The 131,539-nt window shown below is 42.3% G+C and overlaps 1 protein-coding gene across 1 annotated transcript; it reads left to right on the forward strand.

Annotated features, from left to right (window-relative positions):
- Positions 1-11,944: 11,944 nt before the first annotated feature.
- PTPN14 (protein tyrosine phosphatase non-receptor type 14) lies at positions 11,945-121,225 on the forward strand. The gene is made up of 18 exons (XM_068541436.1): positions 11,945-12,202; positions 26,820-26,989; positions 65,055-65,152; positions 67,457-67,524; positions 74,195-74,265; positions 75,199-75,286; positions 79,194-79,282; positions 82,252-82,339; positions 83,178-83,260; positions 85,526-85,583; positions 89,261-89,339; positions 91,313-92,790; positions 97,135-97,278; positions 98,438-98,656; positions 101,818-101,946; positions 104,362-104,596; positions 108,277-108,440; positions 113,117-121,225. Exons 1-18 carry the CDS (start codon positions 12,029-12,031, stop codon positions 113,243-113,245), a joined length of 3,564 nt encoding a protein of 1,187 aa, XP_068397537.1. The 5' UTR covers positions 11,945-12,028; the 3' UTR covers positions 113,246-121,225.
- The last annotated feature ends 10,314 nt before the right edge of the window (positions 121,226-131,539 follow it).

Raw genomic sequence — 131,539 nt, forward strand, 5'->3', positions numbered from 1 at the left:
AGTGTATCTGCTGCTCTTGGTTTTATCCTTACCTGGCATTTCCTATGACTCAGTAGGCAGAGAGGGTGTCTTTACTTGTTCTTTGGGATTTCCCACAATCAGTAGTCTGTGCTGAGTGAATAATAGTTTTTGAGGAAATGATATATAAATATAAGGACGTACAGTCATTTGATGTTCAGGCCAAGTAATTTCCATAGTTACCACTTGATGGAGGGCAACATGTTCTATTTCTCAAAAGCTATCCTTAGAACTGCTGCTTCTGAAGTCGTGGTATGTGACACAGCACTGTAGCTCCGGAGAGAAGGGATCCCATTTATTGCAGGTTGGATACTGGGAGGCGTTCTGTTGCCCAGACCTCCTGTCACATGGGGGCATTGGGGCTTTGATGTATCCCTTGTGGGTTAATATTTTCCTTTACTGAAGCTTTTCTGCCTTTTGGGGAGTCGTGCTGAAGACAACGCTGTAAGAGAAAAAAGCTTTAACCTGATCTTGGTTCTTTTGACTCCACGTTTGATTCCTTTCTGTTTACCTTATGCAGCTTTTAATGAAAGTATTTAAGAAAACACAGTATTTCAGTCATTTTACAGGTAAAGAATTGGAAGGCTTAGCAATTTGTCATGGCTTGTGCATTTTACAGTCCTTTGGGATTTGATTTAGGAGTACGCAATGAGACTTCTAAAAACATATAGCTTTTGACTCGATAACACTCCTTCTTAAGAATCTAACCTAAAGAAAGGATCAGAGGTCTAGGTAAATCTTTTTGAACAATGGCAAAAAATCAGAACCAGCCTAACATTTCAGCAATGGAGAATGATTACATAAATGTTGATCTATCCCATAGAATATTATGTAACAGTTTAAACTTGTTTTTGAAAAATTTTTAGTAATATGGGAAAATAATAAGTAGGAATCAGAAAAAAGAAAAATCTCAGTGTTGTACAATCCCAACTATGTAAACAAATTTAAAATACACTTAATTAAAAGAATGGGATAAAATACACAAAAGTTTTAAATTGATTTCTGGATGGTGACATTATAGGTGACTTTTATTTTTTCCTTTTAGTTTTATATGATTTCCAATTTTCTTATAGTGAATTTATAATCAGAAAGTATTAAAGATTATTAAAAGTTTTAAAGTAGGAAAAGAATGACATTTTGAACTCTAATAATTCAAAAGAATGAAAACTCATGCACGTTCCAAGATTGAAGTGGTTTTAATCAGTTCTAATTTTGAGAAGGAATGCTTGATCCCAAGCAATTTTTTTTTTTTCCTTTTGCTTTTAGTCAAGGGATGGTTATATATGGTGCTGAAAGCCATGTGGTTAATGAGACAGTGTTGTAAATATCGATATTTATGCAGAGGACATATATAGCAAATGTGCATCTTATAGTATAATCTAATGATGAAAGACTGGGCTTTGGAGGGGGTCTCTGCCACCTGATAGCTTTGGGACTGGTTATGTAGTCTACAGGTTATGTAGTCTCAGTTTTCTTATCTGTAAATAGGGATTTTGAGGATTAAATGATATGAGGCCTGCAAAAGTCTTTAGCCCAATTTTGGCACATAGTAATCACTCAGATAATACTATAGCTGAAATGATACATGATAGCTGATATAATACTGCTCCTGAAGGAGGACTTCTTCCAAATTGCCTTCATATAGAATTTGGAGAGGCAGAGGCTAAGTGGTTTAAAATACCTTTTTTTGGTCTTATAAGATATTAATACTCCAAAGACTGTAAAGACAAAGTAGATGTTCTGCTGCCCCTTTCATCCTTCTGAGGATGGATGGAAATGTTCTGTGCCTTTCTCCAAGCTTATATAAGCATAAACATGTGCAAGATGACTGGCTTTGCTTTGTTTTTCCCTTACGTATTACTCTGCAACTTTTCCAACAAGCCAATAGTTACAGAATTTTTCATGGCTGTTGCTCTGAGTTCATAGGTTCAGATGTTACTAATTTTTTAATAACTGTATAATACCCCAAATAACGTGGCAATTGCAGAATTTATTTGGATATAACTCTACTATGGGTTGTTCGTCCCCACCCTCTACTAGATGATGTTTACTGCAGCATCCTTATATGTAATCCTTAAGATTCATTGCTTTTATTTCCAATTAGTTTCCCCAAAGTGGCATTACTGAGTCAGAGTATGTGTTAATTATAGTGCAGAAGGATTTGGGGTTACAAAAGTTGTGTAAAACATTGTTGGTTCCTGCCCTCTTGCAATCTAGTTGAAGAACAGATATGCATTTATTTTCCCAGGAATTTCTTTTTTTTTTTTTTTTGGCTTATGTACAAAGATTTCAGTAAATGGTGTTTATTTCTAGGGAAATTTAAAATCCTTAACATTTTGAAACATAAGTATAAATCAAGAGAGCAAAGGGGGGCCTTGTGAATGAGGTTTACTCCGTGTAGTCTTTGCTGCATTTATTAGACATGAATTTGTTAGAAAGTGTACATGTGTAAGCTTTTCAGTTTTTAAGAGCTAAACGTCCCACTTGAGAACTGAAGCCCTTGACATTTGCCCTCCTGGTCCTTACCAGGCTCACATCCCACAGGGCACAGACGTCCCCCATGCAAGGGGAGAGACAAGACGGACAGCGTCTTGTCTCCTGAGGCCCAGACTTGCTCCGCGAGATGCAGGCAGCTGAGCGGATCTTCAGGTTTGAGATCACTGATGGTAACAGGAATTGTAGGATGAGAACAAATTGTTTTTACAACAGTGAAGTTACTCTGCTAGAGGTAGACAGATGCCTTTTCTTTGTACTGTTACTGAGAGCTACTTAGTACAACATAAGTTTTACCAAGTACCCACTTAAGGTGTGTGTATGTGTCTACCTACCAGGTAGGGGACAAAGAGAAGAGAGGACAGTTAGGATGGGTTTGCCATGCATGTGTGTACGTAGTCCTCTTACGTGAAGGGACGTACGTGTCGCATGACCATCTATTTAGAAGCTTTGTTTTCTCCCATTAGTAATTAACATTTGGTTACATCAGTTGGGATTATGCAACTCTTGAACAGCTGACACTAGTTCATACCTGTTTTCATTCTTTCTCCCCCCCCGATTCAGCATCTTGGCTCTGGAGAAGTGATTGCATTATAACACTTTAGAACCCACTTGGTTGTATTCTTGACTCACTGGAGTGGTCACGTATCTGAAACCCACTAGGCACCCTGTCACGGTTCCCAGTCGGTGGGACCTGTAGTTGCTTTTCATTCATGGTCTGTCTCCTTATGATGAATAGCCTTAACTTTAAACATTCTATAACTATTGGCTTGTTGGAAAGCAGTTTTTTTTCTCTTCTGGGACTTAGCAGGTACTTTGGGTTTCCTCGGGCTTCTGCAATATTTAGTGAAATAGCAACAATAATAAGGGCAGTGAGAGTAAACATACATAGTGCCGACCACATGCCAGGCTCTGGACCAGCACCCTATATAGTAATAACTCCTATAAGTCCTCCAACAGCTCTGTGTGTTGCAGGGGGACTCTTATCACCCCCATGTTATGAATGCAGAAAGTGAGGCAGCTGAGCCATGGTGATAGAGCTTATGAATGGCTTGTGCGTGGAAATTACTCCACATCAGGGAGAGGCTCACTGGTGGGGCTGGGGAAACCCAGGAACAAGGCAATGCACCCAGGGAAGCCGGGCACTGGATGCGCAGACCCAGGGGGAGAGAATTGGCAGAGATGCTTTGGCCGCTGCTTATGTTTGGAGAGGAAGTGACACAGATGAGTCCTCCCATCCGAAAGCCCTGGACTTGTGAGGGAAGTCGAGGGAACTCAGGGCAGGAAGGAAGCGGAGGAAAGGGAGGTGTGGAAACTTGGCCGAGGGACGTCACTTGCAGCAGCCTCTCATGAAGAGCCCCTCTCTTCATGGGCTTTGTGCCTTCAGGGCGCAAATCCCAGAGGAGGGTGAAGCAAGTTGAAGGTGTGTTTACCTTCAGCCAGTTTCTTTTGTTTTGACAAGTGAGTCCTTTGACCCGGCTGGAAAACCTCTCCGGGCTGCTCTTGCGATTGTTTCTGAAATTGGTTTTTGAAGAGGTTGTGTGTGACCTGCTAGGATTACCCACAGTGGGCGGCACAGACCACAGACCAGGACTGTAGCAGGAAAGCCGTCTAGGTAAGAGGCATTGGGGGTGGCGGTGGTGTGACCTGAACGGGACCCTGATTCTTCTGCCGTGCCCTCTGGATATGGCATCCTAGGGCGGAAAATGGGTCACCCGCCTCAGGATCCATCGACACCGTAGCTGAGTCAAGTCCACTGTGGGTGAGCAGAGGCAGACTGCAGATGGCATGTCGCAGTCTTCCTTATAGAATGTGGTGGCTTGCTTTTGTCATTGTTATTTTTATATCACCAGGTCATGGTTTCCAACCCACTTTCCGGATATTATTAGAATGGTTCACTGAATAAGAACGTGGTGGCTCAGATAGTGTCATTAGTACCTAGCAAGTTCGTGGGCAAGTTCTTAACCTCTCCAGCCTCGATGCCCTAGTCTGTGAAATGGGGTATTACGAACAGCCATCTCATAGGGCTTTTGGAGATAAAGCTCAGCAGGGTACCCCGGCATAGTATATCTCCTTTAAACATGGAGGTGCCCCTCGTTGCCTTCATGGGGTTCTGACACATGCAGGAGTCTCCTATTCTGGTTCCTGGCTGTGATTAGCTCTGACATTCCAGGACACACATCACCTTGGGTGTAGACACTGACAGAAGAAAGAACTGGAATTGAGAGTTGCAGATTCAAAGGTCTCCCAAAGAAGGGTGGAGTCTCTTAGGACAAAGCATTCCTGGCATGAATAAACAGAGAAAGCTCATTTGAGGAGTAAGCCCGAGTCAGGTATTTTGATACAGGTGATTATGCAAGTTGGACAGAGAAGAATCCCTTCTCTTAGGTCTGATTGATTGTTCTCTGTATTTTATCCAACTTGTCACTTTACCTACAAAAAGAACTTTTCCTGTCATCTTCTAAAAATGAAATGAAAAACTCCTACTGTCAATTTGATCTAGTTAAATACAAGTTTTATTTTGGAAGGGCAAGAGGGGCTTAGGGTAGAGGGAAAAATCTGACACCTTTTTTCTGTAAAACACCTCTGCAAAGTGCGCACTGTTTTCTGTTATACCAGGTTACTTTACAAAGTACCATTTAAGAAATACTTCTTTATTAAAAAAACAAACAAAAAACCCCCAACCAAACAACAAAAAAAACCTGCCAGCTTTTTAATATGGAAAATTTCAAGCACACACAAAACTGCAGAGAGTGGTATGAGCCCTGACATACCTGGCTCCCACCCTCAACAGCTGTCAACTCATGGCCCGTACTGCTTCATCTGTAACCAAACCCCCTCCACCACTGCGTGCACAGTTCCCCCACCCCGTTCCTTTTAAGCAAATCCTGACGATGTATTATTTTATTTTATATTCAAGATGTACTTTCAATGCCTTAAAGGTTTCAGTAACGTGAAAAATGGAAAATTTCACATTTTAAGGTCCTTCTTGTGGGAAGATCATGTCTCTCTAGAAACCTCAGAAAGCAGGGGGTGGGGAAATGATTTTTTGAAACATTTACCTGGGGGGCTTTTTCAACTCCTTGTTTTCCCAGAGTTGCCTTCTGCAGGCCTCTTCCCCTCCCTCCATTCCCCTCCTCTCTCCCTTTTCTCCTCCCTCCCCTCCTCTCTCCCCCTCCCTTCCCTCTCCCCCAGTTAAAAATGGCAGTTCTTGGAACCAGTTCTTGAAACTGGTTTGCTTCTGAGTGTTAGAGCAGGAATAAAAGATAGGGAACCACTTACTTAGGGAAAAAAGTGATTCCAGGTAATGGAAGCTTTACCTCTCAAGAACCATTTTTTTTCTTGTTATTCTTAACCACCATGAATGGGACTGTTTAAAAATATATTCATTTTCTGCCTTCTTAACCAGAGTCCGCTGGATGTTATTTAATCGTTCCCATTTACTACAGGGTGTTTTCCATACAGCTTTCCATTCTGTGGAGGGCTTATTTTTACAGTTTACCTGTCACCTCTCTCATTGCCACTTTTGTGCCCTGTCAAGGTGCTTTTCCTTTTCTAAAATCTGCTAAGGGCTAAGAAGCAAGGTATGTAAAGTTACAGTGAATGAACTATGAGGGTGTTTTTTGTTTCCCCAAGCAAAAGTGTATGTTGTTGGACTTAAGGGCTTTGTGATATATGAATGCTCAAAGGCTGTTTTGGCTCCATTTCCTGATTTTCAGTGATATTCTACATAGATGTTGCTGTGTAGCTACCTTTCGTGTAGGTGAGGTATCCCTGTGATGGGGTCCTATAGCAGGAATCTTTCTTCTCACCTTAAATACAGCTTAAGAAAGGCTTGAAAGGTCAACCACGTGGTTAGTGCGTGGGAATGTTGGAAAATGTGTTTTGGGACACATTTTTCTCCATCTCACCGTTGAACATTTGAGAGTGAGTTAGTAGGAGAGAAATGAAGGGATTTTAAAAGGTGACTATTCTCTTTTTGTTGTTGTAGTTATTCAGCAGCTAAAAGTTAGAGATTTGTGTTTTAGACCTTGCACAAAACTTTTACTTGGCTAAAAATAATTTGATATATGGGTATATATCAAATTTATAGTAGAAACTAATAGTCTGATTTTTCACCGGACAAAATGAACTTCCTGTCTGTTATTCTTTAAAGGGGGAATCAGAGAAGACATTTTCATCCCCTCTCACCCTATCCTTTCTTAAAACTCTCCTTAGGAAAATGACATAGTGTTTTTCAAAACCAAGCTGTGCCTTATGCAGGTTTATACACAGGATAGGCTAGTTACATCAATTTTTCCTTTCTCACGCTCAGACCAGGGTTACATAGTTCTGTGAGGTGAGCTTGGGAGTTGTAATAATATGGAATACTGGAAAAATTCCAGAGGCTGTTGGTAAATAAAGAATGCAGCTGAACAGCAGTTAGCTTCTGCTATAGTGATTTCAGAACGTACATTTAGGAGAAAAAAAAAAAAAAGGCAAGTATATGTAATATAGCATGGGAAATCAAGAGAAAGTGTGATGACCATCTTGAAGATTTGGGTTTTAATTTCTGTCTTTCATTTTTCTAAAGACTGTACAGGTAAATCAGTAAAGAAGGTTAAGCTGTATTTGGTTGACGTTATGAAAGATCTCTCTACTTTTAACCCAGCTTATTTAAAGATTTATTAAATCAGCCAAACAATTTTTTCTGTATTATGAGAAAGCTGTCTTTGCTTTGTGTTTTCAACTTACAGGGTTTTCGTTGATATGTTTAGGAAAAAGAAGAGTACAAGGTACTGGAAGTTCACAGCTGATAGTCAAAGATGGATATATACATATTAGAGGTTTGGGGAATCTGATGGGCTAGTCAGGAGAGGGTTTTAGAAGTGACTTTGAAGCTTTCTGTATGTTCTCTCTCACTGTTGCCTATTCCATAAAAGGCCTTTAAGTGTGGTGTTTACCCAGCAAATATCCCAACAAATTGCTTTCGGCAGTCATGGGCACACTAGAATACTATCCAATCGGTAGTTCCATTGTAGTTTTCGCACAGAACTTCCAGGGGATATGGCATTTCTCTAGTCTTAGAGACCACCCCCCGGACAAGGCACATTAAGGGCTGGAGAAGGGAAACTTGGGTGGTGGGAATGTTCTTTTCAAAATCTGGGTAAAATTTTTTCCCCAAAAAGCACCAGTGAGCTGAATAACTTCTCATCCCATTTCTCCACAGTTTTAAGCCTCTCTTAAGCGCCCCCAAGGCAGTCCTATCGGAGGCTTCAGATTCCTCAAGTTTCACTGGGGTCACCTGGAGGTCCCTGTCCTACCTTGGTTTCAAAATCTCAGCTATTTTTAGGATTCATTCTTTCTTTCATTGTAACAACAAATATTCATTTAGCTTTCTGCCATGTACAAAGCACCACTTTAGGGTCACAGGAGACCACAGAGCTGAATCTGACAGAGAATCTGACACAGATCTTTCCCTTCAGGATTCTAATTGGGAACCAAGACATCTATGGGCGATTCTTCAGTGTGAGAGGGACTGGGATACGCTAGCAGCTGTAGAGACACAGCCTAGTGGATTATAGGACCAAAGGCAGTTTATTTATTTATTTATTTTTAATTAATGTATTTATTTGGCTGCACTGGGTCTTAGTTGCGGCATGTGGGATCTTTAGTTGCGGCATGCGGGCTCTTAGTTCCCTGACCAGGGACTGAACCCAGGCCCCCTGCATTGGGAGCGTGGAATCTTAGCCACTGGACCGCCAGGGAAGTTCCCCAAAGGCAGTTTAGAATCAATCTTCTACCAAAAAAAAAACCAAAAAACCAAAAAAGCCAGTTGCTGACACCAGACACTATACACATGTCATTGACTGAAATAAGGGATTAAGGAGAAGGCCACAGTCTTCTAACCTACTGAGAATGGGCTCGTAATGGGACATTTCGTCGAATGACCAGTTCCTTTCTGCTCCAGATGTCAGTTGGGGGAATGACAAGGTAGCAGTTCTAGAAGAGTCCATGGTTCATTTTACACTTGGTCAAGTTTCCCCGTGGAATTGTCATTGCTTCATGTTAAACTTTATATTCTTTGTTTTGCCTTTTTTCTTTTTAAAAGACTTTGTCCACAGTAGGTGGCAAGGTACTCAAGTCCTTTTCACACCTGCTCTGCTATCCTTTGAGCAAACCCAGCTCGCTGTGAGGGGCATAGGAAGGGAACATGCCCATACTTACTGAGCGCACCCCGGAAACATTTTCTCATTGACTCCTCACAAACTTGGGGTAGGGGTTCTCTTTACAGATGAGTAGACTGAGGATTAGTAGCTGGGCACTCGCTCCAGGCCCCTCTGGGTGAATCCAGTTCTCACACCAAGGTTTGTGAATGTTCTGTTCCCTGAGATTAAACTTTGGCTCTTAGAGAGAACCGCTCAGCTCAATTGCAGTTCTCCCTCCTCTCGTCACGTGAGTGTCTTTTTACCCCTAAATATATCCACTGGCATCTCCTAAAGCCGTTCTCCTACGTAACCACAATTCCACTATTAAAAACAGAAGAAAATTAACCATCATATGTTCGTATCCTCTCATTTCTACTCTCTATTTCAGATTTCCCTAATGGTCTCATGTGTTTGATAACTATTTTTTTTCCAACCTGGGTTTGCTTAAGGCTCACACATTGCATTTTGCTTTTATAACTCCGGAATTTCTCTTACTCTAGACCAACCTGCCTCCAATCCCTTCTGTTCAGCTCTTGTTTCGGGACACTGAGTTTTAGAGGGACCAGACCAGTTTTCTTTATAACCTTTTTGTTGACACTTTACCTGGCAAGTGTCCTGCAAATTGAAGATTTTAAAAGTTCTTTAAACCAAAAATAGGTATTTTCTAGGAGATGTGTTGCCAGATTGTCAGATGTTGCACCTGATATATATCATTTTCTGTAGCTAATATATTTTAAAAGAATCTTTATTTACAAAAATAAGGCAGCTGTAAAATGTTAGAACAATTCAGAAATACAGTTGGCCCTTCGTATCCACAGGTTCTGCATCTGCGGATTCAACCAACCTTGGACTGAAAATATTTTTTAAAACAAAATTCCAGAAAGTTCCAAAAAGCAAAACTTGAATTTGCCAAGCTGGCCAACTATTTACATAGCATTTACATTGTATTAGGTATTATAAGTAACCTAGAGATGAATTAAAGTATACGAGATAGGTTCTTTGCAAACACTATGCCATTTTATATAAGAGACTTGAGCATCCTTGAATTTTGGTATCTGCTGGGATCCTGGAACCAATCCCCTGCGGATACAGAGGGATGACTATATATGAAATATAAAATAAGAGTTCCGTTTGATACCATCACCATGTCGCCCTGAGATAACAGTCATTTTGGTGAACTTATATTTTTTTCCCATTTGTTTATTTATTATAAAAACTGATCATCTGTACACATTGTTGGGCGGTTTACTTTTTATCTCACTAACTGCGTTGTGGATTGTGTCCTGTCAAATATGTAGCTGAGATTGTGTTTAGTAGTGCCTGGGATAAAAGTGCACCAAGCCAGCCACATTCCTTCCTAGGTGTTCAAGGCGAGACACACCCAAATGTAAAGTGCCCGGCCCAGGATGAGAAATGTGACTTGTGCCCACAGAGCAAATATTTTTCTCTCTTTGAGGCTCTCTAGCTAATATAGGAGTTGAATCTTGGTGTCTTCTGCCCTGTGTTTTAGCAAGTTGATGGAATGTGGGAGGAGTAAAATCTTAAGGACTCTGTATTTCAATTCTGATACTCTTTTTTTAAATTTTTCTTTTCTGGGTGGGTCCCTCCATATTTTTTTCTGCAGATACCAGGAGATCATCAGGTTGGCCTACCTTGCAGGCAAACATGATACTCTGCCAACATAAAGTGATTTAGAAATGTTAATCTATTTTACCAAGCCCAAGTCTCTAGCATATGTATTTTAAGCCATCATAAAACACGAACCTGTCACGCTAAGGAATGTGCCGAGGGCAGGCATCAAAGACTGGCTGAGAGAGTCTCAGGAGTGTGCTTTACTGTGTTGTAGGGTTGTGTCCTGACAACCTCTGTGAGGCCTGGGGTACTGACAAGGAGTGATTTCTAAATATTGAAGCCATTTTACTTATTAATGCAAGAATTCCTACAAGTAATTATTCCTGTTTGTCTATCCAAGTGTCAGGGGGTTCAGAGGTAATTCTGTGGATAAAGGGCATAAAGGCTGCCTGACTTAGGGAATCAAATGAACAGAACAATCATATGAGCAAGAGATAGTCCTTTGCGCTTCATGGAGAACAGAAAGTTGAACAGAGAGGCCGTGTGGACATTTCTGGCTTCTTTGGAAGATAAGTTTAACGAGCCTCCCAGTGAGAGAACTGCTGGCACAGGGCGGAATGGTAAAGCCGCTTCTACTGTTGTTGTTTTGTTCTCGTGTTGTCCATGGCAATAATGTCATCGCTACCATTTGGTGGGACGTCTGGGTGTCAGTAAATCTCGTTATTAGTAAGTTAAATTATCTGTAATTTGGTGATGGGCTTTTGCATCAAGAATTCTGTAAAGGAACAGAAAGATTGTAGGGTGGCTCCCCACATCTGTCTAAATATCTGGTGAAAAAAGGATAGAGTTGTGATTTTAAGTGCATTAAAAAAATTCATGTATTAATTTTTTTTGAAAAAGGAAAGTTGCTGAGTAGTTAGTCATTAATTACTAATTTATAATTATAAATGCATATTCACTCCATTTTCTATCATCCAGTAATAAAGTAAATAAGAAGATAAAGTAAATAAGAAAATAAGTATAAATATTAAAATAAACGGAAATAATGTTAATGGAAGTAAAGAGGCAGTGTTGCAAAGAGTGAGGAATAAGATAAGATTTTTAAGTTCAGGATCAGGAAGTTGATTAAATCATTGAACCCCACTTTTTTTCATCTCTAGAATAGGGATCGTACAATCGACACCCAGAGGGTTGTTAATGAGGCTGAAATGAGATAATATATTTAGAAGTTAAAAAAAAAAAAGTTCAAATTCTACTCCTGCTTTCTTGAGCAGACAGGCTTGTGCGATGAAAAAAAGCATGTGAATCGAAGTCGCATAGACGCTGGTGTGAATTCTGGCTTTGCCGTGTGCATTCTTAGATGAGTTCTTTTAATCTCTCTGAACGTCAGTTACTCTAGCCATAAAGTGGATCTTATCATATCACCCTTGTAAGGTAAGGTCAAGTGCACGGGTTAGACCAAGGCGCTTGGGAGCAACAGAGTCTGCTGGCTCTTGAATCTGGACATTCATCTATCAGGGGCATGTGCTTGTGTGTGTGGAATATGTGCCGCCTGGAGCTTCCCTTCCAGCTGATGACCTTGCTGCTGCTTTTCTGTTTGCAGCGACCCTCCAGAGCGCCACGCCGGGCATGGACGCCTTTTTCTGCACCTGGAGGAGCACGGGTGCTAGTGTCATCGCCCAGTCACAAAGCTGCTAAGGCCATCTCAGGGGCGTGGGCGTCAGGACAGGAGGGCAGCATCCGAGGGCCACAGAGCCATGCCTTTCGGCCTGAAGCTCCGCCGGACCCGGCGCTACAACGTCCTGAGCAAGAACTGCTTTGTCACCCGCATCCGCCTGTTGGACAGCAACGTTATCGAGTGCACGCTGTCTGTGGAGAGCACGGGGCAGGAGTGCCTGGAGGCGGTGGCCCAGAGGCTGGAGCTGCGGGAGGTAAGCGTGCAAGCGTGGCGGGTGGATGCGCCAGAGCTCAACCCCAGGGACCAGCTGCCTTCTCTTGGCACCTGCCAGGCTTTTCAGCCTCAGCCTGGTTTCGAAGCATCCTGTTATTCTTAGCACGGCCTAGATCTTAACACCTTTCAGTGGATGCAGAGACCTGCTCTGATGTTGTGAGAAGCAGGGACACCCCCTAGAGTTTGCACGGGGCACGGGCTGGGGGTGGCAGCTCCCCTTTGCTTTCAGCCCATGAGGAGGTTGTAATGAGACTCTCCTCCCCAAAGCCATTTACTCTCTTTAAAACAGTCAAGTGGGTAGCTGGGGTTTTGGCATTCCGGCTGCATATCAAGGAGAAAACCACATAAGGGGTGGATGCAGCTGCTTTTTTGTTTGTTTGTTTGTTTCCATATTTTCCTCTTCAAAGAGGGAAAAGAGGAAAAAAAAGAGCATTTAAAGTGAGCATGACCAGCGAGGCTTTTTTTGAGGGAGCTTGTAAAATGGGGGTTTTGTTCCTTTTAAGATTCCTCATGACCTTGTTTTCTTTGGGCTTTAAGCAAACCCAGGGTTCACCATTAAGACAGTCATGTTATCTCTCTTTAGAAGAGATTCTTAGAGCAATGTGCCCTTTGTAACCAGCAAGCCCTGCTTTTTTTTTTTTTCAGTCTTACAGACATTTAGGACAAGGGACTTTTGAGAGAAACCCCCTCAAGCATTTGTGTCTTGGGAGCATATCGCATGTGGCATATGGGCTGGTAGGTAAGGGGGTGTGGTTGAAAGGTTGCCAGTGCTGAAATGACGGCAGACCCCTGAGAGTCAAGCCTTCCCGAGGGCAAGGAGGAGCTCTGTGATTGTCCTGGGCCCTGTGACACCATTGCCCAGTTCTCAGGGTGAGGCAGAAGAGGGGAGCGGTCCCTGTTGAAAGCGATCATGTTTGATCTCTTTGCTCACCTCTCAGGATCCACCCTTTTTGCATTTGCACAAAGGAGTCGGGGTCAAGGAAGGTCTTCCTCTCCGCTTGGCATCTCCCACAGGCTGTCTCTTATCCTCTGGGGGACTGTTTCACCTGAGCACTTCTGTTTCCTACTGGTCTTCGTGTTTATACTTTGGTTTCAGTGTTCAGGCCTTCCTTTGACATTTATCTTCCTGTGGAGGAGATTGTCCTGCCCAACAGGTATATGTAGCTCGGTAGCTGACACAATAAACATGTGAAATGTTCTGACCTTGCTGGTTGATAGTTGGCTCTTTTTTGCTTCTTGATAGCACATTAGGGTGCACGTATTTAAACATATGCGTGTGTATCGGCATAAAGGAAAAACCTTAATGCTGTCGTCAGTTGGCCAAGAGGCTGGTCTAAATTCTCATAAAAATTTTCATTATAGATCATTAGAAAATAGATGCAGTGGTTTTACTTTTGAATATTCCCAGTAACTTAAATGAGAATAACTAAGTATTCTTTGCATGCATTAGAAGCAGTATAGTATGTGGTTAAGTAGTTGTAAGTGCAGGCTTTGGAGTCTTGAACTTGAGTTCAAGTTATGGTTCTATCACTTACGAGGTAACCTTGGAAAAGTGATTGAACTTCTCTGGAAATCAGTTTTCTCAGCAATAACACGGGAATAGTGATACTCACCTCACTTACCTTACAGGGCTGTTGTAAATATTAGAAGAGATATAGTATGGCAAATGCACAGGGCTGTGTCTAATAATGTATAATTGTTCCAACATGAGAGTTTTGAAAACCATTTTTTCATTAAAGAAAGTACTGAACAACTGCAATGTTCCAGACACTGTTTTGGGACTTGGTGAAACTAAGATAAATAAGTTGTAATTTTTCCTTCGAGATATGCACAGACTAGTAGAGGAATCCAGCATGTGAAAACCAGCTAAGACTGAATGTGATCCACACTAAATGCAATGCAGGGGCTGGCCTGAAAGGCAGTGTGGCTCTCCTTAGAGCTCTGCAGTGCACAGCCTTGCTGCACTGAACACCGCAGCCCTAGCTAGGGGAGAGGAAGCCTCGGTGAAGTATGAACAGAGCCCTCGCATTTTGAACAGGGACTTGAAGGATGCCCGGGACTTCAGTAGGTGGAAAAGAAGGCAGGTCATTCTGGGCATGGGGAACTGGATTTTTGAAGATCTGTGGATGTCCATGGATCAGGCACCATTCTGGGCGGCTGATGAGGCATCTCTGTGACTCACCAGGTAAAGCCAGAGGGTAAGGTGCAAAGCGAGGGGTGTCTGGAGATGTGTATGATAATGATAATTAACGTTCAGCAGAGTATTGTTTCTCTCAGTGAGAGGGCAGAGGTCAACCCTGGATTATCCCACAACTGGGTCGTCACAGAGGACAAAGCAGTGAAGTCCAGATTCTCCTGCCAAGTGTGTGTTGCAGGGTGATTGATCTTCTCACGCTAAGATGGGCTTTGCGTTTAACGTTGGCTTTATTTTGACAGGCTCTAAACAGGTGCATCCACGTTAGAACAAATCACTTTCTTTTTTGGTTTTATGCTTTCATTCTGTGACAGATCCCATGGAAGGTATTGGCCTTTTGTGAAACAGTCCTATAGAAAGTCCTCTTGAACTGAAGGATGAGATAGAGCAGTGTAATACTTTGTTCTTCATTTGCCCAGACACACCTCAAGGAGGCATGCATGCTCCACCCAAGAGCAGAGGGGAGGGTGTGCACACAGGGTCTGCCACACTCACTTGACTTTGTATGTGGGTCATTTTTCAAATAGGGCTGATGGTGCTTTAGAGAAGAAAGAAAAAAATTCATCTAAAACACAATGAATTGTTTAGTCTTTATGAAGTTTTGGAAAGTAGAGTGTGGTGAATATTTGGCTTTGCCATTAGACGTTTTCTGTAGTTTAGATGTACCCTAAACTTGACCGTAGATTTATATTAGGAAAGGAAAATTAATTTTGATTTAATTTTTGATCTACGTTAATTACAATTTGTGTTTTATTAGATAACTTAAAAATAGATGGTAGGGAATTCCCTGGCAGTCCAGTGCTTAGGACTCCGTGCTTCCATTGCAGGACACAGGCTCCATCCCTGGTGGGGAACTAAGATCCCATAAGCTGCATGGTGTGGCCAAAAAAAAAAAAGATTGTATTTTTTAAGGCCGTTTTAGGTTTATAGCAAAATTGAGTGGAAAGCACAGAGAGTCCCTTATACCTCCTGTCCCCTCCCCCGCAGGCTCCTCCACTGTCGACACCCCGCACCAGAGTGGTCCATTTGTACAGTCAATGAACCCACATTAACACATCACATGCTCAAAGTCCATAGTGTAGGTTAGGGTTCACTCTTGGTGGTGTACATCTTGTGGATTTTGACAAACGTATAATGACGTGTGTCCATATGGTAAACTCTTTTTTTAATGTAATAAACTGATTTCTTAAACAAATATTATACTCAGACATTAATTGAAAAATATACATGTTTCAGTGTTAAACACATATTCCTCTTCCAACAAAATGAAATGTCATCCTGAGTCACCCTGGGTCACCAGAGGTCTCAGTTGACTCTCTGCTAGTATTTGACCGTGTCCTGTATGACTTCATCCTCCTGTTACAGAATGCAGGTTCATGTGCTCGATGCGCAGTGAGGCCAAACAAACCGAAACGTCCGAGTTTGGAGCAGAGAAAGGTTTGTTGCCGGGCCAAGCAAAGGGAACCGGGGGCTCGTGCTCAGAAATCCCTGAACTGATACGCTAAACGTTTTCAGGGTCAAATTTGGTTTTGAATGCACAACTGTGCTGCCATTTCATATGGCATCCAGAGTGCCCAGGCCGGGCTTAGTCAGCAAACACAATCATCCCCTGGGGAAGCAGAATATGACAGGGTCCCTGCTCCCAGAAACCCTGGAGTTGGGAGAATAGGAAAAACAAGAAACAAAACAAAGAGAACAGCCTGTGCCGAGGTACAGAAACAGGAAAGAACATGGAATTTTCAGGGAAGGGCAGAGTGCAGTTTGCACAGATCTCTGTGTGTGTGTGTGTGTGTGTGTGTGTGTGTGTGTGTGTGTGTAGGGGTCATGGAGGGGAGGATAGGAGTGTGGGTAGGTAGGTGGAGTTTGCTTTTGAAGGGTTTGATGTACTTGGCTAAGAAGTTTTAACTAGATCCAGTAGAACATTGTTTCTAAAATGTGTCACAAAAATAATTAAAATAATCACCACCTTTTAATGTACCACATGTTGTGCTGAGCGCCTTTCATAGATCAACTCATTTAATTCTCCTAACAAGTCTGTCAGGTGGCTACTCTTGCTGTCCCCATTTTATGGATGGGGAGACCACAGTGTAGTCACTGGGCTGGCTCAAATTCAGGTAGACTGACTCCACCGTTCTAATTCCCAGGGATGTGTAGTGGCAGAAAAAGGGGCCGTGGTAAGATGCTTTGGGAAACAGTCTCATAAGTTCTGCAGTTAAAAAAATAAATGTGTTAAGCTCAGTGTTTCACAATTAATTTAGCCTTCTAGTAAATACTCTTTGAATCGTTTGGGGAATAAAACACTGCCTGGAGATGGAAAGCCATAAAAAGATTTCAAGGTGAAGCATGACATGATCACCTTGTGTTTTAAGAAAAGAACCAAATAGCTGAAAAACGATGGGGATTGGGTGACAGGAGGAACAGAGGTGCTAATTAGGTGGACATAACAATAACCTGGCAAGAGGAAATAACGTGAACCACTTAAGAAGAAAAATTTTTTAATTGTTTTAAATAAGTTCGGAAAAAAAATTAGGTATGAGTTTCTGGCTGGGAACTCTATTTAAAGGAAGAGACGCGGGAGATACAGGAGGCTCAGAAAATTAGAATTCTGATAATATAGTTACAGTATGTTTGGATCAATGGATTTCCTCTTCCCCAAATGAAATCTTAGGTAGAACTTCAATATGTAAAATGGAGCTGCTCTGTTTGCTGAGGGGATGGATAGGGTATCTGGAGCCCCATCTCCTTGTGCCCTTCCCACACATGCCCCAACATGGCTTGAAAAATCATTGTCCTAGATTAAGAGAGAAATAGCTAAAACAATGTTGCCTTATGACTAATTCTTATCTTTGAAAAATAAATACATGGAGAAACAGCAGAGTTTAGTGGCTAGGAATGAGAGTTTGGACCAAACTGTCTGAGTTTGAATCCTGGCTCTGCCACTGATTTGCTGTGTGATCTTGAATAGTTACTTAACCACCTCGTGCCTCTGTTTTCTCATCTGTGGATGAAGATGGTAATAGTAGCAGCCTCCATAAGTTGTTGGGAGGAGTAAATGAGTTAGTTTTTGCAAAGTTGCCACCGTATCTCAGTGCTGGGCACATAGGAAGCACTTAATATGGTGGTCTCCTCTGCAAAACACTACTCAGGTCAGACAGAGAAAGAGAAATATAGTATGTTATATGCGGACTCTAAAAAGAAATGATACAGGGACTTCCCTGGTGGTGCAGCGGTTAAGAATCTGCCTGCCAATGCAGGGGACACAGGTATGAGCCCTTCTCCGGGAAGATCCCACATGCCATGGAGCAACTAAGCCCGTGCGCCACAACTACTGAGGCTGCTCTCTAAAGCCCATGAGCCACAACTACTGAACTTGCTCACCTAGAGCCCGTGCTCCGCAACAAGAGAAGCCACCACAATGAGAAGCCTGCGCACTGCAACGAAGAGTGGCCTCTGCTTGCTGCAACTAGAGAAAGCCCGCGCACAGCAACGAAGACCCCAACGCAGCCAAAAAAAAAGAAATGATACAAATGAACTTGTTTACAAAACAGAAACAAACTCACAGACTTAGAGAACAGAACTTATGGTTATGGGGTGGGGGGAAGGGTCGGGGGGAAGGGATAGTTAGGGAGTTTGGGATTGACATATACACACTGCTATATTTAAAATGGGTAACCAACAAGGACCTACTGCATAGCACAGCTCAATAATATGTAACAACCTAAATGGGAAAAGAATTTGAAAAAGAATAGATAACATGTATATGTATACCTGAATCACTTTGCTGTACACCGGAAACCAACACAATATTGTTAATGAACTATACTCCAATATAAAATAAAAAGTTTAAAAAAAAAAAAAAAAAGACACCACTCAGGCTGTCTAGACCCCCTACAGTCCCTCCAGAGTCTGGGCTCTCACCCTTTTGTAAGTCTGCTCATTCCATTTTTAGATGGCTTTGATCATTAGAAACTATGATCTTCCACTGAGCCAAAATCTTTCAGTTCCTTGAACAGTTATTAATTTCAGATTGCACTGCCCAGTAGGATAGCCATTGGCTACATGTGGCTATTGAGCGCTTGAAGTGTGGCTAGCTTGAACTGAGATGTGCAGTAAGTATAACATACACAGCGGATTTTGAAGACCTAGTATGAAAAAAAGTTAAAATATCTCAGTCATTTTTATAATAGTTACATGTTGGAAGCATAATATTTTGAATATACAATTTTATTTTATTTTTTAATTTATTTATTTTTGGTGCATTGGGCCTTCGTTGCTGCACGTGGGCTTTCTCTAGTTGTGGAGAGCGGGGGCTATTCTTCGTTGCAGTGCACAGGCTTCTCATTGCGGTGGCTTCTCTTGTTGCGGAGCACGGGCTCTAGGCATGCGGGCTTCAGTAGTTGTGGCACGTGGGCTCAGTAGTTGTGGCTCGGGAGCTCTAGGGTGCAGGCTCAGTAGTTGTGGCACATGGGCTGATTTGCTCCGCGGCATGTGGGATCTTCCCAGACCAGGGCTTGAACCCCTATCCCCTGCATTGGCAGGTGGATTCTTAACCACTGTGCCACCAGGGAAGTCCCTATACCATTTTAAGTAAAATTTTTTAAAGTTAATTTTACTTCTTTAAATAAAATTTATTAAAATTAATTTTACTTCTTTGTACTTTTTAAATGTAGCTACTAGAAAATTTTAAATTAAATATGTGGCTCAGGGACTTCCCTGGTGGTCCAGTGGGTAAGACTCCGTGTTCCCAATGCAGTGGGTAAGACTCCGTGTTCCCAGGTTCAGTCCCTGGTCAGGGAACTAGATCCTGTGTCTATGCCACAACTAAGAGTCTGCAGGCCGCAACTAAGAGTCTGCAGGCCGCAACTAAGAAGCCTACATGCCGCAACTGAGTCCACAGCCTGCAACTAAGAAGTCTGCATGCATGCCGCAGTGAAGATCCCACGTGCCACAACAAAGACCCGGCACAGTCAAAATAATAAATAAGTAAGTAAGTAAGTAAGTAAATAAATAAATAGAACAAAGTAGTGTCAGCATAATAATTTTTAAAAATTTAGGTACACATTTAAAAAAATATCTGTCTCACTTTATATTTCTACTAAACGCTGCTCTTCTAAGAAAAGCAAGGAGGCCATGTTCATAGTAATGAGGAATATAAAGAATTCCAACAAAATGTAAAAATATGCTAGAATTATTTCCTTTAGGGATAATCGTGACTCTACTTTTAATTAAAAAATAATAAATGGAGGCGGGATAAATAATTTAACACAGGTATGTGAGAATACTCTTCATGGCTATATTCTATTCCAGGTAGAGAACTGTTGTTTTATTAGGAAATCCAGCACTTTGGGGAAGAATAAATTTGATAACTCTTGGGCCTCTTCTAAGGCTAAACTAAGAGCCCTGGTTTTTAAAGGAGCCTAAAAAAAAATCCATAACCATTTCATAGCGTTGGTGATTATCCTCTAAGTTATTCCCCTTTTCTTTTGCAAATTTATATTTTCATCTGTACTGAGAGCTGATTTATCCAGAGCTATCAGTTATGGTAGAAATGTCTCACATTTTGCTCTTTTCATAATGGCTAGAGCTTACAAAGATACAGAATCTTAACATGCATTTCCTTTCATCAAAGTAAAGCTAACCTACATTAAGGACATTTCTATGGCTTGATTTTATGTTAATCTTTTGGGAATTGGAAATTTATCTGTGATAATGGGTATACTGGAACACCTCATTCCCTGGCCCTGTCAGATAATAGTGGAATTTGCTGTATTTTATAGCCAGCTTAAGCATATCTATATATGTTTGTGTTTGCAGAGGACTAAAATAATCAACCATGATTAAGAACTGATTGAAGAGTACTCTGCTGGGGAAACTTCTGAATTTTGCATTGCTTTTTGTCTTTGTAAAGATTATGATGTGAAATCTTACTAGCTTAATGTCAGTTGTGTAAGGTAAATTGGTACCAGTGTCTATTTTCTAGATACAGCGATTGTAGGTGAAGTAATCCCCTGGTCTTCATCTTTTTGTATAATCCGAGTGAGTCGTGCAGCCTCAGAAGACTGATTTTTCTTGGCTATGAGATTTGCCTCTTGGGTCTGTGTTACTCTGCAATTTCTTTTCCTGTACTTTTATGAAAAGATTGACTAGGAAAATGAAGATGGTGCAGTTGTTAATTATAGACATGCCAGTTATAGAAATCCCAGACTATCCAGAGTAGAGGTTGATTGCACGCAAGTCGTTTTTTGCAGTTATCCAACTGATGTATGGTGGTTTATTTTCCAAAGCATTTGGAATGTAATTGCGTGAAGTGCTGTTTTCAGAGCCTGTGTCTAGTCATCTTTTGAAGTATTTTCCATGCCTCAGTGAAAGTTTGAATGCTTGTATGTAATTCCTATATATTTTATGTGGAGGTGTCTCAACCTCTTTGTTTCTTAATTTACAACTGAAATATACTGCCTACTACAGGGACCCTATTACAACCTAATGGAAAGTATTTTAAACTTTTGCTTCTGGATGATTAACTCTTCAAAATGCTTGAGATAAGATCGTGGATTTAATCCCTAGTAATTGCCAAGACTGTGTCTGTAACCCTTATAAATAGTTGGCATTAAAGCTGTGCCATTGTCATAAAACTAGAAAAACAAAACCCTCAAAAAAAATCTTTCCCTATTAATAGCTACCATGGGGGATAACACCATATTTACAAATAAATGAAGAAATAAATCAAAAACATCCCCAACTGTTTTTAAAGGCCTTATTTACTACAATCTTTTCATGATACCGAAAGAGGGCTCTTATTATGACACTGAAGGATTCACATGCCAGTCTGCCACTGAAGAAACTAGCCTATTTTTGAGGGCTCACATACATTTATCCTCCCCTGTTAAAATGCAAAACTCCAAACCAAATAAACCAGGAAACTACTCATATGAAAATGACAATTTATGTGGCTCTTCTTACATTATTTTTTAGTAATGCATTTTTACATTTTTAGCAGTTGATTCAGAGATGTGGTTCCTCTCCCTGGGAACCGGTTCTTCTGTCTTTTCTTTTTTTTGTAAATTTATTTATTTATTTATTTTTGGCTGAGTTGGGTCTTTGTTGCTGTGCGCGGGCTTTCTCTGGTTGCAGTGAGAGGTGGCTTCTCCTGTTGTGGAGCCCGGGCTCTAAGCACGCGGGCTTTTAGTAGCTGTGGCTCGCGGGCTCTAGAGCGCAGGCTCAGTAGTTGTGGCGCACGGGCTTAGTTGCTCTGCAGCATGTGGGATCTTCCCGGACCAGGGCTCGAACCCGAGTCCCCTGCCTTGGCAGGCAGATTCCTAACCACTGTACCGCCAGGGAAGCCCTGTTTTTTCTTATTGCAATGAACTCATTGCAGAATTCCTGGCACCAGAGCTGTTTTCTAAAGAAAACTAGAGAAATAAAATGGGATTTAGAGCTCACACAGAGGTATCCTGAGGATTAGATGGACCTGGCTTATGTTTGGTGCTTTGGAGATAAACCAAACAAGTGTCTCAGTCATTTTCTTGGGCAATACGGTGGAATCCTTTTGGTCATGGAGGAGGTGGTTTCTATTTGGAATCCACCACATTTCCTTCAACCATCTGGCAGTGTTTAGCAGTGAAGCTCAGCTTTCAGAATTCAGCTGGAGTTGAAATTGGCAAGTCGCTTATGAACAGGCCTGGTGTGGTCTCAGCTGGGCTTGATGGGAGTAGTGGCCCCTTGGCTGATACACAGGAAGTTGATTGGTGCACATGTTAGTTTAAGTGAGTGGTTAGGTTCTGATTCCATTTCCTGTGATACATTGTGTAGACATGGCTGAATAAATGTGTTGCCTTGTGAACTTGAACAGAACAGGGTAAGAACTTTGAGACAGGGTCTTTCTCCTCCATCGAATACTCCAGAACAGGGAGTGGCTAGAGGAAGAACGGGGTGGGGGATGGGGTGGGAATGGAGAAGGTTACTTGGGGCAGAGCTTCACAAAACAGTGTGCGGATGGGGATCTCATAAATGAACTTTCCTTCCTCCTAAATAACTCAATACAGCACTTCTAAAACTAGGTCGTTCTGGCCATAGTAGGTAGAAACTGTGTCCTCCAGATTACCTGCCTCTGCATTGGAACCCCATTCCTTGAATAGTTAAATAATTGTTTCATTGGATAAATGCATGGTGAGTCACCCAGAAATACCCTGTGTCCTCTGGAAAAGACTGTATTGCAGCAACAAAAATATCTTACGCCATGGATTAGGTTTTGGCATTGGAAGTGGTTTACCTTGTTATTTGGAATTCTGTACTGTTAATTATGGCTCAAGACTATTATCATACAATGATTTCTTTTGTACCTCATCATCTTCCTTTTCTGTGTGTGCACGTGTGCATGAATGTATCTTTGTGCATGCATGTATGTGTATGTGTACTCCATGGAATATTCTTTCTCAGGGTGGGTTTTTTTTTTAAATTAATTTATTTTTGTCTGTGTTGGGTCTTCGTTGCTGTGCGCGGGCTTTCTCTAGTTGCGGGGAGCGGGGGCTGCTCTTCATTGCGGTGCGTGGGTGTCTCATTGCGGTGGCTTCTCTTGTTGCGGAGCACGGGCTCTAAGCGTGCGGGCTTCAGTAGTTGTGGCACACAGGCTCAGTAGTTGTGGCACGCAGGTTCAGTAGCTGTGGCTCGCGGGTTCTAGAGCACAGGCTCAGTAGTTGTGGCTCACAGGCTTAGTTGCTCCGTGGCACGTGGGATCTTCCCGGACCAGGGCTCAAACATGTGTCCCCTGCATTGGCAGGCGGATTCTTAACCACTGCGCCACGAGGGAAGTCCCTTTTTTTTTTTTTTTTTGAAGTGGGGAGATCAGGTCTGGTTTAATGATTGGTTGGGAATGAGAAAAGGAAATTTAAAATACGGGCCTCCAAAGCATAGGAGAAGTAAAAGTTAAATCTTTTTTTTTTTTTTTTTTTCCAAAATCAATTGTAGAATGTTTATGCAGTTATTGTGGACCCTTTATAGTTTGAATGTTACTAATTTTAGTGAATGTTACAATTTGAATGAAGTATGGACCATAAAATCATACCTCCAAATGTGAAGACTCCTTTTAGTGAAAGATAGTAAGTCATGGTTGGCTTGTTAAGCAATTGCAAAGTTTGCCCTCCCTTTCTCCACCTATGCGTATAAAAGGGCTCTTTTTCAACTAAAATAATTATCACATAGCCTGTCACTGTTTACATATGTTACCTCATTTATCATATGCAAACTCACTCCTAGCCATCCACAGTATGGTGGAATATCCTCATATGGTGCTGTGCTGCATGAAGGGATTCAGTATAATGCAGAACTGCCTTGGACCCTTTTCAGACGGTTTATTAAGTACCCAGATTGCCTCATTTTAAGGTTAGCCTAAGCCCACATGATAGATCTCCTAGGAAAGCATCAGAGTGATGTTCCCGTGTCCCATAAACACCTATAATGAGACTCTAAAGAAAATCTTCGGGGAGGCACTGCTTTGTGATTTTTTTTTTTTTCTTATACCTTTTAGATTTTCATGTCATTTATAGGCCTTCCAGCTTCTGCTTTTGCTTGCTTTTTCTCCTTTATTTTTAGATAACTTCTGTTTTCTTTTTTTATTTATTTATTTATTTATTTATTTATTTATTTATTTATTTATTTGGCTGTGTTGGGTCTTCGGTTCGTGCGAGGGCTTTCTCCAGTTACGGCAAGTGGGGGCCACCCTTCATCGCGGTGCGGGGACCGCTCTTCATCGCGGTGCGCGGGCCTTTCACTATCGCGGCCCCTCCCGTTGCGGGGCACAGGCTCCAGACGCGCAGGCTCAGTAGTTGTGGCTCACGGGCCCAGCCGCTCCGTGGCATGTGGGATCTTCCCAGACCAGGGCTCGAACCGTGTCCCCTGCATTAGCAGGCAGATTCTCAACCACTGCGCCACCAGGGAAGCCCCTGTTTTCTTTTTTTAACATCTTTATTGGAGTATAATTGCTTTACAGTGTATTGTTAGTTTCTGCTGGATAACAAAGTGAATCAGCTATATGTATACATATATCCCCATATCCCCTCCCTCTTTTTTTTTTTTTTATTTATTTTTATTTATTTATGGCTGTGTTGGGTCTTCGTTTCTGTGCGAGGGCTTTCTGTAGTTGTGGCAAGTGGGGGCCACTCTTCATCACGGTGCGCGGGCCTCTCACTATCGCGGCCTCTCTTGTTGCGGAGCACAGGCTCCAGACGCGCAGGCTCAGCAATTGTGGCTCACGGGCCTAGTTGCTCCGTGGCATGTGGGATCTTCCCAGACCAGGGCTCGAACCCTTGTCCCCTGCATTGGCAGGCAGATTCTCAACCACTGCGCCACCAAGGAAGCCCTCTTTTTTTTTTTTTAAACATCTTTATTGAAGTATAATTGCTTTACAGTGGTGTGTTAGTTTCTGCTTTATAACAAAGTGAATCAGCTATATGTATACATATGTCCCCATATCTCCTCCCTCTTGCGTCTCCCTCCCACCCTCCCTATCCCACCCCTCTAGGTGGTCACAAAGCACCGAGCTGATCTCCCTGTGCTATGTGGTTGCTTCCCACTAGCTATCTGTTTTACATTTGGTAGTGTATATATGTCCATGCCACTCTCTTACTTCGTCCCAGCTTACCTTTCCCCCTCCCCGTGTCCTCAAGTCCATTCTCTACGTCTGCGTCTTTTAACTTCTGTTTTCTGATTCTGTGCTTGATAGAGATGCCAATAGCATTGATGACAAAGATTCTTGAGGCTTGCCTGCTTTCACTTACCGAGTATGATTATCATGGTGATAATAGTAGCAGCAAAAGAAGTCACCATTTATGAAGTAGTTACTTAATGTGGGCCACGTGCACGTGGACAGGCATTGTCTCATTTACACCCCTAACAGCCTGTGGGTGACGGTTGTAATCACCATCCCCATTTTACAGATGAGAAAGCTCTGAGACCCTCGGAGGCTCCATCACTTGTATAAAGTTATCAAGACAGAGAGTGTAAAGGCTTGGAGATGAACTGACTTCAAAGCCTATTTTCTTTCTCTTCAGCCACATTTCATTTCCTCTCCGTCATCAGTCCCATTGGAACAACTAATGGGCTCACTGGAGCTGGGAAATGAACAAGAGGGTCAGAATTCACTCAAGCAAGTTGGTCTAAGTTGATAGAAATACAACCTCGGCTCTGTTCATTGGCATTTTGTTGCTCAGGAAATGCATAGATTTCTGGTATGGACTTGCCCTTTGGAAAATCATGGAGGAAATGGTCCCATCTGAAAGTACACCCATTTAAAAATATCCTTTAGAGTATTTTGGATCTGCAGCTTTATGTAGGGAAGGATGTGTCTGGTTTTCTGGTAAAGTCAGAGTCAAAACTTGATTACAGATTTTGGTGGGGTGGTGATGGGGATTGATCTAGAGTATTGTTGAGGTGGCAGCCAGCTGGGGTGGGAAGGTCGGCACAAAAATGCCTTTGGAAATTAAACATTGTAATGAAATCATTCCTTTGAAGGCAGCTTTCCAGGTGTGCTGTAAACCATTCTAGGCTATAATTGAAATATAAAAGAATGCTTCAAAAGCAGTGATCTATTTTTTAGCGACTGTTGTGCTAATCCTGAAATCCTAGCATGAATTAATGTAAAGACAGGATTGGATGCATAAAAGTACCGGTTTTAATCATTTAGCACGTTGTTGAAAACTAACCTGGCTGAGGCTTCAAGTCTAAGGGTGAAAATCTCACTCTCATCTCTCAAATCCCCCCATCATCTGCCAAGGACAGGCACCAGGGGCTCCTGTGGCAGCTGTGAAGAGGGGCTCCTTCCGCTCTCCCTGCTTAATGCGGGGGAGAGATTCGCTGCAGTTCATGTATAATGAAGTAGTCGAGGCCGATGTTTTTTTAAAAGTACTCCATTAAAGCTTAAACAGTGAATCAATTTTCTGTTCCAATCCGGTACTGTATGAAAATATCTACACTGCTGAAGCTTAAAGTTGGCAGAAGGTTTCATCTTTGCAGTTGAACAGTAAGTTACTTTGTAGCAGGTGAGAGAGCTGTGTTTGCCTCTGCTCCTGTGCTTCACTAGCACAGGGAAGTCAGCCTTGAGATCTTAGAATAAGTCCCCACTGTCCCCACTCTGCATCACCCCCGCTTACCTAGCATAGGTGCATCAGTACCCACATGTACAAACAGCAGCAATGGGTAGGAATACTGCATCTGGAGACTCAGGGTAGATTACAGTGCTGGGTACCTGTGAATTCTTTTCATGTGTCCCAAAGTTCAAAAGTAAAAGCTGAATCTTTGTGTACGGGCTGAGGCACCAAAGGGGAGGTAAGGTGCTGGAGTCTTATTTCCTGTGTGGTCTCAGGATGCCCCTTGTAAGCGTGAACTGATGCTGTTTTATCCTTTTATCTAGACGCACTACTTTGGCCTTTGGTTTCTCAGCAAGAGCCAGCAAGCACGATGGGTGGAGCTGGAGAAACCTCTGAAGAAACATCTGGACAAATTTGCCAACGAGCCTCTGCTTTTCTTTGGAGTCATGTTTTATGTGCCAAATGTGTCGTGGCTTCAGCAAGAGGCCACAAGGTAGGTACCTTTCTTCCTCCGCGTTCCATATAGGATGTGGATTAACTGTGAGGCTTCAGATGAAGTAGATGAGCTGGTTGATTTAGGGGTGTGTGTGTGTGTGTGTGTCTGTGTGTCTGTGTGTGTCTGTGTGTATGTGTGTGTGTGTGTGTGCGGTGGGGAAGAGGGTGGCGTAGTAGTTGGGAATTGTTTACCAGTTGCTTTGCAGCTTTAGAATTTTTGTTTGAATCCATGTAGCTAACCCCAGCGGTTCCCTATACTGCTAGTGAGGTAGCAGTGATCCTGAAGCAGGTAGAATTTTGTGTCTAGCAGCATAGACTGTGGGTAAAATCAATATGCTAGGATTTCATAAAAAATCAACCACCTAAAACCGTTTGGTCCACTCCTTCCCTCAAAATGTCCCCAAACAAAATGCATCATCAGACTCTGGATTTGAGGATTGAGAAGGTAACTGAAGATGGGAGTAGAGTTGAGGAAAGCACTGAGACGGTAAGGGTTTTGGTTTCGTAGGTTGAATGCGGGGAGGCAGGAAGCCAACAGCAGAGCGATCTGGGGATTAGCCCCGCCCTCCTGCTCATTGGCCGCTTTACCTGGGAGAGAAACCACGTGCCATCTTTGAAGAGATATTTTCCCCTCATCTGCAAAGTGAGGGATTTGAATGAGTCCCAAACGTTCTGATAGTCTGCGATTCTGTGAATGAAACAAGTGCGTTTTTGTTGGTGTTTGTTAAAATATGCAGGTAGGGGTGGTGTCTCCTTATCATTCTGTTATTTCCGGTAATGAAGGGAATCGCATAAACCCTCTACTTTAAGCCTTTTACTTGGATCATGGCATTCAGAGTGCTTGGGAAGCAATGCCAGTGGCATCCCAGGTAGAAGGAACAGTATTCTACTTGATTATTGCATGTGTCATTTCTTAGATTTTAAATTTCTGAAATAAGGATGCAGTTGAAATTTTTATTTACATTTTAAGGCAATAGTGTCCATCTTCTTCTTTTTTTAACCCAAATCATTGTTAAATAGGTGGTATTTCTATAAACACAGGCCATGAGAGAGCCGACAGTCTGACCCAGGAAACCTATGTCAGTCTTTCAGGTGTCATTCATTTGAAGCACTTGACTGTGTACCATCGTGCACTGTTTTCAAGTGATTTCATTTATTTAAGTCCTTTCTGTCCAAGAAATTATCTCCTCAAATCTCCTCAAGTCAAATCAAAGCAAGATGATTTCCTCCAGCTTTTGAATCCTTGAGTACTTTACACAGTGTTAGGAACACAGCATTAGGGTAATAATAAATACTTGCTGATTCATGGCTCTTGGACCATTAACTGCAAGACAATGAGTGCCAAGGATGAAACATGGACTATAAATTAATGCATATTGGGAAAAGTACAGCCCGTAAGAAAAAGAAAATGAAGTGGTGTTCCTCTAGACAGATTTATTCTGTAAGGTCTGTTTAGGAAGAGCAGTTGAAATGGTGAGGGACTCAGAAATTGTGCTTTATGAAGTTAAAGAAAAAAAGATTGTTTAAGCTTAGAAAAATGAAGACTTGCAAGGGTACAGTAGCTGCCTTTGGACTCTCATGGGGAGGGAATTCTGTGTCAGCTCCAGAGCACAAAATTAGGGCCGGTAATAATGAAGTTCAAGGAGTTGAAAGACTTTGGTTATCTGGCTCGACATAAGAACAGAGTTTCTAATAATAAAGCCATGTAAAAGTGGAGTAAGCAGACTTATAAAAGGGCAAGAGCCCCAGACTCTGAAAATGCTGTAGCACAGAGTGGATAGCCCATGTAGTGTCTTGTAGAGGAGACCGCCATATTGGGAAGAATGTTGGTCCATCAGTGGTTTTCAAACAGACCAGGGCCTGCTAGATCATAATTACCCGAAGCATTTATTATAAATATGGATTCTAGGGCTGCACCAGAAGTCTGAACTGGAATGTCTCAGACTGGGGTTCACGAGGATGTGTTGTTTAAAATAAACAATATTCCTCAGGTAGTTCTGATGTTCATTCAGACTTGGGAATCAATAAGTTAGTTAACCTCTAAAGCTCTTGACAGTTTTAGATTTTCCAGATAAGTAAACTTAATGCTGCATTATTTGATTGTCAATATTTGCATTTATAAGCTGAAACAAAAAGTGTTTAAATCTCAAAAACTGAGGTATAGAGTAGGAACTTTTGAATTTCTTTTTGCTCAGTTAGGTTGGTTCATTTAAGAACTTTGATAAGGAAGGAAAGAAGTGTTTTTCAACACAGGATTTTGAAGCAAACTCTGTTACTGTTGTTTGATCAGAAAAACTAACAGAAAATAATTCAAAACTTTGAAGGACGTTTTTTAGACTTAAACATTGGAACTAACCTATGTAGCTTTCAGGTATAACCTTCTCTTTATGGGAAAGGATGTTTAAAATTAGGAGCTGGTTTGCATGAGGAGTTTTTTTTGGTCCTCCCCCTCCCCCGCCCAGCATTGCAGGAATTTTTGTTGTCCCAAGGGGCCCTAAAACTGGAATGTGCCGGGGGGGGGGGGGGGGGGGGTGGGTGGGGTGGGGGTCAGAGCAAGGGAGGTGGAGAAATAATAGAGAAAAGTGTTGTAAATAAAGAAAGGAACATTGATAGAGGGAGAATGAAAAGAAAAAAGGAGGGGATTCCCTGGTGGTCCAGGGGTTAGGACTCAGCCCTCTCACTGCGGGGGACCCGGGTTCAATCCCTGGTTGGGGAACTAAAATTCTGTAAGCCACATGGCGTGGCCAGGAAAAAAAAGAAAGAAAAAAGGAATACATATACTTGGGAAGGTTGAGGGACACCAACAATGACCCAGGTGTGATTCACTGAGACTTACCCTGGGTTTTAGGCATATAGACTAGAGGGTAAAGGAGACTGGTTTGAAGAGAATAACAGTTTTAAGTGCTCAAGATTTCTGGGTTTGATATTAGAGAGGAATAGAAGAGCTGAATTCAAGGTGAAGAGTGCTACCAGTAGTCATTAGGAGCCCTTGGGAATCTGAACCTTCCTGGGAGGTTTTAGAAACATCTGGGGTCTCAACTGAATATTGAAACTGTCCTCCAGGCAGAGCAGCCAAGGAGAAGCAGTGGTGGGTGCGGGATTCCAGAGGAATGTTTGACGGAAGGCCCCAGCAGCATTCATGAGGAGCTGGTTAGTGGCTCACTCCCCAGTCAGCCCCGGTTACCTGAGTTACCAGGCATCTCAGTTGGAGGTGGGCTTTGGCTTCTCTGAGAGCACCTGGGATCCGCAGCATCTGACACAGAACAGTTAGTCTTTGTGATGCCCCGCTGAGTAAGATGTTTGCCTAGATTAGAAATAGAAATCTGTCTTTCATTGTGGGCAACCCTTTGGAGGAGGCAACCATTCAACCATCTGTGCTTAAAAAATAAGCCTTTGTCTGGAGCCAACCACACTTGTTTTCACCCAACACATGTTTGCAATGGTTTGGATACTTCTATTTGAGAGTAAAACAGGTTCTATAGCATTAGTCGGGACCAGCCATTTCTTTTCTGATTAAGGACAAAGAGCTTGGAATTAATACTCTGTGTGTGTGTGCGTGTGCGCGCACGCGTGTGTGTGTGTGAACCCATATAAAGACACACGGGGTGAAAGAAAGATATATTTAAAAGATGTATATTTCATTTCTCATCTTCAGACAGTCCTACCCTTGAAAACTTGCAGGTTAATACAGTATTTGGAAAAATACAACAAAAATTGGAGAAGGATGTTGATTGCAAACTGTTTAAGAAGGTGATTGACTTAAGATTATCAAGTCCAGGTTTTTTAAGTTAGAAAATCGAGAATCTTTGTTTTTTGACATTAATTTTGATATGCTTTGTCTCATCTCGTTTCCAGGATATGACTTTTGCAGAACAAGTCTCTTCGTAAGTGAGGGAAAAAGGCCAAGATACTATGGGGGGGTAGGGGATGACATGGACAGTTCAGGACCTACGTTTAGGTGGTAACTGAATAGAAGACCAAAGATATCAAAAGGAGAATACACACAGAAGTACACATAAAAGGGGAAAAAAACCAAAACAAAACTCCTGATAGTCTTACAGAAGTGTGAAAAAGCTGGTGAAAAGGACACACTGATAGACAGATGAGGATGAGTCATGAAACCATAGGAATTAAAGAGATTAGGAAGAGAGTTTGTTAGCCCTGTTCCAAACTGTAAGATGCATTACCTTGGGGCTTTAAAAATGTTAGTTTTCCTCCTTTGGTTAAAATGACTCAAGGGATGGGACCACCATATTTTTTTCCATTTTGCTTTGTTTCTCATCTCCCTTTTCGCCAGCTTGTCTGCTCAGCAAAGGGACTCTGGCTAGGAGTTCATCTTCCCCCATGCTGTCCTCCTCCTGACTCAAAGGAAAGATTTTTGTAATGTGTTTTAACGATGTGCATAGCAACAGGCTCATTATAAACACATGGTTTTCAGATTTTTTTCTGGACACAGAAAGAAAAAAGATGGTTTGTGAGAGGTGGAGAAATTCTTAGTCAAACAGAAGGATCCTTAATAATAGCCAGGGGAAACCAGAAAGCTGTTGGCCAAGATCACTGCTTTTCGTTTAGGTCTGGGGTTTTTCCAAGTCTTCCTCCAGTGAGGAAGTCCCTCTTTAGTTTTTTCAACACTAAAGAGAACACTTTGAAGAGAAAAAGTAATTTTTGAAGAGTGAATTGGCTTCAAGGTTGAAGTTGCTGAGTGCATACATGGTTTCTAAAATTTTCAATTCTGGGACATTTTTCTGTTATCAGAACATGTTTGTCTTTGCATTATCCCTGTTGAATGGTCTGTTTGCATAGTGCTAAGGGGCTTCTAATTGTCCTAATGAGGGTAGATAACCTTTCCTACTTTTCCAGAACACATTTGTAGCCTGCTGTTGAGGTGTGGCCGTCTGCCTTCCTAGAGGTAAGCATCGTTTTGATGCAAAGCAGTGGAACCACTGCTGTGGCCAGCACAGTTGCTCTACCGGCCAAGGACAGTCCTGACACCTTGTGGCATTCTGGTGGAAACTTCAGGTCTGTGGGACCTGTTCCAAGCTCCCTCCCTCTAGTGGGTGCTGCCTCTGTGTTTTCTGCACTTCTCAGCCTCTGTGGGTCACTCTACTCTTGGGATCACCGTTCTCCTTACACGTCTCAACTTCTCTAAAGTACTAGACTATGAGGCTATGTTCTAATCTGCTAGGTAAAACTGCCTAGCAGTTATTTCCAGAAGGATTTTGAAAAATACTTAATCTCTGTATGGGCTTCTAGGGGGCATTCTACAATGTTAAATGTAGCTCCTGTCTGGGAAGAACTTACTGGACAACGTGTCATTCCACTAACTGCAAATAAATGCCCACATTGAAAGCTGCACTGTTTAGGTACCATAAAGAGGGTGAGTGCATTTTTGTTGTGACGGTGAGTGACAAGAGAGTTATGTTATTACATTGTTAGACTATGGTGGGGGGGGGGCAGTGGTAACTCCCCTTTTCTTCCAATTACATAGTTTGGGCCTCTGGCATATTATATTGATGGCAAAGCCAGATTAGGTGAAGCCTTACATCCCCATAAAGGTCAAACTGGTGTTTTTTTGTTTTTTTAAACTAGGTTTCAAGAAGTGGTTCCAATGACCTTACAAAAGCTTTCTTCACCTTACCTTTCTAGTAAATACCTATGGTTTCCCTTTTAGTCTCTTGCCATCTGCCTTGAGTGCTATTGTAAACAAGTCAGTGTTCAACCAGTGTTTAAATTGTCTCTTTTAAAAGCTCTAATTATGGTAACGTTTCCATTTCCTTTTACAACACCATGTATTTTGTTCCTCCGGTTCTGTGAATTCTTTTATTATTTTGAAATGTCATTTTAATGGCTATTTAAAGTTTACCCGTGGGCTGGGAAATAGGGACTCTCTTCAAATCAGACTTAAAATTCAGCATGAATTCCCTGTGGATAATATAATTTGCTGAGAATGGCAAATCCTCCTCCTGGCCAGCTCCAGCGAGTGAATGAGAACTTGTTCTCTCTCTGTTGATGATTGAGAACGGAGTTGTTTCTGCCAGATATTTTAGATATTTTAAGATGCTGTTTATACTGGGATTTAATCTCAAACATCATTCTGTGTGGCTAATGTCATGTATGATGAGATGAGAGAGGAAATGGCTGTCTGCAACAAGCAGAGCAATCTTGAAGGCGAGAATTGCTTTCCCAAAGGAGATGAGTTGATGAAAATGTTAGTTGCCATTTGCATTATTTTTCATTTCAACCTTTATTTTAAGTACCTGTTCCGTGTTAGACACTTTGCTAGTCAGTGGGAGTACAAAATGAACAGATCTCAACTGTATCTCCAAGCAGCTTTTATTTCATCTCCACATATTTGACTTATTGGAGATTGGAGTTTGTTTGTAAAGCTTACCCAGGGAGCCTGGTAAGTGTCTTCCAGGACCAGGACCAGCTTCATGGACCTGTGACCTGTGCAGTTCCTCGCACGGAGCCCCACCCTCAGAAAAGCCCTGCACTTGGCTTAGTGCACTGGTGTTGTTCTTCTGAAATTCTTAATAATTTTTTTTTTTTGGCCGCGCCTCGGGGCACGCGGTATCTTAGTTCCCCGACCAGAGATCGAACCCATGCCCCCTGCAGTGGAAGCACGGAGTCTTAACCACTGGACCGCCAGGGAAGTCCCTGAAATTCTTAATAATTTTTGAATAATGAATGCTGCATTTTCCTTTTTCACTAGACTCTGCAGATTTTGTAGCAAGTCCTGCCCAGGACAGCCTCCTACCTCCATCCCTGTTCATTCATCTCTGCTTGTTTTATTGTTGCCTTGTGACTTGCTCTTAGCTCTGGGTAGATCTGAGTCTTCTGTTATGGGTGTGGTCAAAGAGAAAAGGTAAAAAAACAAACAAAAAAAAACCCACGGGGGAACACAAATAAAATTTTCATTATCTCTGCAAATATGAAAATAAAATTGAGGTCCTGGTAACCATTTCTGCTCCTGGACTTGACTTACCGGAAAAACCTGCAGAGTTTGGGGAACTGTTGTAAAATCAGTGGAATTTCCTTTAGGGAAGCTGATCAGTTAGCTTATCTCAGTCCTCAACTAGGATTTCCTCATGTTTTGCTGTGAAGAAGATGACTCCACAAAGTTTATACTTTTCTTAATTAAATCAAAAGCACACCTTAGTGCCTGCCTCATCATACCAAGTCTTCCAAATGCATGGAATTACTTTTTATCCTTCTCTTTCCCCTCACGGGAAAAAGACCTAGTTTGCAAGAATATGTAGGGAGATAGCTATTTAGGCAACACACTGCCAGTAGAACAATGAGGTATACACAAATAAAATGAAGTTAACACTTAAACACAGTCTGGGTGTTTCTTTGATATTCTTTCCCTTTAGGGGAGAGAAAACAAATGGTAAAATAAATCAGTATTCTTTAATAATAGCACTTGACATTATTATTATTTATTGTAGGTGTTCTATAATAAATGGAAAAATCGGAATTTCAAATGGAAATAGGTCCGTGGCATCATTCGTATTTCAAAAGGAGCCTTCGTGTAATGTTAGGTTTCTTTAATGCATCTGACATTTGATTTTCACCCTTTATAAGGCAAGATATGCTTCTCTATGCTTTAACCATTAGTAAAGCAAAGTTTCCGCCAAATAGGTGAAGTATCAATAGTATACCTCAAAAAAAAAAAAAAAAACCCTTTGCTTTTAAAGTGTTAAGATTCTCATTTTCAATCGTACGGTTAATGTGTATTTACTAGTATTTGATGATCTATTCTGAAATTCTCAAAAGCAAACAAAAATCATGTGCTTCTCTTGAGCTGTTTGGAAAATAACTTGATATCTTAAGCAAGGGTAATACTTTTGTTCTTTGTGTATTCCTTGATTTTCAAAGGTACATTTATTCGTTTGTTTACTCACTCATTCATTGATTTCAAATAGTTCTTTATCAGAGTTACATTGCAGAAGACTGAGAAAGATCCAACATTTGACTCATGAAACAATAAAGATTTATAAGAGAGCAGGGTTTAAAATTTTAGAATATTCTTTTTTTTTTTCAAAAGCTAGTAGAACATGATGATCCCACACAGCAGTGTTTACCTTCAGCTGAGGGGTGGAGAGAGGGGAAAAATACACAGAAGCGATGGGAAGAGGTGTTTTGTCATGTCAAAGCATGCCAGCTATGTTCTATGGATTTTTAAAAGACATCCACTTCCTTAGAAAGTATTCCTAGGATTTGTTAGGGGTATCATTATAATGGGTGGGATTGGGAATGGTGTGTTAATTTCAATACTGGAGTTTTAAAAAAAACTTGCGGGGAGAGGCACAGGAAGTAGTAGATGTTTTAGAATCCTTTGCTCTACTTTTTCTGGGATCTCAGTGGAGGGACCTGAAGTCAGGGCAGAGTGGGTGGGGAAGGAGGAGGGAAGTGGCAGATGTGCTGTATTTCCACGTTAAAGAGGCCTACAGTGTCAGCAGCAGCAGCCTCTAGCAAGCACAGAATCCTTTTTTTGTGCTTTATGGTATAGCTGTTTTCTGGCCCAGTACAAGACTTCCAAACCTACCCAGCCTGAGAATATGATAATTCTATGAGGTTCTGTGGAAGAACATAGTTTGTATTCCATCACCTGATAGAATTTAATAATAATAATCGTGAGAGTGGCTAGCATTTATGTACGAGGTGCTGCACTAAGTATCTTAAGTGATTGCCTTTTTCGGTCCTCACTACAACCCTATGAAGGGGTCTCTATTATTATTCTCTGAAAAAGGATTGTGGGGTTTTTTCCCTAATAGAAATTTTATTACTAATAAGCGGAGATTTCATCCATCAAAGTAGTTGAATCTTTTACTTTACTTTGCCAGAGAAATACTCTTGTCCACATGTCCCTCTACTCCCCAGCATTACCAGAGAAACGGGAGGTGGGGCGATTAGTTTCTACTGAGGTGTCAGCAAAGAAATCCAGAGGGCTGAAGTACCCGTAAAGTCAGAGATCATACTCTGGCAGCACAAGAGCTGATTCTGGTCTACTGGTGGGTTTTGTTTTACCTGGACTTTTTAAAATTAATTAATTAATTAATTAATTAATTAATTAATTAATTAATTTATGGCTTTGTTGGGTCTTCGTTTCTGTGCGAGGGCTTTCTCCAGTTGTGGCAAGCGGGGGCCACACTTCATCGCGGTGCGCGGGCCTCTCACTATCACGGCCTCTCTTGTTGCGGAGCACAGGCTCCAGATGCGCAGGCTCAGTAGTTGTGGCTCACGGGCCCAGTTGCTCCGCGGCATGTGGGATCTTCCCAGACCAGGGCTCAAACCCGTGTCCCCTGCATTGGCAGGCGGATGCTCAACCACTGCACCACCAGGGAAGCCCTGGACCATTTTTTTAAGAATTGAATTTGGATGCCTTACAGATAGGTATAGGCTGTCTAGTTTGCCCAGTTCCCCGACTCCCTGTGGTGTTATAGTCAGCGACATGGACTCCTTCATGTGACCTGCTGGCCCTGTAGGCATTTAGGTTGTGACTGCTGATACTTGTGCTTTCTATATAACTTGAAGTGCTTCTCGGTACTGGGATCAACCCATACCTCCACGTTGGCCCAGTTGGGTTTATGCCACTCAGAGTCCAGCTGTCGTAACACTTTAGCCACCTACCAGAAACTGAAGATGGTCCAGCTGGATGTGGGAGTATCATTTTCCTTACATCCTCGTTTGAAAAGTTTGTTTCTATGTCAGGTCGCTCCAGGGTGCTAGATGACATGTTCTGTACTTTATGTAGTGGAGATGTGGCTTAAGTCTTTCAGATTTTTCCCCATTATTGTTTCAATATCTGCCTTATCTCTGATTACTCATAAAAGATTCCATCCGTCACAAAGGTACCAAATATCCTGTAGGCCAAAAAAGAATCACCCAAATCTTAAGCAAACATAGCCTATTTGAGAAAGTAGTTTTCCATCTATCAAGACAGATTTACCAGAATCATAGTTTTACATCCAAACGTGAAACGCCGCAGATTCTAGAGGCCAGTTATTTTATTGTACAGGTGAAAGAAGTGAGAACTAGAGAGGCAAAGGGGCTTTGCCCATAGTTACACCGCTGCTTAGAGACAGAGAAATCGGGCTCTTCAGCCAATACTGGTATGGTTTTAGGTGAACCAAGAATGCAGACATGGGAGAGCCCGGGGAGAGGATTTATTTAAACTTCCAAAAGCCTTGGCCCGTCCTCCCCTCCCTTGCCCTGCAATCGCTAAGACACCCTGTGGTACTGGAAGAGATGTGTTTTGTCCAAGGGAAGGAAGTAGTTTAGACAGCAGAAACAAAAGGTAAGGGAAAACAGGCACTTCTTTGAATGGGGTGAGCATTATGTCGAGATTGGAACTGAGATGGGTTTTATTTAACATTTTTTTTTGAATTTCTATTTATTATAAAATTTTCATACAATTTAATTAATTAATTTTTTATTGGAGTATAGTTGCTTTACAATATTGTGTTTATACTGTACAGCAAAGTGAATTAATACAATTTTAAAAGGTTACTTTAGATTTACAGTTATTACAAAATATTGACTATATTCCCTGTGTTGTACAGTACATCCTTGAGCCTATCTTACACCCAATAGTTTGTGCGTCCCACCCCCCCATCCCTATGTTGCCCCTCCTCCCCGCCACTGGTAACTACTAGTTTGTTCTCTATATCTGTGAGTCTGCTTCTTTTTTGTTATATTCACTAGTTTGTTGTAGATTTTAGATTCCACATATAAGTGACATCATACAGTATTTGTCTTTCTCTGTCTGACATTTATTTCACATTTTTATCAGTGATCTGCTGCCCTGGGCACAGAGTGAAAGTGCCAAGCTTTCAGATGACACTAAGCCCTTTAGAAGAGTGGGAAATTGAGACATTGGAAATAAACAGTAGAAAGGTGTCAGCTGGTGTCAAGTTCCCAGGTGTGACTGTGAAAGGATGATACTATTCTTTCTGGTGTAATTTGTGAGAGGAGGGGAGGAGTCGTCATAGCAGGGGCACGCTGCAACATGTTTCAGTTTACAGCAGCCCAGCTCTCAAGGTTAGCCCGTCAATCTTGTGCTGCAGCTGGCCAGAGTGAGTAGATGTGTCGCCAGCGTAAAAATGTTTCCTGCCAGCATATAAAGGTGTTACCGTTATTCAGGGCAAAGCCCAGCAAATTTTACGTAAGTTTCACTGAAATGCAAGCCAGACGCATGATACTTTAACAGACAATCAGAGAGATGAAGCAATGTTAGAAACAAATGTTTTTGACCAGGACAACAAATGTTTTGAAGAAGGTCTTCAGAAGACCTGAACTGTGATTACTAAAGAGAGAAACCCATAGATCGAAGGAAAACTCGAAAAGGTCAGTAATTTGGATCCTTGAAATAAATGACCAATTGTGAAAAGATGGATACTGGTGGAAAAATATGAATGCAAGTTATCTATCTGCCAGACTGCATTGTGTGTATATTTTGAATGATTGATGGAATCAGCAAAGAACTCATATTCGGTTTAATCTTCAAGGAAAATAATAGCTGGGAATAAAATACAGTTCAAAAACAAAACTGCTGTAGTAGGAGCACAGATTTGTAGTCAGAAGACCTAGTTTGCAGGTATTTGTTTCTTGGTCAGGCTCTGTAAACCTCCCCAAATTCAGCCTTTGTGTTTATTGTCAGTCAGCGATGATACCAGCATAGTTACTGTGACGATTAATTCAGAAAGCACATAGTGGGTTTCAGCACATAGTGGGTATTCAAATAATGTTTGTTTTTTAAATAACAAAGATATAGTGTAAGGTAAGGAGAAATTGCTGTGCGGATAGTTGTCAATCACCTGGTAGAAGAATCAATCCAGGCCCATGGTAACAGGAAACATACAGGGAAGAGCATTCTGGGAAATGTAGTTCAGCCCAGCCAAGTTGTGACATTACAGTGCTACCAAGGGGCTAGGTATCTAACTGATGATTAGCAGAGCCCAAATCGCTATAAACCCTGCTTTAGTAGAAACTCTTATTGAGTACAAATTTGGTACTGACACATGAGTGCTAGAAATCAGAATTACCCTCCAAAGACAAAGGATTTGATGTCATTGAAGTTAAGTTCAAATTTGTCCCTTATTTCCTCTGGCACTTCCTAAAGTTAGAGTTGCAAAAACTAATTTAAGCAAAAACTGTATTGTTATCATCCTAAGTAGATTCCCCACCCTTGCCCCAGTCCCATGCAAGGGAGCAGATCTTGCCCAGAGGGCCCAGGCTGGTCCCGCTTTCTGGGCTGAGGTTACAGGCGAGTGTGAGGAAACAGGATAAGGCAGGCCTGGCCTGCAGCTTCACAGATGGTCAGAGCAGCTGTTCAGGGTCATGAAGCCAGGTTGGCTACAGCAGGACGGGCCAGGATGACCTGATGCTAATCTTGCAGTACTTGTAACTTGAAGAGGGTGTAGTTTGAAGAAGATAAACAGATTCCAAATAAAGATTATTTAAGGGGATGATAGACTCTTGGTAAGTGATTATTATTTTTAAAACAAAACAAAACAAAAGTAAGAAATTGGGCTGGTTGAATCTTTAAGTGTGGTCCTTAGCCTGCATGGCTCACAATCACCTGTGGCATTCTTTAAAAATGCATATTCATATATATATAACTGAGTCACTTTGCTGTACAGGAGAAATTAACACAACATTGTACATCAACTATACTTCAAAAAAATTAAAAAAAAATCAGTACCTTTAAAAAATGCATATTCTTGAACCCCACTCCTGACTGCCTGAATCAAAATCTTTTAATTAGTGCCACAGGTGAGTCTTACACTTTTTTTGGTTAAATGGAAGGAAACTCTATCCTGATGTTCTTTCTGCTGTAGCTGGTGTTTTATGTTAGTAAATAGATGTTAGAGACTCTCAGGATGGATTGGAGGAATTGGGAAGGAATTAAAGAGTCTCAGTGTTTGTTTTAGGCTGAGGAACTTGGACGACAAATGGTGTGGTCTTACCTGTAGAATAACTGTGGGCATCTTCATGGGTTCCTGGCCTGAATACAATGGAGAACTCAAGGTTCTTCAGCAATTTTGGTCAGTTTTTATTTCGCATACTTCAGAGTCTAACATTTTAGTCATTTAGTTAAACTTTGATAATGCGTAATAGATCATACATACTGTAATGTATGATAGATCCCTAAATAAGTCATTAAATGTTATTTATTGTACAAGAATTTAGCATTATGTGCATCCTTAATAAAAGTGGTAATAACAACTGGCCTAAATCGTGTATACTACTCTAGGACCCTAAAACTCTGTATGAGACCTTTTCCAATGTTTACTCACGCTTTGGAATTGTAAACTTAATTAAAAAAAAGAATATTTCAAAACTGAGAATACTGTATATGGATTTCAGTAATTCTCTTGCCATTCTTTTTTTAAAAATATTTATTTATTTATTTTTGGCTGTGTTGGGTATTAGTTGTGGCATGTGGGATCTTTCACTGCAGTGCACGGGCTCCTCTCTAGTTGTGGCACATGGGCTTCTCTGTAGTTGTGGCACGTGGGCTCTCTAGTTGTGGCGCGTGGGCTTAGTTGCCCCACGGCATGTGAGATCTTAGTTCCCCGACCAGGGATCGAACCCACGTCCCCTTCACTGGAAGGCAGATTCTTAACCACTGGACCGCCAGGGAATTCCCCTCTCTTACCATTCTAATTTGTCAATTTCTACTGAATTTAGGTAAATGTAAGATGAAACAATAGGTGAATTGAGAAACGATAATAAAAACATCCAGCCAAATAAAATCCCAAAGTTGTAAAAACATCAAAGTTTTCATGATTAGTTTTTTTAAAAAGGATATTATTTTCTAGACTGGTTCATGGAGTCCTTGATTCCAGCTACCAACCAGAAGCACAGTATATTTAAATAATAAAAAATTTAAAGGTAGAAATGCTCAGTTCTAGATAGGAGTTGTCTTAATTTTCTAAATCTTCTGTGACCTCCTCCTTACTATACATTGAGAGGCTTTGTGTTGCATACACACACACACACACACACACACACACACACACATGATTTTTGAAGTGCTCCCCTTTGTTATGAGTACTGAAAGTATTATTCTGAGAGCTAATCTGACAATCTTTCCCAAGAAAATTCCACTCTTATTTAAAAAGAAAATACGGCTTGGAAATGTTTTTATCCACAGGAAGTTGGAAAATACAGATAAAGGAAAGCTGTATTCTTTACATCTGGTTCATTTTCAAAAGGGTATCATGAATTATATACCCATTCTACACTAAAGGAGGCATTTTTCCTTTCTGATTTAATGTGATTATTTGCTAATTTGTAACTTTGTATAATTATAACTACAGTATGACTGATAATCCATTTAGAGCTTTGAACATCTGCAGGAGGGGTATGTTGAATTACAGAGATTCTTATTCATTGCTCTGTGATACTTGCATTATAACTGAAAACATACATACATGCACACACACACCAGGACTAAAACATTTTACCTCTCTTTACCCTTGACCCAATATATAAATAATTGGATTAGAAAGCATTAAAATAAATGAGAGAGAATCAATCTAACTTTTGATCATCAGGAATGAAATACTCTGTGTGTGTGTGTGTGTGTGTGTGTGTGTGTGTGTGTGTGTGTATATATACACATCTGTATATGTATATTTAATTGTCTAGAGTAATGTTTGCTAATATTTTGAAGGAGACTTATTTGACCACTGTACAGATTCTCCTTTTATGGTTTTCATTTAAGAAACACAGAATTTTGTCATGATAAAGGACAGTACAAATCATCAAATGTGACTCTTCTTTAAAGAAACCAGCCTGATCAGATCCAGAGCAAAGAAGCCCAGGCAGGTGTCTGCTTCCGGAGTGCTGTCCTGTGCCCACATCCTTGTTTAATATGTTCCAGCTGCTGCTTCTCTACTCCGACCCTTCACCCGGGTCCACGGACTGGGTGTTTGCTGTCTGCAAGAAGGTTGACCCTTCAACCTTTTTTCTTGATTCTCAACGCTTTCTCCAGTCTGGGTCCAGTTTCTGGTAATTTTCAAATATCTTTAATATCTGCTTCTCATGGATTCCTTGCCTTCTGTTTTCAACCAGGCTATTTTTTTTTTCTATTTCAAAAATTAATCCCAAAATATTCATTTCACAGCTTTTTACTTCCTAATTACCATTTAAAATCTCTCTTGCTTTCAGATGCCTGGTGTTCCTGCGTGTATTCTGTTTATTTACTTACTGCTTCCATTATTTTTTGTTCATCCATTCCTTCTTGAGCCCTTGAGAAATTATGTACGTCATTGATTTGGCTCACATGGGCCCCTTGAAGGTTACCAAGGGACACCCCACCTTAGAACCAGGGTCCTTTTCCACTCCTATTCTCTTTACTCCCGGTCAACACTAGACATGGCGAGTCCACTCCTGAAATTCCCTCCCTCCTGGGCTCCTGGTGCCATTCCCTTATCTGGTCCTCGCTTTGCCAGAGCTCTGCCCTTCTAAATTTTTCTTTATCCATGATCTGCCATAGAGCTTAATCATCTTCAGACTTTAGAGGTAATTTCTGACAGATGTCTTAGTTTTGTACCACTTACCCACATCTTATTCTTGATTTCCTGCTGACAGAGGACAGTCTAGAACACAATCATGAATATGCTGAGTATCTACTGTGTGCACGGCACTGGAGTATATGCAAAATACAGCCTTTTTCTTAAGGAACCTACGTTCATGGGAGCCCCTCTGCTTGCGTGTTATAGTCTTACTTCAGGCTCCCTGGGGTCATGATGACAGTACCATTTGTTGATCACCTCTGCCTGGGGCACTTTGCACACTCTTGCACAACCAAATCTTGTAGGATCCAGAAAGGCAGACAGTGATGAACTGTTACCCTCCTGCTACCTCTCCTGACCTTAAATCCTTCCCTACATACCTCATTTTTCTGTAAGTAGCTCCATGATTCTTTTCCTGTCATAAGTTGGCAATTAGAGTCACCCAGGGCTCTCTTTCCTTATGCCATTTGTTATACCAGGCCCTGACCATTCCTCCACGCTCTGGTAGTTACTTCCACTTGGAGTCTCATTGTCATCTTCTTTCTCTACCAATAATCATTTTTAAGGTAAATTTTGTTAAAGGGTGACACATACAGGCAAATGCAGAAATCAAAGGGTACAGTTCAGTGAATCTTTGCAAAGTGAACACGCCCATGTAACCAGTCCTTAGATCAAAAATCGGAACATCGGGACTTCCCTGGTGGCGCAGTGGTTAAGAATCCGCCTGCCAGTGCAGGGGACACGGGTTCGAGCCCTGGTCTGGGAAGATCTCACATGCCGCAGAGCAGCTAAGCCCGTGAGCCACAACTACTGAGCCCGCGAATCACAACTACTGAAGCCCACGTGCCTAGAGCCCGTACTCTGCAACAAGAGAAGCCACTGCAACGAGAAGCCCGTGCACCGCAACGAAGAGTAGCCCCTGCTTGCCACAACTAGAGAAAGCTCGCGTGCAGCAACGAAGACCCAACGCAGCCAAAAAAAAAAAAAAATCGGAACATCACCAGCCCCTCACATCCTTCCTCATGTTCCCTCTCAGTCTCTATCCCCCCAGAGTAACCATTATCCTGACTTCTAAAAATATAGATTAGTTTTACTTTTTTTTTTAAAAACTTTTTAAGTGGAATAATACAGTATGTTCTCTTTGGTGTCTTCTTTAATCACCATTTTGTGAGAGTCATCCATATAACAATATATGTATAGTTAGATCTCGGTCCTTTTCATTGCTGCCTAATATTCCAATATATGCATATGCTATAATTTACACATTCTACTGAGAGGACATTTGGATTGTTTCCAATTTGGAGCTACTATGAACTGTGCTGCTGTTTACATTTCTAGTATGTGTATTATAGACATTCTAGTACATATCCTATGGACATTCTTGCATATGGCTTTGACAAGTGGACTCATTTCTGCTGAACATGCATATATTAGTTTTATCTAGCAGTTCTGTAAAATTTTTATTACTACCAGGAAAATAAAAAGCAAATTTTAAGGCTGAAAAAATCTTAGCTACTTGATCTTGCTTTCTCTTTGCTCCCTATATTTAGTTCATTATTTATAAAATAAATATATATTGTGTGCCTACTGTGCTTGAGGCCGCTAGGGCACATCAGTAAACATAAAAGCAAGTACTCTGGCACTTGCTCAGTTGCAGATCATTACAATTACTGATCTTTCTTAATATTAACAATAATGACTATTAACATTTGTTAAATGTTTACTGTGTGCCAGGGCACAGTTCTAAGATCTTTATATGTATTAAGTCACTTAGTCCTTACAATAACTCTTAGAGTTAGTACTACTATTTTTCTAATTTTACAGAATAGGCAACTAAGGCACAGAGAGGTTGAGTAACTTGCCCCCAGATATGAATAAGTGACAGAGCTCTGATTCAAACCTACACAGTGGGGCTTCAGAAGCTATGTTTACCCCTATGCTATGCCACTTTCCATTTAAATCCATTCCAGCTTACTTTGTCCCTGCTTTATGTTTTCTTACCTCTGGCCTGAAAGAGGTACAGTGAAGTGGTGAGGAGCACTGGCTTTTGAGTTGGACAGACTTGGAGTTGAATTCTAGCTCTGCTACTTGCCTTCTGTATGCCCTCGGGTGAGTTATTTGTCCTTTCTATGATTTAGTTTCTTCACGAACAGATCTCGTGAGGATTAATCTGGTTAGTAAATGGAAAAGTATGCTTTATAGTACCTGACACTATTATCATAATTATTATTTGGCCTCCTAACTTGTGTCTTTCCCACCCATCTTGTGGTACATACCACTTACACTCCAACTCTAAGCATTTTTCTTTTTTTTTTTTTTTAAACTTTTGGGTTTATTTATTTATTTATTTATTTATTTATGACTGTGTTGGGTCTTCGTTTCTGTGCGAGGGCTTTCTCCAGTTGCGGCAAGCGGGGGCCACTCTTCATCGCGGTGCGCGGGCCTCTCACTGTCGCGGCCTCTCTTGTTGCGGAGCACAGGCTCCAGACGCACAGGCTCAGTAATTGTGGCTCATGGGCCTAGCCGCTCCGCAGCATGTGGAATCCTCCCAGACCAGGGCTCGAACCCGTGTCCTCTGCATTGGCAGGCAAGACTCTCAACCACTGCGCCACCAGGGAAGCCCCCTAAGCATTTTTCTTAAGGGTGGTTGTTTTCATCATTTTCCTTTTATCAAAATAACCCTTTTTGATTTGAGGGCTTACCATTGCCTCAAAGATAAAGACAAACATACACCGGCATTTGAAGCATTGCAAGGCTGTATCTACCTTATTGCCTTCTACTTCCTTCCGTTCACCTTTTATACTTGTTTGGCCAGTCTGTTCGATGTTTCTTGACACCTGAGCTGCTCAGTTCTTTCTGTTCTTTGCCAGTACTGGAAGTATCTCCCTCTTCCTTTTTCCTTCCTGCTTTGGAAGCCTCCTCTGCCTTCCAGACTCATCTCTGGACATTCATTCAGCACATTTATTAGTCCCTGAGTGTAAGACGCTCTAAAATGTAGAGTGGCACGAGATAGCGCTCCTGTTCTCTATGGGTTTTTCAGTCTATTAGGGAAGATTAGATGGTCACATAAAAATATCTGAAGGTATCACTAATATACGGTGATGCCAACTGGCGGTACCTTTCATGGGTGGAATGGGAAGAGGAAACTTTGGGAATGTGTATTAGGGCTCTCTAGAGAGACAGAACTAACAGGATCTGTAGCAACGGAGGGAGATTTCTTTTAAGGAATTGGCTCACAGGACTATGGGGGCTGGCAAATCCAAAATCATCAGAGTAGGCCTGCAGAATGGACACCTAGGGAGGAGTTGCAGTTTGTGTCCAAAGGTGGGCGGCTGGCAGAATCCCCCCTTCCCTGGGCAAAGTCAGTCTCTTTCTTACAGTTTTCAAGAGATTGGATGAGCCCCACCCCCACCCCCATATTATGGAGGATAATCTGCTTTACTCAAAGTCTGCTGACTTAAATGTTAATCTTATCAAAAAATCAGCTTCACAGAAACCTGTAGAATAGTGTTTGACCACACATCTGGATATGGTGGCCTAGTCAAGTTGACAATAAAGGTAACTGTCGCAGGAAGTGTCAGTTGAATTGGACTTTGAAGATGTTGGATTTTGATAGGTGAATCGGGACCACTGGAAGGGAAGACAAGGTGGTAGGCTGTCTTCTCCTGCACATACCTAAAGGGTAAGGTAACTCCCATAAGTAGCAGGGGCTCACTGATGGGTGAAGGTGGAGAGTCTGAAGGGAGAACATTCCTAGGAAATTACATGAGAGGAGAAGAAAATTGCAGTGTAAATTCCTCAAGGGTGTTCTAAAATGTGGTAGGAAGCAGCTACATTGTAGCAGAAAGAGCCCTGAATTTGTATTTTGGCTTCACCCCTTTACTCCTTGTAAATCGTGAAGGTGACTACCCTCTCAGAGCCAGTTTCCACATCCCTAAGATAGAGATGATGAAGTTCATTTCTCCCTTCTGCCAACAAAGACATATCCACTTGTTGAATCCTATTAAATCAATGTGGTTTCAGCCAGAAATAGAGAAGACCAGGAGTCAGCAGTTCTGCATTGCTTTTGGTGGCCCTGTTAACTTGCTGTGTGACCTTGGGGAAACCAGTTAGTCTCTCCTGTTATTTTCTTAATCTGTTAAATACTATCTCCTATACCACAGGAGAGGTTAAAAATTTCTATCTTATAGAAATAATTGACCCAAGCTGCTGCTTTTTGAATCAGCTTTTTGATTTCTTGGAAAAAAGAATTTTTTGAAGTTCAAGATTTTCCTGTTACTATTGGGTCACAGGTTCCTGGTATGAAATCTCTCTCTATATACTGGAACTAAGTTATGCTGTTTCTTCTTTAGAGTTTTAATTTGGTAGTCATTGAGGAAAAATATTATCTAAGTCTAGAGTACTCAGTATTTTCATTATAAAGAGACCACTTTTACTTTTTCTTCTCATCATAAAACCCTATGTTTTGAAAAAAATTATCCACCTTTAGTACTTCCCCAAAATATTTTATTATTAAATACCACAAATTTATCCTTAGCATGGAATAACTAGTATAACAACACAATTTTTTATAGTTTATATTTGAGTTAGCTTAGACAACCATTTTGGGCAATATACCAGTCACTTAGGTTTTTCATTCACTCATTCATGTGTGTGTGTTTACATTCAGTAAGTATATCCTGAGCATCTGTTGTGTGCTGGGAATCTTCTAGTAACTGGAGATCCAGCAGTGAACAAAATAGCCAAAGTCCCTGCCTTCCCTCACGAAGGTCATATTTTTGAAATATTTATAGCTGTTTATGAATGTCTCCTTCCCTTTTATAAAATTCAGGGAGTTATAAGAGCATATGGTACCTAGTTAGCTGCATGATTAAAATCAGATACCAAATTCTCTAAAAAAATTGTGAAACAATGTTGTGCAGTTCCCCCAAAATGGTTTCTTCTCACATAATAATTACTACAGGTCCCTCCATAGAGATAATAAGCATATAGAAGGTATTTATATAAATATATATGTAATAAACTATAGAAGGGTCCACTATGTTTTTTCTTCTTTAAATAAGTTTTTAATCAAATTCTTCTTTAGATTTGACTTAAATCTATGGTTATGACTTTGATGAGGAAATGTCTGTCTATAACCCAGTCATTCCTTTATGTAAGAACTGATGGAAATTATACAGAACGTACTAACTTGAGAAAGTGGAGAAATGCTTGGGACTTAGGTCTGTTTGGAACGTGTACAGGACTTAGTGGCCAGTGTAAAGAGGATAGTGGCTCTAGATGAGTTTTCATAAAGGTAAAATTTAAGTAACAGAAAATGCATGGGCTAGTAACTAGTAATTACACAGTAATTACACTTGATTTTTCTTTCTCCCTAATCTTTTCAGTGCATGTTTTTTCATCGAGTTATACTGAAGATTTTTTTTGCTGTTGTTATTCTTTAATTTGATGATGAGGATGTTGTTTTTAAAGTATGGCGGTTTTACAGTGGAGATCAAGTGGGAAGTGCCCATGAGTTGGGCTTCGCAGGGGTTTTGCAGATGCTGGATGAGAGTAGTATTTCATTTCCCATTTCCCACCACGTGTCCTTTTGCTCACGCCACGTTTGCTACATGGGCCTCCTTGCTGTTGTTGATCAGGACTCAAAATTCAGATCATAGAAAACAGGTAGAAATATCTAAGAACTTCATTCTGCTTTTACAGAAATACAAAGCAGAAGATTTGGGGGCGGGGGGGACAAGGGAGAGGAAGAAGAAGAAAAAGAATGATGAAAAAAAGAGTGAATCCATTACTATATCAAAGACACCCCCCTCCAAACTTAAAAAAGATTAAATCATATGTTTGAAGTATTTTGATGAACTTGTAATAGTAAAACATAATCTGGTTATAATTTTTTTTTTTAAACCAACAGTTAAATCCATTTCCCCCAAATCTATTTGTTAAAAAGTAGTCTGCCAGTTGTCCAAAAAGGAGAGGCCTTTATCTAAAGATTTTGGTTTAGTTCCTTAGGTCAAAAATGTTGCAGTCATCCTTGAATTCTCTCTTTCTCATACACCCCGTCGCCAACCTTCAGAATATGTCCAGCATCTGGCTACTTCCTGCCATGTCCATGGCTCTTGCCCTACCTCAGTCCACGGTCATTTCTACTGATGGGTGTCCCTACTCCCACCCTTGCCCCTTATAGTCCGAGGTCTATACAGCAGCCAGTGCCATCCTATTAAACGTATGTCAGTTTACGTAGCTGCTTTGCACAACTCCTTCCACTGATTTGCCATCTTAGAATAGTCAAAATCCTGACCTTTTTTGCTAGAAGCCCTTTACGATCTGTACCACTCCCTGTCTTTCATCTGCCTTTCCCTGCCGTTTGACCTCTTGCTCACTCTTTGCTACACTGGCCGCCTTGCCGTTCTTGAACACATTACCGCACATTTTCTTGCAAGCCTTTGTATTTGCTGTTTATCTGCTTGGAAGGAGAGCATCCTTCACACTACCCCCCCCCCCCGCCCCCGCCTCCCCAATGGCTAGCTCCTCATTTCTTTCAGATCTCGGCTCAAAGTTCATCTTATCAGAGAGACCTTTCTTGACCACCTGCACTTTGTTACTCTCTATGCCTCTTACCTGATTTTATCTCAGCGAACTTATTTATTAATTAATTATTGCTTGTCGTTCCCCACCAGAATGTAACCTACATGAACGAGAGCAGGGATGGGGACTTTTTAGCCACTGCTCTATCCCAAGTGCCGAGAACCACTCTTGGCATGTAGTAGGTGCTCGTTAAGTTTTATTGAATGGATGAATACATAATTGAATATATTTATGTGTACATTTCTAATATTTTACCAGTAAATTGGGTCTACGTTGGCTTTACTTTTGAATAAAAGTGTCATAAGAGGTTCAGAAATCATTGTAGTAATGGAATTTGACCGTTTTTACTATGATTACTAACCAGTGGATTTTGTAGTGATTTCATGAACATATTAACAAAATATAGCAGGCCATATATTTTCTGCAGTCGTAATTTTTTAGGAGAAGCCCGCTGAGCTTTTTGTTTAAGGGGGAGTTTGTACTTTTCTATAGGAATCCTGTCTTTTGAACATGGCCTCAGGCCCCGTGCAGCTACTGACTCTCCAGAACTGGCACCTTCTTGGTTTTGGGTACCTAGGTTTTTGGTTCCTAAAGAAACATTTGATAAGTTTTTACTCTGGTTTCTAAGGAGAAAATTTTCAATTCTTAAACAGAGTGAAAAAGAGAAATGTGTTTCTAGCAGCCTTCTGCATGAAATGGAAGAAATGAGGAATGAGGAATTTTCTTTGATGTGGGAATTACAGTCCTCTGCTTGACAGCCCCCCTTCCCTGCCCCCATACCTAAACAAAGGGCTTCTTTCCACCTGTGTATAGTTCATTGTCACTTTGGGTCATCATCTTCTTTGCTAGGAACTTAAAAGTTCCTACCTTAAAGTTTACTAAGTATTGGGGGTTGCGTAGAGACTGGGGCAGTTAGTAAACTGAAACTCTAACGGAAGGAAGGACATCTAAAATTATCGTAAAATTGCATTCAACACATGGAGTATCTAGTCCTTTGATCCTAGAGCCCCAGAAGGGGTTTGAAAGGAAGAATTGTAGAGAGACATTTTCATGCCTGAAAATATCAAGGACAATTTTGGCAGAAAGCACAGCATAGGAAGATGCTAGATTCTTGGGCAGTGAGATGTTTGCTGGTTTGGTATTTTATCTTTGGCAGTTGTTGCCACATTTGATCTTCTTAGCTGCTTTTGAAGATTCTGCAAAAGAAAAGTAGTATTCATTTCCAGCAGTAAAAATCCAGTAAGTGGTCAGTGGATTCATGTTGTAATGTGTTTACAGTCTTTTGTACTTTTTTTTCTTCCTTCCAATTTTTCCTTTGAGGTTTATGCTCCACACTTACAGAAACTACAGACGGTGCCAGTTTACTACGCAGGCGCAATGTTGTCATGAAAGAGCACTTGACTGTAAGATCAGAAGTCTTGGCAAGTCACCTTGCCTCTGTGAGCCTCCCCTTCCTCACGGGTAAAAGGGAAATTGTAGTGACTGTCTTCAAAGGTGGCTGTGAATATGGAGTGACGTGTCGTATTACACGTGGAAACACTTGGAAGACAACTCTACAAATGGAAAGCACTGTTATTGTTAAGGATTATTTGAATCTTCTGATTTCTTAACATCTAGAGAAATTGATGAAAATTTCAATCGTGGAGAATTCAAGTCTTCCGTAGGTTTTGATGCACATGTGGTATGTTTTTATTATTTCTTTCAGACAACCCTAGGAACAATGTAAAGTTTCTTTCAACTAGTCTGTAATTAACTGGCTTTTAAGTAAGGCCACATCATGTGTGACTGGCATGATGTCTTGTTCTAATGTAGAGGTACAGTGAAGACCTACTTTATGCTAGATGTTGAGGTGAAAGACAAAGATGTACAAAATAAGCTCATACAGTAGCCCAGGTGGCAGAAAGAAATCCCCATAATTAAACACATTGCCTTGATTAGGCATGTTAGAGTTACCAAATGCTGTGGGAACACGGAGGATGGAATGAATGACTCCAGTTTGGTGGCTGGGAAAGGCTTTATTATGCATTACCTGGAGAATAGGTGATTTGGGGGTTTCGCTTTGCTGCTGAGTCTAGTATTCTGTCCCAACTATTTGGGTGGCTGACTTCTAAAAAAGCGTTCTATTTTACCCACTGGGCTTCTCTGAGTCAGTAAATGATCACAGTGTTTTATTGTGCAGTTATCATGTCCGGGATCATCTATTGGGTCTGTGAATCACTGAGCGAAGACTGGTATGTTCCTGCCCTCAGAGTGCTTATGGCTTGATAGAGATGATGAACCTGTCATCATTCAAAATAGATGAAGTCTGTGATTTTGAAGTGCTGTGATTGGGGAGAAGTTGAACATGAATCTCATTGGCCAAATAGAAAGTGAGGTGAGGTTGGTCACAATAGGCCCACACAATGGAAATTTCGATCATCCATCAGGATTTTAAGGTATCTCCTATATTTCTGACCTCTGAGCAGAAATAGCAGCTGTTTTGCTATTTCTGATGAACAACCCATCTAGCCTATGTGGGTTTTTTTTTCTATCAGTGTTTTAAAATGTACTTTTAATATGGGTCACTCTGTTAGGTCTCAGGCATTTTTAAGCTGTGAATACGAGGAAATGTGCATTAAGCGACTAAGAGAGCATGGGGTAAGTGGGCACCTGCAGAGTTGAAGCACTAAAGCCTGAAGCCTAGTGATGAAAAATATTTAAAACGTAATTGGTCAATAAGTAAAAACAGCAGCCAGAGTGTAAAATTAGATTTGGCTAGTCTTAGTTAGGGACAAAACTGGGTCCCTAACTAAGAGCTAGCACAATGGATTTCATCATGATTTCGATGACAGAGACGCTGGGAGGAAGGACGTACTTGGTGCTGATCACACAGAGTACTGAGGTGTCAGAGCCCAGGGACAGGGCTGGCGGAAGACAGCTAAAGGCAGGAAGGATTCTCAGCCCATCACTGTGAACAGAAAAAACCCCCACAGTCAATGACAGATTATTCCCTTCCAACACTTATTTTAGACTAGAGGTTCCCACAGCTGGAGGGTGTTCCCTTGGCTTGGCTTGTCATTTGCCTTGTGGCCAATATAGAATCTTCAGTTGTTTCCTGAGTCCAGTGGGTGTGTGAGAGTTGGGTAGGCCAGCACATTTCATTTATAAGAACTGAAGAAGGCCTCCATTTCGTGCTGTCCTGCTCTGATAGCAGGAAACTGGCTTGAAGAAGATAGCATCCTAGTACCCAGTGGTCTCCCATTCACCTCTATCCATACTGAGTTTCCTGGTCACCAGTAATAATCAGATACCCTGTGGGTCTAGCCATGTGACTTAATATAGGCTGGGAACTTCTATTTTTATCATAGTCTCTCTGGATTTATAATTAATTAATTACTTTCATTCCATCATTCATTCATCAAACATTTATTAAGCCCTTAGTATTTTCTCCTCATTTCTGGGACATTACCTCATCGACAGAAGAACTGGCTTGGTTTGGCAGTTGCTGAGTTGTGGGAATGTAGGAGATACCTTTAATTAGGGATTATATCTCTATCTTATCTATCCTCCCCCCCTGCAACCACTGATCTTTTTACCATCTCCATAGTTTTGCCTTTTTAAGAATGTCATATAGTTGGGATCATACAGTGTGTACCCTTTTCAGACTGGCTTCTGTCATTGGGTGATAGGCATTTAAGGTTCCTCCATGTCTTTTCATGGCTTGACAGCCACAGAGAAGATCCTCTTGCCTCCTCTTCATTGATTTTTATTTATTTTCTTCTTCAGATCAGGCATATCGCTAACAACAGTACTTCTCTTCCATCTGCTAGCTCACCAAAATTTTAAGAATATTATGCAAACTTTTTAGCCACGAACCTGGCTCTTTACCAGGAAGGCAGACCTTGGGCAGTTGACTCACCCAGTTTCCAAGTGTAATTAAGTGTACTCTTCCCACACTGGAGTTGTAGGTAACGTTATGAACACCTGATTTTGGGGGCAGGCAGGTGAGTAGTTGGAGCTGATGAGACACGACGTTTATCCCTGGTGTAAGGGGGCTGCAACTCCTATTTTACAGCGGCAGTGTAGAGGAGTCGTTTGAACGTGTAGAGTGCTAATTCGAATGAGCTTTGTTCCTCCTTGATTTGTGCTGCTTTTGCCATCACGAGGGTTTGCTTCATGCTGTTGTTGGTCATAGACTGCAGTTTATCCCCAGGCGCCTTCTTTGCCGTGTGGTAGCTCAGAAAGCAATGTAAGTAATTTACAAGTAAGCAAATGGTTCACATGCTCAAGGAGTATTTTTGTTGTTGTTGTTAAGAGTCTTTTTTTTTTCTTTTTCTTTAATAGTTTTAGGTTTATAACAAAACTGAGGGAGAGGTACTGAGACTTCCCATATACCCTCAGCCCCCAGCACACACACAGGCTCCCAGATTATAAGTATCACTCACCAGAATTTTTCCACAGGAGACCTACACTGACACATCGTATTCACCCCAAATCCATAGTTTACCTTAGGGTTCACTTCTGATGTTGTGCTTTCTGTGGGTTTGGGCAAATGTATAATGACATGTATGTATCATTATATGATCAGATAGAGTATTTTCACGGCCCTAAGAATCTGTGTGCTTTGCCTCTTCATCCTCCCCCGGCAACCACTGACATTTTACTGTCTCCATCGTTTTGCCTTTTCCAGAATGTCATATAATTGGGATTGTTACAGTATGTAGCCTTTTCAGATTGCCTTCTTTCACTTAGTGATATGCATTTAAGTTTCCTCCATGTGTTTTTATGGCTTGATAGCGCATTTCTTTTTAGGGCTGAACAATATTCTGGTATCTGGATGGATCACAGTTTATTTATTCATTCACCTACTGAAGGACATCTTGGTTTCTTCCAAATGTTGGAAATTATGAATAAAGCTGCTATAAACATCTGTGTGCAGGCTTTTGTGTGGACATAAGTTTTCAGCTCCTTTGGGTCGATACCAAGGAGCACTATTGCTGGATTGTATGGTAAGGGTATGTTTAGTTTTGTAAGAAACCACCAAACTGTCTTCCAAGGTGGCTGTACCATTTTGCATTCCCACCAGCAATGAATGAAGAGTGCCTGTTGCTCCACATCCGTGCCAGCATTTGGTGTTGTCAGTGTTGTGGATTTTGGCCATTCTGATAGGTAATACAGTAGTATCTCCTTGTTGTTTTAATTTACGTTTCTCTGATGACTTATGATGTGGAGCATCTTTCCATGTGTTTATTTGCCGTCTGTATATCTTCTTTGATGAGGTGTCTGTCAAGGTCTTAGGCCTGTGTTTTTTTTTTTTTTTTAATGAATTATTTATTTATTTATTTTTGGCTGCTTTGGGTCTTGGTTGCGGTGCGCGGGCTTCTCCTTGCGGTGGCCTCTCTTGTTGCACAGCACGGGCTCTAAGCGCGTGGGCTTCAGTACTTGTGGCATGTGGGCTTCAGTAGTTGTGGCTCGCGGGCTTTAGAGTGCAGGCTCAGTAGTTGTGGCGCACGGGCTTAGTTGCTCCACGGCATGTGGGATCTTCCTGGACCAGGGCTCGAACCCGCGTCCCCTGCATTGGCAGGTGGATTCTTAACCACTGCGCCACCAGGGAAATCCTGGCTTGTTTTTTAATTGGGTTATTTGTTTTCTTATTATTGAGTTTTTAGAGTTCTTTATATGTTTTGGATCAGACCTCTATCAGAAGTGTCTTTTGTAAATATTTTCTCCCAGTCTGTGGTTTGTCTTGTAATTCTCTTGATATTGTCTTTTACAGAGCAGAGGTTTTTAAATTTAATGAAGTCCAGTTTATTAATTATTTCTTTCATGAATTTGTGTCTTTGTTGTTGTATCTAAAAAGCCATTGCCATGCCTGAGGTCATCTAGATTTTCTCCTATGTTATCTTCTAGGATTTTTATAGTTTTGCATTTTGCATTTAGGTCCGTCATTCATTTTGAGTTAATTTTTGTGAAAGGTGTAAGGTTTGTGTCTAGATTCATTTTTTTGCATGTAGATTCACAGTTGTTCCAGCACCATTTGATGAAGAAGCTATGTTTGTTCCATAGTATTGCCTTTGTTCCTTTGTCAAAGATTAGTTGACTGTATTTATGTGGGTCTGTATCTGGGCCCTTTATCCTGTCCCATTGATCTATTTGTCTGTTCTTTTGCCAATACCGCACTGTCTTGATTACTGTAACTTTATAGTAAGTCTTGAAGTCGGGTAGTGTCATTCCTCCAACATGATTCTTCTCCTTTAACGTTGTGTTGACTATTCTAGGTCTTTGAAGGAATATTGTTTCCCTTTGCCTAAAAACAGATACATGATGGGTTACATTTCTGAAACTTTCAGGTGCCTCTTTCATACCATAGAAATAACATCTAATAATCTTCCTATGAGGTGACTAGTCTCGCTTCCTCCCTCTGTCTTTGTTTCTCTGTCAGTATTTCATCTACTCAGAAACATTTATCGAGTGTCTAGTTGGCACCAGGTACTGACATTAAATGGTAAGACGCAGTCCCCAGTCTGTGTGGAGCGGGAGAGGTGCTGACAACAGTGCAGGGTACCACCTGGGTGACGTGCTTTCAGAGCTGGGAGGAGGGTTCACTAACTGGTTGAGAGGATTTGGGAAGCTTTTACAAAAGGACATACATTTCAACAGGGCTCTGAAGGATGAGTAGATGATTGTCCAAATGGAGAAGGATGGGCAAGGGCATTCAGACAGAGGAAACAGGAAGGGGGTGGTATTGGGAAGCACAGTAAACTTATTACAACTCAAGTATATGCTGTGTGGTGAGACATGAAATTAAAAAGAAAGTAGTTCTGAGTGGATCATGAAGAGTCTGGTGTACTGTATCAGGAGTTTGAAGTTTTTCCTGATTAGGGTTATTGGATATTTTGTTTTGTTGAGATAAAATTCACATAACATGGTATTCACTATTTTAACCATGTTAAAGTATACAATTCAGTTGTTTTTACTATGTACGCAAAGTTGTGCAACCGTTACCGCTATCTAATTTCATAACATTAGCAGTCTTTCCCCCTCCCCTTGTCTCCCAGCCTCTGGCAACCACTAATCTACTTTCTGTCTCTATGGATTTGCCTGTTCTTGGACATTTCATATGAATAGAATCATACAATATGTGGCCTTTTGTGTCTTGAGTTACTTCACTTAGCATAATATTTTCAGAGTTCATCCGTGTTGTCGCAATGTATCAATACCTTGTTCCTTTTTATGGCTAAATAATATTCCATTGTATGGATAGACCACATTTTGTTTATCCATTCATAAGTTGATGGACGTTTGGACTGTTTCCTCTTTTTTGGTTATTATGAATGATGTGGCTCTTCGTGTACAAGTTTCCTTGTGAACACATAGTCTCAGTTCTCTTGGGTATATACCTAGGAGTGGAATTGCTGGGTCAGATGATAACTCCATATTTAACTTTTGAGGAACTGCTGAACTCTGCCAAGTCATTGGAGATTTTTAAGCCGGAGCAAAACAGACCCACGTTCTGTTTTAACATCACACACTTGAGGACAGTGTTTTCTTTTGAGCCTGCGTATTTCTAGTGCTGTTGCCTTGTCTTCCTAGTTCAAGGCAACACAGTCCACAGCAGTGAAACCTATTTGGCTCTTTAAGATTCCATTAGTGTGGTTGCTATAGAGGAATCTGTACCCAATAGCGTAGAATGGGACAGAAAGAAGTGCTGTCAGGGTATTCATGCTCTCTCTCTAGGATGTATTGTAGAGAATGAGATTTTCTATTTTCTATTTCTATTTAACCCCTGATTAAATTATAGGCTATTATTAGGGAGTTTATCGTACATATAAACTGTACTTCGATGCCCTGTAATTTGTTGTAATTGATGCAGGAGTTCAGGAGCAGAAAGCAAGGATCAGGCTGTGGCATGCTTTTCTCTTTTGCAACACCTGGCTATTATTGGCCTTTTTTCACTCGCATTAAGGCCTGTGTGTGTTTGTGTGCATTTAAACAAACATTATCCTTTTTAGGAAAGAATTGCAATCCTTTGACTCACTGAAACTTAAGGAGTCTCAGTAAGAAGTTAGGTGTCTCTGGCAAAATGGGATATTGATCAGTGAATGTTGAAAACCTCTGGAACTGAAGTTCTGCCAGGACAATCTTGTCTGTATGTGTTTGAGTGTGTGCGCGTGTTTGTATTTTCACGTACGCACGTGTGTTGGCTTGTGGTGTAAAAAAGGCAAAAAGAAAAACTTCTCCTTTTAAGGTTCTCTTTGTCCAGTTATGGTTTTAGCCTTTTCCTTTCTTTTCTTCCTCCCTGTTGGTTTATTTCAATTTTGCATAGCTGCGGGAACGCTGACTTTGTCAGCTGCTTGATGATGCAGAGTTTTAATTGACTGTCAACTTGAACATTCATTAAATAGAAAAGATTTTAGATAGTGCATGGCTCAGGAACCAAACACATGATTATACCTGAATAATCACAAACTGAAGTCTTCTCGGGGGCTTTGAGGACAGAGGGGCCGAGGGAGGCAAGCCTTCCCGTTTGTCTGGTTCCATGCCCGCGTATGTACTGTTTATCTGGTCCTGGCAGGTGGAGAGCAGGGTGGGCCACCCTGTACCTTATCTGGATTTACAGCTGTGAACACTCTTGGAAATGGCTGGGATGTGCTGTTTCTCTCGCGTTGGTGCCTCTGTCCATCTAAGAGTTAAAATTATCCTCTTTGCCATCCTGTGTCCCAGAATTCTAGGACAGCTTGTCCCCAGAATCCCCCCACCTCCCACGTTTTGCCTTTTATGGTAGAAAGCTTGTACATTTATTTCTCATTTGCCCAATATAATGCCGACCAGAAAGCAATGCGAACGTTTTGGTACCTACTGCACTGTCCTGGGAGAACTGGATTTCCAGTACGTTCTAGCAAGACTCTTCTGATATTGCTGATTGTAAAGGGAGTTTTCTAGTGAGGAAAAGACATTTTAAGTCTTACCCTTTTCTTAATAATAACAATGACAAAACAATCTGGTTTCTCTCTCTGGTCCTCCCACCCCAGTAGTTTTATGGAAAAGCTTCACAGACTGAGGAGTTTAAGGATGGTCCTCATGTGCTCCCCCTCTCTAAACTGTCACATCCCTGCTGACCATGCACATGGGAAGAGATAAGAGGGTTTGACCGACCGTGAACTGCAGAGGAGGGAAAGGCAGATGTAGCTGTCTGACAGCAGCAGTGACACTGCAGGTGCATAGTTAGAGCGCACAGAGTGCTTCCACTGACCTGTTTTTTTTTTGTTTTTTTTTTTAAACTTTGGGTTTATTTATTTATTTTATTTTATTTTATTTTATGGCTGTGTTGGGTCTTCGTTTCTGTGCAAGGGCCTTCTCCAGTTGCGGCAAGCGGGGGCCACTCTTCATCGCGGTGCGCGGGCCTCTCATTATCGTGGCCTCTCTCGTTGCGGAGCACAGGCTCCAGACGCGCAGGCTCAGTAGTTGTGGCTCACGGGTCTGGTTGCTCCGCGGCATGTGGGATCCTCCCAGACCAGGGCTCGAACCCGTGTCCCCTGCACTGGCAGGCGGATTCTCAACCACTGCGCCACCAGGGAAGCCCCACTGACCTGTTTTTAACTACGAAACAGCGTTTTCTTTCTGTCTCAGATATCCTTGGGCAGTGGGGGTAAAAGAGATCGATGCATGGGTGGTATGCGCCCATCAGACAGCTTCAAGTGTTATTAATACTTTAGCAGAGTGAAGTTTGGGTAACTTCACTAACAGAGTGAAGTCTGGGGAACTTTTAATGATCCATAATATAGAAGTATCTTTACTCAAAGCAAGGCAGTAAAGACTGTGTGATACTGATGATGAACTGCTGTTTACTTTTTAAAAAATGTTGCATTTGGAAACATTTACATTTAAGGGCCCAGTTTGCACCTGCTTCTGCGTACAGCCTCTCCTTCCAGGTAGGAGCCTATTAATTGGAGACCCCGATCTCTAGATTTTACTTTTATCCCTCTATGCATCTTATGAAGTTGTCAGTGAGTCGTTAGAATGCATAACTCAGTCTCCTTTCCCTTCCTTCCACCTCAGGGAGGAAAGTGAAATATCCCAGAGGCTGCTGCTGGGAGAAAAAACAGATCTGAATAATCCAAGGGCCAAAGTATGAAACATGTCATGTAATATGTTTTTACAGAAAAGCTTCTATGTCAATGCTTGTCTCATATGCTGTGGCACAGACGAGGGAGGGGAGGGCAGCTTGGTTGTTGAAGCCCTTCCTTAGAAGCATTGGGATCATGAAAATCACCCAGAAGTGGTGTTTGTATTTTCATTTCTATTTTTAGACTTCAGTGAAATTGACGACTTGCCTACAGTGGCTGGGAATCCCATCCCACTCTCCTTACCTCTGAGGTTGCCATGCAGAAAAGGAGCTCCAGGCTCTGGTCAGTGTGGTCCTGCCTTCAAGGAGCAGTGTTACCTTGGGCAAGTCATTCTCCTTCCTCAACAGAGTTTTCTTCTCTAGAAACAAAAGAGCTGGGCGTGAGTTTTTGAAATCCTTCCCTTATTAAGTAGCTTAGGCTAAGTCATGCTGCAGTAGTAGATGACCTCCACCTCTCTGTGGCTTTCAGAGCCAAAGGCTCATCTCTTGCTACCTTACATGTGTGCTGTGTCCACTGCCTTCTTTCCCTGGGGCTCAGGCTAACCAGGCAGCAGTGCTACCTGGACACTGCAGGTCTCAGGGCAGAGGGAAGCGGAGCTGGGAACCAGGCATGGACTTGGAAGGCTTCTGCTTGGGATTGGCGTGTGTGTCACTCCCTCCTCCATTTCACTGATCCCAAAGCTAGTCGCAGAGTTAATTCGGCTATGACCCTCTGGGAGGGGAGGCCCCATGGAGAGTGACAGCATTCAGAACAGTGATAGTGGCCTACGATCCTCCTGTCTCCACCATCCTGCGATTTAGGCTGAGTTATGTTGAGCCCTTGGGTAGAAGCATAACCAAAATCACATCTTAACGTTTTCAGATTTTCATGGCTATTCCCTATTTGAGGCATTTCTGCTGAACTGGACTTGGAATGAATACTTCACGTGTGAGAGGGGTGGGAGGAATATTTTAAAAGCTGCACGTACTCGGCCTCTGGGTTCTCTTGCCTTATTTGTGGTTCTGTGGCAGTACAGTCCATGCTTTCCAGAATACCGTGTGGAATTTCTCAATCTGAGAAGTATTAACAGACCTGCATGTGAAATATACTTGCATAAGTGCTTAGATAAAGTCCTCATATATAAATTAAAATAAGAGAGGAAAGATCTTAGCGGTACATCTGTAAACATTGAGGATAATGTTATGGGGAGTAATTTTGAAAGAGTCCTTTGATACCACTGGCAGAAGTACTGAATGCATGCTTTACTGATTTAACTCAGTGTGGCATTTTTTTAAACTTTCTTTTCAGAATCTTAAGGGGAGGAAAGGACATGGAGAAGTCACATATTTTCTTGAGTTTGGATAGAAGTATTCCAGATAGATGAGATGTCTAGGGGTGGGTTTATAGTGTCTGTCAGTTTCCAGGTGTGATGTTTAATAGCACCGATTATCAGGAAGCCTTTACTGCTTCACCCAGAGAAACTTGCATTCAACCCACAAATTAATCTGTGGAGACTCAAAACAAAACGAAAACCTGAAAATAGAAATGTTACCCTTATTTAATAAGCATAATTATGTTCACCAATTCTTAGAGGGAGAGCAAAATCTTCACCTAAAACCATTCATTGGACCTCAGCAGTCAGATGGACTATTTCCAGGTCTTTGAATATAAAAAATATTTAAAAGCTTTCCTTGTGGGTTTGGGTTTTCAAAGAGGATCCCTTTGGAAAGTTGGCAAATACTTACTTTCCTGGCACAAGGATTGGTTTTTTTTTCTTTTCCCCTCCACCCAAAGCTATGACAGGGTGGAGTGGAGTATACTTCCATGAAATTGCATGTTTCCAAAATAGGATTCAGTGTTATATTTTACTGCTGTTAGAATTGAATCTCTAAACAAAAATAAGCAAAAACCAAACATTCTAGAAATAGAATTTCAGCTCATATTCTCTAATTTGGTCTTCATATAGGATAGAATTATTATATCTTATAAAAGTACCTTTTGAGCAGAAATGTAGCAAACAGTCAATTAGCAAAGTGGTTCAATTCCATTCTTGTTTCTGTGATCTCATGTAGTAATATCCACAATCTCAAATGGCAATCACACCGTATCATTAACGCTGTTCAGATTCTCTCGTAGTCTGGATGGCTTGCAGGAAGGGGCATTGCATTCTTCAGCTCCTTGGTTTTGCTTCCCAGCACAAGCCTACATTTAACCTAAATGACCAGGAACAATCCTGGTGTTCCTTGCTAGTGGATTGGGATTCGCTGTTGCCTAGCGTGGGATGGATCTATAATAGATGGAACCTGCTTATACATTTTATAGAAGTGATAATTGTGGATGAAAGTTGGGATCAGCGGGGTAAGAAAACTATAACTATTGTTTTGCTGGGTGCTGTGGATTATATTTCCCAAGGTCTCAGCTGATCATTTTTGCCTCCAAGGTGACGTGTAAAAGGCCCTAGCTATGGCAGATAATGCTAGGATAACACCTTTTAAGATGCTTTTCTCGTTGGTTCTTAAACATTAAACCCTTAAATAGTGCACTGGAGAGAGAAACGTGACAGCGGTGGCCCAAGAGATGGTGAGCATCCCTGCAGGGCAGACTGTCTTAGACTTCTCCAGGATGTCCTCGGCATCCAGCCGACTTAGACGTACAGGAAGTGCTTAATGAATATTCGTTAATATCCATGTGTCTCCTGGGCTTGGAGAGCAGAAAATGAGTCGAAACAACTCCAGATACGAAGGAGTGAATGCATGTAGAAGAGTTTCAAACACTGTTTTAATAGGATGGACGTGTAGGCAAATGTTACCATCCTTTCCCACCTTGAAATTGTGTCTTCTGGTTTGTTTGGGTTTTTGGGTTTTGTGCATGTTGTTCTTGCTGTTGTTTTTAGAATCCCATTGTACCTTTCTTTAATAAACATTAACATTCCTTCCTATCGTGAGATTTTGTTTTTTAGTTCTTTGGTTGTTTTTTTTGTTTTTATTAACCAAAAAATTAAATATCCTTTAATTTTTCTGAAGAAAGACCCAGTGGGCTCCTCTGGCCATAGGATGATGTTAACACTTTTCGTCATCCCTCTTTTCTTCTTATTCCCCCAGTTTTGAAAGTATGGTCTTCAGATTCTAAGTGGCTCTTCTTCAAAGACCTATCTGCTTTCACAGTGAACTCTTGGCACTTAAACGATCTTTGATGACTAAGGACCCCCTTGCTTGCCTGGGTTTCTACAGGAGGGTGTTCTCCTTTTTGAGAACTGGCTAGGTTATAAACATAAAAGATCTTCCATGAACGGCTCCCAGGCAATTCCTAAAGTCTCTTGAAGGAAAAGTTTCCTCACGTGAATGAGTGGACCTTTTACTGTTTCCTGGAGAACTGGCCCAGAGGCACAAGACAGGCGCCAGAGGAAAACCGAGAACCAGGCTGGGGACAGGAAAAGAGCATGGCAGCGGGTGCTGAGGAAAAACCATGAAGGAAGATGGAGGACGCAACAGAAAACATGTGCTGTAGCTTCGCGTGAGAAGAAAGCTTCTGAAGCCTGTGTTTCCCTCTTAGTTCAGGTTTTACTGAGCTTTCTCCTAGGAGATGAACTAATAGTGTGCATCGTTAGATTATGTTTTTTAGGCATAAATCTGTTATTTAAGTAAGGTTATAAAAGCCCTGCGCTTTGCTTGGACTCGATAGGGTGCACACTCCTTGAAGCAAAGGTGCTAGTGTAAAGCATTTTTGTTGGAGCTCTTGGTTTGCTGAATGAAACCATGGAACCTGCGATCCTTGGCACTTGCCATGTGCAGGCTGGCTGTCTCTTTCCCCTTGAAATGGGAGACATGCAGGCACACAGCAGGCACGTGGATCATGGGAAGGTATGGGACCACCCTTCTGTGATGGTAACTCACCTTGTGTGAAACATTTGAAAAATATGCCAGAGCTTGGGGACTTGACCTTAGTGAACAGGGGAAAAAAGGAAGCCAGAAGGTAACATGGCATATTTTAACTGCGGCAATTTCAGGGTTCTTTAGTCTTCAGTACTTTGATTCACTCTCATGCTGTTTCTTTTAATTCGTTTACAATTATTGCTTCGAAATGTTTTCATTTACTCTGATTCTCTCCTAGGAAGAATGAAGAGGCAGGTCATGACTTCCCCTTTTCCCTCTATCATATATTATTGCCAGAAACTCCCTCAACAAAGAAAAAAAATACACACACACACACACACACACACAATCACACACAGAAAGGTGGTGCCTTCAACTTCACAGGATTTTTCAAAGTATCCTATCTAGTGTTAGCTCCAAATTGTGCACATTCAGAAACAGCAGAGCTGCCACTTCATTACCAACAAAAGATTTTTAATCACAAGTTCTTATATGAAACCTCTGTTCCTATTTGTTGGGATTTAGAATCCATGATACCTCTAACCAACTAAGGATATAATGACTAGGTGAGGGCAGGGCAGTGTCCACTGAGCTCAGAGCGGTGAGTGGACACAAAGGTTTTCTACAGGTACCAGGGACTTGTCTCTGAAAAGCAGTCAAGGTACTTGTTATGTACATTAATCAATTTAGTCAACTGATATTGACAAGAAGTCAAATTATTGATTCGATACTGGGCCCAATAAAATGATTTTGAGTATTTTAGGTGAAAGATAGAATGGTAGTAGGAAAAATAGGTTGTTTTTCTATTAGACATTAAGTTTGACGGAAAAAAAACTTTAGATAACTCCGAGTGTTGGTCCTTCTAATCTGAGTGTAGGTTTTCCCACCAGAGACAGACATGGTTGTCTTTACCCTGTCCCGTAAACCCAAGAGGAGCGAAGTAGAGACTATTTTGTCGAGCCTGATTCTTCTGCTGAAATAGGTGTTGGATTGATATGTTATGATGTCCATGATATCAAGGTAGAGGCAGCAATAATTAGCTCTCAGGGCTGATTACCTCTCTCCAAGAGAGCTGGGCTTTGGGTCACTCCTGAGTTCCCTTGATTGACATGCCAAAATTTTGAAGAAGTACAGAGTTATGGTTACCAGGGGCAAAAAGGTTGTTAGCATTTGCCAAGAATGAATGCCTAAAAAGTGTGACTGTTCTAGAGGTAGCTGTGTTCTAAGAGTATGGTCAAAGGAAGTGGAGTCCTGGGATGTAAAGGTTTGGGGTGAGGAGATTTCTAAGTGCTTAGGTAACTCTAAGTGCGATTTTATTGGCGAGGAAACAATAACACTGTATTAGTTCCTAGAACAGTGGTCTAGTCTGAGGTTGATGTTGTGTATGGGCAGAGTCTGTCCGTCTGAACTTTGCTGCTTGGAGGACGTACTTTGGGTTGGAAGGCTCCGTATCACATATGATTAGATTTTTTGTGAGTCACAGACGTGGAGAGTGAACCTGGCTCTGAAAAGCTTTATCCTGTGCATTAGCAGAATTCTCAATGATTTGGCCTATTTGTCTTCTACGCCCCCAAGCCTTGGGGTTTAAGAAATGGTGTGTTTCCAGAAGTTTTTCAGGAGTGCACACACTGTTGAATATGGCTTTGGCAGCTGTGCTGTTGTGGTCGTCGAGGTGTGGAAGAGCGTCTTCGTTCTCGGTCTCTTGTTGTGAAGAGCTGGTCCTTATCAGTAGTTCATCCTGCCGGCCCACAGTGAAATGATGTGATGAGAACACTCTCGAACTCAGAGTGAACGGGACATGGCACCTGCCACATCAAACAAAGATAAACACAGGCAGAGGTCACTTTCCATCTTTTATAGACCTGATCTTTATCGACATCACCTGTGTATCCTGCTGTGTACACAAGGTTTCACATCCAGAGGCATCGATGTCGTGGGAATGTATTCCAAGTATGTGTTTTTAAGGTTATTTGTTCTTCTGTTTCCATGAACAGATATCAGTATTACCTGCAAGTCAAAAAAGACGTGCTTGAAGGGCGGTTGCGATGTACACTGGAACAGGTGATCCGGCTGGCGGGCCTAGCTGTGCAAGGTAAGAGAGTGGGGACCGGTGTGTGACAGTCCGTCTTCTGTTGGATGCTGGTGTTGCTGGCCTCTCAGAGGGAAAGTTAAATTTACTTAAACGATCCCTTAGTAACTCTCACTTTTCATCTCAAGGTATCTTACATTAAAAATGCAGAGATAGTGATTTTTGGAGGCAGGATGTTGGATTTCTCAAAGCTGTTTGCAAGTTGCTCATGCTTGTATAATTTTAGTTTTATTTGAAGAAGCAGCAGCTTTCATCCCTTCTCTAAGTAAAGGTACATTGCAGGGTTGGTGGAACATTTTCTTAGAATTTTTTCACTGCCCAACATGGTCATATTTTGTGGCTTGACGCTATGACTGTGTGACTTTCACATCAGTTTCAAGTGTGAGAGCTTAAAACATTATAGTGTAATTTATTCCGACACAGTTAAAGAGAGAAATTTAGAATGCAAGATTGTAATGTGGAACAACAAATGTGTGTTAGAGTACATTTATCTTTCAACTTGTCCTACTTAGATTGATCAGACACCTATGTTTTTATCTTCTCTAAATTGTTACACATATTTACGTAACACACCATGTAATTTTTTACATATATTTATACATTACTCTTTATTGAGTGGTAGCTTCATTGTCTTTAGTCATGTTGAAAACAAGATAAAAGTATAATTTTTAAAGAGAGACAAGTTTCCCTTGTAGTCATGATGTTCTTTAAAATCAGGTACCGTCCAAATGCAAGCCTGCCAGCCTCCAAGTCCTGGCTATGTGGATTGTTGTTGTAGAAGCTGAGAACTGAACTTCCCACCTGTAACTGCACTGAAGTTAAACCTTTTGGGTTTGAAATGTCTAAAGAGGCAGCCTTTCCTTGATAACTTTCATTTTTGGGATATTAGCGGGTTAGCGATTTTTGTCGGACGTATGATTCCTAGTAGTTAGCTCCTCCTGTTACCCTGTGGATTGGAAGTACGCAAAATATGTTGTATCTCATCTGTTCACCTAAAGGCTGGAAGGGGAAGGAGCAATGCCCAGAACGATATAACAAAACCATCTGTGGTTATAACTGAAAAATCATTAAAACAGTGGAGAAGACACCCTTAATGGGGAGAAGAGAGAGAAGATCCAATGGGTCCCTCATCTTCAAATTGGGTCTTTCTCCTTTAAAATGCTTCCTTTTCACTTACTCTCTTTTTTTCCCTCTCACTCTTTAATCATTGGGCTCATTACAGGCATCCTGGATATTGGAGGACCCTAGTGGTAGCTTTCAGGCTGAAGGAAGTTGGTGAACTTACTCTGGGTTCCCTTTTCCTTGGGTCCTTGAAGCTCACTGTTCAGTCTGATGAAACCTCCTCTAGCTATAATATTTGTAAAATAATTTTTCTGAGAACCCTTATTGGGCAGTTAGAAAGCCACATCAACAGAGATAAAAGTTGTGATGAAATATGACAACAGATAACTGACCTTGGAATTAGGCAGAGCTCACGATCTTTGGTGTTCCTGAGTACCTCACCTTGTAATTAGTTATGTGCTGAGCTTGTAGGTACATCTTTGCCTCCTTGGTAACGTCTTTACACTGGCCTTCTGTGTGGATCCCCTCACTCTCTAGCTCTTGTTACCTAAAAGATACCTGAATCCATTTCTACCTGATGCTAAACATTTTACATGAAATTAAAATTTCATGCTGTTTTGAATTTTTGCTTTTTTTTTTTTTGAGAGCAAGTAGGATTAGAAGCAAGACATAGATTTATGATAGAGGCTCACTGTATTCATTTTACATGTGCTCAAACTTACAACTGTGAGATGAAAACAGGACAAAACAGAATTTTGGGCATCTTATAACATGTGGAGTTGTTTAGAAGGTGTAAAAATTTGCAAGGATGCTTGCCAAGGGTGATTTACAGTGGGAATTTCCAGCTTCAGATATATGAAGAGATGCAGATGGGTTTGGCTCTTCAGTTCTCTAAATTAACCTTGAGTTGAAAAGTCCCCTTGGCAGATATTATTAAGATATGTGTTGGTGAATACTTAATAAAAAGATAAATATAGATTTAACTTTTTAAAATAGCTTAGGAATCACTTTCAAATTTCCCCATTCTTTCTAGAAAATTATGTAGCAGTGCTCACGTGCTGATATTTACATTATTGCTATGTAAAAGTGGTAGTAACATCAAACCCATCGTGGCACTGTTTTTATTTAATAATAGTACAGAAGTAGGATAAAGTGGCGAGAGTAAATGTGGTGATAAGTTTACCCCATTTTATTCCATCTTTAATGTCATATAATAAAGACTCCTTCCCCTTCTTTTCTTTTCAGCTGATTTTGGAGACTATAATCAGTTTGATTCTCAGGATTTCCTCAGAGAATATGTGCTATTTCCAATGGTAAGTGTAATTTCCTTCTTCTTAATTAATTTTCTACCTTCTTTGGATATTTAATTCTTTCCTTTGAAAATCTCAGAGGAATTTACACACATATTCCCTAGGGAGAATGTCCCTGCATTTATAAAGTAGGGACAAGTTTTGTAAGACACTGAGAAAGGTAAAGATGCCTCTTCTTACCTCCTCAAGACACTTCCTGCCCCCGGCCCCATCACACCAGCCTCCACTACTATGTTCTGTCTTCCTTTCTGAGCACACCCAGCTTGGTCCCATCCCAGAGCCTTTGTACTGCGCCTCCTCTGCCTGGAATGCTCGACCCCAGGTCTTCTTATGACTTGTCATTCAGGTCTTGATTCAAATATCACCTCCTCAGGGAAGCCTTCCTTTTCCTTGACCATCTGTATTATACACTCCAACCATCCGGCACTTCCTGCCCTTTTATGCGTGTACTTCAGAGCTCTTTCAGTATCTGAACGTGTTCATTCTTTCTTTCATTTTTATTGTCAGCTGGAATGTCAGCTCTATGGTCCTTAAGCAGGGACCCTATCTATCTCATCCACTGTTGTCTGGCACATAATTTGCATGCATAAAAGTCTGTTGAGTGCGTCCATGGAGTAAAATGTTTATTCCTGGGTTAAATTAGGCATGAGGCTAGGTTTTTATCCCTGGAGTATTTTTGTTTGTTTTTTGGTAGCTTTGGAGTAATTGAGAAGAGCTTTCACGAGGAAAGTTAAAACATTTGAAAAACCATTTTAGGGAAAGGCTATACCCACTCCAACATTCCGGCTCTGATTTTAGAAATCACGAGCATTTACCACTTCTTTTTCCCCTGAGGGATAAAGTTATATAAGAAACGGTGCTTGTTCTCAGGGCGACGACAAAGTGGCTGAGTCAATAGGAAGTTTGCAAAATCCTAATGCAAATCCAAGTGTAACAAAGTATGATAGGGATTTTATGTGGGGAGGGGTGTCCTGTTTTGGGAGCTGAGGGTAGGTTGAAAGACTAATGGTGTGTGAGCTGCACCTTAAAGAATGAGCAGCATTGCAGCAGGCAGAGACGGAAGGAGCAAGGGATGCTCTAGACAGAGGGAGAAGAAGCAGAGGCGAGGTGGCCTGCGTAACTGGGTGGGAGCCAGCTGGCCAGGCTGACGGCCGCTCAGGGGTGCGGAGGGGAGTGGTGGCAGAGAAGCCTGAAACATCTGAGGAGTTAGAACGTGTGGGCTCCGTCCAGGGGTTCACGGACCCCATACTCTGAGGACCACTGGATTAGAGTAATGAGACCGTTTGCGGAAGGACGTCAGATAAGAATCTGTTGTGGTGTTCTCGGCAAGACACAGGAATTAGGTGTTGGCAGTGAAGATAAAAACAAAAAAGCAATGCAAAAGATATTTTGGAAGTACAGTGGGCAGAGCTTGGCACCTAAACTACTATGGCACATGGGAGAAAGTAGAGGGTCTGGCGACAAAGGTTTTAAGTTTTGAGAGACTAGGGTAAGTAAGGTTGCAGTTATTTCCTGTGTCAGTGATGAGATGAATCTAATTGGTCCAAAACTTAAAAAAAAATTTTTTTAAATTTTTATACAATTCTTAAAGGTTACATTCCATTTACAGTTATTACAAAATGTTGGCTGTATTCCCCATATTGTACAGTACATCCTTAAGCCTCTCTTATATCCAGTAATCTGTACCTCCCATTCCTTCCTCCCCTACTCGTAACCACTAGTTTGTTCTCTATATCTGTGAGTCTGCTTCTTTTTGTTATATTCACTAGTTTGTTGTATTTTTTTAGATTCTACATATAAGCGATATCATACAGTATTTGTCTTTCTCTGTCTGACTTATTTCACTTAGCATAATGCCCTCCAAGTCCATCCATGTTGTTGCAGATGGCAAAATTTCATTCTTTTTTTTATGGCTGAGTAGTATTCCATTGTGTGTGTATCCATACACGTACACACACATGCACACACTGCATCTTCTTTATCCATTCATCTGTTGATGGACACTTAAGTTGTTTCCATAGCTTGTCAGTTGTAAATATTGCTGCTATGAACATTGGGGTGCATGTATCTTTTAGAATTAGTGTTTTCTTTTTTTTCCAGATATATACCCAGGAGTGGAATTGCTGAGTCATATAGTAGTTCTATTTTTAGTTTTTGAGGAACCTCTCTATTGTTTTCCACAGTGGCTGCACCAGTTTACATTCCCACCAACAGTGTACAAGGGTTACCGTTTCTCTAAAGTGGTCGAAAACTTAACCTTATTCTTCTAGGTTAGGGAAATACTGCAAAATCTCTAACTTTTTATGAATAGCTCTCTCCTTATTCTTCTTCCCACCAAGATAATAGCAGTATTATCTGCTGGCCCTGCTGTTTTTTATGCCTTATTAATTCCACCGATTAAATCAACCTCCATTCAAAGAGATTAGCATATTACTTAGCAGAGAAGTTCTTCATAGGACTTGGTGTCAATATCCGTAAAATCTCAGAAGCTCACTCAAAAGTCAGGATGTTTTCTGGTGTGCTCGGCGGGAGGAAAGTGAAAGTGATACCTTAGAATTTTAGAGAACGTGTATGTTTGTGTCAAATGGAGACAATGAATTGGGTTGATAATTTTTCACAATTTTTTTTTTGTTTTTACCTTTCTCTCATTAAAGGTCTTTATCACATAGCCTTTAGGCAGAGATCAGGAGAATTTTCAAAGGTGATTACGAGCATGAGATGTATGAGTTTGTAGGTGGTAAAATGCTTTGACAGGTTAAAGTGCTGTAAAGCAGCAAAGGAGTTATTTTGTGTATCATACCTTTTTGAGAATAAGACCATGCCTCCGCTGGGCTCTAAGCAAATCAGATATTAAAACAGCAAAGACCTCATTCAGTCTCACTATGCCAGACAGATATTGATGTTGTTGTCCTTGGATCTAAAACTTTTCTCTTTGGTATAGTAGCTGCTAGTGACAGTGGCTATTTACATTCAAATTGAAATTAATTAGCATTAAATAAAATTAAAAATTTAGTTCCTCAGTTGCATTAGCTACATTTAAAAAAATGTTCAATAGCCACATGTGGCTCATGGCTACTGTACTGGAAAGCTTGGCTATAGAACATTTCCATCATTCCAGAAAGTCCTATCGGACAGCCCTCAGGATGACGTGGCAGAAGCTGATATCAGCATGCATATCTGAATCGTGAATATTCCTAGGCTTCTGCCATCAGTCATGTATCCTCTCCTCCACCCCACGACCCTGACCCCTGTTGTATCCTCGATACCCTGTGGCCTGTGGTCAGGAGGTTTAGAGTATAGGGGTCAAGTGTTCTGTGCCCATATCCTGGCTGTGCCACTTACTGGCTGTACAAACTTGGGCAAGTTATTTAACCAAAGCCTCCATTTTCTTATCTAAAACTGAGGATAACAAGCCTAATCTGACTGTGAGGCTAAAAGGAGAGAATGCATGTGAAGGACTTAATCGGGCACATGGTAAATTCTCAGTAAGTGTTTATTTAGTTGTCATCATAATCATCATTGTCCTCATATTATTATTATCATCAGCATTATTTTTCTGTCTCTGTTAGGCAAGCATAGGATGCTGAAGAGTGCTTTCCAGGCAACAATACTCTATGCACTTTTAAATGTGAGCAGACAGAGGACAAGCAGAGTGCATAGATTATCATTCAGCGGCTTCGCGTAACTTGAACTCTACTCAATACCCTGTAATGGCCTATATGGGAAAAGAGTCTAAAAAAGAGTCGATATGTGTATATGTATAACTGATTCACTTTGCTGTACAGCAGAAACTAACACAACATTGTTAATCAACTATACACCAATAAAAATTAAAACAAAACAAAAGCAAAAAAACCCTCGCTTGACAATATGAAACTGACACGTTGCATATTGAGCTCAGCTCAGCTCAGCTCAGCTCAGTCAATGTTTATTGATCGTCTACTGTATGTTGAGAGTTTATAAGCTGGCATTGTTCAAAGCCCTGAGATGGGCCCTGGAGGCAATGTGGAGGCTTGCTGCTTGCTGACCTTAGGTGCCTGTCATCTAGTAGAGGGAGGGAGACAAGGATAAAGGGTAAGATGAGTATCCAAATAACTATGTAAGAAAGACAATAGGTAGACTATGGTAAGAACTCTAAGAGAGACACACAGGGCAGAAGAGGTAGGTCCAGAGGGGGAAAGGCTTCTGTCCCACGTGAGAGGATATGGAAGCCCTGTCCAGGGAATGGTAGGTGTGTCAAGACCTGAAAGATGGAGTGAGACGTGAAAGCAGTTTGTGTTAGGAAGAGTCAGCCTGAGGTCTTGAACCCTTGAGAGAAGAGGTCTGAAGGGATGGCTGAGTCACACCGAAGAATGGTCTGAATGCCAGGCCCAGGTGTTGACCTAATTGAGTAGGCAGTGGGGAGCCATGGAAGGTTGCAAACTTTCTGCTTGGTTCCACTAGAGCTTTCAAAGGGAAGAATGCATTCCTTTGGTGGGGGAGGGAAGATGGGATGAATGGCTGTGTTTGATCTTATAAAGTAACCGAATTTGTCAAATGGCATTTCTGCAGCCGAGCAAAGAACAAAGTTAAGTACACAGGGCGCTCCCCAGGTGTGCAGCTGTGTGCAGGCTTGCTCTCTGCCATTTTTCATCCGAGCGCAGCCACTCTCGCCTGGCCCTGTGGTGGGACCACATACCTCAGGGAGGCCCCAGACACAGATGGAGGCCACCGGTGGGGTTGAGTACAATAGCAGAGGGGTCCCTTGGGACTTTTTCTTCTTTCGGAGTAGGAGACAGCAGTTTATTGGAGCACTTTTTGATCTTCGGTTATCTTTATTTTATTCTATTGCCACATGCCTTTTATTAGCTTTTCAAAATTAATATTGTGTTATTCCTAATACTCGGTACCTAGATGCACAGACATAGCTGGATTCCTAAGCCACGTGGCATCTTTGTGATTCCACAGCATAAAGCTGAAAACATCGAGCTTGTTTCCTATCATGGACTTGAGTTGTTTCAGTGGATGGCTAAACAGAAAACAGCAAATTAATCAGTAACACATGAAAAATGAGAGCTGCCAGCAATTCCCTCCGTCTTCTCTAAGGTTTCTCAGGACCATCTGCAGAGCTATAGAATTTCCAATATATAGTTATGTTCGCATATTCCAGCTTTAAGAAATATTGATTTTCTCCAGTTGCATCATTTGAGATGGGATGTTTCTTGCAGTTTTGAGGTGTACCTTTTTGGGGGTAGTGTTTCATGAAAAGCTGTTAAATTGGACGTAATCTTTATATAAATCATAGTTTAGAACCAAGGGAATGAGGCATTCTGGATGTTTTCTGTGAAAACATCAGTCCCCCCGTCAAGTGTCTTTGATGAGCCTTGGAAGGCTCACCGCGACACACAGCTCGGACCCCCTTCTAACGCCCCCTCTGGAGCTCAGAGGAAGACGGAGCACATCTGTGCCCTCCTTGGTGCTCACCAGCCTGGGGGGCGTGGAAGTTGCACCTGGGAAGGGCAGAGGCATCTGGGCCGGAGCCACCGAAAGGGATGGGATGAGCTATAGAATCTCCATGCCTGTCAATGTCTCAGGAACTGATTGATCTCCCCATCTTGGATGTATTCCTCCAGACTCCATCTCACTTTCCTGCTAAATGTTTAACAAGCCCTTTAAATACTCCCACCGTCATTGAAGGGGAGTTGGGAAGCAATGTATCCAGTTGACTCTAATCCCATGGGAGCCAGCACAGCACTGGTCCAGGGGCCTGGGATTCAGTTGGTCGAGACACCAGCTGGTCAGCTCCCCACCTGTTACCTTCCGGAGCTCCGCTGAGGCGGCTGAGTGGTCGTGGCCTCTTTTGCTCCCAAGGCCCCATCAACTAGCCTCTGAATGAGCCAGCTCTGACTTCAGGTGGCTCTGAATTAGTTTGCTGGGATTGTGCTGGTGGATAGAAAGGCCAGGCACAGTCCCTTCTTGGGCTCAGCTTTGGAAGGGATGGTGACCTGGAAACTCATTTGCCTGTATATCCTCATTGTTAAAAACGTGTAAGCGCTTACAAAGCATTTTTTTAAACTTTTAATTTTATATTGGAGTATAGTCGATTACCAATGTTGTGTTAGTTTCAGGTGTACCACAAAGTGATTCAATACATGTACGTGTATTTATTCTTTTTCAAGTTCTTTTCCCATTTAGGCTGTTATATAATATTGACCAGAGTTTCCCTGTGCTATACAGTAGGTCCTTGTTGGTTATCCATTTTAAATATAGCAGTGTGTACACGTCAATCTCAAACTCCCTAACTATCCCTTCCCCCAAACCCTACCCCCTGGTAACCATAAGTTGGTTCTCTAAGTCTGTGAGTCTGTTTCTGTTTCTTACAAAGCATTTTTAATAAAAGTCCAAGAGGCAGGCAGATAGGGAAGAAGAAGGTAAATGAAAAAAGAGCTATTCCCAGATCCTCCAGAATTTAGATGGCAACCCCAAATATGCCTTGAAATAGCCTGTTACAGTGGAGAGCCCTGTTACAAAAGTAAAAATGAACCTCTGTCCTAAAAATGACAACCTTTAATTCAAAGGAGTAAAGGGAGACTGAGGAAGTGAAGCTAATCAGGAACAACTTCGAGAAAAAAGAGAGCTTTTAAGGTTTGCAAGCAAAATAGCAAGTGACCTGAAATGCTTTCCCTTTTGGTAGGATTTGGCCCTGGAAGAAGCTGTTCTGGAGGAGCTGACACAGAAGGTGGCCCAAGAACACAAAGCGCACAGGTAAGGCGGGGGCTGCCTGACCCAGCACGTGGCCACCGTCCTGTCCGAGGCAGGAGACGTTCGGCCCCTCCTCGCAAGCCCCGGCTTGAGTCAACACAGTTCTGTTTCTTGTAGCAAGTGATTCAGCTCTGTTCTGAGAGTGCATGTAGATTTGAAAACTGTGCTACCACTCCCCTTTCTTTTTTCTCTCTCTCTCCCTTTTGTTTTTTCCTCCCTCCCTCCCTTTCTTTTTTTTTTTTCTTTTTTCCTTTTTTTCTTTCACACCAGTTGGCCCACACAGATGTGGAGTTGTTGGCCAGAGGAATTCCTCTCTGTGACCTTCCTAAAACTGTTGCCAGACCTGGGAAGCCTGGGACTGCTTGTGCTGAGTGCAGACCTCAAGAGCTGCTTTGGGTGGGAAAGTCAAGGTCAGGAGGGAAAAGAGTGAGACTGAAGGCATCCCTGAGAGCTTGATCAGGGCCACGTGGAGCTCTTTGGGACATGTGCAGTGGTCCTAGACTCTTCTCTTATCTTGGTTACTTGGCTCCCAAAATGTCATCCTCATAAACTTTTGCCTTTCTTCCTTTTTTCCTTCTTTCTTTTTTAGCAGTGGAGATTTTTTTCCCAGGTGGGAGAAAAATACATTTTTTTTTTTTTAAAGCAGGCAGCATTATTCACCAGGATGTCTGGAATAATTATTTAGTGTTTATAGGGCTGTGGCTCTTAATTATATACTTTACCTTCCTCTTATTATTCCCTGTTGAGTAAAAGGCTACTGAGGAATATATTAATGCATTACTTAGTAATGCACCATGCCTGCACAGTTGGTTGGGTGACAGTGGCTTTTCCCAGAACTAAAACCACAGTTCTGGAATTTGCCACCAGGAGGGTAGGATCTTCCACTGACTTTATTGCTCTTAACCATTTCCTCCTTTGATGCTCTTTTGATTTTAGTGGCATCCTGCCAGCAGAAGCTGAGCTTATGTACATCAATGAGGTGGAACGTTTGGATGGCTTTGGACAGGAAATCTTCCCTGTGAAGGTAGCATACCCTCTCCTTGCTTCAGCCGTCTCAGAACAGCACAGGCATTTGGAAAACCAGTGTTGATTGAGAGCAGAGAGCCAGAAGGCTTGGCTTTCTTACTGCTACGTGGCATTAGCTGGCAAGTCCAATTTACTTTAGGTAAAGCAAACCCTTTTTTGTAACGGAGAGGGTTTGAAGCTTTCCATGGTCTTCAGCAGAATATCTCATTTGTAAGACAACCTTCTGAGTGAGTACCAAACACCAGCCCATTTGGTGCCAAGAATTTATCGAGGCCACATCCAGCCTTCCAATGGGACAAGGAGCAAACATCATGCGTGCCTTAATACAGACCCTCCCCAGCAGTTTTCTTGCCCGTGCTTCTTTTCTTTTCTCTTCTTTGGGCTGATGCAGTGATAATTGTTTGTGAGGAAGAATGAAACATTTCCTGTATGCAGTCATACTTTATTTCTCCAGCTCTACAGAGCCTCTGTTGTGGGTTCCCAGCCCCTTTGGTGTTGTCTGGAAACTATGCCTAGGAAGTGGTTACAGCATCCTTTGCAACAAATCCACCTCCTGAAGTGGGTGTGGTTGGGGGGTCATGGTGCAAGGTCATTTACAGAGCTGAGCCCATCATACAAACTCATTTTCCTCTCTCTGCTGACCCACTTTGCAAAAGATGGAGTTTTATCAGAAACCTAAAGCAACTGGCACATCTCGGCAATTTGGGAGATGCCTGCAGTTTCAGCATAAACATTTCACTCCAGACTGGCTCCGCTGGCTGTTGTATAAGTGTTCTGTTCCCCCTCTGTTGCACGCTTGCAATTTGCCTTAATGAGAACTGCCCATGTGTATCAAGTAGAAGCGAGCAGGGTGGCCGCAGCTTCCAAAAAAGGCTAAATGGCTCTTTTTTAGATTTGTTTAATTTTCTTTTGCTTCTCTAATGGCTGCCCTTCATCGGGTTGTAATCCATTTTCCTTGCAATAATACCTTATGAAACCATCTGCATCCCACTTCCATTTCACCCACCCATATATAGTCATGACATTTTGGAAAATCACAGTCAACTTTTCTCCACTTCTAGAAAACTGACTTCTCAGGCCCTGGAAGTTGGAGGTTTTGTCATGGTGGTCATTTGCTTGTGTTGTCTTTAGTAATTCTGAACTGTGGGAAATAGAGGCAGTGGAGACAGTGTTGAAATCCACCGTGCTTGGTTCTGATGTGTTTTCTAGTCTGTCCTTCAGCGGGAAAAGTACAAGGGAGATACCAGAGCTTAGTCCGAGTGGGCAGATAGGCACGGCTGACTCACTGCCAGTGGGTGTAACTCAGCTGGGCTGCTGCTTTTTTTCTTCCTCCGCCACATATCTGTTCATGACTCAGGTGGCCACCTACAGACCACATGATTCCTGGCGACCCAAGGACGATGGGTGGGGCCGCAGTAGCCGTGTGGGCAGTGAGGGGGTCAGCTCTAAGTGAAAAAGCCACCAGGGAAGTATGCAGGGGCAGCCTGCACATGGGGATGGGGTCCCTTTGGGTTAGTACAGGTCCTTCTTGACCACGTAAGGTTTAAAAAGTGTGTTATGGATATGTCCCAGAGAAGAACATTTATGTTTAGTGTGGGTTTTTCCATGAGTGGTTTCTTAAAAATTTTCAAGGTTCAGGGCGGGAGTCCCTTCCATTTCCTGACAGGTCTGCCCCTCCCCCTCCACAAACACAGGGGTGGCCGCAGCCTCCATCCTCCTGTATTGTCGGAGCACGTGGGCGTGGAGGGACGGAGCTTCTGGAATGGGTCATACAGAGTCTGGAGCCTCAGTCCTTGGCTAAGCTGTTCTAACGGGTATCCGTTATGTGTTTTTTCCGTTGTCTCACCCTGGTGGCCTGCCCCTCCCATGTCCCCATCCACTCCCACCAGACCTCTGCACCCACCTACTGGCAACGTGCCCAGAAAAGTCTTTCTGCAGAATTTTCCTGTTTCTTCCCGTCTCTACTTCACCTATCTTCTTTTCCCTCACAGATTTTTCTGTAATACAGCTTACCTTTGAACTTCTCATAATTACCGAGGCCCTCTTTTTAAAAATTTTATTTATTTGTTTGTTTGTTTGTTTATTTATTTATTTTGCTGTGTTGGGTCCTCGTTGCTATGCGTGGGCTTTTCTCTAGTTGTGATGAGCGGGGGATTCTCTTGTTGTGGAGCACGGGCTCTAGTTGCGCAGGATTCAGTAGTTGTGGCTCGCGGGCTCTTGAGCGTAGGCTCAGTAGTTGAGGCACACGGGCTTAGTTGCTCCGCGGCATGTGGGATCTTCCCAGACCAGGGCTCGAACCCATGTCCGCTGCATTGGCAGGTGGATTCTTAACCACTGCGCCACCAGGGAAGTCCCCGAGGCCCTTTTTTCCTCCCCAGTTCTTTCTGTCTCGGCTTTTGCCATCAGCAGCTGTCTTTCCCTTTCTCTCTCTCTGTTAGAAGACGCCTACTTGAATGGAAGCTTTGGGAGGTGGGTTGAGAAGAGGTCCCTGAGAAGGGACACTGTCATCTTTGTGTCTTAAGTGGGATTAAGTATTCTGAGGGAGGTAGGGGTTTATCTTTTCCATCTTAGGTCTGGTTGGGCGTGGCCCTCCACTTACTCCACAAAGAGGATGTCCCCCGAGAGAAAGCAGGAGGCTGGGTGACAGTTTCCTCACTGGACGCTGAGCCTTGCTCCCACTCTGCTCTCAAGAACACTGGCCGCCGGGTTACACTGTTCCAGGCGGGAGGCTGGAGGCACCTGACTGGACCAAGAGACCAGACCGAAGCCCTCTGGGTTCCTCCAGACAGGGCCCAGCAGGTTGCCCGACAGTGAAGCCTGTCGTCCCCGTGCCCTTCCTGTGCTCACAAAGGTCCCAACCAGCATTTAGAATCCCACCCTGGAACGTGAATAGACAGCCGAACATCACCACCCCCCACGATGCCCTAATAGGAACAACAGACGTCAACCCAGTGAGAATGAAGCAGTGTGAAAGAGGCAGAGAGTCTGCAGGGTGAAGGGCCTCCTGCCCAAAATACCATCCTATGAGTCTCAAGGATAAAAAATACAAATATGTTACCTCCTTGAAGGAATAGAGTGCTTTTAAAAGGGAACGTTCGGCAAATAAAAAAGAACTCTCAGAAATTTAAAATATGATATCAGAAATGGAAAACTTAATAGATAGGTTAGAAGATTAAATTAAGAGAAATCTCACCCCAAAAACCCCAAAGTAATGGAATGTGGAAGGCAGGAGATAAAATTGGAGGGCCAGCCCAGATGTGCAACATCTAAACAGTGGGAGTTCTAAAAGGAGTGAAAAGGGGAAACAGAAGGTAGTAATTTGAGAAAATATCCCAGAACTGAGGAACATGAGCTTCTAAATTGGAAGGCCAAGCATGGTGGATGCAAATAGACACACTCTAGGGCTTTAAGTGGTGGAAGTGGATGCCTTTAAGGGAGAGGAAATGGTGGGTCCAAGGCTGCTTTTAAATAAGATCTGAAGAGGATTCAGTTCTTCAAACTGTGTGCTTAAATAATTGCACATATGCAGTATGCAGATATAATCAAACTATGTGCATGTATAATTTTGATTTAAAAAACCGAAAGCTAGGGTTAGAAAAGATATTAATAGATATTCATGAAAAAGAAAATCTTAACTGCCAACAAATCTGAGAAAATCCTAAAATTCTTTCTTAAACAGGAAATGTATTGTGACAAACTGAGATAAAAGAAAAAAAGGTATCTGTGTAGTCTATTAGGATGTGCATTGGGATGCGTCCCTTTGGACCTAGTGGCTTTTCTGCCCCCATTCCGTTCTATGATTCATTCCACGTATGGGCGAGAAACGGGGTGTGGTCCCCATGGGTAGGTTGCCAGACCGCTGGGGATCTGTTTCATCACAACGATCTTTTGTTGATCTTATGCAGGACAATCATGGAAACAGTGTGCACCTGGGCATTTTCTTTATGGGGATTTTCGTGAGAAACAGAATTGGAAGACAAGCAGTAATATACAGGTAGTCTGATTTGTCTTTCTCCTTTTTCCCCTTGAGGCGCTCTAGCAAACCCCATGGAGTATGAGAGTTATACAGATGAGTTACGAGGCAGAACATGGGTCAGAGCTGAGCTTTTCTCAACTCTGATAAGATCCGCCCCCTCTGCAGGATTTCACTGGTTATGGAGAAATTCATCTCACTTTCCCTGGGGGTTTGTTTGGGGATGGGGGATGTTCTTTCTTTCCACCTGACCCCAAGAAATGCGTAGTTGAACCTCCACTGAGCCAAAGAGTGGAACAAAACTCTATGAGTCTGGTTGGAGATGGGCTCTTCCATGAGTCAGGCCCCCATGGGATTACCTTTGCCTGGATTACCCATGACCAGTCATTAAATCCACACTGGCTTCTTTCCATTGCCCTGCACCCTCTACCTAACCACATGTGCTAGAAAAGTGCAAACTAATTTTTCTGTTAACGAAAGAGGTCTATTTGTGAAAGTGTGTTTTGAAAAAGCAATCAATTTGTTAGCATAACTGAAAGGACTTGGGTACTTTTTATTATTTTGACCCTTCAACCTTCTTTTCCATTTAACATGAGTAGAAACAGCATAGGGAAGTGGCAGGGTGTCCCCTGCATTACATGTCAATGAGCTTGCTTTGTATGGGTGCCCACAGATCCCATCGTAGTATCAACAAGCCGAAAAACTGCATGCTTGCTTTCACTTATGAGGGCAGTATGGCCTATTATTTACCGGAAAGGCAGCTTTCCTGTGTGTGCATCTGATAGGCAGAGCTGCACGTCCAGGGCAGATGATCAAAGACAAATCTTAGAGGCAAAGCACGGTCCACTTTCTGGAAGTGAATTCTTGGCCAGCCGTGTATTCTCTGGATCGGCACTTAACTGCAGGTCATTTTGAGAAAGTTTTCCCACTAAAAGCTTCCTATTTGGCTTTTATTTTCCTAGGTCCCCACCCTGCCATTATTTTTGTCCATTTATTTTCTCTTGCTCTTTGAATAGAGACATTATTGAAACAGGAGTGGGGAGAGAGCTCTTTGGAGCTACAGAATAAACTTTTTGACTCTTGGACGTATTCAGTCAACTCATATACCTACAACAAATTAAATAAAATATATAAATACGTGCAGAGTTGTAACTATACGCTTTTATGCCCATGTAAAGCTATCCAGGCATTTTGTCCCACACAGTTCTCTGTAGCTAAATCAGTGCTTGAGTCTGGAGAAGAGAAGCAGACACATCTTGGATTCTGGCTATCTAGATGAAATAGAAAATAGCAATTTGAAAGTTTGCTGATCATAAGCGCCTCACAGGTTTTGTTCAGTTTCCTTAGGAACTGCTTCCTTTAGCCCTTGCCTTGAAACCCTTCCAAGATGGGAATTTACTTCTACTACAGTGTCATGTTAATTGTGCCACTAAGGTGAAGTCATATGGTGGAGTGAGGAGTGGACCCAGAATTTTGGCAGTGGATTTGAGGGAATGGAGCTAGAGGAGACCACATATCTCTTATCTCTTGAGACCTTCACTAAGGAGCACATAGCTGTGAGTCCACATAAATGTGATCTAATGGAATTGTAAGTCAGCAGACAGCTGTGCAGAACACATGTAGATATACGTAAAAACAGGTGGTACTGGTGTAATGGAAAGCTGATCAGAGGAAAACCTGGAAGGTATAGAACTCATCCGTCCCTGATGAGGAGAGTGAGTGAGGCTAAGTCATCCCCTTTGGCCTGAATTGCCTCATCTCCAAAGTGGAACGTAAATAGCCACCTTGTCTACCTAAGAGAGTTGATAAAAGAACTGTACTCTATACAGATGCGAGACACCATCATTACTTTTTATTATTTCAGCAAACATCTATTGTATGCTGTGTGCCAGGTGTACTTGGTGCTTGGAATACAGAGATGAAGAAAGCAGAATCTCTGCCCGGGGCATGAGGGCCTATGATCGAGTTTGGTTTAGTTAGGGATCTGGTCACAGACATGAACAATTGTGATACAATGTGGTGACTGATAGAGGACAACACTAGGGTCTTTCCTGGCAATGTGGGTGCTTGAGGGTGAGTAAAGGCTTCCTGGAGAAGGTGACTTCTTCTGAGTCTTAAAGGAATCATGCAGGCAGAGGTAGAAGTGTAATGAGCTAAAGCAGGATGGTGGGAAAAGGTGGTGGGCAGGGAATTATAGGTCAGGGAACAGAGTGAAGGGTAGGTAGTGTAAGAGATGATTAGAAACTGGCTCCAAGTAGAATGGGAAGCAGGAGCTTACCTTCCCTTGTCTGGTGGTTCTTTCTGTGTATCTCATTTTAGATAAGATCTCCATGAGGAAAGGGAAGGAAATGTGTGTGTGTGTTTAGATCACAAAAATGTAGGCACATTAAACACTCCCTAGGCATTTTTTCCAAGTGGCATAATCAAATCTGTAGTGTACATCGCAACACAGAACCTCTGTGGATTCTTCAGCCTAGATTCCTGGAAACACGTGATTTTTTTTTTTTTGCCCGCGCTGCGTAGCTTGTGGCATCTTAGTTCCCCGACCAGGGATTGAACCCAGGCCCTCGGCAGTGAAACCGTGGAGTCCCAACCACTGGACAGCCAGGGAATTCCACACATGACTTTTAAATGACATCCCCCTCCAGCATTGAAAACGGGGATCATGGGAAATGCTCTGTCCATTTGGAAGTGTGAAAACCAAGGCAGTGGAAGTCTCTGGCATATTTTCCTCCTAGGTCGTAAAGGAAAGTGTACTTTATTAACAGCAATATCTGGACGTCGTTTACATAGGATTTTTAGCTATTTAAATAGATGCGTGTTGCATTTTATCTCCTTTTCTGCTTTGAGAGGAGGGACGTTTAGCTTTTAAAAATATGGTTAAATCATAATTTGTAAAATGAGACTCAGTAGTAACAGATGACACTCCTATGCTGTCATAAATGCCTAGAACATCTTTGGGCAAATGCCGTTGGCTTTCTTCTGTGCAGGTGGAATGACATGGGAAATATCACTCACAACAAGTCAACTATCCTGGTGGAGCTCATCAGCAAAGAGGAGACTGCCCTCTTTCACACGGTAAGCAAAACGGACAGATGAAGGCAGGGTCCCACAGGCAGCTTGCTGTTTGTCTTCTCAACTCGTAATATCTTTTCCTCGCTCTCCACGTCATGAGAGAATAAATATTCTGTTGAACCCATAACTTTCCAATACTTGCCCAGTGCTGTCATCGCTCATTTCTGGAAGGTGGTGGGGACTTCATGCTCACAATGCTAGGGTTTCAAGCTGAGTTTTGACTCTAGGGTTTGGGTTCCTCCACCAGCCTTATTTGTGGTGGATCACATTGTCTGGCATGCCCTTGACTAGTCACCCCTGATGATATTGCATGGTAGTTTCTTTTACTGGCTGGTTTGGATTTTCTTTGCCATCATAGTCCAAGCCTGATCTGAAGCAAACTGGGTGATTGCCTTTCTGTTGAGTGCCTATTTGAGAGCCAAGGCACTCCCTGCATCTCCCTGCCTCCCATTTAATGATGCTTGGCGTTCGTGCCATGCTCTGCCTTGATTCATTTACTGATTTTTAAAGCACTTGGTTTAGCATTATGTAAAGACACGCCAGATCATCAGTGTTAACCCCAGTGCGTTGGGCATCAAGGATTCTTTAGCAGACAGTATTGTCTGCCATCCTTGGGTGGGCTTCATAGACATGACCGCCACTGAATTTCAGCACACTGGTTTCTGGCTCAGGGGGTTATTTTGTGCTTGACATGAAGGGAGGAAGGGACGTGTCCCCGCTCAGGGGAATCCTGGTGAAATGCATATATTTGGGTTGGCCAAAAAGTTCCTTCGGGTTTGTATGGCCAAGCCCGATACGATCAAACAGATGCTTATTTTTCCCCTGTTTCTTCTTCTCCAAGGATGATATCGAAAATGCCAAGTATATATCTCGATTGTTTGCTACACGGCACAAGTTTTACAAACAAAACAAAATCTGCACTGAGTAAGTAAACATTTCGTCCACCCTCTCCCTGGATCAGCTTAAATTCTTGTGCTTTAGGGATGGTGTAGATCGCTTTTTATACTGACTCTTTTTCCTCATTCCTTGTAGAAGCTAAAGGGGCAAGTTAAAGCCGGGTGGGAGGGAAAGGGCTTTAATGATGAAGACTGTCTTGTGTAGTCTCTATGCCTAGGGAGAAAATGATTTGCAAATTGACTGTGAATGCTTGACTTCCTGAACGGATTGGCCGACATCAGTGCCTTTCCAACCTCTGCCGTGAGTTTGGAGGAACCGAGCGGTTCCCAGTTTGCCGGGGCGGCCCTTCGCGTCAGATGTAGAGTGTGTTCAGAAGCAGGTAGCAGAGTGACGAGCCAACTTGAAAGAGAAGAAGCTGCTGTCATCCTCAGCCCTGTGTTGCTCACACAGTTGGCTAAAGCTGCATGTGCCTCTGGGTCATGTCACCCGCCTGTAAATGAGAGGCCAGGGTAATTAGAGGAAGACTTGGAAGACGCTAATAGATGTCACAAATCCATGTGTGTGTTTTTCAATTTAATTTGGAAGTAAAGATGATAAAGGGAGTCTGATGAGGGAACTTAACTGTGACCTGACCTTGGATATAGCGTGCCGGGCTCACACTATCATAGCCTTTCCTTTGGTTGCCTTCAAAAGACGTTCCTCAGCAGAGTACAACAGCAGTTGGGGAGCCCAAGGTGCTTAATTGTGTTTCAAAGAACTTTGGGATGTAAATGCAGGAGAAGAACTGCTTTCCCACGTCCCCAGTGGACACATGCAAGAGTGTGAAAATGCTGTCCTAGAGCAGTTCCTGCTGAAGAAGGTGCTGCTTTAGAACTGGAGCATCAGGTCCTGGCAGACTTTTTTCTCTACGTGATGGAGGCTCTTTCAAACCAGTCGTTGCCATTGGTCACTGTCAGAGTCTGAAAGTATATTTGATAGTACAGTCGGCCCTCTGTATCTGTGGGTTTCATATCCGCGAATTCAACCAACCATGGATCAAAATATGTTAAAAAAAATTCCAGAAAGTTCCAAAAAAGCAGAACTTGAATTCACTATGAACCGGCAGCTCTCTACATTGTGTTAGGTATTATAAGTAATCTAGAGATGATTTGAAGTATGTGGGAGGATGTGCATGGGTTATATGCAAATGCTATGCCAGATGATATAAAGCACTTGAGCATACATGGATTTTGGTATCCGAGGTAGGTCCTGGAACCAATCCTCCTTGGATACCAAGAGATGACTATATAGAATTAGGTCTGCCAGCAAAGTTTGCAAATGTAAATCAGAAGAGCACTAATTAGAGAGCAGCAATTTAAGCCACCATATCTGTTATGGGTACACACGTGCATACACGCGCATGCGCGCATAGACACACACACCATTCTTTTGAACAGATTCCCTATAGGTCACATCTTTGCAGATCTCTGCTGTTGCCTTTGATTTGTTGGGGTGTCTTTGACATTAACAAGAATTCTATAGTTGACTTCTGTAGGGTGAATTTAAAAACAAAACTATTCTGAGAAGTGTAGTCTTCACTGTAGTCTTCTGGTTTGATCATTTCTTAGCAAGTGGCTTTAACATAAAATGTTCTGAGTATTTGTATTTCTTTGGTGGCCTTTTCTTCTTACATGAGTGACCATCACATATTAGACTGAAAATTAAGGAAATTCTGCTTTTTCCTTTCTACTTCTGTAATGATCATTCCTTTCTTCTTCATAACCATGTATGGGAGGTTCCTAACCTCTTATCTGATGAAAACTGGGACTCTCTAAAAAGCATACCCCCTACCCCACATAGACAGTAAATTCTGTATATATTGATAGTTTCAGAGCCTCGGCATGGGCTGCATGAAGGCTTGGCATTGCCCTCTGGAGTTTTATGAAATCAGCATCATCTGAACAGCATTCTTCTCCAGAGGTCTCCACTCTCTAACCTCTAAAAGACTGTTGTTCATTTTTATTTCCCTTATAATTTGTCTTTAGAAGTAAGCCTCGTTCTTCTAATATTACTTTGTAAAACATATTATAAAAGTATCATATGTTCCAAACATTTTGAAAATAAAAAAAGAACAAAAAAGAAATCGAAATTGTTCTTAGCTTCAGCACCCAGAAATAGAAAATGTTTATGTTTTGCTGTAATTCTTAACTCATCTTTTCTCCTTTCCCCTCTTCACCCTCTCTTGTCTATCTGGTCTTCTTGTACATGGTAAATAATAATAACCATCCTCATTTTTCTCAACTTTTCATGTAGACAATCAAATTCTCCACCCCCTATCAGACGCCAGCCCACCTGGAGCCGGTCCTCCCTGGTATGTATGAAATCTTCAGTTATCAAGTCCTCTGACTGTCGGGGTGTGAGTGTCCTTTTTTTGTTAACTTGAAGAGAGGGATGACTAAGGCATCATGACTAGGTCATGACCTCCTGACCAGGCGAGATATGGTGAGAACACAGAAGGGCATCAGTCTGCTATGCAGGTGTGATACACACCCATATTGTCCCTCTTGTGCCCGCCCATGTCCGTCACTTTTCTAAGTGTGACTCAGGGTTCACCCCCAGGAGTTTTAGTCTGGGCCGATGAGACCATGTTCCTTGAGCACGCAACCTACTGTGTGTTTTTCTCCACTTGCTTTATCTATCTTTATCTATGTATCTTTATCCACTATTTCTGATTTTTGCATATAGACATGTCTTCAGTTATAATCTCCACAAATTCTTTTATATTCACTGCCATAGACAGAGTTTAATAAACTCTTCAGAAAATGTCTACTTTAAATGAGCAAAAATTGAAGGAGTCTAGCTGATGGTCTTAGGTAGAGTATTCAGTGGGGAAGAAAATTAAAATTAATTAATTTCCTAATTTTAAGGCCAACAGAATTTGAGTTGATCCACTTTTCTACCTACCATTAGCCTTTCTTTAAAAACTGCTCTACTAATCATGTGACTAAGGAAACACAACTCATTTCACTGCATGTGTTCTGTCTTAGACTGTGTTTTATTTTGAGAATTACTTAAGGATGATATCATAGCAAGACGTGGGAGAGTTAGTTTCCTTTAAACTGTCTACTTGTTTTACGTCATAATTCTTTTATTTTAGATTATGATTTATTTTACACAAAATCAAAATAAACATGTGACCTTTAAATGTGTATAGGTTGAACAGTTCCTTTGAGTTGATGGGAGAATAAAATTGAATTTTTCTTTATACACAATATATATCCTATAACACATCTTTAACTTGTCTTTTAAAAGGAACTGTTTGAGGATTTTTTTTTTTTTTTCTTCTGGAAAATGCATTGACATGAACTCTTAGAATTCTAGAGTTTGGTCATCATATCACATAATATTGATAATTCCTGCGAACCCATGTGAATATTATTAATCTCTGTGTTAATGCGCAACATCTCACGAGAGGTCTTTGCCTTGGAGATGTAGAGGGCTGCTTTGGGCTTCTCCCCTGAAGTACCAATAGATTTGTTCACGGCACTGGTTTCCTTATTCTTCTCCTTTGTTGATATTATTTTCCTTTTCCCTTCCTTAGAGTCCACATGTCTTTACTAGTGAGATAAATGTTCACTTGTGTCCATGAAACACCAGGGGAAGCAAAGTGTTTTAGGGCTATCTTGTGATTTGATCTCATCCTAATTATCTAGAAAAGATACAGAGGCTTTCCTGTTCTGTTTGGATGAAGATAATCTACAGGAAGCCAGATTCCTGGCTTCTCCCTTTCCTCTGCCCCTTAGGATTAAACCATTTCAGCAAGAGTTCCTTGGGATGAGTGAGAGTAAAACCAGAGAACATTGTCTCCTTTGGGCTTCCTGGCTGATAACAAGGGCTCCTGATTGTTGTTTTTCTCTTGCCCTTCTGGCTCCTGTATTATGGCATCTAATTTGTTTTTGTGTTGGCAGATCTGGAGAGAAACAGAATAGTATATTGGAATATATAAAGAGACAGAATAAATAATCCTGAAATGGTATTTGGAGGATTAGCTATTACTATTTCTCACTTGTATTGCTTACACACTTATGGCAGTTCATAAACAGTCACCTACTTATAGGATTTTTCTTTTTTTTTTTTTTAAATAAGAGCAAGAGAAGGCAGAGGTGAGCCAACTTTGCCTTGCTGTAGATTTCTGTTCCCTTGTATGAATCCCTCCCTACTGTTCTGTTTTGTTCTGTTTTGTTTTTTGAAACCTAAAAACTGGCTGTCCAATCATGGAAAAATTGAGTTGAATTAGGTATTACCAAAAAGAGGAAAAATATTTTTAAATTGCTACTCAAAAACCAGCCAAGAGAGATTTGGGAATATTTAGAAGAGCTGATACTCTGAACTACTTTCTTAGATTAATTTCAATTCTTTATTTCTTCTACCCTGATTCTCTTTAATTTTTGGATTTCTTGTCTTCATTACCTTCTTTATTTGCCCTTTTGATGCTTAAACATTATTTGTAGCAAAGGAAAGAGTAGATGAGTTATTTGCCCAGCCTTGGACTCTGCGTAGTGTTCTTCTTCTGTTGAGGAATACTGAGAAAGTGTGACCCCTGCTGGCTTTGTGGGGTTTTTTTTTTTGACTTGATCTCAGCTTCTGTCCCAAAGCAGTAACATTTAAACTAATATCTATAAGATTAATTTTAAAATAATCAAATAGAAATATAAGAGATCATCCTGTTTGGTGGGTTACAAGCTTAAACTTTATTTTTTAGTATCAAAACTCTTCCTTCAAACACGTTTTTACCTGGAACCCTAATACATGAATAAAATGGATAATGTTGGAGGGAGGAGACTGATTTGAGTGACAGGAAGCTGAGACCTACTGAGGTTAAATGGCTTGCTCTAGACCGTATTAGCCATTAATCATATATCCTTTCTCGGCTCCCCAGTTAGTGAAGCTCTCTAAGCATTTTGGTGTTTTCTCTAAAAGTTTTACCTTCCTCTGCAGCATGGAGTTATTCAGGTTGAGTCTAAATGTCCATCTTTAAGAGTCTTATGGCGAAGAGTCCTCACTGAAGGGCTAGATGGTTGAACTGGATCCTCTGCAATGGGAGGGTCAATAAGTGGTCCTGGGAACTGCACGCTCATTGTTAGGGATCACATTTCAGATTTTATATAAATTTGCAAGTGGGCCCATCTTAACACTCCCCTGTCCCTATTTGAGGCGATGTGGCACTGTGAACTAGGGTCATAGGTACAACGATGCTGATGGGTACGAACTTCAGGAGGGACCCAATTTTGAATAGAAGGAAACAGGCTTCCCCCTTACTCTCATTATGTTTTAGGTGGAACATAATAAAATACATCTTCTGAGTTATTCCTTTAAAAAAGGCATTGGGAGGGCTTCCCTGGTGGCGCAGTGGTTGAGAATCTGCCTGCCAATGCAGGGGACACGGGTTTGAGCCCTGGTCTGGGAAGATCCCACATGCCGCGGAGCAATTAGGCCCGTGAGCCACAACTACTGAGCCTGCGCGTCTGGAGCCTGTGCTCCGCAACAAGAGAGGCCGTGACAGTGAGAGGCCCGCGCACCGCGATGAAGAGTGGCCCCCGCTCGCCGCAACTAGAGAAAGCCCTCGCACAGAAACAAAGACCCAACACAGCCAAAAATAAATAAATAAATAAATTAATTAACTAAGCACTTTTCATGCACTGTGGCCTTCCCTTTAAAAAAAAAAAAAAAAGGCATTGGGAGCTTTGCAGGTGTGTTAGAAAATACGTTCTAAATAGGTGCCTTCATGCTGATTACAGCCTCTTTCTCACCTTGAACCAGCCTCCCCATTCCCCCCTTCTTGTTTCTCCAGTCCTAAGCTTGGTGATGAGATGGGGGTGCCGACGCTTAGGGAAGGGTTGGGTTGAGTGTGGAGGGCAGAGCGTCTGCAGCGTGCCTCCCTGCAGGCGGGGTGAGCGATGGGGACCATCGTGTGCTCGCGCTGGTGCTCGTGAGTGTTACGGCCGTTTGTGCCAAGGCCTCCCACCTGCGCTGTGTTCTCTGTTTCAGCCCCGGCAACAACCGTACATCTTGCCTCCCATGCATGTCCAGTGTGGCGAGCACTACTCGGAAACACACACTTCTCAAGGTAACTGGCTTGCCGCTGTCCCTTCTTAAGATGCAAAGTTGAGAACTGGTGATCGGTACTGAGACTTTTTTTTGGGGGTGACCGTGATACTCTCATTTTAACTTTGTCTGAATGGCAGCAGGCAACAGCTTGGATTTGTGAAAGGCATAGATATCATTTACCCCTGAGAGGAAAATTTCCCCAGAATTGACTGCAGAGGGACTTGGGGGAAGGCAGTGAGCAAGTTCCTTTCTCCTCCTCCTTCTTGTAAGTGGGGTAGAGAGGAGAGTGACAGCTAAGCCCCATAGAATACTCTTCACCCTCCTTGTCAGTGTCAGAGAGCTTGTAACAGTCAAGCAGGTTTTCAAGGTGACAGAGAACACAGGCATCCAGAATAATTGAAAGAAATACACACAAAATCTCAGCCCCTCATTGTAACTCTCCTTTCCCATCTCTCCCACTGGCCCCTTTCTCACTGCACTTGTTAAACTCTTTTATTCCTCTTTTTCTCCCTAAACACTCCCATGCAAAGTGTGTAAAAAAAACCCATTCCAATAATAATTATATTGAGAATGAGCATTTATAGAGCAATTCCTCTCCTTAAGCACTTGTTCTGAGCACTTGCACTGTATTGTCTCATTTAATCCTCAAAATAAACCTAGGAGATACGTACTGTTATTATTTCCATTTGACAGATACAGAAACTGGGGTACAGAAGGGGTACTGGGGAGCTTGGATACGAAAATTGGTGTCTTGACTCTTGAGCCAGGCTCTGTAATCATTACACTAACTATCTCAAAAAAGGAATGTGATTAAACATTGGATGTTGACAGTATGGTAAATGGATAATTTGTTTCTGGGTTATCATTTGATAGCTGTTTTGAATCTCTCTGCACTGTCTAAATGTGAGCATGGAGACTAAGATAATCAAGATGATGTAATTTAATAAAACACTACTTTTTATAAGCAGACTAGCAAAGTTACCCTGCTTCTATGGGAGGGCACCAAACCCCATTAAGGTGGATAAAGGCAACATGTTCTCCTAGTTTTTCTTGCCTATATCATCTCATCTGGTCTATGTTCCCACCCCTCCTCTTCAGGCAGCCAAGTGTTTTCAGTCACCTTTTCTGTTTTTTAATCTTTTCTGCCTTTGCTTTCTTCTACTCTGCTCATGCTTGAATCTATAGTGTAAAAAATGAATATACTTTGCCCACAGAAAAGTGTGTTGGCAAGAGGTTGCCTGCCTAGGGGTGTCTGTGTGTGTGTGTGTTAAAGGAACACTGGACACCCAGAACGGGCCTTACTTTAGAAATCTGCTTTTTATCTCTTTAGGTACCTCTTTAAAGTATTATGAATTTTAATGTGAAACTGACCTCAGTGATGAAACCAACTCTAGAGGAGGGTTTTAGACAGTGGCTAGAAAAACCTCCTGATTCTTATTTTGCCCTCCGTTGGCTGCTGATCAGAATGAAGCAGCCACGCATGCTGACATCCTGACTGTGTTATTTGCCTTGTGCCTTGACAGACGCTCAGCAGTCCCTCGGATACAGGGAGTTTTCCCATTGCAGTCAGGAAGGTCAGCTCCCGGTACTCAATAACTTCAAATCTATTGCCCTATTAAAGTTCTTGACTTCCTGGCCCAAACATCCAGTTCTGTCGCTGAGCCCTGAACAGGAGGACGGGTCTCCCAATGTGAGGGCCATTGTCGGTGCCTGATTTAAAAGCTCATGGCCAAATCAAGAACTTAACCCAGGTGATAACGCTTCCGTATGTGCATAGCTTTCTTGGTTTAGATTCACTTTTCCTCTTTAGTGTGCTTTAAAATGTTCCTTCCATATGTTGGCATCTTGCCCAAGAAATTACCAGTGTTTCCATGGAATATGTGGGTGGAGACCGTGGGATTTCCCTTTTTACGACTTCTGTAAGTGTGAGGATGAACTTGATTGAAGCAGGACGGTGTGGACGTTCATGTGCCTCTGTGTGACTCCTTGCAGACAGCATCTTCCATGGGAATGAAGAAGCCTTGTATTGCAACTCGCACAACAGCCTGGACTTAAGTTATATAAACGGCACCGTCACCAATGGCAGTGTGTGTAGCATTCACAGCGTCAACTCCCTCAGTTGCTCCCAAAGCTTCATCCAGGCTTCTCCCGTGTCCTCCAACCTCAGCATCCCTGGGAGTGACATCATGCGGGCTGACTACATCCCGAGCCACCGGCACAGCGCCATCATCGTGCCATCCTACCGGCCGACCCCCGATTATGAGACGGTCATGCGGCAGATGAAGAGGGGGGTCGTGCACACGGACAGCCAGAGCCAGTCCCTGCGAAACCTCAATATCATCAACACCCACGCCTACAACCAGCCAGAGGACCTGGTGTACAGCCAGCCCGAGATGCGGGAGAGGCACCCCTACACTGTCCCTTACGGGCCCCAGGGGGGCTACAGTAACAAACTGGTCAGTCCATCGGACCAGATCAACCCAAAGAATACCACGGTGCCAAGCAAGCCCGGGGCAAGCGCCATCTCACACACGGTGAGCACCCCGGAGTTGGCCAACATGCAGCTCCAGGGCACCTATAACTACAACACGGCCCACATGCTCAAAAACTATCTCTTCCGGCCACCACCCCCCTACCCACGGCCCCGCCCCGCCACCAGCACCCCGGACCTCGCCAGCCACCGCCACAAGTACGTCAGCGGCAGTAGCCCCGACTTGGTGACTCGCAAAGTGCAGCTGTCCGTGAAGACCTTCCAGGAGGACAGCTCCCCGGTGGTGCATCAGTCTCTCCAGGAGGTGAGCGAGCCCCTCACGGCCACCAAGCACCACGGCGCGGTGCACAAGCGCCACAGCCTGGAGGTGATGAGCAGCATGGTGCGGGGCATGGAAGCCATGACCTTGAAGTCGCTCAACATCCCCATGGCCCGCCGCAACACCCTGCGAGAGCCGGGGCCGCCCGAGGAGGGGCCGGGGAGCCACGAGGTGCCCCAGCTTCCCGAGTATCACCACAAGAAGACTTTCTCAGATGCCACGGTGCTGATCCACAGCAGCGAGAGCGAGGAGGAGGAGGAGGAAGCTCCGGAACCGGTGCCCCAGATCCCCGCGCTCCGGGAGGAGATGGAGTACAGCGCCCAGCTACAGGCCGCCTTAGCCCGGATTCCAAACAAGCCCCCGCCCGAGTACCCCGGACCCAGGAAGAGTGTGAGCAACGGGGCGCTGGGGCAAGACCAGGTGTGCCTTCCTCCCGCCATCGCCAGGGCCAGGGTCCTGAGGCAGGGGCCAGCCAAGGCCATCAGTGTCTCCCGGGCTGACCAGACGGCCATCAACGGGTCCTCTCTTGGTCCATCCATCTCAGAGCCCGACCTGACAAGTGTGAAGGAGCGGGTCAAGAAAGAGCCTGTGAAGGAGAGACCCGTGTCTGAAATGTTCTCCCTGGAGGACAGCATTATAGAAAGAGAGATGATGATCCGGGTAAGTGGCTTCCTCTCCCAGGGCATCTTTCGAGGGACAGTTAAACGGGCTGATTTCCACCCTCGCCCTCAGCCCCCTCTGCTCCTTTTCCATGATTTAGACATACATCCTCTGGGCACTGAAGAAAGCGCAAGGCTTATTCAGGGAATGCGGTAGGGATTTAAAACTCACTTGGCATATGAACAGGTAGTGTTTCATTTCACAAAACTTTGTTTTTCACATAAACCTTCCATTCTCATTCATGGCATCTCATAGGTGTGCTTGGTGCAAAGTGCTGTGATAGAGTCAGGATCTTACAGGTTGGTGGTGTTGAGACTGGTGTCTGGGCCAGCATTTGCTGTTTATTCAGGGTCAGACTTCCCACTGCATGAGCTGCCAGGAGCTCACCTTCCTCCATCTCCTGGTACTTTGGTTTTTCCAGGGGAAAGCCTTTCCGCTCCCCCCCCCAATTAGATATTAAAAGAGCAACATGCCTTCAGAGCACAGCTTTCTGTGTAGATCTAGATGTCAGGATTGTTCATCAATATTGTCCATGATGTATCCAGCTTTATTTTCAAATCTTCTTTCGAGAGATGTTTAACACAAATCCAAGAAAATTACAATGAACCCAGAAGGTTACCGTTGAGCTTCCATTAGACATTCTTATTCTATCGAGAATTCACACATGCATGTTTATACACACACCACACTTGTCCTGGAAGTATTCACTCCGTTAAAAAATTAAAAAATCCTCTCATTATAACCATTCAAACCTAGATTGACTTCTCCTCTGCATGTACCACAGCTGAACTATAAGGTAGCCAGGGCTTATTTTAGGAACTCCAGAGCAGTTGTAACTTAAAATGGGCTTTGATGGAGTTCATTAGACTTTCTTCATTTATAAGTCTCCCAATTCTCCAGAGGGAATCAACCTGTAAAGAAGAGTAAAGAGCCAAAGTTTTAAGGAAGCCAAGTCCCTCGGTTTAGGAGTCTAGTTCATAGCAACGTTCCTACTTTAGACAAACCTTAAGAACATTCTTAGCCTCACGGTTTTGGCCATCCGTGGAGTATTGCTAAGAATTTGGTACAGGCGTAACTTTTTCCACCTAGAGGGAAATTGTGAAAGTTGTGCTGTGCCTGTGGGAAATAAGACCGTTGGGCTGAGATGTGAGGCTAGGTGCCTTGCGGGGGAGCTTTTTCCGGGGGATGGAATGAGATGCGGGGCTGGGTGCCTGGGGGGAGAGCTTTCTGAGTTTGGGAAAAGTAATCACTGGTAGAAAGGGATTTTCAGCACTTCTTGGCCTCACACCCCTTTAACACAACTCGGTATCAAGAACCCATCAGTCTAAGCGTTCAGCTGCTGCCTGCATGGTCCCCTAGCCTCACTTAGGTCGTATTCATTCTCTTCTCGTTACCTGTATTAAACAAAAGCCTGTAGCCAAATTCATGGCGCTGGTTCCCTACATAGTGCTTCAGGCGTTATCACAAAGGAGCAAGGGCCTTTTCCACTGTTTCCACGTGTCCTCCCATCCCATCCATTGGGTAAGAGCGAATAGCCAATTTTACCCCTTAACTAGTTCAGGAACATCATTACCCCAGCCCTATGTCATTTTCCCTGATTTTTTTTTTTTTTAAATGTGTACCTTCTTCTTCTTTCTTTTTTTTAATTTAAAAAAATGTTTATTTCTTGGCTATGCCTCGTAGCATGTGGGATCTTAGTTCCTCCACCAGCCGCTAAGATCCTGGTCCCATGCATTGGAAGCACGGAGTCTTAACCACTGGACCGCCAGGGAAGCCCCTTCCCTGATTTTTTCCCAAATCCTACACACTTGTGATCTCAAGGGCTGCCGCCCTTGGCTGGTGTCCCAACCTCAGAGTAGGACTTGGAGGGTCTTCAGTGAGCCAGGCAAGATGGTGACCACGCCACTGGCACTGATGCTTGGGATGGGTCTCTATTGTCTTTATGAAGAAACTCACCCCAATGACCTCCCCGCATCTCAGATGGCTGTCTATTCCCTGCCCCCCCACCCCATGGGTAGCTTTTGCCTGGCTTGTTAGGCATGGCTAAGAAGAGAAGGCTGTCAGGGCCTCCCTAGGATAAGAAAATGAGAAAATGTAACCAAATAGGAGCTGGAGGGAGACAGCTATGGTGAGAATTTGCCCTGCAGGCAACTCTCTCCCTCCAATTCTGGAGCTGCGGGTCCATTTGATGGATAGTTCAGGCCTGTTGTCTTGATAGCTTCTCCTGGCTCCTCCTGCTGCCTGGAAGGCATTTCACTGTCTGTAGTCACCTAACCCAAAATCAGGTACTGGGAATAGAAAAGGCCAAATCAGATCTTTGAATTAATTATTTTTGATCTCTGGTAATAAGCTGATAGGATAAGTGAGGAGGAGCTAAGAGAAACAGGTTATCACTGGGGTTTCAGTTTTCATTAGGTAAGTAGTAATCCTTTCCCAAGAAAGACAAATAGGTTTCTTTTGGCTTTGGGCCCAGTTGGGGTTACCTTATGGTGCAGGTGGGAAGGAAGCAGAAGGGCTGTCGGGAGGACTTTAGGACCATTTACAAAAAAAAATTTTGCTCTCTTAAAACTTTGCTCAACTAAAAGAGATAATGGGGGGAAGAGTCACAAAAACAAACTAATAAGCAAGTAAACTAACACCTCCACACACACACACACACCACCACCACCACCACATTTAAATCCAAAAATTTCAAAATCTGTCTGGGGTTGAGAAACCAGGGCCATTCTTAAGAATATTATACCTTTGGGACCTTTCTCACTTTCTCACAGTTAATCTTCCTCTGAGATGCTCCTTTGGTTTGTCTGATGGGTCAGCCCTGTCACTGGACCAAGCATCTTATTGACAGAATCACTCATAAAGGCCAGGGCTCCATTCTTTTTTTTTTAACTTTATTAAAGTATAGTTGATTTACAATGTTGTGCTTAATTTCTGCTGTACAGCAAAGTGACTCGGATATATTTATATACATATATATTCTTTTTCATATTCTTTTCCATTATGGTTTATCCCAGGATATTGGATATAGTTCCCAAGGCTCCATTCTGACTGTAGGTGGCATTGAGGGGATGCATGTAGGGGTGTAATGCCATCCCCTATACCCACAATTAGAATAATCTGTACTGTGGCTCCATCAAGATACTTCTCTGGGGAGTAAATTTCTAAATGACAGACTAAGAAAAAAATACCTAAAAGTTTGAATAAAGAAAACAGGAATAAGATGACTCCTTCATCTGTGGCAACCAAAGGCATCTGCAAATTGGTTTCACTTTCGTGTGGATCAAAATCATAAACTCTGTAAAACTCGTCTGTTGCTATGCTTTATGCAGTCTCTCTGCTCTTTTGTCTTCTAAGACAAAATTATTTGGTGGAAAATGCTCCCATTGTCTTGCCTGAAATGAGTAAATGGAGGTTTGTTGGTACCTCAATCAGCTTAGAGGGCCTGAGGAAGCACAGCCATAGGCCAAATAACAGGAGCCCCGACTGATCCAGTTTCAGAGTGTCTGTGCAGCTGAGGATAGAGAGGAGTTGAAAAGCCACAAACAAGGGCCAGGTGTTAACAACCAAACCTTCCCCTAAGTGCTCTGCTCGGCCCCTAGATCCATATTCTCCCATGGCTTAGTCACATCCAGTGGTTCTTCACCATGGTCGCTGGGAGCCATGGTGTCCATTCCTGTGGGTCTTCTGGATGAAGCATGAAGGGTGCTCCTGGGTAGGTCATCTCCGGTGGCCCCAGGCTGTGGTATTAGTGACTTTGCTAAACCACAGCAGCTCTCATTTTGGGGATGATATCCCGGGGACCAGAGAGAGTCAATACAGGATTAACACCCTCAGTCTTAGCCCCTCTGAATGGAAACTTGGGAAGGTTTTTGTCTATTTATGCATGTATCCAACCTCTTAAGAATGCAACCAACAGTTTTTATAAGGTTTTTACTGTTTAATCTGTATAAAAGGTCCATCATTGTGATTAAGTTTGATTATTCATGAATCTCTGTGTCTCTTTTCCTTGTCCTGTCTTCCTTCAGCCCTTATCTTCCTAAAGTGCCTCGTGTACGCTGTTTTCTTGTGAGCCCCGTAGCAGGGTGTATTTGTATGGAGTCTTTGCTCTTGTTTGTTTGTTTGTTCGTTCATTCCTCTATTTTAAATAAAAGCTCAGGAGGCCTGGACGAGCCGGCTTCCTCCGGCACAGTGGGAATAATGGGAAGACTGTGTTTGAATTTGCCCTGCTAATGGTGATTGTCTGCATTCCTTGGCTGGGGAGTTACAGATTTGGGGAGATTAAAACACATTCCAGCATTCTCCTGGTATTACAAACAATGAGAACATGCCTTTTCTTGCCGCAAGAATCTAGAGAAGCAGAAGATGGCAGGCCTGGAGGCACAGAAGAGACCACTGATGTTGGCAGCCTTGAACGGACTCTCGGTTGCTCGGGGCTCGGGGCGGGAAGAAAGTCGCGTTGATGCCACCCGAGTTCCCATGGACGAGAGGGTAAGCGCTGGGCTTGTCAAACATGTGACTCATTCTCTGTGGTCTTAGGATTCCAACGCTCTCTCCTCGCCCAGACATGCCAGCATGAAGGCGTGTTTGACGAATTCATTCTTCAATTTGAAGCTTAGCAAGACCTGGTCTGTGCTGTATTAAATTGATCCTTTTCAGCATCTCATGTTTCTTTGTCAGGTTGGTGCCATGACGACCCCTAAAGACACCAGCCCCTACCTAGCTGTGTGACCTTGGTCAAGTCATTCAATTTCTCTGGGCCTGTGTCTTTATTTTTTTTGCAAAATGAAGAAGTTAAGCAGTTGCTGTAGCTCTCAATTTCTGTGATTTTTGTGAACAAATACCCTTTATTAGGGAGTGATTCTTCTACCCACGCATTTATAGAATCCTTTAATACGCTGGCCCCTTGTTTGGCTATAATATATGGCTGATTTATAATTGTTAGGGTAATGCATTGTGGGAACTTTGGTTTTGAAAAGTAACCAGAAGTTGCGTGGTAGTGTTTCAGAGGTGAAGAAGCATGTTCTTTTAGTTCCTGAAATTGCTGTCAGGTTAAGAAACAGGTCATGTAAATGTAATAGAGTGCATTACAATAAGATTAGGGTTTTAGGTTTTTGCCAGCATGTATGAAGTATTGGCATGCTCTTAGAGCCAGAAGGGTCTTTAGAGGGATCATTTAATCTAATTAATACCATATTTTGTTATTAGTAGCTTGACCATGGGAAAAATAAAAGATGGGGCGTCTAATCCTCACAACTAGAGGACTGTGGGCCAGTATCATCTTAAAATTTAGCTAAGAACAGCTGTGTAAGTGGAGGGAAGGACGTTTGGGTAATTAAGATTAACAATCTCCTTATCACTAGAACTTGAAACAGAGGTGATAATAACAAAAATACTAATTTTGAATTTCAGCTCTTGCCTGGTCTGGCAGATTTGTTCTGTTTAAGGTATGAGTGAGAAGGAAATTGGTTATTGGAAAAGAGACACTAGCAGTATGGTCAGTAATGAGACCAAATAATCAAACATTAGTTTGTCCATCTTGAAACTACTTATTAACACCGTCACTGTAAATATTTTAAGAAATCTGGTGGTTTGGTTGGAGTGTTTGGTTAAGATAATTCAGAGAGCTGGAGATCAATTTCTGTTGCAGTTCAGAACCCTGAAGAAGAAGCTCGAAGAGGGAATGGTGTTCACAGAATATGAACAGATTCCAAAGAAAAAGGCAAATGGCGTTTTCAGCACAGCGGCTCTGCCAGAGAATGCTGAGCGCAGCCGTATCCGCGAGGTTGTCCCCTATGAGGAGAACCGCGTAGAGCTCATACCGACCAAAGAAAATAACACAGGCTACATCAACGCCTCCCACATCAAGGTAAGAAGTGGGGGGTGGAGAGGGGCGTGTTGGGAAGGCTGGTTGAAGATTGCTGGGTTAACGGCAAAAGGGCAGGGAGGAGAAAACATACGGGCTGCCACTGTGCATCTTGGCTTGTCCCCAAACCGCAAGGGAGTGTTTTTGAACTCCTGTGCTTTTCTTAGTCAACTGGAAGGCCATGCCTATCACTGCACAGAGCGAAGGAAGCCCAGCGGCCTCAGGGAAAAAACCTCAGGTCAGCTATTTCTGAAGCTTGCTCATTACAGAGGATTTAACTTTTTCTTCTCTCTGTGCGTTGTAACTCTCCCGAAAACTCACAGGTAAAGCTGAGGATTAGCCCTTTCAGTTTGTCATTTGCAGGTGATGGAGAATTTGGAAATCACAGGCATTATATTTCTGTCACTGGAGTTATGATGTTCAAGACAACAGAAACTTACTGTTTCTCCCTTGTAATACTACTGGTTAGGCACTTTAGAGCTGAAGTCCCAGAGCTGAAGTCCCAAATTTGCATGATATTTAGAAGAGTGGGCTAATTTAAACATAAGCCGTAACGGTGTGGTTGATAATGAATCTTGCAAAATGTGCCACATTATTCAATGCATTTGGGTCATTAAATTTTTGTTACTATTTCAAGTACTCCAAATCTTCATATCTCAGTATTTCATAGACTTTAAAATTGGTCAGCTTAGCCTTACTTCAGTTAAAATTTAGAGTTATGGATACATGTGTGCATGCAGTGAAGTGTTTCCTAAATAGCTTACCTTCCTCAGGGCTCCTAATGACAGAACATATTTGTTTAGAATGTCACCATTTGCTCTGACCTCTGAAGTAGGGGAATTATCTGTGTACTAATGTGAATTGTATTAGTATGATTGTTACAGTTGTTACAGGATGCTTTTCAACAATACAAGGTTCAGATTCGTAGTCTGCTGTGATCAATAACCTTAGAAAACCTGTATCTGGCATTATTTCCTTTCTTCATTGGACTTTTCAACTGTAGCCTGATTATAAGTAGGTTCCTTTGAGCCTTTAAAATACAGCCAGATGTCTGGCCCATGTATCACTTCTAACGGTTTTGATACAGAATATGGGAAGTGTACCATGGTTGGGTGTAGTGTTTTTGTTCACCGAGCATAGATAACCACATATATTTTTTAAGTGTCAGAAAGTCCTGTCCAAAGAAATAGGATGGCGTAACTCTCATGGATCATATTGTGTATTCTACTCTTATTTTTCAGAGTGAGAACTCTCAAAACAATGAAACAGTAAAAACTGAGCCCCAGGAAACTCTGAAGGAAACTGACGGTGGTGAATTTCATGGGCTTAGTTTAGATAACGAAACAATGACCAAAATAATGCATGCAAAGATGCAGATCACACAGCTGCATCTTGCTAGACTGTCTGAGAAAAGCTTCCACAGCTGTAATATACTATGTTCTTCTTTTGGCCAGATCGCCTCCCCCATTTTCCATCTGCTCTCTGGAAAAAGCTGTCAGTCTGCATGCGCTGTGACCAGTGGGTGGTGTCAACATCTCTTCCACCCCTTCCTCCGTATTCTCTGAGGCCCACATTTCATCTTGTGGATCCGGGTTAGACATGGGTGTGTTTAATAGACCCAGAGAGCTTGCAAGAACTTGTCCTTGTGTTTTGGAATAGAGTTGTATGTCTTGCCAATGTTTTCTCCCTGGGTTCCAAGCAGCCGTTAACACAGAACAGAGATTTATTTGCTCCAGACGTGGAATCACATCTGTGAAATCTACCTCAGTAGCTTTGGTGGTTGTGTTTTTAATGCAGTTTTTAATACCCTCCTGTCAATACTTGGGAATATGCTGAAAGGCCCCAGGCAGCAGCATACTCTGGACGTATTTATGGCTCCTATATGTTGGGTGCCAGAGAGGCTAATGTTTAAAATCACAATTCCACAGATAAGCCAAACTCCCAGCCAGCCAGCCAGCAAATGTATGAGTGTTATCTCCCACCAGTACTCGGAAAATGGATTTTGCTTGCCAGCTTTGACCTAAACATGCCTTGTGTAACGAGACAGTAACTGACATTGTTTTTGTTTGAATCAAGTTAGTATATAGCTTCATAAAATAAATGAGAGAAAAAGTTTCAAAAAGTGATCACTTCATTGCCCCTAGCACCATCTTGAGATCCCCACTGGTGAACGTGTAACGGAGCCTGACTTGGCAGTATCAAGGCACAGGAATGGAGGCAAACCCAGAAAGAATCCCTCCAAAGGCCACCATTTCACCCTGATAGCATGAGCTTCCACACTTGAGGCATGACTTTTTATTGATGCGTCTCTGCTGCTAATATTTACAGCTGCAGAATTATCCTCCCAAGATCACCCTGAGCTGTGTGGGGTAATGATTTTATTATCCAAAATCATCTCACGACTCCAAAGTTCAGTCGGATGCTGTGGTATTGTACGAGGGGAAGGTGATGATAAAATATCGTGTGCTGTTGGCTTAAGTACATTCATGATACCTCTACTGTATGTGGTAAAGAGTAGTGGGTACAACAGAGGTTTAGGACACACTTCTTACCAGGGCAGTGGTAGAAAGACATTGCTCCCAAAGGCGTGTTATTCCATGGTAGACTTTTCTATTATTTAAAAGGACGCCACGGGGTACTGTTTCTCCGACTGTGGACCACAATATGGTAGTGGTATATGAAATCAATTTAGTAGTCGGGAGCAGTTTGGGGTTTTTTTGTTTTGTTTTCTTTTGTTTTTTATTGGAATAGACTAAAAAGAGGAGAAAAGAATGGCAATTATCAGTACATTGCACATTGGAAACATAACTATTATTTCTGTAACAAATCGTTAGGTTATATACATATATTCATGTAATATTGTATATGTGGGTATATATATGTATATATATGTTTTTAATATGCACTGGTTTGTACATAGTTACTGTGGGTTGTAGACCAAAATTGATGAGGTATATTTTAATAAGCTTGAGTGGCAAAAAGTATTTCCATGTGAGCATGTGTCACTAGCCATCCACGGTGTCAGGGCTTTTGATGACGGCACTAACACATTTGGCCTAAAAATAGTATTCAGGGTTTCCAGTGGCTACAAAAGGACCCGTGGTCAGCATGTAATTCTGTCCTGGATTTGGGGTTTATTCACTAATGCTTGCCTTGGTTTCCAGGTGGTGGTTGGTGGGGCAGAATGGCACTACATCGCCACTCAGGGGCCTCTGCCACACACATGCCATGACTTCTGGCAGATGGTGTGGGAGCAGGGAGCGAATGTGATCGCCATGGTCACCGCAGAGGAGGTAAGGGGGAATGGCCGTACGGCCATCTGTCCCGCCGGGGGTGGGGGCAGAAGACGGGCTTTGTGCCGATGACTTTGCTGCCTCATCCTCCTTCCGGCAGCACCATTTCTCTGCAAATCCTTTTCTCTCTGACGTGCATCTCTTTTCTCTCCTTACTTCCATATAGGTTTGTTTTGTTTTCCAAAGATAATTTATTGTTATGTCCCGTTTTTATCCAGCCCTTAACTCTTTTCCTTGGATCACCATGAACTAAAATTAAACAAACAAACAAACAAAAAAGAACCAAACTTCAGTTCAGCCAGCTCACTTCTGTGTGCCAGACAAAGCAATGATCTTTCCACTGGAGTTTGAGAACTTTGGGGCTGCTCTGGGTAAATCGGCATATATTCCCAAGCCCGGGCGTGGCCAGCTCACATGCCCTCCTGCTTATCAGCTGAAAAGAGACCAGAGCTGTTGTTCCTGTGGAGGCCTCTTTCTTTGGGGAGAGAAAAAAAAAGTCTTTTTCTTCCTTTGCCAAGTCAAACATAGTTTTTCCCTTGTAACTAGAGAAGTCTACGTGGTGTTCCAAAAACTGGCATATACCCCCATTCCGTCTAGCAGTTCGCTTGGAGCTTGCTGTCTTTGGGGGAAGATATTTTGGGTTTCTTTTCTTGTCACAGTCTCGCTTTTTTTTAAATTTTATTTTAACCACTTCCTTTTGTTCCTTTCATTAAATTTCAACTTATGTTTTGAAGTCATTTAAGGAAAAAGAGTTTTTTGTTTGTTTGTTTGTTTGTTTTTTACCATATGTATGGTATTGCATATCCCTTTCCTAACAACTTTAAAAGGATGGGGAACAGAAAGAACTGAAAACAAAAAAAAGTCATGTTCCCTTCATTAACTCTTCTGAGCAGATGCTTTCCAGAACAGCCCATTAGAAGGTAGTGATGAAAGACTTTGGGCTCTTTCAGGCCAGTTGTACTTCTCTAGGCTGACCTTCTGTCCCACCTTCCCACAAAGAGTAAATGTTCCTGAAAATCTCTAGTTTTATCACTTTATTGAATTACATCCTTGGAAGGGATTCATTCAACTTAAAACAGTGTGTACTTACCATCTGTGCTGACCCCAGGGTAAGCACAACAGACATGATCCTTGTCCCCAGGGAGCTTACATCCCAGTGGGATTTACAGTAAAAAGTGAACAGAGTCAGCTCGGATAGTGCTAAGTGCCATGGAAAAAAATGAAACCAGTAATGGGATGGAGGGTGGCCGTGGGGCTACTTTAGACTAGACTGCAGCCCAGGGCTCTCTGAGGAGGTTGCATTTGAGCTGAAACCTGAGTGACAAGAAGGGACCAGTCTTAGGAACAAAATCCAGTGATCTGTGAGGCAGCCAGAGACTTACAGTCTTTTGAAATCTGTAATTGATGTAGGTACTCAGCAGTTATATAAATTAAAGGCCTCAGACAAACCTGCTTTCACAGGATGGTTAAATAAAAGAGGCAGGTGTGCTTCAAATTTAAGAAGACTCAATTCAACCAAAAGAATCAGGGCAAGATTACTTGTGTCACCCAGAGATGTATTGCTTTGTGAGCAGGCCAGCCTTCACTTGCCATTCATTCCCCCAGCTCCGTACACTGGGCATTTCTCCTCTCGCTCCACCCACTTCCTCTGGGTCCCCTTCTAAGCTGCCATCTCATCCACCCCCGCTCCCACTCCTATGATATCAAAACTGTGCAAAACTTTAAAATAGACCCCATTTTATAAATGGTTGAGAATGCATACCCCCAGAAAAGATGATAAAATTAAGGGAGAGAGAAAAGGGGTAAAGCCAGTTTTCCTCTGCTTCAGTTGTCAATGGAACTAAAACAAATGGGTCAGGCTGAAAAAAATGTGAGATTGACACTAGATGATAAAGACAGCGTCAGTGGCTGGTGGGGTGTAACAGAGAGAGCCCAGGGCCGAGCACCTGACATGAGAAGCATGACCTAGAACGATTACTGGGATCTGTCACTCCTCTGCTTAAGGTCACTTCATCACCTTTGGATGGCTTCCCACTGACTGTGGGGTGAAATGGACCGTGGACCAGGACGCCTTCTAACCTCTTCTCTGCCATCCACACTGAAGGCCTTTCTGTTTCTTGAACACACCTAGCTTGTTCCTGCCTCTGGTCTTCACCCTGGCTCTTCTCTCTAACATTCAACTGCAGCCCAGTTGTGAATCTTTAAATGTTTCCATTGCTATAACTGCGTGGTAGATCTTATTATTGGTGTTAGCTGAAATGTATGGGTATCTACTCTGGGATAGACACTGCATGATGCTACTGAGTCAGTGACTTAGAAGCCATTCAAGTTTTCCGCTGTCCTTAAGATTTTAAGATTAAGAGGATAAGAGCTTCCCCTGACTCATGTCCAATTTTGCTTCTGTGTCTGATTCAGGAAGGCGGACGAACCAAGAGCCACCGATACTGGCCCAAACTGGGTTCCAAGCACAGCTCAGCCACCTATGGCAAGTTCAAGGTCACCACAAAGTTCCGAACAGATTCCGGTTGCTATGCAACCACAGGCTTGAAGGTCAAGCACCTTTTGTCCGGGCAGGAAAGGACAGTGTGGCATTTGCAATATACTGATTGGCCAGATCACGGCTGCCCAGAGGATGTCCAAGGATTTTTGTGTAAGTCTTTTCTTCCCTGTCGGGGCTTTACCAACAGTAATAATGGTCTTATCAGTTGGAGGTGAAATGGAAAGAGAGTCTACTTTCTCTTAAGTGGCAAAAGTATTACAACATTCAGCATATAATACTTCAGTGGTATGTGTAGAACAAAGACTAATACATGGCATTTATCATATTCTCTTTACCATTTATGCAGATGAGCTAATATGGTAAACTAATTGGTTCTACCTTGATTTAGACCTTTAGTATTCTGATACATGTCACGTGTCTGAACCTTGAAAACATTATGCTAAATAAAATAAACCAGACACAAAAGGACAGATGTTGTGTGATTCCACTTACATGAGTTATCCAAAATAGGCAACTTCATAGAGATAGAAAGTATAATAGAGGTTACCAGGGGCAAGGGGGAAGGGGAATAGGAAGTTACTGTTTGATGGATAGAAAGTTTCTGTTTGGGACCATGAAAAATTTCTAGAAGTGGATAGTGGTGATGCTTGCACAACACTGTGAATATACTTAATGCCACTGTACACTTAATGTAATGTACACTAAAATGATTAAAATGGTAAATTTTATGTTATGTATATTTTACCACAACCAAAAAAAAAAAAACACACACACAAAGCAATAAAATAAAAAACAACTTTAAAAATTTCTCATGAAAATTTATATCTCGGAAGCCCTGTACTTCCTACAGCAGTAAATCCCAATTAGTAGTTTCTCGTACCTGCAATTAAAGATACTAAGAATTATTGAAATCAACTTGTAGTATTTGAAACTATCATTTTTGGATTCATTAATTTATGTGTAGTTTTCAAGCTATGGTTATCTTAGAAACTAATTCATCCAGATTGTATGCAGTACTTTATTTGTAAGGCCAAAAACTGGGTGTGTGTGCGCCACGTGCCAAGCACTGAATCGCGCTCTTAGAACGCAGAAATGAAGCAGTCTTTGTTTTAAAGGCTCTTGCGGTCTCATGACGAAGACAGGCCGGTGATCATAGTTCAGAGGTGAGATCTGATGCTTTTGGGGATGGCTGCAGCAGCCTCCTTCCCTTCCACAGACTTGCCTCAACATCCTGCACTTGCGGGAAACCCCACTCCTTTCTTACCCAGCTAGGAAGGAGGCCTGAGGGTGCCCTGCACATTTACTACACTTTCTATGTTGTTGACTCACCAGCTGGCAGAAGACCTGTGGCCACAACAAAGGGAGGTTGGAGAAGGTCAAAACCTTGATTTTTATTTTGACATTCATTTAGAGTAGGAGGGGTGGGGGAGAGAAGAGAGAATAGGTTTTCAAGTATCTAAAAGTACCATTTCACAAGTTCCAACAGAAAGATTCTGATGCACACTTATTTATCAATGCAGCTATTTCATTTTTCATTAAAGTGATGACGGTTCTTAAGGAGTCGGACACTGAGAGTAAGAACGATGATTGGAATCAAAGGATCTAGAACGAGATCTAGGGCAGGTTGGTGGTTGGCCTGATGTCAAACAGTTACCTGCAGCTCAAAATATTAATGAGCACAGTGACCTTTGCAGAACTTTCTTTCCTCATAACTGTGTTCTTTTTATTCCTTTCTGGTACTGTTTTGCTAATTGCTTTATTAGAAGCAAGACTCAGAAAATGGAAACAATAAAAGTAGATCCGTTTGATGACTGGCTAACAGATCTGATAAAAGGTTGAGTTTATAAGATAGTTAAAATTATAATCAAATCTTTTAAATCAGAACCAATTTAAGGAAAGCCAACCTAAATTACTGAAAAATATAGAGCATATTTTTAAACAGTATTTATTAATTTACCTTTCTAAGAAACTCAGGACAAGTGTGCTGAGCAGGGTCTTAGAAATGTTGGCTCTTTAGGTTTTTGAGAATTTTAGGAGATTTTTGTTTGTGTTTAAATGAGATTACTTGGATGCAGAGGAACTGGGTCAAACTGTCTTCCAGAGGTCTTCACTGAGTTACACCTTAAGGAACTTTATTAATATGATTGCTAGAGAAAGAATCTGCTTAAATCTAATTTCTCTGTGTTTCATGAAATTCCCCGTGATGGTGGCATCTTCTTTATTGATCAATATTCCTTTTACTTCTCTCCTTAAATTTAGCACAAGAAAAACCTTGTCTCTTGTATGTGAACATTGCCTGCCGTCAGAAAATGTTATTGCCTAGTATCTTTTCCCCTTTGGAAAAAAAAATTGTGAAGGGAATTCCATGCTCAGTATTTAGCTCATGTTGGTACCAATAGTAGCTACCTTATCTAGTCACCTCAGATTGCCTTCTCTCTTTTGTTTTGTTCTATCTCATTTTACATTATTAGTGGTGGTGACGGTGGTGGTAGTAAACATTTATTTGGGTAAACTATTTAGGATTACTAATTAAATGAGGTTATAAAGGAAATTGGAGTTCTTAATCATTGTGTGTAAACAGGTGCTTTTAAATTACGAGAATGGGGACTTCCCTGGTGGCGCAGTGGTTAAGAATCCGCCTGCCAATGCAGGGGACCTTGGTTCGAGCCCTGGTCCGGGAAGATCACACATGCCTCAGAGCAACTAAGCCCATGAGCCACAACTACTGAGCTTGTGCTCTAGAGCCCGCGAGCCACAACTACTGAGCCCGCACGCCTGGAGCCCACGCACCGCAACAAAGAGTAGCCCCCTCTCGCGGCAACTAGAGAAGGCCCGCGCACAGCAACGAAGACCCAACACAGCCAAACATAAATAAATAAATAAATAAATAAATTTTTAAAAATTACGAGAATGGTTTGAATGCTGTTTTCTCTTCAGCAGTTTGAGTTTTTCTCCTCATTTGGTTTTACACTGCTGCACTGGGATAAGATTTTCTGAGTATCAGGAACCTTCAAATCTGCTTCTCCCCTGAACTAGCTACTATAAAATCTCAGTTACTAATTGACTTTTTCTGGTTCTTGGATTGTTTGAGGATTACATTTATATACTTCTCCTTTTTTTTCATGACCATTAAAAAAAATAGTCTTTAAGGCTCGGGTTGAGCAATTTTCCATTTGTGTCCAGTTGGAGTAGCGAACAGTCTCCTGCACAGCCCTGCGGGGCTAAGCAGATGTTGACGGGGCACGTGGCACACACCCCACCCACATGTTGCCTCCAGGAAAGGGGGGTTATCTGGAGCTACTCATACAACCACGTGGGATCCAAGCTGAAAACCAGGCTCCCCAAAGTCTATTTTATAATCTAAAAATGGAGTCAAGCCTCAGCTGACATTCACTCATTCAGTGAGGGGAAGGAAGAAAGGGCAGATGGATGCTCTTCCCACCAGAAATTGGCTCTGACAGGTGGGCATTTCAAGGGGACCTAGCTGGTGTCTGATCCCAGTCTGTTAATAGTAGGAATTGCTGTAAGTAATGTCGAGAATCATCTGCTTGGGGGACTTTGGGATTTGCAGAGGGGAAGACAGAATTTAATTTTTAAAAAAGAACTATTTAATTTAAAGAACAAATTCTCCCATGGACTAATTGACTCCCAGCTGGTCCTTTCTGGATCCAGGACTGTAGCGTGGGTACCAGCCAAATAATTAGTGTCTTGTAAGTACTGTAAATTATTGTCACTTAAAAAAAAAAATTCACAGTCAGTTTTTTTTTCCCCTCACTTGTATGCAAAGCGATGCAGGACATCAGTGACAAGATCTGCATTTTGTCTTGCAGCCTACTTGGAGGAGATCCAGTCGGTCCGTCGCCATACCAACAGCATGCTGGAAAGCACCAAGAACCAGCACCCCCCAATCGTGGTCCACTGCAGTGCTGGGGTGGGAAGGACCGGCGTGGTCATCCTTTCTGAGCTGATGATCTACTGCCTGGAGCATAATGAAGTAAGTCATTCTGGGCTTCTGAATCCTCCACCTTGGGGACCAAGCTACACCATGGCCAAACCTTCACCTGTGCCCTTCTATTTCCACTGTTTAACTTCCTCTCTCCTGACGAGAGTTTTCCAGACCCATGATTCCTAGTTGGACTCTGACATTTACAACCTTCCTGATCTTTTGCCTTTCACTGCTCTGTGTAGAGACCCAGATAATATAGAAAAAGAGTTGAAACTGTGAGAAAGGCAACATTTAGAAAATCTGATCTTCGCTGGCATCAACTTCCAGAGGTCTGCAGTGTTTCGTAGAAGGTCTGGTTTTATTGTGGGTAATTTTCCACAGTGGGTTATTGGGTCGCATATAGTATAGATGCGTCTTGCATTTCTGGGATGTGTTTTGGCCTAACTCCTACGTGAAAATGTGTGTACTTTAAAAACATTTTTCATTCTTTAGTGGGGAGTTTTACTGAGGGGGCTCTTTGCTCTTGTCTAGACTGGCAGTGGTGTGTAGCAGAGCCGGGTAGATAATCCGAGGGCACAGACGTGGCCTGCCTTTGCTGAGGCTGGAGGCCCAGCTTTTCTCCCATAGACGCGGGCTGCGGCTGATTTTGTGCCCACACGGTGTGTGGCATTCCCTTCTTGCTGTAGGTCAGGGAGTTACACCGAGGGGCATTTGATTTTGTAGAGATGAGACAAATAGCAATCAAAGGCTAAAGAACAATTCTTCTGCCTTCTATTCTCACAGGGGGCTTTAGGGGTTTTAGATGGCTTTCACTTTTTTTTCTTAGGCTCTTTAATCACCACTAGCAGCACACGTCCCGTTCCGGTTTTACAGATGAGGATGCGGAGGTCCAGAAACAATCTAGTGGCTTGTCCAGTGCCAGGTGGCTCTTAAGCAGTGGTGCCAAGGTTTGAAGTGAGGTCTTTCACCTCCTGGCCCTGAATTGTTTCCTGTCTTCACTCTGCCTCCAAATGCCAAGTGTCATTTGATTCTTGTTCAATTTCCAAATTGTACAGCTTGGAGAATCAAAGGAAACTTTTGAAGCGGTTTGATAGTTTTAAAATCAGGAAATATTATAATGCATGTTCTGTGAAGGAATTTATATAACAATATATGTATTTACTCAATGGTTTGAAGATCAGATTAAATATTGCCCCATGGAGCTTGTTATATTCAAACTTCTCAGAAAACAATAAATGCCCAGTTTAAATATGTTCAAAGGATTTTTAAGTTCCCTGCCTATAAAAAGTTAATTTTGGAAGCTTTCAGTCTGTACATATGAATGTTTGTGCTGCTAAAAAGTAGAAGAGGAGTTATATCACATGTGGCCTATTGTTCAAACAAACAAACAAACATTCTATTGGGGAACAAAATGCCCATCATGGAATCACTTGAGTCCACATAACAGAAATCTCGTCATCTTCTATGAGTTCTTATCATTTTGTCTCACATGAGATTTCTTGATTGCTTCTCTGTCACTACTAGAAGTCTCTAGGAGTTTCTAGTAGAGTGAATAGCTCGGCAGTAAGTCCCAGATCCGCTCACTGCTGGGAAGATGGACTAAGATGCAGTGGAATCTGGGTACACGTGGCTCAAGCATATCCGAGCTCCGCTGGCAGCACCCGTGGGTTCCTGGGGAGGAAGAAGGGCCTCATCATCCCCTCCCCACTTAGAGATCTTTTCCTCATGTCACTTTCTTTGCCAAATTCCCCTTCTTTGCTGCATTCCCCGTGCGCTCTTCCTCTGTTCCCCCTTCCTCCTTTTCAACTTGAGAAGCTGCTTTGTCAGTCTGGTCTGACATGAAGGATCGCTTTGTTCTGAGAGCTCTTTGGAGACCCATCAAAGGCTGAACCTCAGTAACACGATGACATGAAGGCTCATCGATCACCAGATGTCACTGGCCCAGTGGAACACAACAGATGTCAGAGCCAGCGTGGTACAGAGTAAGGGGTTCAGCCACTAGGGCCTTGAGTGGACTCGGTGAGGGCTCAGGGTGATTAAATTCTCTAGGGTGTATCCAGACATAGCAGATTTCCCCAATGCCCACTTGTATGCCAGAACATTTACTGGAATGTGGTCAGTCCAAAAAGGACTTCTGTTCCCACTGATGTTCAAAGATAGCAAGATGACTCATATTTTTCACTTCCCTTCCCCTAGCACATGTAGCCAGCCTTATCTGTCCCATTTCCCATAATTGCTGTTGGTAGACGGCTAGGGAGAAAAAAGGTCTCTACTTGTTCTGCTTCAGACCTGGCTAGTAAAATTCAAACCCTTATTTTAGAAGAGGCGTGGAAGCATGTTTCTTTGTTTTTTAAACAAAAGATTTTGCTAAATCAATGTAAAATTGGTTGTCCCATTTTTCTCCTGTCTAAACTTTCCCGTCTTCTTTCCATGGCTTCTGGATTTAGGATACTTTATGTTTTGGTCTATAATCCATAGAGTTTTAGTTTTGTCAGTGAAATGCCTTTTCTTTTTCCTGGAGCAAAGGTGCTTAACCGTGAAGTCGGGGAGCTGCGAGGGGATTCTCCTGGGCTGCCCTGAGAAGCTTCTTTGTGCCCTGTTGTTTTTGGTCACTGAATGTTAGCTATAACATTTTAATGCCCGTACATTTGTTTTCAGAACGCACCAGTTTCATGGTTTGTGATACGAGAGTATCTTAGCCACCTGTCCCAGATTAGCTAAATTACAAAAGGTCAGGTTCTCACTAGCCAAAGAGCAAGATGTCTTGATCTTGCTGCTTTTCTGAATTGGTTATCCCTCCTTCATAGAGAAGGGGGGTGGGGGCGATGCCTTCTAAGCAAGATGGAGCAAGCATCAGCTGCCTCCGGATTCCTTGGGTTAGGGACAGTGGGCAGCAGGGCCTGTGGAAGTGCATCTTCAAGGCAAGCTGAAGGATTCTTTCATTGAGGACCAGGGGGAACTTTGTCTTGTCTCCAAACTGCCCTATATCAGCTAGTATACTGTCCTTGAGTCAGCCTGAGGGGGCTGAGTCTTACAGGCTATTGAGATGGTAATGACCATGATGATAGTGGTGGTGGCAGAGATGGAAGTGGAGGAGAGGGTAGAGGTAAAGGAGATGGTGGTGGGAGAGGAGGTGGTGGTGGTTGTGATGATGACGAGAATGAAATTATAATAACCACAGCTAACGTGTATGTAGTGTTTACCATGTGCCAACACTATTTCAAGAGCCTTACAGCTCATAGCCTTCACAATGACCCTACGAGAGAGGTTCTGCTAGTACCCTCATCTAACAAAGAGAAACTGAGGCACAGGGAGATGAGCTCTTAGCTTCTGTGTGACCCTGCCTCACTTGTCAAAGCCTTTGATGGGTATGAGGTAGGAGCAGCCTTATTCTATCCTTACATTCAGTGCCCAACACAGAGTAATGCTTATCATGCATTATGTTCAGTTCATTATTAGGTGCTCTGTGTTGTGTATCATGATGTCAGTCACTTTGGAGTAGAGTTTAGGCACAGACCCACTAGTTACCATCAGAAGCTTATGGCCTAGGCTCTGTATTTTGACTAATAGTTTAAGGATTCACATGCCTTTTTCTCTTTGCTTATTACCAGGGACTTGTCCCTTTTAAATCTGTGGTATTACTTAACTAGTTTTGGAGAAGAGCGACTAAACAGGATGGCATGTATGGTATTGTAGCTACACAAAGTTTGGAAATAGCTGAAATGACTTTTGAAAGTAAAGTTAGAAAAGACATACAGCTGAGTTTTTATTATTTTATTTCTGATGCTTGCTCAGTCCTTAATAACTTCGTGGGTGTGGTCGTTTGCCTGGATTAAGGGTTCCCAGAGCAGGGGGAAGTATACCAAGGCCATGATGGCACATTGACTCCATGGTGCTTCTGCCTTGGCTGGTCCAGGAGGATGAACGTGACACGAGTGAGGGGACACCATGGCACCAATGATCCGTTGTATTAATTCCTTTCCATTGGAGATCTTCAAAGAATTTACACATTGGCAATCTCATTTAATACTCAAGATATCGTTAGTTAAAGACTTTCACTCCAAACATGCATGACTGGTGTCCAGAGATCGTGCTTTGATGTTTTAAAGGTTTACACATAAATTATCTCACTTGGTTATGCCTGCGATCCTGTGGGGTAGCAGGAGGGGCATGAGTATTCTTATTTCATTAATATTAATGAGACAGCGAGTAGTCTTTATTAAGAGCCTACTATGTGCCAGACACTGGGTTAAATGCTTTACATGCATTTCTTCATTTGATCCTCTGAGGAGGGTACTGTTTATCACCCCGTGTTATTGCCGAGGAAATGTCACTAACTTGGCCAAGGCCACACTGCCATTGGAGGAAAGCATCATTATCCTTATTTTACAGATGAAGAAACGAAGACCCAGAAAGGGCTTAAATCCTACCATTGGGCCATAGTAGGGTTAAGAGTACCAATCGGGTTTAAGTCCAGCCTCTCTGTTTTCTCTAGTGGACTGGTCTGTACTTAAAATATCACACCAGGGGTACATGACGACCAGCTTCTCCAGTTGCTGTTAGGGTCTTTGATTTGGGATAACCCAGAGGGGGCTGTCTTTGGCTTTCTCCTGTACCTGCACAGGGGCAGCGAGTGAGTGCTTCCTGGATGAGGGAATGAGGAAGGAGCCAAGGGAACCCCCCCCCCCCACCCCGTCTCAGGATCTTCTTCTCTTTTCTTGCAGAAGGTGGAAGTGCCCATGATGCTGAGGCTCCTCAGGGAGCAAAGGATGTTCATGATCCAGACCATCGCTCAGTACAAGTTTGTCTACCAGGTCCTCATCCAGTTCCTCCAAAACTCCAGACTCATTTAACCCCCCGGAAGAGGCACCCAGCTCCATCTTACAGATGGGGAAGCACCTCCAGACAACATCTGCTCCCCCAGCAGGGCGCGGATGGCCGGAGCAGGCAGGCCACGGGCTCCCTGAAGACAGGAGCCACGATCATTCACAAACATCACGTATTATTTTATATGAGATAATTTATTTTTTTCCCCTCTTTGGAATAACCTTTGTGAATCATTGTGATGCAGTTTTCACAATAATGTAGTACTTTTCATCTGAACCCCATTTTGACGGATCTGCATTGTAATAGGTCAGTAGGGAGGGTCGCCTGGTAGATTATTTGGGGGACAGAGGCATAAGGGAAGACATCTCTAGTGAAGTTGCAGCCAGATTTGTCACCAGCCCTGAAATTTGTCAGCCTGATTGCTCACGTCCAAATCAAAGATGGCAAGAAAATGAGTTCATCCTAAAATATAAAGATAAGGGCTAAGACCCTTTCCTGAAGGAGAAGAACAACACTCTTTTCTTATATTTGGGGGCTCCTGTGGCTTGATGGGCAGTTCCCTCCCTTTCCCCTTTTTGCCCTCTCCCTCAGTAGTCTCTTTTTTTCCTCCCAGGCTTGAGTTAAAGACAGGAACAGCTAGAGGAAATGCTCCCTTTCCAATGCAGTGATTGCCATTGCCCGGGATGAATGAGGACTCTGTGTTGTATCTTTCTCAACCACTCCTTATTCTGGGCTCCGGAGCCTTTTCCCCTGCTGGAGACTGCACCCTTGATATTTGCTGCTTCTCCCTGTTGGCTCAGTGGACCCTAGTCTGGTGGCCTTTGAGGCCCTGGGCCAGGCTGTCTGTGCAGCTAGGCTTCTTGCCTGATTGAGAGAAGATAATAGACCAGTGTGGAAGAAAGAGGAGACAGGCAGGCCCTTGATATTGTTTCTTATTTAAATATGAAGTGTGTGCTCATGGGGATCTGAAGGTCAAGGTGCTGGGTGCCATGGAAAGGTTATAAAGGAAACGGTTGGGAAAGCTGATGTATGGGGGCTCCTTGGCACTCAGGTGGCAGGGCCCCTGCCAGGAGCCACCCCAAGTGTTATCCCCGCTGTGCTGCTAGCACCTCCAGCCTTTGGCCTGCACGATCAGAACTAAGCCCGCCCAGGACCTTGCACCTGCTGAAATCTTGGCCCACCTGCTGAAAGATGGTGAGATGTGTGCTGCTTTCCTTTTCTCCATACAGCCCACTCTGGTCAGTTGTGGTATTAACCCTGCCCTCAGTTTGAAGCTCAGTCCTTAGTTCGTCTCCTTCTGTGCCTTCATTGGTCACCGTCCTTCTGAATTTTGTAGGTTAGTACACAATAAATAAATGTTCTGCACATTTTCCCTCTTGCTGACTTCTGGGGAATTCTTCCCTCTACTGTCTAGTTTTTCTTGACGCAACTTTTAATTGTGGCTTTGTTCTTAAAATTGACTTTTGCGGGTGTTCCACGATGCCTTCTTCCACTGCTACCTTTTTTTTTTTCCTCCTGAGCTGCAAATGCAAAGAAAGAATGGCATCCAATCGACCAGAAAGAGTGCGCCTTTGTGGCTTCTGGTCACCACAACAGGCAGGTGTGGAAGCAGATTCCTGATGAACTACTTTGGAGTATGAATCAACTCGGTTTCACATCTGGCCAGGTGTTATAGTGGTGGTTCTCTGTATTTGGACTCAGTATCTGGCGATGGAGGGCCTCCTACCTTCTCTTCTAAGGTCTAAAGAATCAGTCAAGGAGTGGAACTTCAGCTGAGCGCCATAGATTCTGGAATTTTGCTGTGCGATCTGAAAAAGAAAACCACTAGTATGATGTGTATTTTCAGTGGATCAGAGCTCGTAACCCTCACTAGGAGACGCACAGAAATTGGATCATCAGCAAGCAAAGAGGTATTGTTTCCTTTTCCTTAGGGACTTTCCATCCTTGGGATATTCTGCTGTTAGGGATGTTTTAACGGTTGGTCTGCCGTTACTGGTTTATTGTTTGAGGAACCACTTCGGTATTTCTCTTTCGTCTCTCAGGCCCCAATGTGGGCAGTGTTAAAATGTCTCGTGTGGGCAGCGTGTAGATCTGCTGACTCTTTGAGCTTATCACTCACGGCCCTCCTTTCAACTCATCCACTGTTGCCACTTGGTGCTCTGGGAATATTCATGAATGCACAAAATGCAAAGAAGTAGGTTCAGTATCCAATTTCCTAGCCAAAGTTTGTATTGAAACTCAAAGGAAAACGTTTAAAAGTGATTCCCCATATTTTGTTTTTAAAAACAAATGCTTTTGGCCCTTGAGCCCATTTTGCCTTCCTTTTCACATCTCCAGTAAATGCCAACCTATCTCCTGTTAAATTAGCAGGCGCCATTTAAAGTCCTTTCAGTGGCATCTGCATAATAATTGCCCAGAGATGCTTTATATCTGGGAAGCAAGCCAAGGAATAAACCTTGAGGCAAAGTGTATTAAATTAGTTATCTAGTTAGAGCTTTTGGAGGGAGTTCCTGACGATGTATCAAGTCTGAAGCCGGAGCTATCAGGGTCTGTTGCTGCAGTTTCGACTTGAAGGGAGAAAATCAAAAATGGAGGGGGAAAAAAAAAAGATACCATCTTACAACAAAGCCACCCAACACTTTCAGGCCTCTGGTTTTGAAGTTTTTCCAGTTGAAATGTTTTGTTTCTTTCATCCACTCCCATTTGGATATATTGACCCAGTGTTCCTCCTTGTTTACTGTGGTCCCTGAACCAGGGGGGCTGAGTTTGACGTCTTCATCCTTGAGCTGAGCTGAGCCTGCCTGCAAAGCCGAACCGTGTCCTGTTATGCTTTACTGGATTCCTTGGGCTTTAAGGGGACACCACCTTTTGGTCTCATTTACATTTAGACACCACTTTCCCTGGATAGGAAGTAAAGGAGGATTTGGCAGCTTTAGGTAGGGATGTCAAACGTGGAATATTCTGAGTAATAGACTTCCGAGAACCCTAAATAGAGAGAATTTTACTTCCACAACCTTTGTGGTCCTAGATTGAGAAGAGGAACTATTTTTGGACTGTAATTAGTCAGTGATTGTTTGCCTCCAAGTCCTGTGGCCATCTCTGGCCCCTTCCCCCATCGGCGTGGAGAGAGGGTCTCTGTGGGCTCCGCTGGGTGACATCCTGTGGGACTTGCCCACTGGCTTGCCCAGGACTCACTTAACCTTTATCCTGCCTACACTCAGCTTTTGCGGTTCTGTAATAAACACCAGTGGGTACAGTAAGTCAGCACTTTTATCCAACTGCCTACCTTTCTTATCTTTTCCAGCTTAATATAGGTTGACCCATATGAAATTTCCAATATTTGGACCATATTTTACTTACGATAACAGAAAATTCACATGGATCAACCTAACACGTACAGTTTGTTTCTCCTCCCCGATTAGTATGGATCCCAATGCACCATATGTCATTTCTCAAGTGCTAATGAATACGAAAGCATGGGCGGCTTGGCTCTTTTTGTGAACTCACTGCCTTGCTACGGCAACCCTTGCCTCACTTGAGTGGGCCATCTCCTGGGGCTTGGAGTCACTCTTTGCAGAGACGTTAGTGCACTTTGGATTCTCATAGGCAGGGTTGGCCATCAGGCACATGACTAGGGGGTTTTCAGCTGCCATCCTTTCTTGATGTACAGTCTGTATTAGCTGACCTCAGCCCAGTGGTTATGGAACACAGTATATGGGCCCGAGGTGTCCAGAGTCACAAAGCAGAATGTGCTTTTGAATCTCTCTTCCCCACTTCCAGTGGTGCGTGGGATGGAGAAAGTGGGTATAGTTATTGATTTTCTTTGGGGGGTAGATCTGTCAATCACTTGAGGTCAGGGGGTGGGCAAATGCAGGAACCTTCTAAGATGTGTGCCAGGGAGCTTAGACTCAAGGGTTGGGGATTGAGTCAGAGCCATATTAGTGTGAATCTACCCTTCATTCCTTCTTCGTGTCGGGAGTAACTGTCAGGATCCCAGAGTAAGAAATTTCCAGAAGCACCAAGTAATTACTGTTGGGCTCTTAAGATGGCTCTTTGTGGGAATACAGTTCCCTCTTGTTTTACCAAAGATACTTCTGCAACTGTGTTTTATTTTATTGCCTATGGATTTTATCAGACACTCATCATGCTCTGACTTAGTGATTTCTTTTTGTGAGCAAAGTAACAACTCAGCTAGCACTGATTCCAAATGGAGAAATTTGGGGTTTTCATGGAGACTGCAAAAATTTTCCATTGGTCTAGAGCTTTACGGGTGACAAATTAGTTGGCCCTATAGGGTTGAAATAATCCTACTCGGCCCTATAGGGTGGAAATCTCTAGGATGTTGAATTATGTTTGACACTTCCCCTGAACTCTGAGCAAGCAAGCACAGTGGTTCTTGTCTTTGCCTCAGCTTCTGAGACATTTGGGGCAAAAGACCTTACTGAAGCATCATCTATTGAAAGTAACAGCAACATGCCTGGGAGAAATGGGCAGGTATATCCAATCAAATTCTGCCAACTCATATGTGTTACCCCGAAAATCGCCATTCTTCATGGGGTCCTGAGGAACTCGATGGCCTGCTTGCCCAACACTCAACCTTTATCTTGCCTGCTCCCAGCTTTTGCATTTCCGTTAGAAACTCAGATGCGTGAGTGTTTTTATCCAGCTTACTACCTTACTTATTTTTTTCCAGCTTAAAATCGCTGTGTCTTCTTCCTCAAGGCCAAACTAAAAGGTTCTCTATTAAAATGTCCATGAGCCTGGCATTGAATATCTGGCATCAATTGATTTCACAGGACTGCATAATTTATTGTTGCTTGGTGCAGTAAAAAGGAGGACGTGCATCAGTTCCTACTGTTTAGAGCTTTGATCAGCCCTCTCATTTTAAAAATAAATTCAAGGACGTTTCGTTTTAAGACAGGAGGGCAAAAGCTGATGGGCAGCCTGAATATGAGAACGCATTTATCTAGAAAGTCACTGTTCCTTCTGCCACGCTTTGGGCCATCAAGATCATTCTTTCCAAAAAATGCCATAAGCTTGCCCAGAGAAGAGCTATAAATGTGAAGAGAAAGAGGAAGGCTTTTCAGACCAGCCTTGAAGTTTCTATCAAACAGTTCTTGATTCACAAACAATTTTCTGAACTCGGGGATGTCTCTCCTACTGCCTCCCTTTCTATAAGGCCAGAGGGATGGAGATGAGGTGGTGCCCCTGGGAAAGACCGCGCTGCAGTGGGGAGATCTGTTTCACCCTCACACAGTTTTTTTTTTTTTTTTTTGGCTGCGTTGGGTCTTCGTTGCTGCGTGTGGGCTTTCTGTAGTTGCGGCGAGCTGGGGCTACTGTTCGTTGCGTGCACAGGTTTCTCATTGCGGTGGCTTCTCTTGCTGCGGAGCACGTACTCTAGGCTTCAGTAGTTGTGGCATGTGGTCTCAGTAGTTGTGGCTCGCGGGCTCTAGAGCACAGGCTCAGTAGTAGTGGCACATGGGCCTAGTTGCTCCACGGCATGTGGGATCTTCCCGGACCAGGGCTCGAACCCGTGTCCCCTGCATTGGCAGGCGGATTCTCAACCACTGCGCCACCAGGGAAGTCCGCACCCTCGCTCGTAGTTTTAAACCGTGTCCTCACTGTTGCAGTGGAGCTTGATGAATGTTCTGGATTCTGATGCCTGCCTAGATTCGCTGCTCAGAAAGACCACCTCCCCTCGCTTGCTGGTGGCCCTCCCTTTCCTTGCAACCTTATTAGCAGATTTACTCAACCACATGGCTCTGGAGTTAGCTGTCACAGCTCCTGTGCATCTTGATTGCGCCTCTCCTCCGCCGGTGGGGCTGCAGAGCGGATCCCCCTTCCCAGCACATCGTGTTTCTTTCTAATCAGGGCATAAAACCCAGGAAGACGTCAGTATATCAGCAGTAACGGCAGTTCGTTGTCTTACTTGAGGGCACAGGTGGGACTCCTTTGTGGTGTCACCCTCTTCCAAGAGCACCCCATTCACTTAGGGCTACGCCGGCCTTTCCTTGTTTTTCATTTGCTTTATGGATCGGCTCTCGACAGCACACCTTTCCTTTCCCTACCCTTTTAGGAACCCCTACAAAGCAGCAGAATCTAGTCATAGGGAATCACTCTCTTAAATCTCTCCAAATTATGTAGTTCGGAAATCTAATTTGAATCCAGAAAAGCCTATATAGTTTCAAAAAATAAAATTTGGCATTTATGTAGTTTCAAGGAATGAAATCTGGCAAAGGGAAAGAACCATAATGAAAATAGCTAGGTGCTGTCGGCAGCCAGGAAGCTGTCTTTACCCCCTTTCTCCCCTTGGCGACGGGCACTGTCACTCAGCACTAGGAGTGGAAGACAAGCTGGATCCATGGTCAGTCCTGTTTAGGACAAAGGTTGCACCACTCCCTCAGGCTTCTTTTGAGGCGAACTGACTTGGAGCCACAGCGGCTGCATTTGGCATCATGACACGTGTAGTCGGATTAATTTGTTTCCAGCCTCCTCCTGCTGACTCTGTTCCCTTCACCGTCACGTCTATGCAGCCTGGCCAATCTGGTGAAACGGGTGAAGCTCTGGGCCCCGCAGGGACATTTATACGTTGCCTTGCGATCCGTTCTCCGCTGTCTAGGGAGGGGCAGGACACGCTATTCATCCAGTCTGCAACGTGTCCTATTTTTTCTTCCTAACCTCCTCCTTCAGGGAAACACAGAGGCTGCCTCACCTGACAAGAGGTTTTGGGGAAAAGCTGAAAACATTAGATTGGAGTCTTTTTGTGCCTTAGGGTGGAACTAGTTTGCTAACATCTCAGGAAGCCTGCTCTGCATTGAGCTCAGCTGGCTCTCAGAGCAGAGGTGCTTGGCGTTCTCAGCATTTCTCAGGGGCCTCCCACCTCCCTGAACTGTATGTAGTGTTAGCTAATAAATACCTTCAGCTTAGAGCTGAGAGCTGTCATTCAGAGCCATTTTTCCCCCCAACTTGGAGTTCCGTAAAATGTTATTGCAACTTCCTTTGACTGAACTTTCTTGCCAGTTTGAAATCTTAAAAATCTATTATCCTTTCAAAAGTAAGGTTGCTCTTCATCAGAGATGCTTTCCTGTGTATGTCCTTTGTTCCTTCAATAGTCAGCTAACTTGCTTGAGGATGTGTAAATGCGGAAAGAAAGGTTTACATATGCAGATGACGACTATTAGATAACCTTAGGTAATTTGTGTTACATCAGGTAACATGCTGATCTATTTTGTTTCACTGGACTATTGTTGTGAGACTTAATTCAGTATTTTGATGCTTTCCTTGGTCTGTGTTTTATAAAATGTTGTGAACTGTTTTATCATTCAAACCAACTGACATTTAATAGGTCTCATTTCGAACGTACAGACAAGTCCCTAATGTAGAAAGCAGTTTGTTCTTAAGGGTCTTAGGTCAGCCCACAGAAGCCTTCTGATGTCCAACACGGCTGAATAGCAGGGCGGTGTCCGCCAGATCTGGCTGGCATGGGCTGACCTGGACATTTAACCACCTATCATATTGTTGCTGTGAGAAATGCATTCCAGATAGGGGCTTGGGATCCTGAGAACACATTCTTCTCCCCGTGGTGGGCACTTGCTACCTTGCAAGATGGAGGTCCAGTCTCTTCACTACAAACTAATTGTAAGGGGAGAGAGGGAGTGAGACGTTTATAGGACGTTCCCTAAGTTGGGGAGTGATTAATAGTCACATGTCAACTTTACTTTGGTATAGACTCCCTCTCAATTTAATAATATTAAAAGCCTTAAATAAAATTATGCATGCTATTCTATGTGCTTTTTTATATCAGTAAATAAGCTTATGCTTGCCAGTTTTATACACAATTGAGAGGTGTATGAAACTGACTTTTGACAGTATTTTTGCACTGTTTCCTATCTGTTTTTATAAAGTCTTTAGCTATTGGTCCTAGTTGTGTATCGTTTATGTTCTCACTGCCCTTGTTATTGCTGTAAAATGTTTCATATGTGCCTTTACAAATGTGAGATCTTTATTCTAACCTTTTTTGTAAAAGATATCTATTGACTTCCAAATGCAATAAACTTTTTTTTTCTTTCCAGAGAAAACAGCTGAATCATTTCTGTCCTATGTATGTTTGCATTAATTGAAAACATATTCTCTCTTAGGATTATTTTCATAGGCAAACGTATCTGGGAAAATCTGCCTTTTCACTTCTTTAAAGCCCATTTATTTCTACCCACTTTTCATTCCTGTATAACGGGATCACACTGAAGAATCAGTTTGAAATTTCCAGAAGTCATCATTGTTAGGAAAAAGCTGAAAGGGGTGATTGTTTGTTAGGTAAATGGAGCGAAGAACCTAGAAGTGGAGCTTACTCACAGCTGCAGTGACAACCCTTATTAAATGCCAAGTGTCCCCCCCCTCCCCGCAGCTGTCATTTATTCAGAGCCCAAACTGCTGGCCCAGAAAAGCCAAGCAGCAGGCTGCTACAGAAGACCCAAATCGTTGCTTTTGTCTTTCAACTTTATCAACAGCACAATTCATCTCTAGGTTTAAAGGTGGCTGCCCTGCCCCATATTTTCAGCCACTCAACAACTGCCACAGACACACATGGTGAACCCCCGGTGATGAGGGCGGATACTTTACTTTATGTCCCTTTGATGAGCAGCGGGGCACTGTAACCACTTCATAGAGGAGCCCACTTTCAGCCCTATCACTGTGCAAGGAGTCATTCACCTACAGGGGTCCCGGCTTGTTTCACATCATGAAAATGAGGATACTGTAAACCACACTGGGGTGAAAGGAGATGGCAAGCAAATTTCACTAAACACATAGATTGTGCTGTACATAAGTTGACTGTGGCAACAAAACAATGATGATAGTTTTTTAAAAGGAAAACTACATCAAGTTTGGAAAAAAAAGATGATAGGAGAGCCCAGCAAGATGGCAGAGTAGAAAGACTCTGAGCTTACCTCCTCTCATGAGCACACCAAAATCACAAGTATCTGCAGAACAACCATTGATGAACAAGATCAGAACATACCAGAAAAGATCTTCTACAACTAAAGACATAAATAAGGAACCACAATGTGAAGGGTAGGAGGGGCAGACTCACGATATAATCGAGTCCCATAACCGCCCCAGGTGGGGTGACCCACAAATTGGAGAATAATTATACTGCAGAGGTGCTCCCACAGGAGTGAGGGGTCTGAGCCCCACATCAGGCTCCCCAGCCCAGGGGCCCTGCATTGGGAAGATGAGCCCCCCAGAGCATTTGGCTTTGAAGGGCAGTGGGGCTTAATTTCTGGAGGCCCACAGGACTGGGGGAAATAGACTTCACTTTTAAAGGGCACACACAAAATCTCTCGCACATTGGGACCCAGGGCAAAAGCAGTAATTTGATAGGAGCCTGGGCCAAACCTACCTGCTGGTCTTGGAGAGTCTCCTGGAGAGGCGGGGGTGACTGTGGCTCACCCTTGGGACACAGACACTGGTGGCAGCCATAGCGAGGTGTATTCTGCTGTGTGGACACTGGGGCTCGTACCATCATGGTATCCTACATCCAGCTCATTAGTGCCAAAACCTGGCCCCAGCCAACAGCCTGTAGGTGCCAGTGCTGGGATGCCTCAGGCCAAACAACTAACTGGGCAGGGACACAGCCCCGTCCATCAGTAGAGAGGCTGCCTAAAAGCTTCCTGAGGCCACAGCTACCTCTAGACATGCCTTTAGACAGGGCCCTGCCCACCAGAGGGGAAGGACCCAGCTCCACCCAGCAGTGGACAGGCACCAGACATAAGGAAACCACAATCCTGCAGCCTGCAGACCAAGCCTGCCCAAAAAAGGCCAGACCCTACCCTGGGACCAGCTGGGCCCTGGCACTGCCCACTAGCAGGGCAACACAAGCTTTGGGACACCCCAGACCCCATACCTAACTGTGTCAGTAACTGGTCTCCACCTCTGCCCCACCCACCCCAAACAGCAGTCTGACACCAGCTCTAGGATCCCTGGGCCCTGTGGCCAAACTCCAGGACCCAGCCCTGCCTGCCAGTAGTCCAGCACTAAATCCAGGACATGGCTTCACCCACCAGTGGGCAGGCAACAGCCCTGGAGTCTTCTGGACCCTGACTCTGCCCACCAGTGTACCAGCACTAGCCTGGGCTGCCTAAGGTTCTGCAGCCAGCTGCCTCGCAACCAAGCCCCGCTAACCAGCAGCCAGCAGCATCCACACAAGGCAGGGCTTGGCAACCAACCGGGCTAGGGACCAACCAAGCCTACCAGACCACCCACATAGCCAGCCCGCCCCAACAGAAGGACCCACACAGCCCCCTTAGGGGGAACCCCTAGAGTATATAGCTTGGGTGACAAGAGGGGAGTGTGCTGCTGGGACACATAGGACATCTGCTACAGAGGGCCACTTCTCCAAGGTCGAGAAACATTAACTAATCTACCACATATGTAAAAATACACATAGCAACTTAGACAAAATGAGTTGGGACAGGAACATGTTCTAGACAAAAGAACAAGACAAAAACACCAGAAGAAGAACTAAGTGAAGTGGAGATAGGCAATCTACCAGAGAAAGAGGTCAGAGTAATGATCATAAAGATGATCAAAGAACTCAGGAGAAGAATGGACGCACAGAGCAAGTAGTTCCAAGTTTTTAACAAAGAATTAGAAAATATGAAGAATAACCAAACAGAGATGATGAATACAAAAACTGAAATGAAAAATACACTAGAAGAAATCAATAGTAGACTACATGATACAGAGGAACAAATCAGTGAGTTGGAAGACAGAGTAGTGGACATCACTGCCGCTGAACAGAAAAAAAAATAATGAAGAGAAATGACATTTTAAGAGACCTCTGGGACAACATCAAGCACACTAATGTTCACATTATAGGGGGGTCCCAGAAGAAGAGAGAAAGGGCCCAAGAAAATATTTGAAGAGATAACAGCTGGAAACTTCCCTAACCTGGTAAAGGAAACAGTCACCCAAGTCCAGGAAGTGCAGCGAGTCCCATACAGGATTAACCCAAAGAGGAACACACACACCAAGACACACTATAATCAAAATGGCAAAAATTAAAGATAAAGACGGAATATTAAAAGCAGCAAGGGAAATAACAAATAACACAGAAGGGAATCTCCAGAAGGCTATCAGCTGATTTTTCAGCAGAAACTCTGCAGGCCAGAAGGGAGTGGCACAAGATATTTTAAATGATGAAAGGGAAAAGCCTTCAACCAAGAATACTCTACACAGCAAGGCTCTCCTTCAGATCTGACGGAGAGATCAAAAGCTTTATAGACAAGAAAAAGCTAAGAGAGTTCAGCACCACCAAATCACTTTTACAACAAATGTTAAAGGAACTTCTCTAGGTTAAAAAGGAAAGGCCACAACTACAAACAAGAAAATTATGAAATGAAAACGCTCACCGGTAAAGGCAAACATACAGTAAAAGTAGGAAATCACCCACACAGAAAGCTAGTAGGGAAGTTAAAAGGCAAAAGTAGTAAAATCACCTAGATCCACAATAAGCAGTTAAGGGATACACAATTAGATAAAAAATATGATATCAAAAACAGTAATCGTGAGGGGAGGAGAGTATATATATATATATATATATATATATATATATATGGACTGCTAGATGAAAACCTCATTGTAACCACAAACCAAAATTCTATAATAGATACACACAAAAATGAATACAAACATAACACTAAAGACAGTCATCAAATCATGAGAACAAAAGAAGAAAAAAAAAGACCTGCAAAAACAAATTCAAAACAATTAACAAAATGGCCAATAAGAACATACATATTGATAATTACCTTAAATGTAAACAGACTAAATGCTCCAACCAAAAGGCACAGAGTGGCTGAATGGACACAAAAACAAGATCCACATATTAGTATACGCTGCCTACAAGAGACTCACTTCAAATCTAGAGACACACACAGACTAAAAGTGAGGGGACAGAAAAAGGTATGCATGGAATAATGCAAAAGAAATCAAAAGAGAGCCGGAGTAGCAAACTTACTATCAGACACAATAGACTTTAAAATAAAGACTGTTAAAAGACACAAAGAAGGACACTACATAATGATCAAGGGATCAATCCAAGAAGTAGATATAACAATTGTAACTATACTGGGTTGGCCAAAATGTTCCATTGGGTTTTTCTGTAACATCTTATGGAAAAACCCAAATGAACATTTTGGCCAACCCAATATATGCACGCAACATAGGAGCACCTAAAATATAGAAGGCAAATATGAATGGACATAAAACGAGAAATCGACAGTAACACAATAATAGTAAGGGATTTTTAACACCCCACTTATATCAATGGACAGATCATCCAGACAGAAAATCAACAAGGAAACACAGACCTTAAATAACACATTAGACCAAATGGATTAACTGGTATGTATAGAGCACTCCATTCAAAAGCAGTAGAATACACATTCTTTTCAAGTGCACGTGGAACACTCCCCAGGACAGATCACATGCTAGGCCACAAAACAAGCCTCGGTATATTTAAGAAAACTGAAATCATATCAAGCATCTTTTCTGACCCCAATGCTATGAGACTAGAAATCAACTACAAGAAAAAAATTGAAAAAACACAAACACATGGAGGCTGAACAATATGCTACTTAAGAACTATTGGATCACTGAAGAAATAAAAAAGGATAACAAAAAATACCTAGAGACAAATGAGAATGAAAACACGACGATCCAAAACCTATGGGACACAGCAAAAGCAAAAAGCAAAAGGGAAGTTTATAGTGATACAAGTTTACCTCAGGAAACAAGAAAAATCTCAAACAACCTAACTTGATACCTAAAGCAACTAGAGATAGAAGAACAAACAAAACCCAAAATTAGTAAAAGAAAAAAAAATCATAAATATCAAAGCAGAAATAAATTAAATACAGATGTAAAAAAATAGAAAAAAATCAATGAAACAAAAAGCTGGGTCTTTAAAAAGATAAATGAAAGTGATAAACCTTTAGCCAGACTCATCAAGAAAAAAGAGAAGGCCCAAATCAATGAAATCAGAAATGAAAAAGGAGAAGTTATAATCAACACCACAGAAATACAAATGATCATAAGAGACTACTATGAGCAACTACATGGCAATAAGATAGACAACCTAGAAGAAATGGACAAATTCTTAGAAAGGTACAACACCACAAGACTGAACTAGGAAGAAATAGAAAATATGAACAGACCAATTACCAGTAATGAAATTGAATCAGTAGTTTTAAAACTCCCAACAAACGGAAGTCCAGGACCAGATGGCTTCACAGGTAAATTATACCAAACATTTAGAGAAGAATTAACACCTATCCTTCTGAAACTATTCCAAAAAACTGCAGAGGAAGGAACACTTCCAAACTCATTCTATGAGGCCAGCATCACCCAGATACCAAAACCAAAGATATCACAAAAAAGAAAATTACAGGCCAATATCACTGATGAACATAGATGCAAAAATCCTCCACAATATATTAGCACACTGAATCCAACAATACATTAAAAAGATCATACACCATGATCAAGTGGTATTTATTGATATCTCAGGGATGCAAGGATTTTTCAATATCCGTAAGTCAATCATTGTGATACACCACATTAACAAAGTGAATAAAAACCATATGATCATCTCAATAGATGCAGAAAAAGCTTTTGATAAAATTCAACATCCATTTATGATAAAAACTCTCCAGAAAGTGGACACAGAGGGAACCTACCTCAACATAATAAAGGCTATAAATGACAAACCCATAGCTAATATCATACTCAATGGTGAAAAACTGAAAGCATTTCCTCTAACATCAAGAACAAGACAAAGGTGCCCACTCTTGCCACTTTTATTCAACACAGTTTTGAAGTCCTAGCCACAGCAGAGAAGGAAAACAAATAAAAGGAATCCAAATTGGAAAAGAAGAAGTAAAACTGTCACTGTCTGCAGGTGACATGATACTATACATAGAAATTCCTAAAGACACCACCAGAAAATTACTAGAGCTCATCAATGAATTTGGGAAAGTAGCAGGATACAAAATTAACATACAGGAATCTGTTGCATTTCTATACACTAACAATGAACTAGCAAAAAGAGAATTAAGGAAACAATCCCATTTACCATCACATCGAAAATAATAAAATACCTAGGAATAAACCTACTTAAGGAGGAAAAAGACCTGTACCCTGAAAAGTATGAGATGCAGATGAATGAAATTGAAGACAACAGAAACAGATGGAAAGATATACCATGTTCTTGGATTGGAAAAATCAATATTGTTAAAATGACCATACTACCCAAGGCAATCTACAGATTCAATGCAATCCCTATCAAATTACCAATGGCATTTTTCACAGAACTAGAACAAATAATTTTAAAATTTGTATAGAAACAAAAAAGACCCCAGATTGTCAAAACAATCTTAAGAAGAACAGAGCTGGAGGAATCATGCTCCCTGACTTTAGACTATACTACAAAGCTACAGTAATCAAAACAGTATGGTACTGGCACAAAAACATATAGATATCAATGGTACATGATAGAAAGCCCAGAAATAAACCCACACACTTTTGGTCAATTAAGAGGCAAGAATATGCAATGGAGAAAGACAGTCTCTTCAATAAGTGGTGCTGGGAAAACTGGACAGCTACATGTAAGAGATGAAACTAGGACATTCTTTAACACCATATACAAAAATAAACTCAAAAGGGATTAAAGACCTAAATGTAAGGGAGATACTATAAAAATCCTAGAGGAAAACATAGGCAGAACACTCTTTTACATAAATCACAGCAATATTTTTTTGGATCATCTCCTAAAGGAAATGAAAGCAAAAATAAACAAATGGGACCTAATTAAACTTAGAAGCTTTTTATACAGTAAAGGCAACCACTGATAAAACGAAATGACAACCTACTGAATGGAAGAAAACATTTGCAAACGTTAATGACCAATAAGGGATTAATATCCAACATATATAAACAGCTCATACAACTCAATGTCAAAAAAACAACCCTATTAAAAAATGGGCAGAAGAGCTGGCTTTTTTCCCAAAGGAAATGCAGACGGCCAACAGGCACATGAAAAGATGCTCAACATCGCTAATCATCAGGGAAATGCAAATCAAAACTACACTGAGATATCGCCTCACACCTGTCGGAATGGCTATTATCAAAAATAACACAAATAACAAATGCTGGCGAGGATGTGGAGAAAAAGGAACCCTTGTGCACTGTTGGTAGGAATGTAAATTGCTGCATCCACTGTGGAAAACAGCATGGAGGTTTCTTAAAAAACTAAAAATAGAACTACATTCCACTCCTGGGTATATATCTGAAGAAAACAAAAACTCTAATTTGAAAAGATACATGCACCCCAACGTTCATAGCAGCATTACTTACAATTGCCAAGATGTGGAAGCAACCTAAGTGTCCACCAACAGATGAATGGATAAAGAATATGTGGTACATATATATAATGGAATACTACTCAGCCATAAAAAAGAACAAAATTTTGCCATTTTCAGCAACATGGATGGACCTGGAGGGCATTAAGCTTGGTGAAATAAGTCAGACAAAAACAAATACTGTGTGAAATCACTTATATGTGGAATTTAAAAAATACAACAGGGCTTCCCTGGTGGCGCAGTGGTTGAGAATCTGCCTGCCAATGCAGGGGACACGGGTTCGAGCCCTGGTCTGGGAAGATCCCACATGCCGCAGAGCAACTGGGCCCGTGAGCCACAACTACTGAGCCTGAGCGTCTGGAGCCTGTGCTCCGCAACAAGAGAGGCCGCGATAGTGAGAGGCCCACGCACCGCGATGAAGAGTGGCCCCCACTCGCCGCAACTGGAGAAAGCCCTCACACAGAAACGAAGACCCAACACAGCCAAAAATAAAAATAATAAATAAATAATAAATAAAAAAATTAAAAAAAAATACAACAAACTAATGAATATAACAACAACAACAAGAAAAAGCAGACTCAGAGATATAGAGAACCAACTAGTGGTTACCAGTGTGGAGAGGGAATGGGGAGGGCAATATAGGGGTAGGGGATTAAGAGGTACAAACTATTAGGTATAAAATAAGCTACAAGCATATATTGTAAAACGGGAAATATAGCCAACATTTTATAATAACTATAAATTGAGTAAAACCTTTAAAAACTGTGAATCACTGTATTGTATATCTATAACTTATATCGTACAGCATCTACTTTAATAGAAAAAAAAAGATGATACTAGACAAAATACCAATGAACATGGAGAGAAGTCAAGTAGAATGGCAAGAGAATAGGTACACACACTAATTTGTTTTGTCATTCATGGAATGAGTAAATGGACTCAGTTTCTTTGGTTGATGAACAGAAAAAGTAGTCTTACCCTATAGTTTAGACATAAAACTAACCATGAGTAGACAGCCCTGTTTATTTCCAAATACTCTATTAGCAGGAAGCAAATTAAAAGAGAGAGAAAGGAAAACTCAAAAGAGCAAAAGATAAATATAAGAAAAACACAAATATGCAATAAAATGACAAAAACAGGATCAAACACATCAATTTCATGTGATTTTACTTTTTACTATCTTTAACAACAAATAGGGAAAACTTGTCAGACTTAACAGTTAAGAAATGTATAGAAGAAAAGAGCTCTTTCCTAATAGCTATAGAAAACATAAAATCTAGGAATTAAGAAGAATGTGCAGGACCTGTATAAACATAAGTAAACTACTTTAGAGGCAAAATGTAGACAAATTGATAAACTCATAACATTCTTGGATAGAAAGACTCATGAAGAGGTCAGTTCTCTGAGTACCAATGAGTTCAATGCAATTCTAATAAATATTCCAGGAGTACTTTTGCTGGGGGAGTAGGGAAAGGTCATGAGAGGACTTGGCCAAGTGATTCTAAAGTACTTTGTAGGGTTAAACATAGAAGAATGGTCAGAAAAACTCCAGAGAACGCAAAAGGATTAGCTGTAGTAGATACTAAAAGTTCTGCAGTGCAACAATAATTAAAAGTACTTTACTTCTATAGTAGACGGATCAATGGAATGAAACACTGCAGAAATAAACCTAAGTCTTAGGGAAATGATAATGGTATCATTTCAAATCAGCAGGGGAAAAGAAATCATTCCATAACAATGCTGGCATAAGTGGCTAGCAATTTTGAACATTAAAAAGTTTAGAGTACTATTAGATCCCTTAACCATTAAACAATGTATTAAATAAAACGATTCCAGACAGATCAAAGTTGTATTTCTTTGCTTCATTTAAAAATGGAAAAAAAATCTGCCTTAGTACAAGTGTCATGAAAAATAAAGTTAATGGACAGCCAGGGGAAAATATTTTCAACACACGACAAAGAGCTAATATCCCAATATACATTGAGATCTTAGAAATTATTATGAACGGCATAAATAGCAAAATAGGCACGTTCCATGCAATGTTCTGCCTCTAAAAAGAATGAAGCAAATCTGTAATGAAAAGGGTCCCTATTGTTAGGTCAGAGAAGCAGACTACAAAATACGTCAGTACCATTCTGCCTTTGTTTTTCTAAATCTATTTATACAGATATGCTATACGGGTGTGGAAAACACTTAGGGCCACATAAGCAAACTATCACAGTGGTTACCTCTGGGTGGTAGGACTGCTGAGAAAGAAGGAACAGCTCACTTTTTCATATAATTTAAATTTATTGAGAAAGTATTATTACCTTACAAATCTTATAAAACCTAGACAGATGTTGGGCTAAGCTTATTTTAGGCCTAGCTACAGAGTAAATTTGCATTCTGAAAACACTAAGCTCCCCAGAGCCAGGACTATGCCTTCTTCATCTCTGTGCACTTGGAGCATGTTTTGCATATAGTAGGTGTTCAGTAAACATCTTAACGCACTTCACTGAACAAGAGAAGGCATTCTACCTGCTGAATCCGCCGTGTGCAGTTAACTGCGAGTGAGAGATGTGTGTGGGTGTCTGTAGATGAGGAAGGAAGGATAACAGACCAGATTCACAGCTGCTTCCAAGCTGTTTGCAGATCATGAATCTGAAAGAAAGCTGAGTGTAAACTCCATCAGGCTTTAATTATTACCTAATGGGGAGGGTTCCTCTCTTTGGATCAGAAGAAACTTCATCCAAGAAACATCCCTGCCCTGTGGTGCTCAGGGCTGTGCCCCTCTCTGAAGCAGCTGCTGAGAAATTCGCAGGTTGCTGTGGTCCAGGCTGTGGCGAAGCTGGATTCCCTGCCGTGCAGGGAGAGATCAGCGTTTGCTAAACAACATGGAGTCGGTAAGGAAAAAATTTTTTCCTG

Source organism: Eschrichtius robustus, chromosome 3, assembly GCF_028021215.1.
Source record: "Eschrichtius robustus isolate mEscRob2 chromosome 3, mEscRob2.pri, whole genome shotgun sequence".
Classification (NCBI taxonomy): Eukaryota; Metazoa; Chordata; class Mammalia; order Artiodactyla; family Eschrichtiidae; genus Eschrichtius; species Eschrichtius robustus.

What these genes read in the sequence shown, in the direction of transcription:
- PTPN14 (XM_068541436.1), top strand. Translation starts at nt 12,029, where the DNA reads ATGCCTTTCGGCCTGAAGCTCCGCCGGACCCGGCGCTACAACGTCCTG. An exon ending in AGGAAATCTTCCCTGTGAAG is followed by an intron (nt 75,287 to 79,193) that starts GTAGCATACCCT and finishes GATCTTATGCAG; the next exon opens with GACAATCATGGAAACAGTGT. An exon ending in CCTGGAGCCGGTCCTCCCTG is followed by an intron (nt 85,584 to 89,260) that starts GTATGTATGAAA and finishes TCTCTGTTTCAG; the next exon opens with CCCCGGCAACAACCGTACAT.